Here is a 144,179-nt window from a genome sequence, read left to right on the forward strand (position 1 = left end):
GGTCACCTAAAGCCATCTTGCAATCTTGCAGATAATTCTGATGTATGAAATAAGACCTTCAAACTTTCAGATATGAAGAGTTCCAGATGCAGGCAGCCGTTTCTGTTTTTTAAATGCATATATGCCCAAGTTGTATCAAGAGTCATTTCTCGCGGATTTTTTGACTGAAAATTACGATTGTAACGTTTCAGAGTAACAAATTTTTTTATGCTTGTTTATTATATTTTGTATTCAGGACTAAAATAATATTAATATTATTATATTTAGGTGGGTCTTTTTATAGGCCATTACTCTTTTGTATGTGTAATTGAATAAAAAATCAAAAACATTATTGTTTTGTTTTGTTTCCTTCATTTGTGCTTTGTCTTGCATCGAAAGGGCCAATATCAACACATTGTTTGTAAGAAGTATTGTGTGGGGAAAGATGATTCTTGCATATTATTTTTATTTTTATCTTAACAAACAAAAAGCAAATTTCTCAGTCAGTCTTGAAACGGTCATGGGTATGCATGCAAAAATATTGCAACAGTACTCAGTAGAACATAAAAACTGATACATGACCAACCACGCATGGGAATTGGGGAAGCAAATACTTTAAAACGAATTATTCCGAATTATATCAACGCAATAAAATTGCAATACTTTAGTACATGTATTTGAACAGCAATGAAGCCCGCCATAGGCGCGGCTAGGCGTATCATACCATACATTGCAGTTCAAATGCATCATGATCATGATTGTGGCCTAGTCAAGCCTAGCATGCATGCCAGTCGGTCTGCTGACTCGCCGCGGCACAAAAATACCTCCAATTTTGCACAAAACAATCCATGATGTCACATTATCACATCCAAAGTGTCGCCATGAACGTCAGCTTCAACTTCTCCAGCCAAAGTTTTTGCATTGATAATCAGGTTTCATGTAATCATGAAATTAAACCTTGTTTGATGTGTATTCCCATTGCCACAGCATAACGGTTTTCCAACTTGTCTTCTACGATAAAGCTGCTGAATCATGAGCGCTGAGGCTACAACCTATAATTAAAGACCGAATTAAAAAAGACTAGTTTGCGTCTGACGTCATGACAAAGGCGCGCCGTGATTGGTTGCTGACCTGCGCAGTATGGCATTTTTGGTCTGGTTTACAGGACGGCATACGCAAGCTAGTATCTTTTTAATTCGGTCTTCAATTATACTAACATATGAGTTTGAAAATATTCTAATGCATAATTCATTAACTTGATAGACCCACGCCATTGGCGCCACGTGCTATGTGTTTCTAGAATCCCTATAGAAAAAGATTAATTTTAATGCTAATTTGTTGCACATGCTGAGGAAGCGTGATTACCTTTTTGAACATTCGGAAATGGCGATAGGCGAATTTATGTATGGCGCAGAGAGGTGGCGGATATATATTGGGCTCTCAATATTGGGCGGAAATTAGAGTACTTGTCAGAATATAAATTTGTACAATCGGCCTACATGCCGCGCAATGTGCGGCATTTTAGGTGTCAATTTCAAAGCAAACTACCTCCTGCGGAGGCAGAAAAATGTAAAGAACAAGAAAAAACAAACCTTACCTAAAATAATGTTCTTTTATTAGATTCATAACATGTAGCAGTTAGGTGACAATTGCGTGAAATAGATTGTCTTTCTCAAAAATGATAAGTATCACACTGAAGCCTTCCATCACCAGTCCTTGTCGTTGCTTGTCAAAACATCGAATGAATGATTTGAAATCGTGATCTCCCGCGAAAATCAGATCGCGGGAAATTTTTATCACATGATTTATCACAGGTAGGATAGGTCTCACAACTTCTTTTCTGACGCAGACGACGATCAAGGTTGTCATTTATGTATTATGGTTTCTTTCATTATAAGGGTTTAGGCTATACGAAAACGTTACGTAATATTAAATTGCGGGTTAATTAAGTTGCGGACGGTTCCAAGTTGCAAACAGGGTGAAATAAAATGTATTAAAAACAAATTATGACAAGCCCAGGCCTATTAATTAATTAATTAATTAATTATTAATTATTAATTATTAATTATTAATTATTAATTATTAATTATTAATTATTAATTATTAATTATTAATTAATTAATTGATTAATTAATTATTTATTTATTTATTTACAAAGATAATAATTAATTGAAAATTCTACTTTTGAATCGTCACCATCATTTGTCTTAAGAACAACTTTGTTTAAATATCAGCATTGATGGAGTAGCTATCTAGGGGACCTACTGCTGATATCGTTATTGATGAACTATCTACTGCTGATGTAGCATTGATGAAGTATCTACTGCTGATGTAGCATTGATGAAGTATCTACTGCTGATGTAGCATTGATGAAGTATCTACTGCTGATGTAGCATTGATGAAGTATCTACTGCTGATGTAGCATTGATGAAGTATCTACTGCTGATGTAGTATTGATGAAGTATCTACTGCTGATGTAGTATTGATGAAGTATCTACTGCTGATGTAGCATTGATGAAGTATCTACTGCTGATGTAGCATTGATGAAGTATCTACTGCTGATGTAGCATTGATGAAGTATCTACTGCTGATGTAGCATTGATGAAGTATACTGCTGATGTAGCATTGATGAAGTATCAGGCCTACTGCTGATGTAGCATTGATGAAGTATCTACTGCTGATGTAGCATTGATGAAGTATCTACTGCTGATGTAGTATTGATGAAGTATCTACTGCTGATATCGTTATTGATGAAGTATCTACTGCTGATGTAGCATTGATGAAGTATACTGCTGATGTAGCATTGATGAAGTATCTACTGCTGATGTAGCATTGATGAAGTATCTACTGCTGATGTAGCATTGATGAAGTATCTACTGCTGATGTAGCATTGATGAAGTATCTGCTGCTGATGTAGCATTGATGAAGTATCTACTGCTGATGTAGCATTGATGAAGTATCTACTGCTGATATCGTTATTGATGAAGTATCTACTGCTGATGTAGCATTGATGAAGTATCTACTGCTGATGTAGCATTGATGAAGTATCTACTGCTGATGTAGCATTGATGAAGTATCTACTGCTGATGTAGCATTGATGAAGTATCTACTGCTGATGTAGTATTGATGAAGTATCTACTGCTGATGTAGCATTGATGAAGTATCTACTGCTGATGTAGCATTGATGAAGTATCTACTGCTGATGTAGTATTGATGAAGTATACTGCTGATGTAGCATTGATGAAGTATCTACTGCTGATGTAGCATTGATGAAGTATCTACTGCTGATGTAGCATTGATGAAGTATCTACTGCTGATGTAGCATTGATGAAGTATCTACTGCTGATGTAGCATTGATGAAGTATCTACTGCTGATGTAGCATTGATGAAATATCTACTGCTGATGTAGTATTGATGAAGTATCTACTGCTGATGTAGCATTGATGAAGTATCTACTGCTGATGTAGCATTGATGAAGTATACTGCTGATGTAGCATTGATGAAGTATCTACTGTGATGTAGTATTGATGAAGTATCTACTGCTGATGTAGCATTGACGATAATCATCATCTATAGATTGGGCACCAGGAACAGCTGTAACAAGTGTTGTTGTAACACCTTTTCTAATGAAGTCGCAGTCAATTTTCTGAACTGGTCACGACAAATGCATAATAATAAATCTATCTATCTATCTCATATTGATTCAGGGAGGATCGTGTTATAATCAACACGCTATATCCAAAAATATACGTATAACCAGCGCCTTCGAAAAATAATATGATCTTTGATGTAAACTTGTTAATGTTATATTTTTTAAGCAAGTCTGTTTTCCTATAGGCGACGAAAAAAACCAAACCCAGGCCTGTTCTACGGGAGGGCTGAACTTTCAAGTACGGTCGGTCGGTCGGTCTGGTACATCTTCTTTGGTATATTTTTGTAAATATCTGAAAATTATGAATGGACTGATGAAAACAAAAGCGATATAATTAATTTTATGACAAATTATTCAAATGTCAGTGATATTTTTAACATCATTTGATATATAGGGGCCTAACCAACGCTCTGCAGGGTCTATTGTTCTATTGTTTCCGATTAGAGCGCTGACATATTGGAAAAGCTCTTTGGGCCTATTCAGTCTTCGAAGTAAACGTTATAAATCTAATGACATATACTTAAAGTATATGTACATTGTAGCTGGGGGAAAAGCCGACGATCAATTGAAAATTTTGACCTTTCATATTGAAGATATAGGCCTACATTTTTTTCCCAAAAAGACCTCTCTCTTTTTTTTGTTTTTTTTTTGGTGTTTTTGGGAAAAAAATCTATATATTCAATCCGGGGTCACAATTTTCAATTAATAGTCGGCTTTTCATCCCAGCTACATTAACTTTATATCATCAGATTTATAAAGTTTACAAAAATATCAATTTTTAACCATTTGCCATTTTTAAATGTGTATTACATTGCGAATTTCAAAAAATCTAAATTATTTGATATCAGAATGACATTCTTCGTATTCAGAATGCAATTCGATATGTCTGATGTGCTCTCGTGTCCCACAAAAATACTGTCTAATCGATCATGGTATCTGATGGTAAACCGGGCCCTGGAAAAACTACGTTTAGAGCAAAGCTGTCCCAGGCCTGAGCCATCCGTTAAACATAGATATTCGGAGGCGAAGGAGCGTTGCGATTTCAATCAGCCTGATTTCAATGCCGTTAAATCTAAATAGCGCCCCCACATAGACATAGACTTTTTTGAAAGCAAAACTTTATTTTATAGTACATTAAATACACAAAAGTATACAAAATAATAGAGTAACATCACTAACATGGTTAATATTTGAATAAATACAACATCAAAACCCCTGTAGAAACATTAGGAAAATGGTGGAAACGTGGAATTAGGTCGATTTAGGCTAGACACTGTACTGTGGGTTTCCCGGTAGGTTTAGACAAAAAAATATCTAAGCAAGCTGTTTAGCTGAGACTAAAGGAAGCTTGAAAATATGAAAAAAATTCAAGGAAAGATGAGAAAATATAAAGAAAGGCCCGGGGAAGAAAGTAAGCAAGAAGGCAAGTAAGCACATGTGCGGATTGGGAGAGTAGCTCTGAGAGGAAAGGAACGTTTTTTACATTTTATAATATTTCTCAAATTGCCCCCTCCCCAACTGCTCTAAATCACTGAGACGTGCGTGTAATATAAGCAAGAATGAAAAAAAAATCAAAAACTTGGTGAAAAGCTGTAAAATAAAGAAGCAATTAAAGCCATAATGTACGATCTTATACCTTGTATGAAATTGGTTTATTTTTTTCAAACCTGATTTTTTTTTCAAATTTGTAATATTTACACATGTCCCAACAAATGGAATCAGTCAAATTTGTTGTCTTTGTAGGTCAACAGAGCAAAGTTCGACATATTATCATAATTTAAAAATTATGATAGGCCTAGTGTGGTTTCTTTCACTTTGAATACCTTTTTATTTCAATGGACAGCAACCCTTCCCGGCAGTTATTACTATTATTTCAAAATTTTGAATAAAGAATAACAAAATTAAAATTTGTCGGCTTTAATGGATGAACCCCCAACCACCAAAAAAAAAAAAAAAAGAACAAGAAGAAGATTAAAAAAATACATAGGCCTAGGTCCGAACTTTATAAAGGAGAAGAAAAATAAAAAAACGGGGGAAAAACAAAAGAGAAACAGCCTAAGGAAAAGAAAAACGAGCATGTGGTAAAATTAGTTGATTTTATTTTAAGTAAATTTTGTTAAATTATGAAAAATGGAAGGGAAAAAATCAAAATAATATTAATAGGCCTACAAAAATTATGACAGATGCTCGCGGATAATTTATTATTTTATTCCCGGGATTCCCGGATCATACTTTCAAAACAAATGAAATCATGATGGCTAGCTCGGGGGTTTCCTTTGTTATTGTAATTTAAAATCAACCTCCAATGCAATGGATCATGGAAGCTGGGAGAATGGATCAATAATTTCAATTCAATTTATACCGGTTTGTTCAACAGAGTCAATCAATCAATGTTTAATTACATAAAATGATTATCACATTTGTTGTAATTCAATCAAATAAATTATCACACTTAATTACGGATTATATCATCTAAACAACTTCGTTTATCGTTTTTTGGTGATTTTCCCCAATTGTTGTTACAATAATAATAATGTTCCAGTTCCAAAGAAGTCAAATTGTAATTAAATTGAGAATTTCTATAGCCAGTGACAAAATGTTTCTAGAAACACCGCAATTCCTGATCATCTGAAAAATCGAAAGCTGTGTTTACGAAGATGAAGATGATAAAATGCGAGATGAAATTTGGATTTTTAAGTGGATTTAGCTGTATTTCCTTGATTACATAAGGGTAGGTGCTGTTATTACTTTGTTTTTAATCACTTTCTGCTTTTAGTTATCTTTTCTGGCTTAAATTGGTGTCGTATCGCTTTCAAAAAAAATTATCAATGTCATCATCATCATCAAATTGCGTCGCGTCGTAACAGGTGGTTTACACGAAATATTGTGATTAATTTTTAAATGTATAAAAGTGATCGATGTTTTATTGTAAAGATTCCTCAGAATATACCTAAATATTCACCGGAATACTAGGTACGAAAGAATAGTCAAGAATTTGCAAATACATTGCTTTATTTTTACCACGCATTAAGTTGTTTTGGTTCAATACCGGTAGCGTCCATAGAGACCACTGACTGTGACTCATAGGTTGCAGAATTTGGAAGTAGTGTAGCCCTATCTTAGGTATCCTAGGTGAATTCAAATTTGCCATCAAATTGCATCGTTTTATATCAAATTAAAGCCCTTGAGTAAACTAAGCCAAAACTGAAAACCTTTTTTTTCATAGCACTTTCCGTAGCAAAGTTACATCTTGTCAAAGATTGACTTTCATCAAAAAGATTCAGCTAGCAAAATTCCCCAAAACGGCATTTCGGGGTGTTTCTAGATCTTAGTCTCATGGCGATGGCAGCTTTTTTAAATGGGACTACTATCAAAATCCCTCTAAAATGTCTTGTGCGACTTGATTATCACCATAAAAAATCATATATTTGGGTCAAGTGAAGTATAGAAAACATATTTATGTAGGTTTCCTTCACCCACCTATTCTCGAAAAAAATTCAAATTTCTATGTAAATATGCATTGTGTTGGGGCCCCGGTCTCGGCGAATTCGCTGACTAGTAAATGTGTTAACTAAGGTTTGCCTAGGTTACCTACAGGCTATCTCATATCTGTGGAAACACCCAGAAACAAAATCATAAGATGATAATGTGCAGCATTTTTTCAGCATATTTGACAGAACACGGGATACCCCGGGAAGGGATATAAATGTCTTTCAATATTAATGCAGGTTGTTACAATGGGCCAAAATTTTTGGAGATTTTTAAATTGTTATATTTTTTTTTTCTTTTTTTTTGCTCCCACCATACTTTGTTTCTGGTTGTGAAGCAAAAACATTTAAGTTCGATTATTGGTTGTTATTTATATTTAATATAAACACATATTGCAAACACTTTCTTCAAGCTAGGGGTAGGGCTTCGTCTTTGGGAACTACCGGTACCGGTACTGAGAACCGCGTTTTGCGACTCAATTGTGAGTATAGTCTTTTGACAACGACTATAGCCTTAGGGGAAATATATAAACAATTTAAATATTAGGCCAAGTGAAAAAATAACATATTGTACGGACTTTTTCAAAAATCGGTGAGGGAGGTCCTTATTATTTGATTTTCTTACCATTCATTTCTGTGTAAAATTGCAAAATTTTGCAAAGTGTTTGTCAACACGTCATAAATTTGGGAAGGCCAGGCCCTTTAATATTTTTGTTATTTACCCAAAGCCCTACCAAATAGTTTGCAATGTGTTTATAAATGATAACCCATGAACCAAGAACTTCTAAACATGTCTTTTCATCACAACAATTTTAGAAACAAAGTAAATAAAAATAAAATAAAAATGTAGATATTTATATAGCGCTTTATGCCGTAAACAGCCTCAAAGCACTTAGCTCTAGTATAGAGCCTCTGCCAATGCCCATGATAGCACAAGTAATTATGAGGTCTGACTATACCATGTACAAGCAATCTTAGTTCTGCCTCGGCACTACGCGACTCGATGTCGGCGCTACGCGCCTCTTCACACCTCGGCATCGAAGTCGGCGCCCTCTACTGTTGGACATCTCGATCCGAGGGAACTGACCAAGTTCTACAAAGCGCTTTACATTTATTCCGCCATCATTAGAATATGTTGGAACCACATTTGCAGACTACAAGTGGCGCAGGGTCCATCAGTTCAACGACTGTGACTACCCCTAACAGCTTCCCATTGCACCTGGGTGGGGTGAGGCAAGTAAGGCAAAGCGCCTTGCCCAAGGGCGCAACATGGTGGTGGGACGGGAAATCAAACCCACACACGTCGAGCAAGCTCTCGGAGTCCAAGGCCGTAACCACTGAGCCACCGTAAGGAAGCAAATATAGGAAAAAACAAAAATATTTGAAAATCTCCAAAAATCGGTGAGAGCGGGGATGATATACAATTGTTATTTATTTTACTTGGCCTTATCATTTTTGCTGCTTTAAAACTGGGTTACTACTGTACTATGGTCGGGGTCTGATTTAGAGTGGATTTCTAAATCGACCCCTGACTACGGTAGGCCTATAGCTAAAATAATACTTTCTCAATCCTGAGTCCTCAATTTATACACAATAAATAATAATAAATTGTGTCAAGCGCACAATGCTTGCCACTCGCGCTTGCCGACTTGCCGTGGCACAACACCTCCCGGCCATTCATGTCAAAAGGAGACACTTTTGGGCAGGATTATTGTAAATTATGGAGAAATAGCCCAAAATCTGCCCTGGGGTGATTTTTTTACAGTTTGGGTTTGTTTTCGAGTTTGTGATGTTATTGTGTGACCCTTAAGGGTATCCGTAGGGAGAACACTTTGTTTTACGGCCAGGTCTGGCCAGGTGCATGTTTGTTCGCAGTCTACAGGTGTAACTAGGTTGTTGTATATTCTATAATTTTCCTGGTGTGTTAACTGTGATTACATCTAGACACCAGTTTATTTTTTATTTGAACGGGACCCTAATTTAATGAGAAAAACGCCGAAAAAGAGAGACCCGGCAAAAGCCGATTTGCAGACAATTTTGTAGCTACAGACAGCTCAGTATTCCATATAACAACTACGGAAACCAATCAGTGCCAGAAGTGTTGATTTATATTTCATCCACTTAGGTTTGGCTTAACCCACTAAAAGGTAAAACTTTAAGGCTGATCATTTTAATTATAAATGTAGTGTGTGTGTAAAAGTATATTTCTCAAAATGGAGGAGAGCGCCTATGACTATTGTCCGTTCTGTCTACATGGTCTATGATAATTATTTTCTTACCGAAATATATTCACTTAACACAGGCCACGGTTGCCAAACAAATGAGGGCAAACCGCTGGTCAAATCATTGAAAAAGTCGCCCAATATTTTTTTTATCAACCGTTGGTTTCTATGAGATAAAAAACTACCAGAAGTCGCGTAAGCCAATGTTGAGAAGTCATGCAATATTTTTCTTAACCATCAATTGGTGTCTATAGGACAGGAAATTGTCGCGAGGAAAATCTTCAAAACTCATCCTATTGACCTAGGCCTATTACATCGCGGGTTTGGCAACCCTGCAATAACTTTATATAACATCGCACCGTATTGTGAGGTGAACGAACTGAATGTTGACATTGTATTCAGGATTTAAAACAAGAACTGTCTTTAACCAGACAATGCGGTTGGTATAAAACATAGCGTGTGATATCATGATATCAACTTCAAAATCTAAAAACAAAAGTAAAGAAATAATTTAGGGCGAAATAAATAAACAGCGTACAGCAGGTGCTATCTTGTCAATAATGATAAGAGGAACATGAAAAAAACCAGCAGAGAGCATGCACCCCAGTAAAGAGTTAAATAAAGCAAGGAAAAATCATAATGTGCAGAAGGCCTACTTTTCGGATGATATTCACAGAAACAAAAATAAAGAACTAAAGATATAAAAACAAAAGTAAAGAAAATGAGGGCGAAATAAATAAACAGCGTACAGCATGTGATGACTTGTCAATAACGATAAGAGGAGCATGTACCTCAATAAAGAGTTTAAATAAAACAAGGAAAATCATAATGTGTAGAGGCCTACTTTTCGGATGATATTCACTGAAACAGAAAAAAGAAATAAGTTTAAAGAATTATATATTTTAAGATTAGATAATGAACAATCATACATAAAAATGTGACAGGTGTCTGATGATATTTATACACTTCGAGCAAAAAATAAAGAACTACTTAACACGCGACATAAATAAATAGCCATATTTTATGAACGAACTGAATGTTGACATTGCGGACCAGGATTTGAAACAAGAACTGTTTTCAAAAAGAAAACGCGGTTGGTATAAAAACATAGCGTGTGCTATCATGATATAAACTTCAAAATCTAAAACAAAAGTAAAGAAATAATTTAGGCGAAATAAATAAACAGCGTACAGCAGGTGCTATCTTGTCAATAATGATAAGAGGAACATGAAAAAACCAGCAGAGAGCATGCACCCCAGTAAAGAGTTAAATAAAGCAAGGCAAAATCATAATGTGCAGGAGGCCTACTTTTCGGATGATATTCACAGAAACAAAAATAAAGAACTACGTTAGTACGTTTAAAAAATTATATAATTTGAAATTAAATAATGCAAAATCATACATAAAAATGTCACATGTGTCTGATGATAATTATACACTTCGACCAAAAATTAAAAAAATACTTAACACGCGACATAAATAAACAGCCATCTATCAAGAATGACAAGAGGAACATGAAAAAAAAACCCACCTAATATATGAGAGCATGCACCCCAATAAAGAATTGCTTTAAAATAAAACAATGAAAAATCATGACATGTGAAATGTATGTTGATACACTTATAAATAATACTCAAGGGTGAAATAAAAACACCTTATCTACCGATATTTCCACAGTTAAACATACTTAGTGATCACTTGTACTAAAACAAAAATAAAGAAATACTTCACAAATGATAAGAGGAACACATAAAAAATAAATAAGCGAGCATTTCCCAAAAAAAATTAGTAAAAGATAAAATAATGATAAAACGTACAAGAAGGGGCAAAATATTTGTCGAAAAAACTTATTAAATGCTCATTTGCTCTAAGATATTTAATGTTTGCAATTTACTCCTAGTTTATCATTTATTTATTATTTATCTAGGCTTATATATCTTTTATTTATTTATCTATTAATTTATCTATTTATCAATTTATTTCAATATCATTATTATTAAGTGCCTATTTATAATGATATTTAAATCTATCAACATTATGCTTACGTCATCCAGGAGTTATTATCCCACTTGAAATCGCCATATAAACACAAATTAATAAAGAAATACCCAATGGGTGAAATAAAAAGCATGATCTATCTTTTCAAGAATGAAAAGAGGATATAAAAATATAACATAGCATGTCCTATAAACATGATAAAGAATTATTTAAAATCGTACAAATGTGAAACATGTAATATGACATGGAATGAGCGTTTCGACAGTATTTTTTGTGGGACATGAGAGCACATCAGACACATCGAATTGCATTCTGAATACGAAGAATGTCTTTCTCATATCAAATAATTTTCATTTTTTGAAATTCACGATATAATGCAAATTTTATGACAAATTATTAAAATTTGATATTTTTCAAATTTTGATATATAACAGTCCACAAGTAAATTTTATAAATCTAATGACATATTCTTAAAGTATGTAGCTGGGAGGAAAAGCCGACGATCAATTGAAATTTTGACCTTTCATATTGAAGATATGGATTTTATTTCCCAATTTTTTTTTTTTTTTTTGGGGGAATCCATATCTTCAATACGAAAGGTCAAAATTTTCAATTGATCGTCGGCCTTTCCTCCCAGCTAGGCCTATATATACTTAAAGAATGTATCATTAAATTTATAAAATTTACTTCGAGGACTGTTATATATCAAAAATATCAATTTTTAATGATTTGTCATAAAATGTGTATTACATTGCTAATTTCAAAAAATCAAAATTATTTGATATCAGGACATTCTTAGTATTCAATGCAAATATGTCTGATGTGCTCTAATGTCCCACAATAAATACTGTCCAAACGTTCATACCCCAGCCCTTAACATAAAACAAAATAAAACGGTCATGATAATATGACATTAAGGGCTTAACACCACTAATGAAGCGTCTTGGTTGAAATGCACGTGAAAATTAATGTCTTTCTTTTGCTCAACTTGAGGCCTTTTTGGCTCTCATAGTTGCCTGATGTACCCGTTACATTTTATTAAGAAACAAGGTAGTATAGTTTCTCTCCATTGATTTTGCAATAGCGTCTCCAGGAGGGGGGGCTCAGAGGGCTTTCAGATTTATGCGGTGGGGGGGCTTAATGGCTAAAAATTTTACATATCCCTCTAGCGTTGGTTGTCAGTAGATTGCAGTCACTCCTCATCAAGTGTTGACAAAGACAACAGTGGTAGTTGAAACGTACACAGTAAGTGCATTTTCTTGGATCAGATACTACGAACTCTGGTTTACTAGTTTACTCTACCGATCCTGATGAATTTGTTCAATCAATAACGATATCTGGGGACCAATCACAAGCCAGATTCATTTAAAGATGCATTACATCATGACCAATTTTAGTTAGGCCAGAAATTGGCCTAACTCTCCATAGAATCCCGTGTTAAAAAGTTATCCGCAATCCAAAGTCAGTAGTCCACTTGGGAAGCTAACAAACAGAGGGCGACGGTGACTGAAAAGATTAGATGTGAAAATCTATCAATTGTGACGTACAGCACGAATGAGCCGTAAATGTCCTCAATTGTATTCTGAGTTACAGTGTAAAATGGGCATGAAGGTCATATTCATAGGTATTTCAATTTGGTGCTACGTGCATCTCATTAAATGAGGTACACGTAGCACCAAATTGAGGTACCTATGAATACGACCTTCATGCCCATTTTACACTGTAACTCGGAATACAATTGAGGACATTTACGGCTCATTCGTGCTGTACGGTCACAATTGTGCACAAATAATAATCAGAGTTTTAAGCTTAAATGCAATAGCCAGAAGCACAATTGGCAAGTGGAGTACGGAGAAGTCTAGCTACACCCTGGAAGGAAAAAAACAGTATTTGAAACGAGGAAATGTGCAATATGACTTAATGTAATACATTAGAAAAGGCTTAAAAGGCAACTATTAGGCCCTGATTCATATTTAATCATCATTTAGGCCTGTAAATTAGATTGTCTGTGTAAATTTAGCAGGATCCGACTTTTTATGACGACTTTCAAAATGTGTTACATTTCAGAAACACCAAGCTGTTTGTGAGGTGGCGTTAGCTGTATGGGTTATAGGTTGAACTTTTTACAATATTTCTGGAAAAAAAATCCTGAAATCCATATATTAATTTTTACAATGGATGTCGTCATCTGACCTTCTGCTTGCAGAAAGGGGAAGTTTTGAAGAACTGAGTTGTTTTCCCGGCCCGTCTGTATAGAAAGTCAGTGGGGGTTATTTACTGGTGTGCACCCTAAAAGGCCCTTGTCATAACCAATGGTGGCGGCATGATTTTTCCGTGCATGAGGGTTTAGGGAAAATTAAATTATATGTCTAAACTTGAGGTTGCATGTGTAAAACATGGTCTTTTTTTAACGCATGTTTGGGGTATTGAAATGATATTTTTTTGGCTTGCACAATCATGGTAAAGATCCATGTCATACATAAGAGATTATAGGACATACAATACTTGGTAGGCCTAATGATAATGCGTAAACGTTGTACCTGTTAGGGAACTGAAATCAGACTGAAAACACAAACGTCATTCGAGGCTCTGTCTCACCAGTTGCATTTACAAGGCCCTTGTTATAACCAGTGGTGGCGGATGATTTTTTCTGGGGGAAGGGTCACACAAGGTTCTGAACAGAAACGTCACATACGGACCAACCCACACTACCGAGAACCGCGAATGCCGAGAACCGCGAAAGCCGAGAACCGCTCTAGTTATAGTTTCAGACCGGAATATAACTGGCATCTTGTATTTTTGAGACATTTTTCAAGGTACTTGTAATTCCTACTCTCATAAAACCGTGTTCATTCAACTTCAAGTGATTAATTATGCTCAATAGAAACTGACCTTCCCCACAATTTATGGCGCCGGTTCGCTAATCTCTAAGGACCGCCATCTCTAATTTAAATTAGAGATAGCGAACCTTATTGAAAATTAGAGATAGCGGGCCTTACTTTAGATTAGAGATAGCGAACCTGATTTAAAATTAGAGATAGTGGGCCTTATTTAAAATTAGTGATTGTAACGAACCTTAGGTATGGCAAACCTTAATCAAAATTAGTGATAGTGAACCTTCGGTATAGCGAACCTCAAGGAACCTCAAGGAACTGCAACCAGTTCTGAACATATCCTGGAAACGCCCCCCTCCGAGGTGCTGCAACCAGTTCTACACAGATCCTGGAAACAGCCCCCCCCTCAAGAAACTGCAACCAGCTCTATACATATATCCTGGAAACAGTCCCTCCCACTTTTGAGGTACTGAAATCAGTTCTACACAGATCCTGGAAACAGCCCCTCCTCAAGAAACAGCCCCTCCCCTCGAGGACTAAAAAACCAGTTCCACACAGATCCTGGAAAATGCAACCACCCCCCTCGTGAAACTAAAACTCCCCCCTTTGTGGAACTGTAAACCAGTTCAACACAGATCCTGGAAACAGGCCCTCCCTCCCCTTGAGAAACTGAAACCAGATCTTTGTATATAGATCCAGGAAAGAGCCACCCCTGTAAGGAACTAAAACCAGTTCTACACATCCAGTTCTACACAGATCCTGGAAACAGCCCTCCCCCCTCAATGAACTGAACCAGTTCTACACAGACCCTGGAAACAGGGCCCCTTCCTGTTAAGGAACTGAAATCAGTTCCTACAGGAAACAGGGCCCCACCCCTTCAAGGAACTGCAACCACTTCTACACATATCCTGAAAACAGCTCTCCCCTCAATGAACTGCAAGCAGTTCTACACAGGAACTGCAGGCTGTCCCCCAGGAACTGAAACCTACTCTACAGTCTACAGAGATCCTGAAAAAAAAACAGCCTCCCCCTCAAGAAACTGCAACCAGTTCTATGTATATATCCTAGAAACAGTCCCCCTGCCCTTTGATGTACTGAAACCAGTTCTACACAGATCCTGGAAACAGCCCCCTCAAGAAACAGCCCTCCCCCTTGAGGAACTGAAACCAGTTCTATACATATATCCTGGTAACAGTCCCTCCCCCTTTTGAGGTACAGAAATCAGTTCTACACAGATCCTGGAAACAGCCCCTCCTCAAGAAACAGCCCCTCAAGAAACAGCCCCTCAAGAAACAGCCCCTCCCCTCAAGGACTAAAACCAGTTCCACACAGATCCTGGAAAATGCAGCCACCCCCTGGTGAAACTGAAACTAGCTACACATATCCTGGAAATAGCACCCTCCCTTGAGGAACTGAAATAACCTCCCCCCTTTGTGGAGCTGTAAACCAGTTCAACTCAGATCCTGCAAACAGGCCTTCCCTCCCCTTGAGAAACTGAACAGTGTTGTAGTCGAGTCCTCGTCATCCGAGTCCGAGTCCAAGTCCGAGTCCTTGCCAATTTCCGATGTCCGAGTCCGAGTCCTTAGTGTTCGAGTCCTAGTCCGAGTCCTTATGTATCAAATTCAAGCCCGGGGTTTTGACCAATACTTTATCAATGTAGGCCTATACTTAACATGCTTAACCAGAATTTTAGTTCTATATTATTTTCTTGTAAGTACATAATTTGCTAGTCCCACCTTGCATGCCTAGTATTGTTTTGGGGCTGTGCAATAATTATGCAGAGCCCGCGGGGAGGTGTGAAACTGTAAGAGATATGCTTATCCCCTCTTGGCCTGCCAAAAATCGCTTGTACCCCCCGGCCTGCCCAAAATATTTGCACTCCCTTTACACCTGAGACCATAATACCTAAATGGTCTCAGCTTTACACATGCCATTTTTTTGGGATCGCAATTTACAAACCTTAAATGGTTTAGATATACCGTATGTTGCGAGCCCAGCGAGCAGGCAAATTTTCATGATATGTAAGCGTTTCCGTACTGTTTTCTAAGCATTTTTAGAGCATTTTATTTGAAAGGTGCCCCATATGTGCCGAAATTGCTTGTTCCCCCCTCTCGGATTGCCAAAAATTGCTTCCACCCTCCCTTTCGATCGGCCAAAAAAGTTCTTGCCCACAATTTTACCTACAGGGCCTACAGTCTTGGAAACAGAGTATAATCACAGACTCCCCCACCCCAAACTTATTAGGTTTGTGTTTTAAAGAGGCAAAAGTTGCAATATGACAATTAAAATATGACGTCACTACCAAACTTCAGGTGCCAAATGAAACTGTTGGATCTGGCTGTAGGCCTATATGCAGTATTATTCCGGGAGTGTCACTCACATGTAAAGGTGGTACGGATAGGCTATGTGCGGCGGTCAAGGGTCCCTTTTTCATGCTCTCTGGCAGTTCCTTGAGACCCACATTTGCATCATGCTCCAGTTCATTGAGCCTAACACTTTGAAAATTGTAGCTCTTTAGCTCAAATTATAATAAGCCTATAATATGGCCCAATTTTAGTTCACAGACCTCCACAAAAAATGTCCTTATTTTACCCCCAAATCAGTTCTTAGTTTCCAAAGTTCGCACCGCACACCCCTACTAAAATTTAACTTGAGTGCCCCAGGGTATTATTATTCATGTACATTCTACCGTCTAACCAAGCAATCATATCAAAACAAACGATTATGATTAAAATCCATTTAACCAATTAAAGATACAACTGAAACAAATCTTGCTTTTTGGTTGTACTTTTATTTACAAACTGAATTTATTTGCATGCAAAATTACTTTAACCATGTGATGTAATTATTGATCAAGCATAAGAAGAAGTTTACAATGAACGAAAATAAAAGACCTAAAAAGACCCTATTTTTTGGAGGACTCGGAGCCGAGTCCCCGAGTCCTTGGGGTCCGAGTCCGAGTCCAAGTCCTTAGCTTCCGAGTCCAAGTCCGAGTCCGAGTCCTTGAAAAAAGGACTCGAGTCCGGACTCGAGTCCGAGTCCCGAGTCCTCCAACACTGAAACTGAAACCAGATCTTTGTATATATAGATCCAGGAAAGAGCCCCTGGAAAGAGCCACCCCCTGTAAAGAACTAAAACCAGTTCTACACATCCAGTTCTACACAGATCCTGGAAACAGCCCTCCCCCCTCAATGAACTGAAACCAGTTCTACACAGACCCTGGAAACAGGGCCCCTTCCTGTTAAGGAACTGAAATCAGTTCCTACAGGAAACAGGGCCCCACCCCTTCAAGGAACTGCAACCACTTCTACACATATCCTGAAAACAGCTCTCCCCTCAATGAACTGCAAGCAGTTCTACACAGGAACTGCAGGCTGTCCCCCAGGAACTGAAACCTACTCTACAGTCTACAGAGATCCTGAAAAAAACCCCAGCCTCTCCCCTCAAGAAACTGCAACCAGTTCTATACATATCCTGGAAACAGTCCCCCTGCCCTTTGATGTACTGAAACCAGTTCTACACAGATCCTGGAAACAGCTCCCTCCTCAAGAAACAGCCCTCCCCTTGAGGAACTGAAATCAGTTCTACACAATCCTGGAAACAGCCCCCCCCCCCTCGAGGTATACGTACTGCAACCAGTTCTACACAGATCTTGAAACAGCCCCCTACCCAGGAACTGAAACCAGTTCTACACAGATCCTGGAAACCGGTTTTAACATATCCTGAAACAGCTTCCCCCGGTACAAAATGCAACCAGTTCTACACAGATCCTGGAAACAGCACCCCTTCAAGGAACTGCAACCAGTTTTAAACATATCCTGGAAACAGGCAAACAGCCCCCTTGAGGTATTGCAACCATGTTCTACATAGATCCTGGAACCCCCTCCCCAGGAACTGAAACCAGATCCTGGAAACTACCCCCACCCCCAGGTACTTTGCAACCAGTTCTACGCAGATTTTGAAAACATGCCTGGAAAGTTAGGATCTAATTTGAGAGTGGAGGGCAATGTAACATGAACTATCAAACTTTCCAGCTCATTACACAGTGGGTAGTTACCATAGCAACTAAGATCGTTTACAGTGGGTTTAAAAGTGAATGGTGGGTAAAGTTTATATATATAAATACTGGTAGCAGTAGCACATAATTCATTTTACGAAGGTCAAGAAAGGTCGGGTGAAACAGTGGTTGGTAAAGAAGGAGGTAGCTAACTTAGGGAGTTGTTTTCATGTTCTTTGATCATGTTCAGGAAAGTTTGAGTTGTTGTGATGGGTGTTTGTTTAGATGTATGTGCACTGAAACATGCAGTATATATTCCAGACCTGTGAGGCATAATCGGCAAAATAACATGAAAATGATGGACCACCAGACTGCTGCTTGGTATTTTTGCACACTTCAATAATGATGTATTGTTTTCTCCAGGATCATTTTACATCTTGGTAGCAAATCACTAGCATTGCTTGGATCAAGTTTTCAGTTTAGATGAACTTTTAATTCTATTCCTGGATCAAATTTGCAGAACTTGCTATCCATGAAATATTGGAATTGATGTAGAGTTATACTCTAGCAGATGTGAGGAGCATGGTGAAGTTCCATATTTGCATTGTTTGATTTTTGATGATGATGAAGTGCTGTTGTGAATCTTGCGTAAACTGTTCTTGTGGAACAAGTTTAACGACTTCTCAGCAGGCAATGTCTGTGCTGGGTGATATAGCGGACACCAAGAGAAATGCCAATTGGACAGCAATAGGTGGAACAGGTCGAGACAGCTTGTCATCATTTTTCCAAATGGAGCCTCAGATGACAAGCACGCCAAATGGAAGTACATCTGAGCAGTGGTGTCGCAAGTTGTTACCAGAGGAAGTGTAAATAAGTTCAATTTTAGTTTGCTTTTTCTTTTTATTTCTATACCAGAGGTGTAAGTCTTACGGAAATTCCCTGAATTCCTCAAATGTGGACAAAATTTTTCACATTTCCGGAATTGGATGATGATAATTCGTCATAAAATAGCCCAAATCCTTTTTTTTTTGAAGGGGTTGATACACTGGAGCCTTTTCCCTAGACAAGTCCACTTGCACCCCCAGAATTCAGAAAATTTGGCAAGGTGCTTGCCTTATAGGCTTGCATGTTTTCAGGGAGTGGATCGTTACTTCACTTACACCTCTGCTATACCCTTGTTTTTCTTTTTTTCCCCTTTCTTTCACATTCACTTGTTTGATTTTACATGTTTGTTACATTTTCTTTACATATTTTTGAAATAATGTGAACACTAGCATTGATTTTCATCCAGAATGTATCACTAACATTACGTTTTTCTTATTGTTTTCAGAACTCAGGCAACACTGAGCTTAACTCACACAATGCCCAGCAAAATATCATCAAGATCATCGCGTAGCACAAGCTCGCGGCCAAAATCCAAACCTCCATCACGACCAAAATCTCAACAGTCCACAGCCAACTCACGAGCCACATCCAACAACTCGTCACCACCAAAATACTACAAGCGCCCTCCACTGCCAATGCCGCTAAATAACAAGGACTGGCCGGAGGCATTTGGATTCACAATCGGGGGAGACTCGCCATCATATATTATATCCGTTCAGTCTGGTAGTCATGCACATAATGCTGGTTTACAGCCTGGAGACCAGTTAGTAGAACTCCATAATCAGAATGTGACACAATTATCTGCCAATGGTATCAAATCATTAGCGCAGCAATGCCCCAGTATTCCACCAAGTATAGTAGTCGTATCATGCGTCAAAACGTGCGAACTTGTGCGCGACAAAAATGGACGCTATGGAATGACGCTGATAGGGGGCGGACCTGTGTACGTAGAAGTGGTGGAAATGCAAAGCCCGGCGGATAGAGCTGGGATGAAAGGAGGGGATATGGTGTTAGAAATTAATGGAATACAAATTAGACATTCAGATGATGCCAAGGTATTTGTGCGTGGATCTAGTAGACTCAAATTAGTGATTATACCGGGTGCTGGACATCAGTCCGTCAGGAAATTAGCACAGAAATTTGAAGAGCAAGCTAAGGAGAGGGCAGTTAGAGCTGAAGGTTTCTTTAGAAAGGTGAGTTGCTGTTTAGTGTTTTGAAAGACAAATGGTTCTTTTGTCTTGTCTCTTCCAACAGGTTGTTGTTTCCCATGTTCTATGTTTCCTTGAATATGCATAACCTATTAAAAACTCTCAGAAAATGGCTTCACACATAAAACGATGAAGAATTGCCACCAATTATGAATGAGAAAGAATTGGTAGTCAGTCTAGGCCACTTGTTTAATAAAAAATACTGAGTCTTGAGTCGTGAATAAGAATATCCTGAAAATGGGCCTGATCCCAAACAACATTAAACACTACATACTTGTGCTGACAGATGAATGACTTTATAAAGGGACTGTCTTTTGGAATTTAGAGCATTGCCCAAATTTGGACAAATTTTGAATTTTTTAGCCCCAAAGCCTATAATTTGGCCTAATTTTAGTTCACAGAGCTCCACAAACAGTGTTCTATTTACCCAGGGACTGCCTGAGGAATTAAATGGAAATGTCATTTTAGAAGTCTTCCTGTTGTCATTTTATTGAACAGTTATTATTGAAGAAATCAAATCACATTGAGACAATTTAAGTATCAAAATACTGAAAACAAATATGCCTGTGTGTTCTATCTGTGGTAGGACCATTGTGATGGTATAATACTATCTTCCAAGTTTCTTTACACAGTTATTAAAGGCGTAGCCGTATTTAGTGATCCCAGTGAATGTGTAAAAAGTTCAAATTGTTGTTGCCTGAATGAGAAGGACAAGTCATTAAAATTGGGTATTTTTGAACGATTTAATTCTAAGGTAAAAAACCCAAGGAAAACAGCAGTTTTTAAGTTAGAGAAATTAAAGAGTACATGTAAAAGGTCATATTTGTGACACAATCTGGTCCATGAGGGCCAAAGGCGGCAAATTTAAAACTGAGATAATGGTAAAAATATGGAGTAAAAAACAATAAAATACATAAGAAAATAGCCATCAAAAAACTTCATAACTTTAGAACCAAGTATGCTAGGCCTTTGGTGTTTACAGTAAATGATAGCTTATTGTAAGTACATGTATAATGTAATAATTACAGTAACTCAATTTTCAAAAATGCCTCCTTTGGCCCCCACGGACCAGATCGGGTCACATTTTGTCTTGAATACACAGCTACTGTATATTGGCACATCTATGACACTAACATAGGTGCCAAAATCTTAATTTTGATGATTTTTATGATCCTCAGGATGAGCAAATCACTGAATAGGCCTTTAACATTTCATACATGTACATTCATCGTTGAAACCAATAATTTATTATTTTAATATACCAAATTTCGTCTTGTAATATCTCTCAAGGTTTGATAATGATGGGTGTGATCAGGCTGGTCACTAGGAATACAATGCATAATAATACTAGTCTTCAGTGGGTGTGGTCAAAAAGGTGTGGTTCTTGTTTTAGGCTTATTTCCCATTCCCACTGTACCATGTGATCTATAGGCAAACCCAATAAATGAGTCATACAGCGATGTAGCGCTCACTCTGACAGTGCAACAGGTTGCATCGGTTGACATGGTTGACATGATTGATTGCGGATAGTCATTAGGCATATTGATTATTGGATATATGCATAGAAAAACTAGAAAGGCACCAACCACTGTATTATTGCAATGAAATATCTCTGGCACTGATAAATGTATTATGTACAATACAGTGGCATTGAAAAAGTGATTTGAAATTTATGTGCATGTACAGTACATTTAATTGGAGGCCTATTTAATTTAATTATTTTTTGCAATAAATTTAATTTTTGAGCGTGTTTATTAATTTATTGTTTCTACATGTATACAATTCAGGCTTCCCGTTAGTGTGCGTCATTGCGTCCAGACGCGTATTTTACAAATTTGGACGCAAATTCACATGGCTAATCAAGTATTTTGCGTCCATGTCACATGCATTTGGACGCAGACAAAACTTCGAAATTTTATCATTAATTGATGATAAAAATAAGCAATTTGTATTCTTTTATATTTTTAAGATAATAAAAGCCCCAAAATTTTGACCCACCTGCTGAGAATTGAAGTAAATTCTGCAATATTTGTAAATGCAACGTCAGGAAATCGTGCACTTTTTGCATGCTTTCCGAACGATCGCTGCCTGTACAGTGTACAGCTGTTTTGTTTACAAGCAAGCACGTGCCGCTAACGTGCGGTGTTTATTTAATTATTTATCACAACCTGACAATATTCAATTTTTAATATTTTAAGTTTATTTTCTCATAAATAATCTAGGTTTCCTTTATTAGTATTATTGTTACGATGAATAAAAGCAATTTTAAAGACAAAATCCAAATGATAACCCTTTTTCGTATTATTTTTGGCAGCGCGTGTTTTAGTTTTTTGTAGCATCAACAGCACGTTAATTTAAAAATAGAAACGCGGAAGTGAAAGTCTGAACGAAAATTGCTCAAGATTGACATTCTTTGCTCATGTTTTTGCACCTGTTTTTGACCACGTTTGGACCAAAACTGACACAGAAATGAGAAAAATTATCATAGCGAATGGAGATGGAATATCACGGCGAAAATGCACTTTTATTTTTTTTAACAATCAACATTTGATGAGGTGTAGACCGAATGCGTGTGTATCGTCATAATCGTGAATTTCAGATGCATGTGGATGGATGCACAAAAATCTGTCTGGACGCAAGTTTTTGCAACCTCGTCAGCAAACTTGCGTCATTACGGACGCACATTTTTAAAACCTTAACGGGAACCCTGGTATACATGATATCATTGTGCTTGATTTTGTGTATTTATTTTGAAATTTATGTATTTCTAGGTCATTGTGTTTATCTTATTGTTTCTATATTATTTTCTAAATATTATACTTGCCATACCGATGAAAAGTATAGTCCCACCTTCAAGTTAAGTCCCACCCCCAATTTTTTTTTAAATTCCAGAAATTGTAAAAAAATATATAAGAAAAATAACAATTTTCTCATTCAGATTTGAATGTATGGACCTAGGATCATTGATTATGTGACTTTTTTTAATAATTTGCCATAAAATATGTATTATACCATGAATTTCTAAAAAAAATACAATTATTTGATATCAGAAGGACCTTCCAACTAGATACAGAATGCAATTGGTAATGGTAACTGCATAAGGGTTAGCATATTTAGGGTCTGGCTTATGGGTTAATTAGTAGACTAAATTAGGCTCATAGATAACCTGAAAAATCTTGCAAAGATCAAAGATGAAAAGACTATAATTAAAGACCGAATTAAAAAGACTAATTTGCGTCTGACGTCATGACAAAGGCGCGCCGTGATTGGTTGCTGACCTGCACAGTATGGCATTTTTGGTCTGATTGACAGGACGTCATACGCAAACTAGTCTTTTTAATTCGGTCTTCAATTATAACACTACAGCAGAACTATTAAACTGCGGGGAGGGCAGCACAAGCAGTGCACACAAGATTTTCTATTGTTGACCCCAATGGTTTTTTTCCACAAAGGCCCGTCGTGGCAATGATGAGCTGGGGGCCCTCCAGTCCACTGGCTACACCACTGATCTGAAATACTTGAAAACCTGTGCAAATGGAGCCATGCATATGGACTGCTATTTACATTTTACATGTAGGTCATCCAGATGCATTGAGGCATAAGTAATCAAAGTGAAATTGATTTGTACTCTAAAAAAATAATGTCCAGGAGTCTTGAAGACTTGTACATAATATATGTATGTATTACCAACAGTGAGGACATTGTATAATGATTATATTATCCAGTAATCAATAAAATGAAATTGGATGACCCTGAAGGATTCCATGATTTTGAAGTACAACATGATAAAGTACTTGGGAGATCTAGATGGGGACAAACCTTTATAAACGGGCTGGAACGCCCATCTATTTTTTTTAGAAGTAATTGGGCCCTGTCAGACTCCTTCCATATATAGCTGGCTGCTGCCGCAAAGTGCTGCGGGAGGATCGCTGCACCTCCATCAGCGAGTCTGTTACCTTCCTGGCATTGAATAAAGCAGGTACCCATTTGCATCTGGGTGGGGAGAAGCAATAGGGGTGAAGAGCCTGCCTAAGTGCACAATTACATTGACTCCGCAGGGACTCAAACCTACAACCATGTGAAGTATTAGACCGCTGGGCCACCTTGCCCATGCATACTTTAATTAGTATTTAGTATCAAACGGGAGTAATTTATATAAAAATGTGATATATAATATGTACTTTCTTATGATGTATCTTGGCCTTAAAGTTTGCTGACAGTGACGTGTTCAAGGCCTGTGGTAGTGGGAACATTCACACTTATGGCCTCATTCATGCATGCTGCATGCACAGCCATTGTTTCGAGTAAATATTAATATTTCTTATTTTCCACTAAAATTGTGAAATGCTGAATTTTTACTGGAATTTCAAATTTCAAAATGTTTGTAACAGCTAGGCATGTAATGCATTGTGCCATTAAATATGGATGGTAAGCACCACACACGTAAACCTTTGTAATGCTCACGTATTAGACCTTCACAAAAAAATCAAATATGTTGAATCTGGAATTTAGCATTAATTACGGATATTTGGTTAGTGTAGTGGTCTTCTCACTCGCTTCTCACCACTGCGGCCAGAGTTCAATGCCCTGTGTTGCCACATATGAATTTGAATACCGCAGGTCCTTACGGGTTTTTTTGCGGGTGCTCTGTTTCCTTTTAAGTTGGACCTCTTCCCATATCCCTGTCCCATTATATTCGGTTGGCATCCCTTTAATTTATTAGCCTCTGAGCACACACTATTTGTCAATCACACATTAACCTCAAAACGAGATTCTACCCGCAACATGTATTGCGTGTGCATATATATGCTTGTCAAACGTGTGCTTTAATTGCAACATACTCTTTGCAAAAACCTTCTATAGCGCACGTTGCTAGAAAAAAGCGTGAAACAAAAATGAACTTTTGGGAGGACCTTGTTTTTGTAGCAAGATGGCAGATCCGTGCAAAGGGTGAATTGGGTTTTGCCTGGCTTTGGCCGAATGTTAAATAAAGAATGGCAGCAAATTCCAAAATGGCCTGGTCCAACCTCTTTGAAAGCAAACCATATTTTTTAAACCCATCTTGACAACCACAAAGTAAAGGTGCATATTTAACATACAGTGTGCTATTGGATATTCAATTATAATGTACACACACTGCTGTAGTAAATCCTATTCAATCGTAATTATTTGACAAAACCCACAATACAACCCCCATGGATGCCATCCTGAGCATGAAAACATAATGAAGTTTAATGATGACTAAAATCCTGTCAATGTTATTGATTTCATGACATCACTGGACTGCATACCATTCCCTGAATACAAAGCCAATAATAGATTATTGCATGTAAAAGGTGTATTGTTGTGCCAATCAATTATTCATTATTATTAGGGGGTGACATTATTTTGTAAGTTGCATAATCAGGGTTGTAGCTAGAGAATTTTTAGTGCCGGGTGGTATTTTGAGGGAATTTTTCGTAAATTGACAATTTCATTTTTTGTGAAAAAAAAATTGACAATTAGATTTTATTTCATTTTGCTATTTTACCATGGGCTCCCTAATATTTGAGCAAATCGTAAGGTATTTCTTTGTGTACTACATCATATCAATTTGGACCCAAACCTGATGCCACCCAAATTTCTTGACCCCCCCCGGCAATATTTTTTACCTTGCTATGGCCCTGTATGTGGTTGACAGTTACATGTTCAACGGCACCACATTGACATGTCAAAGGGTAGTACGAGGAACCCATACCGTACTTAGCTCTGCTAGTACGGTATGGGATGATCTGTATACAAAAAGCTAGTGCAACGTCATTGCATGATTTCAATTAGAGTTTGCACTAAAAAATACAAGGCTCCTGTGGTTTAAATAGTAGCATGTTTGTCATAATATTAATTACGCAGCTTCTTGTACTTCTTGCCTAAACACCTATGCTTGAAATTGTAATTAATACTTTATTATTTATCCAGAATAAATAAAATTCATTAGCACATGATCCAAATCAGCGCACCCAAATTGAGATGGCACTTCAGTGCAAACTTAAATAGGGCAGCACCAATACGAAAATGTCATACCGATAAATGATGTGTCTGTTTTGCCCGGTTTTTTAAGTTTGCGTTGCGAACTAGTCAAAGGGCACACTATTCTTGGGGTACACTACTTTCAGTACTTTGACAATAAAAGAAATCCTACCGGGTAAATAAAGTTATGCACACATTACTTTCCAAGGTACATTTTTGTACCTTAAGGGCTGGGGTATGAACGTTTGGACAGTATTTATTTTGGGACATTAGAGCACATCAGACATATCGAATTGCATTCTGAATATGAAGAATGTCATTCTGATATCAAATAATTTTGATTTTTGAAATTAGCAATTTAATACACATTTCATGGCAAATCATTAAAAATTGATATTTTGATATTTAACAGTACTTGAAGTAAACTTTATAAATCTGATGATTTATACTTAAAGTGTATGTAGGTGGGATGAAAAGCCGACGATCAATTGAAAATTTTGACCTTTCGTATTGAAGATATGGATTTTTTTCCCAAAACACAAAAAAAATTAGGTCTTTTGGGAAAAAATCCATATCTTCAATATGAAAGGTCAAAATTTTCAATTGACCGTCGGCTTTTCCTCCCTGCTACATACACTTTAAGAATATATCATTAGATTTATATAATTTACCGAGGACTGTTATATCAAAATTTGAAAAATATCAAATTTTTATAATTTGTCATAAAATTTGTGTTATATTGTGATTTAAAAAAAATGAAAATTATTTGATATCAGAAAGACATGCTTCAGTATTCAGAATGCAATTCGATAGGTCTGAGGTGCTCTCATGTCCCACAAAAAATACTGTCGTAAAAGCATAATAAACGCTCATTTTGGATCCCTTAACTCAAATTAAACAAAAACATAGACTATCAAGCAAGCCCCAAACACATCTACTAGCACTTATAACACCTTTCACAATACCAAAGCTCTGTTGTTTACCTTAAACTGTGCTTCAAAATAAGTTTATTTCCTCCAGTAATGCTATACAGGCTACATGTACAATGTATATCAAAGTGAGTGTTCACCATCCATCCGTTTTTAGTGAAAAAGTCTTGTTTTTTCCAAACGCAAAATTGAAGACACAAATTGAAATCCCCAGAAATTGCACTCCTTGAAATGTTACTTAAGGTGGGCTGTGTGCTACAAACTGCACTTATGATAAAATAATGTGATACTTAGTAATAAGAGTCTAGCTGGCAGATTTTATAAGGTGAGCTATAAATCACACTCAGATGGGCAACTTATGGTGAGCCCTCCGACAGCGTTGCACTCGCTCACCTAAAATCGCAAAACCTGGCCTTTCTATCATGTCTGAGTGTGCAGATATAGGCCTATAACTTATTTCTGCTTTGTTAATAATGTATACAAATAGGCAAAATGTCTTTTGTTGCAAAATAACGTCTAGCTTTGAATTTGGGACATAAACTGCGTCATGCAGGGACGTTGCAAATGTATAACAATTCTCCTTTAAAAGTGTAAATAAATTAGGGACCATTCACAAACACTTGTAAGGGGGGGCCTGATGCAAAAAAAAATTGTCGCGAAAATTTTTCGGCCCCCCCCCCCTTTACAGGGCCCCCTCTTTTTGACATGAAAATTATGGGTCAACCCCATAGAAAAGCATATAAACTCAATTTTTCCAGGAAAATTTGTGGTCATTTTTTTCATGGCCCCCCTTTTTGCATCAGGCCCCCCTTACAAGTGTTTGTGAACGGTCCCTTACCATAAATTTCATTTTCCTCACAAGCTTTAAAAACCAAAAATCGGCTTAGAATATTTTACAAATGAGCTCAGCCCTATATTGCAAGTACATGTAATTTCAATAAGGCCAACGACAATGAATTCATAGTTTCCTCTTGGACTTGGAGCGCTCGTCATTTTTTAAAACTGGACAAAACTTTCATTATTTTCTTTCAAATCTCAATTTTCTTGAAGTTGATGTCATTATGAAAGTGTTGACTTGTCAGTTATGTCTGTCTCATTCTTGTAAGTATTTTAGCAGTGTTTTGCAGCAGTAGGGGACTAGAGCATGTGCTAAATAATGGAAATTTTAGAATCCCTCATCCCTTTCCGGAGCATTTTTAGATGCGCTTGCAATAATAGTAATTTATTTACAAAGATTTTGATTTCACAATATGAGCAAAGTGAACCTATGATATGCTGCAGTAGGGTAATTCATTTGAAACATGTTTTATTGTTTGAATCTGTATATAACCCTCTACAAATAGCAAATAATGAATGATGCAAAATAATGAATAATGAATTATAATGAAATGTGACCTCATCCCCTTCTCAAGATCTCCAACAGGAAACTATGAATTCATTGCTGATGGCCTAATAGTCAAATGTATTTATACAATTAATAGGCCCATGCAAAGTGTTGAAATAACAAAGGTAACCTTTATGAAATAAAATGTTGTGTGCTATTTGCAAGCCATGTCAGGGAAATTCTACCAGGGCTGCCAATAAATTTCAGCCCAAATCGTGGGTCAAATATTCAAAAAGTCACCAATTTTTTCCTTAGCCATTGGTTTCTACGGGGCAGGAAACTACCGGAAGTAACGGGAGCCAATGTTGAAAAGTCGCCCAATTTTTTTCTTAACCATTGGTTTCTATGGGGCAGGAAATTGTTTAAAGCTGCTGGAAATTTTTTTCAAAAGTAGCCCAATTGGGCTTTCAAATCACAAGTTTGGCAACTCTTAACTACTTCACTAGTGAAAATAATAATAAAATTGCCTGTTGCATTCTGTACGACCTCGGTAACCATAGAAACGGTATACAATGAGTGGCCTGTGCAGCTCATTACACAAATAAAATGGAACCTTATATTGCAAAAATGCAATAATTTTTTCCAGGGGTATATTTTTGAGAATAGAATAACAATGTCTATAAATAATATAAAAAGAGTGATCAATTTAACAGAATTATGACTTAATATTAATGTATTTTCATTGTAAATTTGAAGGAAATAGGCCTAATGTATTCTAATACAGACCTGTGCAAGGAAATAGATCTATAATAATTACTTTTTTGTATTACAAATTACTAGCATTTCCGCATGATATTTTACTTGGGTGTATAAATTGCGAGCATACTATAAGTCGGTGCATTTTATATCGGATTACTAATTACTGATTGTCTTCGGAAATTAAATTAATTGACTGAAATTGGTCAGGTATCGCTTGTTTGAGCAATTTGCATTGACTAAAAATAAGATGAAATTAGATTTAAATTATTAAAAAAGAAGGCAGTAAAGGGTCAATGTCCAACCACTTTAAGCCATAATGTATGATTTCCACTAGATTTTGATTTTGTTATTCTTTACCCAAAATGCTGAAATAATATTATATTATGATCAGACCAAAATATTAAAAGAATAAATTGTTGTGAGTCACCCTCCCTCCTCACTTTCTGGGATCATGCAGTCCATACAATTTTCATATTTGGCAATTTTTTGCTTCAATGGACTGAGCAATTTTGGCCTCTGAGTGGTGGGCTCTAGTGCTAAAATTGAAGCTCTGCCGCTCACAAACCGCCCACTGTAGCTACAACCCTGATCATAATTATTAAATTTTTAATTTTTAATACTTTTTAATCGTAAAATTTTAATGCTGATAAACAAGTTTATTATTAGTCAGCATGAAATACTAGCAAGTGTGTAGGGGTCTAACCCCTCATAATCTTAAATTGAAAAAAAAAAGGACCCTGTCGTTTTCCTGGCAGGTGCTGAAAACTGCTAGCAATGTCAAGTTTTTGTGAAAACTTCTGTATTTTGTTAATTTAGCTGTAAAAAACACCTCCCTCCCGCCCTCACTTTTCCAAAAAAATGTGGCGAGTAACATTCATAACCTCCGCGTATTACGCCATATGTGCGTCCCAATTAAATTGCTCGTTAGATGATATATGCACACCAGCGCGGAGGTTATTGATATCCATCAATGACCTCCGCGTATGCTTACGCGGTACAATGACTTTCGCGTAGTGTGCATCTGTTGCGCCGGAACACTACACACGCACGCAACTACCATATTTGCACATGGCGTGATTGCGCAGTGCTGTAATTGGTATGTCCGTTTTAGCCTGTTCGACTTTTTGAAGGGCGAAATATAAGTTTGATAAAAATTGTTTATTTCAACAAATTTCGGAGAATAAAATCTTGAGATTTGGTTGAGTGATGAGTTAAAAGTGACGGTTATGAATTCGGTTAATAACTTTGCATCAGTTATATGTCGGGCATAGGCAAAATGTTTAGATTTTTCACAATGCCCTCCAAATAACTAATGCCCAGTTATTAACCTATAAGTAAAACTATGAAGTCCCAGTGGCAAGTTACAAGAAACAAACAGGTTGTGTCTTCCATACAGGGTGTACAATGTATGGATTTCAACTGAAATAGCCCAATGACTGCTTGACTAGGCAGCTTACCATGAAGTGTAGCCTTTAGTATCCAAAATCATTTGAAATGGATAAATAAAAAAAGAAGGAAGGAAATTAAACAACAAAAAAGTGGATGGAGCTGATTTATGCATATCATGCTTGCGTTATAAGTGCTAGTTTAGTGAGTAGGCTACACATCTTTTCCACCCAGCCAATATACCACACCCCATCTAAGTTGACCCACCCAACCCCTCCTCATCAGCACCATTTTCCCTTTTCCTTTGTCTCATGAAGGACAATATGTGTATGGGTTGTGTGTGGGGAGGGTGAGAAGTAGAATATACACTGGTTTATTGTTATATTCCATTATCATAATATGGACATTTGTGTGCCAGATGGTGACATAACACAAAAGTAAAATTGTAGCTTTGTCCTTGGAATAGACATAATAGGCACTGTGATGAGAATTGTTTCAAATTGAATTGACAGTTGACATGTGTGCAGTACATCATGTCAGAAATAACCATACATAGGCCTACAATGTAGTGAATGTATACACAAATGGTATATGATTCAGGTATGTAAGTTTTCGGGATTGATCTGGAATTTTGTTCAAATTGCCGCTCTTCTATTTATTTTCAGTCCATTTGGGGGCTTTTTTATCCCAAATTAACACTTTTTTTCCTCCAGATTTTTCCCCGCTTTTTTCCAGGCCTACTAATTACATCCCTGATGCTTATATTATATTTTCATGTACAATACAAAATGTAGACTTGTTTCAAATTGAATGGCAATTAATTGTTACGCAGTATTTCTCCGGTTCCAGCCTTGAATAACAAGTAAATTAGGTTCTATAATTCTTCTTTTTTAATTTTTGTAAAAAAAATAATACTTTTTTTTGGTTGAAAAAAAACCTGCAATTGCACCCAAAAAAATGCAATTGCGGCTGCAAATGCCATGATCACATTTTCCATCAATGCCCACCATACAGTAGAACACACAGGAATACAGCATAGTTTATACAAGCTTTCATAGATATTCTCAAATAACTCTTGTTTAATGTCTTGTAAGTTGTAACACCATGTTCTTCAATGAATATAGCAACAAACACACATAAAGAATCGTTTACAAAGAAAATGAACTTAATACATCATCCAAGGCTCATGGTAGGGTCTGATTACTACAATGGCTGGGAATGGAATGACATACGTGTAATTGAAAGATAGTCAACAACAGGGGTGTGATTTTTCCGGATTTCCAGATTTTTGTAAAGAAATGGAATTTTGGGAAATTGCAAAAAAAAATTATTTTTTTTTTAAGTTTTTATTTTTTCGGTTTAGTAGTGTCCTGGACCTAGACCTAAATGCTAGGATCATTCATGGTTGACCTAAAAAAAAAAAAACAATTTCAAGATGTTTTGTATTTTTAATATGAAAATTGATACTTTGTATTCATGTCATACTCTATTGATTTCAAAATGCATTCAAAATTTCAAATTCAATGCATTTTGAAATTATTAATAGACTATGACATGAATACAAATTATCAATTTTCATATTAAAAATACAAAACATCTTGAAATTTTTTTAATTTTAGGTCAACCATGAATGATCCTAGCATTTAGGTCTAGGTCCAGGGACACTACTAAACCGAAAAATAAAAACTTAAAAAAAATTTAAAAAAAAAATTCCTGCCCGGTAATGTAATCTCGGCGGGTACCCTTAGCCCACCCGAAAATGCCAGCCTTATTGGGTTCATGAATATTTAATGGCCGCTAATTAGTGTATTTAATTTCAAGTTAGTGTATTTAAAACAAAACCTTGGTTTTACCTCAACCTTTTTCCTGTAAAGCCTATGTATGTATGTACCAAGGTTGTTGTTTTTTCGTTCGATTGCCACTTACAATGTTTATTTTCTCCCTTGACAGCTTGATGCAGTATTTTACAATGATCCCTCCAAGAAGGTCACCCTCATCACACTACTCAAGCAATACGCTAAGGACAAGAAGGTGGATAACTTTGGCCGGGCTCTGGCCAATTTACTGGACACAACACCACAGAGGCAATTATTTGAAGACATTAGGTAGGAATTATGAAGAGACCCATCAGGATTGTATTTGGATAAATTATGGGTTTGCAATCAAAAATACACACTTTGGACCACAATGACCTCATCCCAATGGCATAGTTCAACAAACTCAATTAAATATTCATAGTGCAAAATTTAACCTCAAGTTGCAGAGTATGAGTTTTTGTACCCAAATTTTCAAAGGTCATTAAATGAATGTACAAATGCATTGGGGTTAAAGAACTGTGCCCTGATAGATGAGCATGTTGTAGATCCTAGTGATTGATAACCAGTTGACAACTGATCTATAAATGGAAAAAAGTACTTGGAACACTTTGTACATTTTCTCGAAATTCTGTGCAGAATTGGCAATGATCATGGAAATGATGTGTTTTGTTTATGAACAAACATGGCATCAACAATGATTTACCCTTCCCCTCTCCCCATCAATCAATGTTGGAACACTTTGAAAACTGCTGAAGATATTAGCATCAGGCCTCGAATTAAGGATCTGAAGGGGCACAGCAACTTTTTTAGGGCAAGTTGAAAATTGCCTTGGATTTTCACTTAAAAGGCAAGGCAGCAAGGCAGAGGGCACCAAGGCAATTTCTCAAAAGTGAAGAAAACACACACAAACATAGATATACGATTTTATAATGAAGGGGCAGGGCTGGGGCACCGACGGCAACTTCATTAGAGGGCACTGCAAGTGAATGCCTTGGGTAAGGGACATATTTTGAGGGCATTATGGCAGTGGGGATGGGCACCCATGGGCTGATTAGCATTTCCCAACATTGCACAGGGGAGAGGGTGTGACAGATCCTTGTAGTTATACCTTACATAGGCTTACATTTGAACAAAAAACGGCTCATTTGGCATGATTTTGTCACTCATGTCCCTCATGTCCCTCAGCAGCTAGGGCTTACAGGATACAGGGGTAAGGGCGATTTGTCACCATTATTTTCTAAAATAGCCCAGGTAAAATGAGCAACACTCAAAGGGCAGAGGCGATTTTTAGAAGAAAATTGATAACATAGACCCCATAATGTTTTTTTGAGCCCAGCCTGTTACGTTCTATGCAACGACAGCACAAAACTAAGATAGAGGAAAAGATACAGGCTGGAAGATCACCTTAGTAAAATGTATTTAATTTCAAGTTTTAAATGTACATGTAGGCCTAATGCATTGTTATTTTCAGCTACATTATGTGGACAGTGTCTTCAAAATTCAAAGCAGAAAGACCAGTGAAAAAACCAAAATCACTGGTCATACATGTATGCCTATATATTTGTCATCCTAATTTTTCACCTGTTTAAACAAGTCAATAGGACAATAGCATCAAGCTCTATTGTGCTATTGACTGGTTAAAACAGGTGAAAAATTAGGATGACAAATTTAGTGATTTTAAATTTTTCACTGGTCTTTCTGTTATGATTTTTTAAGCCACTGTCCACTTAATGAAAAAAATAATGTCCCTTTATTTCTCTGTGGCAGGATATTTGTTCCACCGAAACACAGGCAGAGATTTGACTACTTGGTATCCAAGGATGTGCCACAAAGTGGAAGAAGGTATTTATAAACTGATAGGAAAATGCTGAAATGTTTCTTGTAAATATATGGAACCCACATCAGATGGAGGAAGTATCCCATCATGCATTGCAGTCTATCTGCTTGCTCCATAGCAAATTCATCCTTCAAAGGGGGCGCCTTCAACTTTTTAGTCTCATGTAAAATCAGGCTTACTTGAACCAAATAAACGGCAGTTGATTTCAAATGAAGTAGTGTCTTTTCAACTCTTTAGATTAGAATTTCTAGTGTCCTAAGCCATCCTAGTGCCCTTGGTTTTGTCAAGCAAAAATGTCATTTCGTTTATTTGATCACCAAACCTGATGAACTTATTCAACCATCCTAGTGCTGAGTTGGATAGCTGCAATTTTGATACAGATATGACTTATGCCAATGTTATTGGTCTGGAGCAGGGTCTTAGCTAGGGTTTGTCAAGTACCAAGTTTATGTACCTGTCATTTTCATCAAAACTACCTGTCCAAAATTTGACCCTCAAATCATAAACCAGACCTCATCACCTTCTGGGGGTTCAATCAGTTAAAAAACTGTTGATTTTTTAGTCTGATCTTGTTTTGAGTTCACAGAGCTTATTCAAGCACTATTTTTAGAATTTAGCATCTGCCACATGTGACATTGATCTTTCCAGATAACACCCTGATTTTGATTTTCAACAGCCTTCTTTAAATAGCATTAAATTGTTCTGATATCTTGTTTTGTGTCATGTTATGAAAGTGGAAGTTATCGGAGGTCAAAATTAGGAATGTAGCAAAAGGGGACTACTATGTTGTATGAAATACTCTTCAAATGCTACCTGTTGTTTGATAAAGCTTCAACATCATTTATTCAATCAGTTAGATGACCCCTTCAAATTTGATGTGTTAATTTTCCGTTAAATTGTCTCATAAGTCATAAAATCTACAATTATCATCATAATTATGTTATTGTTTCAGGATTGTACGAGTGGACAGAACTGGCGGTTCATTTGGGTTCATGCTGGTTGGTGATAATCCAGTCATGGTGGAATCAGTTGATTCAGGTAAGTCAGTTTGACAACAGGCAGGGTCTTTAGCTACGACTTGACAAGTGTCTGTCATTTTCACAAAAACTACCTGTCCAAAATGTGTCCCTAATTACATAAAACCAGACATCTACCCCAATCTGGGGGTTCAGTCAGTCAAATAACCTTTATTTATTTGTCCGGTCTTGTTTTGAGTTCACAGAACATATTCAAGCATTATTTGAGCAAATGTCACAACCATAAATTTTGCCTGTCCCAGGAGAAAACTGCCTGTCCTAAATGACAGGTGGACGGGTGGCTGGTTAACACCCTGACTACTGGTTTTATGTACAGTGAACATGGACCTAATTACCTCCAAATTTGCATATATGATTAGAATGAAAAGAAGCATCATCAGAGGTAGTATTCACAACTCTGTTATTGTCATCCATCATCTTTGCTGGTAAAGGCATTATAACTGTGATCAGTCTTTTACATGCCCTAGTCATGCATTATAGGTGTCAGTTATGGGGTTGATTTAACAAAGTGTTGCAAAGCAACATAACTTATTGCATCTGGGCACAGAATAAGAATTCCTAATTTATTATTTTTTGACCCAAGACTTAAGAACAAAATTGTACAATTGATTTGTTGGGAGTGGGCTTTTTTCCTTGCTCCTTTTCCTCAATTGTGTTACTTTCTGTTAATTCTCTTCATTATAAGCCTGCATATGCTTATAAGTTTTTAAGGCTTGGCTTAAGCATTTTGCTTGAGCCTGGTCCCATCAGGACCCAAGTGTGTATCCGCCAAACAAACAAATAAACCCATTTTATCTTATAAATACCTTAATCCATTGTAACATTGGCAGTGTTAGGGTTAATAGTATCAGTAACGTTAGTGTGCCCTTCATTGGGCGTAGCTAGCTTCAAATTGCCATGGTTCACTCAAAACGCTGGCATACACATGCACATAAAAGACGCCACAAAGATACACTCGCAAAGCATTGAAAGCAGCCCCCTCAAGTCATTGACATCACTGACTTGCTGGGAATATAGAGGTTAAAGCATAATCTCCTCTGTTGAAATCTGTGTAACAACTTTAACCCCTCCTCTCTTCCTGCTTTTATGCCTAAGTGGAAGGAAAAAAGGAAGAAAGAAGATGAAGTGAAAAGTTGTTTTCCCTGCCCAGGATTTGACCCACTGACCCCTTGGTATCAGTTCGGTTTTGTGTGTATATATAGTTCGGCAGGATTACGTAATCGGATCACATGGGATGCATGGTCTTGTTTTGTGCTGTATTATTTTGCATGGTCTAGTAGCATTAGGGTTAAACTGTTACATTATTTCTTCTCAGTATTTCAAAATTAATACCATCAACCATGGCAGTTGTTGCAGGATGGTCTTAGCTAGCCCAAGTTGAGTGCCTGCTAATTTTACTATCCAATTTTATTTACTGACGCTTTCATTCCCAATTTTTTTCAACTTATTAGTAGCTTGCCTTGGTTTGCTTTAATTGAAATCTATACTACCTGCCAAATTAAAAAATATCAAAACAACATTATTTGAATGGAATGTTATTGAAATATTAAACTAAACGCTTGCATAACATCAAGAATTCTTTTCCTGCTGTATATGAACATCAACCGCAAGAGTTAAAAATACATTGTAGGTGAATGCATAAATTTTTTATCTGCATGAATGTGATTTTTTTTACTAGAGTAAATTGTGATAAAGATAAAAGCATTATATCAGCTCACATGATTTTCTTCTAGTGTAAATATAAATAAAGCATTATATCAGCTCCGAACCAACAATCAGAGTGCTAATTTGCATGATATTGCAGCAGCTGTGTCACAGTTGTAATTTCACATTGTGGTTTGCAAAATATGATAATTAAAATCTGGATTATGAAAGCAAACAGAAGCATTCAGAGAGTATTATGAGGTTCTTGTGTATAGCATTATGATAATGGTGCTATTATAAGTCCACAAAACCATAGCTGAGGAAAAAAAAAAGATTTCTCTTCTTTCTTTCTCCCTATCTTCTTTTCTTCCCCCTCGCCAAAAAGCACCTGTGGGGTTAGGGTTAAGTTACTTTTTTACATTGTCCCACATGTATAATAAAAAAATGTTTTGGTTTTCTTTTATTCAAAATAAATCATTGGTATATTTTATTAATTGTCTTGAATTTCGTACATATTTTCCCTACATCTTTTTATCAGCTTGTTTTCCCCAAAATTTTAAAGATTTTTCACCTGGATGCCTTCATTGTAGGGTTTTCCTTATAATTTGAACTAGGTGTTCATTTATATATTCGACTTAACAATTGTTTATGCCCAAGGGGCCGCTTGCCCTGTTCATACTTACCAAAACATTTTGTGATTCTTATTTCATCAAAATAATAACAAAAAATAACAAGTAACATGATTAAAATTTTGCTATTTCATTTAAAATCCACACTACCCCTGTGGAATATTTAGCTAAAGTCTTCTACAGAGGGAGTATAAGTTTCAAATAGAATAGACAATTGGGTAACTTCCATTTGAAATACTCACTCCAGTTGTGGAAGATATAGGTAAAGTCATAATACAGGGGAGTACCCATACTCCCCCATAATACAGGGGGAGTATTGGTTTCAAAATGATTTACTCTGACCAATTACATTTGAAAAACATACTCCCCCTGTGGAAGATATTTCCAAAATCTTCCACAGGGGTAGTGTGGATTTTAAATGGAATTCAGCATCAAAGTAATTACATAATTATCTTGGTTACCAGATCACACTATTTTGATCAAAAATATGCCTTTGAGTGCCATATACTTTGTGTGGTGATTGTTTCGATCATGGTTCATTTCTCAAGCTCGTGATCCTGTTGACATAGTAACATTACGTACCTTCGCTGGCGAAAAGCCCAATGTAATTTGGTCAGTACAATGTTTGTAAACATGAATGTTTCAAAGAGTAAAAAAAAATGTTATCATTAAATCAACAACAATATTATATACACATTGGCTTGAAAAGTGTTTTTTTTTAAATAAGTGTTCATTTTTGTTGGCATTCATTTCCTAAACCTTTATGGTGAAAATTATTATATCTTTCTTATATAGGTGGTGCTGCAGAAAGGGCTGGTCTTCGAGCTGGTGACCGAATCCTGAAATTAAATGGCTTGGATGTAAGGAAAAAATCACACGATCGCTTGATTACCTTGCTGCAGGGTAGCGGAAGCGCCCCCACGCTTGTTGTAGAAACAGGTCCACCTGTTCCAAATGGAGGTAAGGTTTAGAGGAAAATGGCAGCTAGGCTACATTAGACTCCAAACAATTTGTTCCGAGCAAGTCGGTTATATAAAGCTTCAAAGTTGCATACTTTCACATATCTGTGCTGATTGTAGAAAAAAAGGAATTTACAAGTTACTGTGTCCATGGTTTTTATAGAAAATGGATACTGTGAGAAATGTTAGTGGTGCACCATGACATAACCTATCTGCTGATTGCAGAAACTGCATGCAAAGTACCCTGATCCAGGCCAGAATTATTATATATATAAATGGGCTATTCTGGTTGAAATTCATAGACCCCTTGATCTCCCACACAGGGGGTGTGAATTTATAATGGGGTTACCTGAATGCATGACTCCAATTGCAATCTATACTCCCTGTTTGGGAGATTAAGGTCATGTATTCCATAGGAGGTATATGCCGGGGGGGGGCACATCAAAACATTTTGGTGGATATGTTCCGCCGGAATTTTGAGGTGGTGGGTCTTTGGGAGCTGACGGCGTACTGGTAAAAGGGGGGTCTTTTGGAGCTGTGAACAAGTAAAATGGGGTCTTTTGGAGCTACAAACAGTCAAAATCAAGGGTCTTTCTTGGCTTTTTGGTTGAAAATCGCCTGAAAAAAACAGAAATATGAGGAATGAGAAATTTGTGGGTCTTTTAAGCTGAAATTATCAAAATCAAGGGTCTTTTGGAGCTCTATTTTGGTCAAATATAGGGTTTTTTTCGGAGCTGTGAAATCCAAAAAGGGGGGTCTTTCTGGGGGAACATACCCGTATGGTCATTTGTGTTGAGCTTATGCCTTTGTTATTGAAATACTTCTAGATGATAAGATTCCAAGAGTAAGTGAAATTCAGTTTTCTTGCGATAACAAGTAAAAGTTTCTTCAAATATTTTAAAATATTTGTATCTTACTTGTAATCATTCTGTGCTAGGTTATTCTACCGCAGCCTCCACAATCAGAAGTGGCACAACATCACAAAGCAGGACAACATCAAGTGACACATCGTCAGTGACTGGATGGATGTCTGAGTCAGCGGTCAGTAAAAGCACCGGAGATGACCTGGACATTACACAGGATCTGTCTAAGATGGATTTATACACAGTTGGGAGAACATTCAAAGAAATGGTAAGATTTTGTGAAAATTGAGTAATGCCAACCTTCTCACCTTGTCACTCTGTCTCTGTCCTGCTATGTAGTAAATGGATATTACAAAGAAATTACATCATGTTTTGTTTCAGTCTGGATCCAAACCATTATCAAGGCCTATGTGCTGTGTCCTTTAACATTTATTTATTCCAAGCCAGGAGAAACATCTAAATTTAGCAATGGTGGTCTGACCAACACCATTAAGGCCATGTTTCATTTTGTCAGTGGCGTGCTCAGGTTTTTAAAAGTGTTGGGGGCACAGGTCTTGATTTCCCCAACTGTTCTAAATTTTTGGCTTGCTTCATTCACCGTAATAGCTCAATTGGGTGCAATTTCCCACGACTGACTGACAAAATTGGGGGGGGGGGAATGTGCCGCACCGGCCCCCCTTGGCGCACACCACTGCATTTTGTCAGATATGCTTTGAGACTTGTATCTAAGAAATCAAGAATATAATTTTTCCATCCTATAATAAGTGGGTGGTTATTTGGAGTGAATGGACAAAGCATTCTAAGTAACTCGATGACTGAACACAGAGTTGGCAAAGATGTTAAATGCAGATGGTAATATGAACACCAATGTACGGTTCACTGAAATGGTGTAGGAGATTGGACTTGTGGAATTTCTTACTATAGTTTTGTACACCCTTGTTCATTTAAAGTTGGCTATCACTGTAACCTTTAAAGGAGGATTTCGTGATCCTGGCATCCTCTTTTTATGACATTTTTCAGTAGATATCCACGAAAAAAGCTTATTTCCAACATTTCAGTTGATTCCGATTTTGCGTTTGCGAGTTATTCATGATTATGTGTATTACACTGCTCCATAGACAATGTGTTGTAATTTCGCTCTGGTGCACCAGAACGAAATTCAAATTTGGCGATATTTTTGCTAAACGAATTAATCTGCAAGAAATATTTGGTACATTTACATTATGTAGCGAGAGGTATCCAGTGGTGTAAAAATCTCAACTTTTTTTTGGGAAAATTGGGGGGATGAGGCTGTGGATCACGAAATGCCCCTTTAAGTCTTTAACATTGTTTCATTTTGATTGTCCTTTAAAGATGGAACATCATCTTACAGTTCAAGAAAGGAAACTAGTGAAGAGAGCACTGCAGGGTTACCAAGGCAACAGGTATTGTATCCTAGTTTACTATTTTCATACCAAGAAGTGTATTGCAATCAAAGATAGTATCCAGGGCTGTAGCTTTGGTGGACAGTGGTGGGTGGTTGAGCCCACCACTCAAACACACAGAACATGATTGTGTATTTTACTGAATTTATCCAGTATTGGCAAAATATTACTTAAAATATAAAATTTCTGGCACAGGAATTTGATGCTTGAATGATATACAAAAAAGTATCCTGAACTATATTCCTATTTCATGCATTAATTTCTGTATTTGTGGTTGTAAGTACTGACAACTTGGAACAATTTGTGCCCATCATTAGCTTATTTTATCATAGATCAAGTAAGTTTGGCAAAATCAGACCTGTGTGCAAAGAGTAAGTTCCAAGGGATTAAAAAACTCAAGCTTATGCCAGAGGACTCAAGTGCTTGGTTTCAAGACTATTCAATTTCCCAGTTTGTATTATTATTAGGACAGTGACCAAAACTGGAGTAACCTGGTCCCGACCCATTGATGTCCTACCTGGGCCTGAATTCACTTATGGGCTACCAGAAGGTTGTTATTTAATATATGTTCAAAAGCCTTGCACTGGTCTAGTTTGCCCGAGGTACTGGCTATGGGAAAATTCCATTGGGCTTGTATGAATATCAAATTGAATTGCTCAATGAATCGTAAATGTGAGTGAAATCCGCTCCTGAATGTATTGATAACTTTCTCTTGCAGAAATCTGGATGCATTGATCGTGGAGATCTACCCTATCTTGGACACTAATGCAAAGCGTACATTATGGCCATACATCATACAGATTCTACCAGAAGAAGAACAGGAAGTGTGTAAAAGGAAAGTTATTTATCTCATAGATAGACACGCTGCAGGTGAGGAACATTATCTATTGGGCTACTCCATTTAAAATCCACACTACCCCTGTGAAAGATTTTGGAAATATCTTCCACAGGGGGAGTATGAATTTCAAATGGAATGAACACATTAAGCAGCTCCATTTGAAAATCACCCTCCCTCTGTGGAAGATTCAGATTGAATCTTTCACAGAGGGTGTATGAAATTCAAATGCAGTTGTCTAATGTATTCATTCCATTTGAAATTCATACTACCCCTGTGGAAGATATTTCCAGAATCTTCCACAGGGGTAGTGTGGATTTTAAATGGAATAACCCATTGATGGTACCACTCCAGATTCCAGAAAATTCAGTACTGAGTTTTTGGAATTAAGAAATATTATCCTGTTTTGCCAATTGAAACGGCTAAATCCTAACCCGTCAGTTACTGTTATCTGGTAATAATAATCAAATTTTAATATTTCACCAATTTTTGTTGGAAATATGGGCCAAAATTAAACATGCATTTTCAAGGTGTTTTTCGTATGCTGTGACAATTAAACAAAAGACTTGTACTATGCATTTCATGTTATGCATTGTAATTGTTGGAAAACACAAAAGACTTGTACTTTTCATTTCAAGTTATGCATTGAAATTGTTGGAAAACACATTTTGTTATATATTTTGTAACTAATATGCAAAATTAACATAAAGTGTTAAATTAATTCATAGCTTATACTTCAAATTTTGAATACTTAGACTTGTGCCATGTGTTAGAATTTTGTGACTGGAATGGTAAGAAATCAAGCCAAATTTCATGTTTTTGCACCATTTTTCCTCAAATTGCAAAACTATTAAAATTTGATTTTTCGTGCCAGTTAGAACTAAGTAAAGGATTAAGAATTAGCCATTTTTCATTTGGCAAAACAGGATGTTTTTTTAATCCAACAAAATTAAATGCTGTATTTTTGTGGAATTGGGAGTACATAGTTACAAAACTTATGAAAGTGCAGGGCGCTATATATTTTAGTAAATTAGCAAGAAAGTGTTTCACAAGAAGAGTTATGTTTTAAACAGAATCATAATAATAAACCACAATAAACAGAATTTATATAGCGCCTTAGCATAAGTATGAACAAAGCGATTTACAATGATCTTAAAAGTACAACTTATACTACATCTTAGGCTACAATAAAATGTACAACTTAATTAAAAATAAAAAACTTAGTTTGGAAATAAATGGGTTTTCAGATTAGATTTATAAGTGGCCAGACTAGATGAAGTACGAATGCATATATATATATAAATATATATACAGCATGGGCTAGGTTAAAGCCAACCATACGATGTGGTTTATTCTGTGTATAATGCACAGTTTGCAAAAGCATTAGGATAAAAAAAATTGATGTGTTTTGCAGCACAGCACTAAACACAATGATGATAATTCCAAATTCTAATATACAGGGATGTAAGTTTTTAGGATTTTTACAGAATTCAGGGTTTTTTGTAGTCCAGATTTACGCAATTTCTTTTATTTTCAGCCCATCTGGGGGCTTTTTAGCCTGAATTTATGCTTTTCCCCAGATTTTCAGGTTTTTTTCTTCAGGCTTAATTGCATCCCTGAATATATCATGCAAGACTTGATGTTTTAAAAGAAAGCATGAAGATTTCAAATATACATTTTTCTTTGTTTTTTCAAGTATGAGAGGAAAAATTGTTAAGTATAAGATTTTAGTATTCATGACTTCTAGATGTAGTCAAATTGAACATTAATAGGATAAAATAATTCGTTTGGTTACTTAAATTTTGTGCATGGCAAGAAGTGCAAATGGAGTATGGCTCTAGTTATATAATAGAGTTTTCTGGCTGTGTGTATAATTATGTATACAAGCTGTATCAAAATGGGCTGTTCCAGTTAAATCCACACACCCCCTATGGAAGACATGACCTTAATCACCCACACAGGGGATGTAGATTTTAAATGGAGTCACCTATTGAGGTAACCCCTTTCACACCCCCTGTGTGGAAGATTAAGGGCATGTCTTCCATAGGGGGTGTACGGATTGCAACTGAGCCCAATGATAAATACCTATCAGTTTTGATGGTGATTGAAAATCCTGCTTTTCCAAATGCAACATTGGATCCTCTAGAAATGGGCATAATTTCTTGTTGTATGACAATAACATGCTCAACATGCTCATACTACGGGCTGTATGCAGATCCTTATGTTGCATCCATGCCCATAATCACTAGAAACTAAAGGGTACCAATCATTTTGATACAGCTTGTATATTTATGACTATATTTTATTTTATTTATAAAATTATTGATTACAAAAAATCATATTTGCTCAAATATTTTCATTTTATACTTTGTATTTCTTTCTAGAAACTGAAGGTAATTTGATTTATTATAATTGCATGATTTGCATTTATATAAAATGGCTTACAATATAACCAGCTATCTGCTTATACCCAGCTACCACACCAACTCTCACCCAAAATCTAATCAAGCTGCTTTCAGTTGCTTCACACAGGGCTTAGGTCCCAATTGGCCATTCCATTTGAAATCTATACACCCCCTGTGGAAGACATGACCTTGATCTCCCACAATGGGAGTGAGTGCGAGTTATGAATGAGCATTCGAAATCTACACTTCCTGTAGAAGATTAAGGTCTGTCTTTGGTGGGAGTATGGATTTCGACTGGAATAGTTCAGTTCCTCATTTCAAAATAAAATTACATCCATCAATTTACGATAAAACTGACTTAAGGGCTCTGGTAGCAATGTTTGGACAGTATTTTTTGTGGGACATGAGAGCACATCAGACATATTGAATTGCATTCTGAATACGAGGAATGTCCTGATATTAAATGAAGATTTTTTGAAATTCGCCATATAATACACAATTTATGTCAAATGATTAAAATAGATTTTTTTGATATTTAACAGTACTCGAAGTAAACTATATAACATTTAATAATGTGTAATTAAAGTGATGTAGCTGGGATGAAAAGCCGGTGATCAATTGAAAAATTTTACCTTTCGTATTGAAGAATTCCCCAAAACACTAAAAATATTGAGGTCTTTTTGGGAAAAAATTTTTATCTTCAATATACTATAAGTACATACATGTATCATTAGATTTATAAAGTTTACTTTGAGGACTGTTAAATAAAGTATCATATTTTAATAATTTGTCATAAAATTTGTATTATATCACAAATTTCAAAATATCAAAATTATTTGATATCAGAAGGACATTCCTTGTATTCAGAATGCAATTCGATAGGTCTGGTGTACTCTCAGCTCTTGCAAAAAATACTGTAAGTCAAAATATATAAGATTCAAAAACTGCTCGTAAAATTAATTTTGGAAGAAGTAACATTTGCCATTGTTATCGGAATGTGATAAAAATTAGGCATTTCTTGTTTGTTTGTAATGAAGACAGGCTAACTTACATTCATTTTTGGACTTTTGGAAAAACAAATTCTACATTTGAATGCCTTTATTGCACATGCACCTGAAATTAATTAACATATTTTTGTCCAGATGTGTGAAGTGCAAGTGAGCAATTAACATTTCAACGACCTCTTAGTCTGACGTGAGCAATACCACAATTGAAGCAAAATATTCACATGTAATGATTTGCCTATTATAATGAACTAAAATATTTCCCATTTTTTATTATTTATTTAAATTACTCTGTTGATCATATTTATCTACATAATAATAAAAGATAATGATAATATTATCAAGTGAAGCTTTTGATAATCAAGCCATTAAGTCTAAATAGATACCGAAAACCAAAATGTGAGATGTGTTTTTTGTAAAAATAATTTTTGTCAAGATTTACAGCAGAAACATGCCAGAGATATTTATGATCAAATTAGTCGTAAAAGGGTATTTCGTGATCCACAGCCTCATCCCCCACTTTTCTAAAAAAAAATTGAGATTTTTATACTACTGGAAATCTCCATGCATAACTCGCAAGTGCAAAATCGGAAGCAACTGGAATTTTGGGACTAAGCTTTTTTTGTGAATATCTATTGAAAAATGTCATAAAAACATGATGCTAGGATAACGAAATACTCCTTTAACGTTAAGTAGTTGAGATAGACAAGTACACCCTTCTTTTTTGGAAGTTTATCAATATTAGTTACTATTGTTAAGTCATTGCCTGATAACCAAAAAAATTTGTTTTTAGATATTTCATTCAGACAATCTTTTCCATATAGAAATTTAAAAATGACCTAAATTTGCTCTAAAAAAAAAATGCACCGGCCCTTCAAGAAATAAACTTTTATCTTTATCTAATTCTGATTTGTAAATCAGATGCAGTGTACGGCGCACAAAAGAAGTGGTGGCTCAAGTCTGATACAGGCTCTTTACATCCGGATGAAAATATCTCGGAACGTATCACCAAATCGCCATTCTCGCGTACTAGTGCCAGTTATGAAATAGCGCCCTCATATGGTGATGTGATTTACAGTCGTAAGGATGAGTTTGACACAGGTAAATAAATAGTTTTAAGTAGGATTACATTTAATTGGACAGGGGTATGGTATGATGTCAAATATTTAGGGTTTTAATATGTTGGGGAGATCTTAAAATAGGAAGGCATAAAGACCGTTAGTCTGCATGCATGCATGTGTGCGTAGCCATTATTCTTGTGCATTACCCTCCTATGCGCATGTAGCATTTTCTTTCTACGTGCACATTATGCACATAATTATCTTGTTCTCAAAAGCTTATTGGAAGTGAACTATACAAACAAAAAAAATTAAATTCCGATTCATTGCATGTGGATAAAACTTAGCTACACATATTTCAAGTTTTTATACAGTTCACATACACCAAAAAACAAATTGTGTGCATGTATCATTTAATCTGCATGTAGAAAGTTTGGTCCACATGCCGATGGTAGGCGCCCCCAAATGTGGACACACAACTCCACCCTTCTATCCATATGAATAGATTGTGGCATATTTATACTGAACGTCCACAGTGGATATACAAAATGTCCGCAGTTAGATGATAGTTGGAAACAGAATATACATGTCCACTTTTACATACATATACTTCTGTACATGGCCCATGTTTGGCGGCTATTACATTTAGTGGTGAATATGTGCATGTAAATGTTCCCGCTAAGCTACCGCTTATTCAATTTGCTAAATTAAATTCATAATCAAGGTAAATTATCTCATAGGGTTGAGGAGATTTAATAATTAACATTGGAAACATTTCTGTAATTTAATCCAAACAATTTATACATTTGTCCAGCTTTCTGAGCATTGTTAATTTAATACACAGATCATAAAACGTGGCCAACAACATAAGAAATGTAATTTGCAGTTTACTCAACATTTCATGAATATTTTGTACGCAAAGCTAACATAATTTTAACCCATTTCCATAGCTAACCTTCTGTTTCCATACGGCTACCATTTATTTATTAACCTTTTAGTTGCTGAAGCTGCTATGTTATTAGAGCAAGACAAGAGAGATCGTAACCATGGTAACAGATCAAGTAGGCGATCTTTAGACTGTAAGTACTAACAGTTTGCAAGGGATTCGTTAATGCACAAATCCTTCCGAATTTGGAACGCAACTATAGGTGATTTTCCTGATTCTCCTAATTTTCCTGTGTGTAATTTTTGTATGTGTAACTTGAATTTGTTATGAATGGCCCTTGTTGTTCAGTGCTTTAGTTGAATGATGTCATATTTGCATCACACAAATTTGGCATATTCTTGTCAAATATTCTAATCATCCCTAATATAATGAGCAATACCTTTTTAGAGGGAAGAGATCAGTAATCATGAGGCCCGGGGTTCGATTCCCGCTGAGTCCTGATTTTTTTTCTCTCTAAATCTATTACATGCCAGATTGACTGAACCTCATAAAGTTATGATTTGATCAATAAGACCAAAGTTGGCAATAATTAAATTGGGGTGTGGCTCATTTTTCCACTGAATAATATGTGTGTAGATCAAGTACAGGATTATCAATAAGGTTGGTGGCATTGATATTAATAATAATCATTATCATCATTTGGCTGCGGAGCCGGCGACTACAAATTTTCTCCAGCTACATCAGTCTTGCTCCGAAAATTGTTGAAATTTCATTCTAAAGGAGTAAAAGACACAGAAATACAAAGGGAAAGGCACTTATTTTGTGGGGAAATTCTCCTATGTATGAGAAAAATGGCCTTAGGCTAAGCCTAACTTTTGTGGGCATGCAGTCATTTAGAGAGCTTGAAACCTAACCGCTATTGCTATAGAGTTATTATTGGCCCCTTCCCGCCATTGATGGTGTTTTGGCTCGGCTAACCAATCAGGCTGGAATCAGTAAAGCGGAAAACTGATAGCGAGGACGATTGTGTAGCCCGCGCCATCGACAGCATGAAGGGGCCAATTATAAGAAAACTCTTTAATAACAAATACATGTGAAAACTAACTTGTCATATCATTGCATGCTGTGTTTCCATTACTAAAGATATGCGTACATATGAAGAACCCGATTACGAGGACGATGAGGCATTGTATTATAAAGTCTATAAAGGTAGGTCTCCTAATAATACTAATAGTTTGTTGTTGATGTAGAGCTTTTGTCTTGTGAATACCCAACTCAGATTGAATATCAATATGTCCATATTAAAAAGGTACTGACTTTTGTGCTACACTAAAAAATCACTCCAAATGAATAATTTCCTCATATGACATTAATACACTGCAATTCCTTTTCTTCCTTCAAAACTTTTCCATATTTTTGAAATAATGATAAGACGCAGTGGATCTTATCCTCTTTCCTCATCCATCTTGGATATCTCAAAATGCTGAACAGTTAAAAAGTGATATTCAGATTTTGAATCAGCAGATCAAAGTTGCCTAAATTAATTGATATCTTACTAATTAAACCAATTTGAAGCATGGTTTTTTTGTGAATATATAGAGTAGAACATAATAAACTAATGTTCCAATTTTCTCAAAAATGTTACAAATGTCGAATATGTCACTATGTGATACTGCCGACGAAATGTACAATAGTTCTGTTGATGAGGGGAATAAAACTAGACTTGCAATTCCTTTCTTCGCTCAATACTTCCCCATATTTTGTATGAAAGCCGACAATTTGCAGTCCTCATCCATGGGATGGGAACTGCACTTTCAGCAAAGAAAAAGTTTCAAATTGTATTTCATTTTACAACTGAATGAGTTAGAGAGTCATCTTAACATTGTTTTTCACAGCCTCGGCCAACCATGACTTGAAAAGACACTGATAAATTAATAATCAATAAAATTAATTTAATATGACTCTGTTTTATATGTGTTTGTTTATTGTGACAGATGACTCGCGAGACTCAAGACCTCAGCTCATTCGCAATCGCAGGACAGATATTGCTTACAATACTAGCTTCCCTCCCTCAACAGTAGGCTCAGGTAAGGACTCATAAAGTGTCAATATTTTTTGTGGTGGTTGTTTATTACTTTTTCTTTTTGATATTCCAGGCATTGGTGTCTGTTCTTTGTAACATTCAAGGCATTGGTATCAAAAATTGTAATTGTCACATTATTTGTTTCCTCCCATGCTCATGCCACTTGGAAAGATGTAGTTATATAAAGTTAAATATTTTAAAGAGTATAAGATCAACACTTCATTATGATATTCCTAGCATGTGATATGTTTACAGTAGGGCTGTTGTCGACTGTTATCAACAAGGCTGCTGTCGACAATATTATCGACAAAGCAATTTCCCTATTGTCGACAAGCATGGACCAATTGTCGACAAAATAGTCATTAAAGATATTAGAGATAAGCTAAGTTGAGTTTAAATCGCCTTTTTTTACCATGAAATAACTGCATCAGTCTTCGGTCAGTAATATTTTGATGTAAACAAACAATGCATAATGTGGTCTTTGGACTTTATTGATGTATTGCTTTGTCGGTGTCGGATCTTGAAATTTGATGATTGTCGACAATGAAAACTTCTACTCGATAACAGCCCTACTACACAGGTGGATCATCATTCTAACACATACACCCATTTCCATTCTATTTTCGCAATCCTTACAAAAACCCAAGGATCCATACGACTTTATGCTTCCAGTCACGGTTTTCCAGTGTCCATTACGGACCCAGAAAACTTGTTTTCACCTCGTTTGTCGCGTGACACGACCCCAACGAATAGCATACGAGTATATGCGCGTAACCCATCTAACAGTAGACATAGCCACTCCGGCAGTGTCACACCTACTAATGATAGTATGATTGGTGAGTTGGGTAAAATTATTTTGCTGTCTTGGTGTTGCGTTGCCATGGAAATGGAAGGCTTTTTTGCTTTGGGGCAGTTTTGCTGGCATGTAAGCTTTATAGATGTGAAAACAAGAGATTAGGAGTAGCTTAAGCTGTAGATAGAAGTGGGTTATCGCTATTCAAGAATAAATTGTTTACTCCCAATTCTAGAAAAATATGGCACTAATTTTTAGGAATTCAAAAAGTATTATTTTGTTTGGGCAAATGAAACATAGCTAAGGGAACAAACCAAAAGATCGATGACGTCCTTTAAACGTAACTGGTTTCGTTTCTCAACCCCCCCCCTACCTGCCAGAAACATAATCTTGAAATGTTGAAAATCTAACAAATATATATTGACTTATTCTTCATCAGTCTGATGTTTTATTACAAACGTAATCAAGTATTTTTACCCCCTCTCCCCTAAACGAAACTAGTTTTGTTTATAGGACGTCATCGATCTTTTGGTTTGTTCCCTAAATCCTTATCCTTTAGAATTTTACTATGTTTTTAATCCAAAAAATTTAGTGTTGTATTTTTCTGGAATTTTGAGTAGTTTATAAACTCTGTAGCAAATCAAAGTGGAATATGTTTTAGAAGTATATAGATATAGAAGTTATCATATACAATATCTGGATAACCTGGATAAGGCCAAGAAAAAAAAATTGTTTGCTTGCCCTCAAATGAATTTTAACAATTGGGTCGGTCGGTCGGTCGGGATTTTTTTTTTTTTTTTTTTTAATTACTAGTAAACTCTACTGTTTGTATTAATTAAGGCTCAATAAATGAATCAACTAACAGTACAAAAACAACTAAAATGTTGAACACAAGTTCTAAAATACATTTTTTTTACATCTTCAGAATGCAAAAATTTGAAAAGAAAAAAAAAAACTTTCAGGAATTTCCATAAATAGGGTCGGTATTCTTTTGTACAGTAAATAGGAAAAAAAACCTTTATTCTGATTTCCAAAATTAGGGTCGGTCGCCTAAGTTTTTTGCCTAAGTGAATATCCAGATTAAGTGAATTATGTATAATTCTGTGTTGAATGTCTGAAGTGCTAAAATTGGAACAACAATTGAATATGGGGTAATAATACTGAAAGATGGTATTTGATATACATTAATGCTTCCGAGCTTGAAATTATGGTGTCTTAGTATTCAAAACATGTTTTCCTATGAAAAATATGTGGCCAGATACCAGAGGGCTGCATAAAAGAAGTCCAGAAGATGGACTGTAGCAAAATTATTTTGGAAAATGAAATGGCACTAAAGATGTTAATTGCAATGACAATTATATTATGAAGTCAAATATATCAACTGCTCAGTGCCAGAAGTGGGTAAGTGCAATAGCTGCCCTGTGAACATTTGGGTGTTTACATGCAGTATATCGTACTCATCTACACGTGCATGGCACCTGCATGTGGCAGCTCTTGCACTTACCCACTTCTGGCACTGAGCAGTCAACATTCTGTAATATGATTGAATTGCGAGTAGGCCCATAGTGCCCCTGTCCCTATTTTTTGTTATCAGTATGTTATTCCAGTTGTAATCCATATATACCCAATGGAAGACATTACCTTCATCTCCCACACAGGGAGTGTGAATTTCAAATGGGGTTACCTGAATAGGTGAGTCCATTTAAAATCTACACCCGCTGTGTGGAAGATTACGGTCATGTCATCTATAGGGTGTATGAATTTCAAATGGGGTTACCTGAATGGGTGATTCCATTTGAAATCTACACCCCTTGTGTAGGAGACTAAGATCATGTCTCCCATAGGGGGTGTATGGAATTCAATTGGAATAGCCCTGTAATATGATTGGATTTCAAGTATAGCCCCATAGTGCCCCTGTCCCAAATGTTTGCTGTCAATGTTTGTCTGTACTGCTGGTGTATATGTTAAAGGCACATCACTCACTGCAGCTCTCTTCCGTCACGTGCAAATTTTAGAAAGACATGATAGATATTGCAACAAATTAGAAATGTGGTGGCAGTAGCTGCATGTGGTTATGGCTTTATGAGTGTGAAAGACCTCCACTAGCTGTAACAAAATGCTTTACAGTCTGGCTGTACACCAGAGAAGATGCCTTACACTTCCCATAATGCATTTCTTCCCTGTACTGATTTGCTATTTAGTGCAACATGGGTTGATAGTGACAAAAAATACCTCAATAATGCATTTCTTCCCTGTACTGATTTGCTATTCAGTGCAACAAGGGTCGCTAATGACAAAAAATACCTGAATTAAAAGAGCTCATCCCGATCTTACAATTGAGGTATTTCATGTCACTATTGACGTCGCACTGAATAGCAAATCAGTAGAGGGAAGAAATGCATTGTGGGAAGTATAAGATATCTTCTCTGGCTATACACCACCGTGGTGTTTGCTTCATTGAATGCTAAATATAGTGTAATACTAGGTGAAAAATGTGTGCAATATTTTGCTTTGTAGATATATGACAAACATTACATCAGCTATTTTTGTACAAGAAGGTTAGGGTTTTGTTTTAGTTTCTTAGATATTCATTTTCCTCTTATTATTCTAATATCCTGAATGTTAAACATACGTAAAGGGTGGACAAAAATGTTCCAGCCCGGCTCTGTTTGGCCTCCCACCACATGATTTTGCTTTATATAATGTGGAAGTTGTATAATGGTGATATAAACTGATTGAATGTAACCCCATGTAACCAGGTTCCCTTGTCCAGTTGCCCTGGCAACCTTTAGCCCATGAGTTGAATAGAGCATCATATATTCCTTTTTACCAGCTGATCAGAAATCTTCGGAAATTAGTTCAGAATGATGGAAAGAAAAATGCTAATCACACACTGATGACTGTGTGTTCGACGAATGTGGCATGGTACAATACATGTATGACTGATTACATCAATCATGTATCATGTTGCTCTTACTTGGCACAACGTATTGAACACGGTCTGCATGGTCAAATATGCCCGAATATGTTCAAATCGCCACAACTTGATTGGTCGAATATGTTTTGATGGTTGTGCATGATCGGTGTTTTTTTTCCGTAAAAGTCCTCTTGAAAAGGTCCATTATGCTGGGTAAACTAACTGTACAGGAGCAGTTTATTAAAAATGATAGTGAAGCAGTATTAAGTAGATATATTATTGAAATAAAAACATACAAGCGTGTGACAAATGCTAAATACAGGGGGAGTTAAAAAAGTGGTGTATCCTTAACACAAACAAAGGATCACAGAATAAAGCTCGTAATCCCTCATCGTAATCTATACATAATTTGGCTCACCTTGAGTTTGGTAGTGATATAGGTCCGTATGTCGCTGGGCTCAATATCAAATCACATGTTAACTGCCCAGAGCCTGCACACACACCCCTGTGTGCGGGCATTCAAACCGAGGACTTGTGATACACATGTGTGTATTGTGTGTCTGTCCCGCCATTCAAAGCGAGGACAAGTGTGAGTTTCACACCTTCAAAGTGAGGACATTTTTTCATCTATCTCTGAATAGGCCTATTTAAAAAGCGAGGACTGGGATTTTGTCCTCGCCATGCCAAATTGTCCTCACTTTGAAAGTGGGAAACTATATCTTGTCCTCGCTTTGAATGGCTCGACGAACACAAGGGTGGTTTGTCAGTGTGTATGCAGCGCAACTGTGACAAAGCATTAATGTCACTACCAAACTTAAGGTGAACCAAAGAATATACATCAAAATTCTGTGCCAAAAAAGTTCAGTAGGGCATAGAAGCCTTTTTGTCATTGTACATGTGTGTCAGTGTTCCATGAAATGCTTATGTTGCATGTTGCTTGATTCTCATTGCATGATTTTGCTTTCTTTCTTTGCTTGCTTGCTTGCATGCATGCTTCTAGGTCCCATTGTGCCACCACCCCCTCATCTAGCCTATGACATGCCTACTGGGCCAGACCCCTATCCAGAGAATGCTTATGCAACAATAAGATCCCATCGGAGTCTCGGTAGTCTTAGAGAAGCGCCCTCAAGTAGATATCATGACGACATGGTTCATCGTACATCCCATACAGATCTGCCATTCACGCAAGAATCCAGGAGACCGCCGAGACACAGTACGGGATCCATGCCTCCGCCGCCACCATCGCAAACCGACATGCCGACGTCATTTGTGGACGATGTAATAGAGCGCCCTCTAAGCGATCCACCACCCCAGCATCCTCCCTTTCACCGCCATGTGACGCCACCTGAATATGCTCAAGTTTTCCCGCGTGGACGTAGGCATAGACCTGCAAGCATGAGTTCTGATGGGTCATCCCCCTTATCTAAAGACGGTGAAGGTAACTATACTGTTAGGGGTCTTGCCTCTAAGTTGACACGATGGGCTGTTCCGGTTGAAAGCCATACACCCCCTATGGAAGACGTGACCTTAATCTTCCACACAAGGAGTGTGAATTTCAAATGGGGTTACCTGAATGGGTGATTCTATTTGAAATCTACACCCCCTGTGTGGGAGATTAAGGTCATGTTTTCCATAGGGGTTGTGTGGGTTTCCAAGTGGAATTTCCTGAAGGGGTGATTCCATTTGAAATCTACACTCCCTCTGTGGGAGATTAAGGTCATGTCTTTCGTAGGAGTGTGTGGGTTTCAATTAGAATAGCACAATGCATCATGGTATATGTCACCAAAATGCATCTTCATATCTTGCCAACATTTTATTATATTATAATGAGCTCATTATGCATATACAAATCAGAGATGCCAACCCTCCCTATTTTGGAGGGAGGCTTCCTATTTTTGTAAACGTTTTTGTCCATTTTGACACTCAAATTTGGCAACCTCCCTATTTCTGGCAAGTTATATGCCAATGAAGTTGCATGTAATTTTGAAAACCTTATTTTTTGTTTGAATCTTCCCTATTTTCTGGATGTTAATGTTGGCATCTCTGACAAATGCATCACGGTACATCCCCAAATGCTTTCATGTTCTAATATTGTTAGTAATTAGGGTCCCACAATGCTATTACAAACATCTGTGTTTTGTTGATGCATAAATTTCTCATATACCAAGATGCATATAGCTCACATTTATTTGCATCCTATTAATTATAATATTATCATTATAATATTTTTGTCATTTACCTCAAAGCTAGTAGCATTATGCTTCCAACTAACTTGTTATTATTTATAACTTTGGTTCTATTTTGTACCCTTTCTATATACAAACTCACATTAACTAGATACTAAGATGTGTATACCTAGATACTATTGAGGTTAAGTTTCCTGTGCAGGACTATGTGGAATGTTATTCAGGGGGGTCACAATGTAAAGTATATAGTCCATATATCTACCATGAGTCACCGGCACAAGCTTTGAAGTTCAATGTGTTCTGTGTTAACTTAGCGTTACTTGGTTACATACTTTTACGCGCGCGATCAACATGCCGCATATGTACACGCAAGAAACCACGCTAAGCAAATGCAGCATACGCTGAACTTCAAAGCTAGTGCCGGTGACTCGAGGTAGATATATAGATTATAGCATGATGTGTGCTAGATGATGAAGTTTTGGCACCGTGAATTACTCCTTTGTGTAACAATGACATCTCAAACAGGGGAAAGAATACAACAGGGGTAGCTATTCAAATGGTCCCAAAATGTAAAGTAAAGCGTGATGCGTGCTAGACGTTGAAGTTACGACATTGTGAGTCAATGGCTCCCCGGTTTATCATCTAGCATGTGATCTCCTTAGTTTACATTGTAAACATCTGAATAGCATTCCACATAGCACTGCGCAAGGGAAACTTAACATTGATACAGTCTTTGTGTTAGTGTGCAATTTATATTCTCTATAAGGCCTTGTCTGTGAGTGAGCTACAATCATATTGCTGATCTAATGTTATTAGAATGCTACAGCAGTTTATGCTCATAATATAATTTTGTATTAGTGATTCTTATATACCCAGGGCTTTTGCAGATGTAGTAATACTGTCCTATCCTATTGAGGATCAGTACTGATAATGGAACTACAGAATTGATACCATAACACACTGCCCATTGCAAGAAAAGTTGATAAATCATGGCTATCTCCATACACTTGCATGTGAAACACCTTTTTTTTAACCAAAAAATTAGGCTATCAGTACAAAATCGGTGTCAAAATTGTTTTATAAAATTTGCGCATATTATTTCAGACACACATGTACACGTATCTCTTTCAAATAGTTCATTAATCAGTGCTCATTCTTTAAATTATAAAATATCCGCTCAGTTACTAAGCTATCCTGGGAATGAGAAATGTTCCATACCGTGGCTGGGCAGGAAAACCTCCTATGTGTCATTGTCCCCTGAACATGTTTAAAGCAAAACCGCCTATGTAACCATTTGGCAGTTTTGTTTTAAACATGTTCAGGGGCCACAATCGCATAGGAGGTTTTTCCTTCCAACAATGATTTGCACTATACCTGCACTCCTTTGCATTCAAATACTAACCAAATGTAATGTTTAACCTCCCATTTTCCCCTACCATGTATCCTGCTGCTTAATAGCTAACCAAAACCTGGCGGAATTCAGACCACGAGCGTTGCATGGACTTTACCTGCCTGGATTGAGTGGACAAGGTAACATCATCTACTAAAGGCACAGTTCAGTTGTGTATATGTGTTTAGTTTGTATAAGTGAACTAATGCAGAAGTGTGAGATTAATATGTATGTGATTATTTGTGATGCAACATAACAAAATGATTTGGATTCGGTCAGTCAATGTGACGTCACTCGCGATAGATCACATTTAGTTGGTTTTTTTGGCCGTGCCATCTTGCACCCTCTGACGTGGAAGCGGATGCTTGTTTTTGCAATCAATGGGGGGAAAATCGCAAAACATGCCATACAAGAAATACTTCTTGGTGAAACAAAATTTTGATTTCTTATCAGGGTATCAACATTCAATAATTACAAAAGAATAGGCAAATTGGTATTTTCTATGTGAAGAAAATTGCCTGGAACTGAAAAGCCCTGCACAAACCAATAGGGATTTTGCAAGGGTGTTCCCTTTGACAGACACAAGTCTGTGCAACAGATGGAACAACCCTGAAGGAGAGAATGTCCAAAGATAGCCACAGTAATTTTACTCATTGGGAACAGATCAAAATTTAATCAGCTTGAGCTGTTGTGGTGTTCCGTAATCAATTGATAAAAAACACTTATATATTCTGTCGGTCCGTGCCACGTCACTTCCGGTTGATCACGGTCGAGTGAAAACAAGTCCCTGATTCGATTTTTGTTGACAATTTCTGTCATTGGTGTTATGTAAATTTCGATCGCAAATAGTCAGTGGAATCAAACAACGTTTCTAAGTCTTCAGAGTGGAAAAAACTTACTTGATTTACCGTTTATATACTGACAAACTTAAAATTAAATTCCATGGTCGAAAGTGTCGTTTTTTCCGAAATTGAACATCACTCCAGCAACATCGCTATGTAGCCTGTTGTTCATAACAAATCGTGAGCCACATGCAGTTTGGGCCCGAGACTAGAGATAGCCCGGATGTCCGACCGACAGAATACTTGCTTTGGCCATATCCCAAGATTGATCGTCATAAAAATGGACTCAATTTTAAGATGGTGATAATTAAATATTTATGCCTCGGACCTGGGCAAGAGAATGTACAGGAATATGTCAAACCTATGGGAAATTAAACAAAACCATGGACTTTCAAGTGTCAGTGCCTTAAATCCCTCATTTGAAGCAAATCCCCTGAGGACTGGGATTGTTCCCAGAATATGTTTGGTGCAGGATCATGATGATCCTTTTCGCGTGCACTGCCAGTTGGATTCAATCAGGTTTATATACATGTATATCAGGGTTCCTGTGGTCCTTGAAGTTCTTGAATTTGAAAACACCTTGGAAATATGCACAAGGTCCTTGAAAGCCCTTGAAAATTGGACATTTACCTAAGTATAATTTTGTCAAAATTTGGGGAGTGGAGAGGAGCTGTCACTTTCGTTAATATGTGCCGCATGGAGAGCCGCATCATGATTTTTGTGTTGTGGCAAGTCCTTGAAAATCATGCTTTTGGACCTTGAAAGTCCTTGAAAAGTCCTTGAATTTTAAAGGCTTCAAGGTGCAGGAACCCTGATATATGCTTGTAGGCATTCTTTGGGTTAAATACTTTGTACCGTTACTTTCATGATTAGTTTTATTTCATGTCTTCCTATTAACCAGAAGTATAGTTTTCTGTAATGTTCGGCAAACAGTTGTCAATTTTTTTTGTCTGTGTGCATGAGAGTGTGTGTCTCCTGTGAGTGTACAATGTAGGGGTGTTGGGGTGTATGTATCCATGTTTGCTGGTGTGTATTTGTGTGCAGATCGATCGGCTTTCCTTTGCATGATATATTGCACATTTCATTTAAGACTTAATTAACGCAATAGATCGTAAATTAGTAGGGCTCAACTGATAACCAGCATCCTATCGGTATCGGCCCGATATTTGCGGTATCGGTATCAAATTGGATATAGGTAAAAAAAAAAAAATATTAGTTTGTTATCCTTAATATTGAAACCATTAACTTGTGTTTACCTCTTCATCTATCACATATTATAAATACATGGAAAATCAATGCATTTATAATATGTGATAGATGAAGGTAAACATTAGTTAATGGCTTGCATATTAAGGATAACAAACTGTAATTTTTTCATAATTGTTTTCAATTTTTTTTCTTCAAATTAACTGTGAATGATCCTAGCACTTCAGAATAGGTCCAGTAGTTCTTTAAAGTTGCGAAAACTTTAAAAAAAATAAAAAATTAACGATATAAAATCGGATCGAATATCAGCCGATATTACAAAATCAATATCGGATCGGTAGATAAATGCCATATCGGTTGAGCCCTATGAATTAGTTAATATATTATTTGCATGTTGCTTATAGTTGCTTTCTTATTTTAACCCTTAACCTGCCATATGTACACTGCTTTCTGCTTTGTTAATCCCCAATGTCTCCTCACAGCTGATACAGAACTAACAGATATAGATGACTTAATGCCCGGAGAAGGGTCGTCGTACTATTACCACGACTCTATACCACGTAGGCGACCCAAGCGCCATTCCTATCCCACAATTCCTGAAGCCCCTCACCATGTGAGCTCACGGAGAAGATCGCACGGTTCGCACCATGCAGTATATGCGGTAGACCCCTTAGCGACAGGTAAGAATGGGGTTGTAAGGAGAGAAAATGCTATCGAAGGGGTACATTATATTATAGCGCTTATTGAGCTATTCCATTTAAAATCCTCACTACCCCTGTGAAATATTTAGCTAAAGTCTTCCACAGAGGGAGTATGAGTTTTGAATTGAATAGACAATTGGGTAGCTTCCATTTGAAATACTCACTCCAGTTGTGAAAGATACAGGTAAAGCCATAATACAGGGGGAGTATGAGTTTCAAAATGATTAACCCTGACCAATTACATTTGAAAAACATACTCCCCCTATGGAACATATTTCCAAAATCTTCCACAGGGGTAGTGTGGATTTCAACTGGAATAGCCTAATATGCACCATTTGGCCCTTGTTTGAGGGGTTTTTTTTGGTTATATTTGGAACATAGTCTAATCATTCAGTAGATAAGTGATAAGAAGGATTGAGATCAGCATTTAGTAGATGTGGTTAGACGGATTGAGATTAAGGTGTTAGGTAGCCACTCATCCACCTGTCATTTTGGACAGGCAGTTTGTTCCTGGGACAGGCACAATTAAAGACACATGCTTAATTCTAAAAATAAAGTTATGAGAATGATAAACAAAGACCAGACAAATAAATCAAGGCTATAGCTATTCAACCGACTGAACCCCCAGAAGGTGTAGAGGTGTGGTTTATTTTTATCTGGTCAAATTTTGGACATGCACTTTTTGTGAAAATGACAGGCACTTGTCAAATCCAAGCTAATTTTAATTTTAAAAGTCTGAGCTTGCAAAATTTGCATTGTTATATTTCTTATGAAATAAAGTTGTTTACAGTAGCCCTGTGAAGGACCAAAAGTACCTCCATGTTATTCTATTATGCAATCACCAATGTGAACACCTCCATGCTATGGGATGCTTGCTTTATGTATGCACATCAAAATGTCTTGGTTGTCGCTTTTGGTTATAACTCAAAATGGCTTGTACTTTTTCATTGTTACATGTACCTTTTATGTCAACCCCTGTACGGATAGTCAGCTGCTAGTTTCATGTTTTCCTTTACAGTATTCACAGGCAGTGCTCAAATTAGAAAGTTCTGTCGTTGCAATTTGTTATGATTATGTGGGTTATGTGTCTTATTTCTTACAACATTGAATTTTGCTTACCAAGATTGGAAACTCTCATCCAGTTTATTCTTGGACACCTTCAGCCCCAATTTGACCTGTGGGGGTACGTGGAATTATTAATGCGATATGATTCTTTTGCAGGTACAACAATGATGTTTTGTTAAAGACTTCTCAAAAAGTAATGTATCTGTTATTTATACTCCTTCAGACCTAATAATCATGTTCACAATAATTTAACATAGAAAAAACGATCGTTTATTTACACATTTTGGTACCCCATACGTCCAATGTTGTTCATTATTATGTTTTGATGAATCCAAGTGTGTGAAAATATTGGATCCAACACATAATAATGATAAAATTGGATGCTTTACGCCCAATATTTATTGGTTGAGCTATGAGTTTTAAAATATTGGACTCGACTACGTCTCGTCCAATATTTTTAAACTCATAGCTCGACCAATAAATATGGGCTCAATCAATCCAATTTTATATCAATATTAGTAACACAGTGTTTGTAAAGAAAAATTTAAATGTTGCATTAAATTGTGTTGATTTGAATTCAGCGCAAAGGTTATTTGGCAGGTTTTACATGCCACAATGCTGGTGTAATAATCATTGGCCGCTGTAAAAGCAACTGTTAAATTTGAGGGTTTTTTTTCAAGATGCTGCTTTGTTGCTAATGTTGAAGGACATTGCACAAGTGGGGTATCAAAATGTGATTAAATAATTCATCATTCTTTCTGTGTCCAATTATTGTGAATAGTGCTGACTGCTGAAGCATATTTATTACCTCTATGTTACTTTTTGTGAATACTTTAAAAATTTTTGCTAAAGTATTACCGGTAATTAGCTTTACCCTGTCTATTATTTTCCAGTGGTAACAGACTTGCTGTCAGATCACGAATCCAATGCCGGTAGTGAGTACAGTCATCGCCATAGATCCAAACACCATGGACTGAATGCTAACAATAACTCCATAGGCCATCGCTACCGGCGTGGCCCATCATCGGTACATAGCTATGACACCTACTCCGAAATCTCACACCACTCCGGCTCCCAACACTCAGTAATTTCTCACCATTCGTTACCGCATAGTTCAACCCCTACAAACGGTGCGTCATATTCCCTTAACGGCTCACACGAAGACCATCCATTTTTGAATGGCGACTCATCGTTGATTGAAGTGGACGAGGAGGACGATAATGAACCATTGTCAAGTTTTGCTCCACCACCCCCTCCACCTCCACCCCCTCCTCCGCCACCTCCACCACCAATGGCACCTCCACCACCACCTATGCCGGATGGGACAGATGGTGGGAATGGGTCGTGGATGCAGCAAAAAATGGCAGTGAAGAGACTGAACTGGGAAAAGTTGCAGGACACACAGAATACAGTGTGGAGTGGGGTAAGTATCAACATGATGCAATTGCTTGAAGGAAAGTCACATATAGGGCATGGCTGGATGTATGCAGTGCATGTACATAGGACAGGGTATTTTGAGCAACTGGAGATGAGATGACTTTTTAATTTTCAGGTACTTCCTTTTGAGAGTGAGAGCAATTGCTCTCTACTGCTCTCCTTAAATCTGATATAGGACAGTTATTTCTAGCTCTCCTTGGTTGACCATTCTCTCCTTACATTCTATTATAAATGCTCTTCTTGAAGGTTCCAGAAGAGCTATTTAATAATACTCTCCTGCAAATTCCAAAAGACAGTCCCTGGTTTGTGTCATTCAAATGGAATAGGCCATTAAAACTCATCCAGGTGCCAGTAGTAGGTAACATTTCTGTTGGGTTAGTAAAATTTCAGGCATCGGGTGGTTAATTATTTTAGGTCAGTGTGCTCTGTAAGATGCTACAATTTGTTATCACAGTTGAATTCCATACACCCCTTACAGAAGTTGATGACCTTAATCTTCCACACAGGGAGTGTGAATATCAAATGGGTTTACTTGAATGAATGACTCCCATTTGAAATCTACATCCCCTGTGTGGGAGATTTAGGTCATGTTTTCCATAAGAAGTGTATGGATTTCAACTGGAATAACCCATTCCTCTTTTGAGACTTTTATTTTGTGTATTTTTTCTCACACTTGGCAGATTCAGGGAAGCGAGGAGGTGAATTATCTGGACGACGTCATCAAGCATCTAGAATTAGAGGACAAATTTAGTACAGTAAATAGACCTCAAGGTACGCTAGCCAAGGGTAAGAAGAGTAATACTTTTATTATTCCGTCATCGTCATCATCACAACTGACCTCATGTCATGCCAACAATAACAACAACATCTAAGTAATAACATGGTGAAAGGTGTAGTATAGTGTACATAACAAGCTCAGGTGGTTTCATTTTGAAATTAAACTGTATGGGAATTTAGTGTTAGGGCCAGACTCTTTTGAATGGGTTACTGTAAAGGTTAAATTTTTGTGTCAAATTATTTTTCTTTTCTAAACTTGTGTGAAAATAAAAACACAAGAACTTTGTTCAATGTATAAGTCTGTGTAGAAGACAAAATCGACCTATTTGGTATATCTCGAAAGCCACTGCATATTTACCCAACTACATACGGCAATGGGTACAAAACAGTACTACACCTGCTTTGAAACGTGCAGTAGCGCTGCAAATGTGCACAGACATGGCAACGTAGTCTTGGTTAAATTTGGAAAGGCTGTAGGATGTACTAAAATAGTCATTTCAAAACGAGGCCAAAATTAATCTTGCAAAATTATAAAGCAAGTAAAATGTTATTCATTTCTAGTTCATTATGAAGCATCTTAAACATGAACCATATACTGCAACTACATTTTGCTTCCCTGAACTAGTTTTAAGTTTTGTATTCTAATATGAAAGCTACATATTCCACAAGTCATAACTCATTATTTTCATCTTATCTTCATATTACCATATCAAAAGAAAATTGGTCAACAAAACTTGTGTTTTCTTTCTACATTTTACCTCTAATAGGGTAAATGTGATGCAACATCCAATGGGGGGGGCAAAGTGGTTTCACAAAAGGTCCACAAAGTTATTTTTAAGACACTTATTCAGGGTAATCAGAGTCCAAAATAAAATTGAGTAGGATTTCATCTTTCCTAGAGTATTCCTGAAATTCAGCGGGCTAGGGAAAGAAAATCCTACTCATGATTACCGACCTAGAGTACTAAGTAAGTTCAAATAGAACCCAAAGTGAAATTATTGTTGACCAGGTTTAATTTTGTTGATGTTTACTAGCAGCATATAATTCATTCTGTTAGCAAAGGGCTATTCCAGTTGGAATCCATACACCCCCTATGAAAGACATTACCTTAATCTCTCACACAGGGGGTGTAGATTTCAAATGGAACCACCCATTCAAGTAACCCCATTTGAAATTGACACTCCCTCGGTTGAAGATTAATGTCATGTCCATACCAAGGTGTAGGGATTTAAACTGGAATACCCCCAGTATTATACTCTTTCATATCATTTTGATATTTCAAATTTTATGCTTTTATGGGAAACATTAACATGGTATCAATTCATGTCATTAAAGGTACTGTAAATTAATATGAAATGAAATGATGTGTGTTACTTAGAGGTTCACTCATGCCCTCAATTCTGCTAATGAACCCTGTTCATACATTCCCCAATATTTGGTGATTGTATTTCATCAAATAATATGAAAAAACAAGATGTAACATTCTTAAAAATGCAATTTTTCTGTGTGTTTCAATACACATATTGGCACGGTAAAGCAGTTGGGCATTAACATTGTTTAGCCCAGCTATTGACCAATCACATGCGCTGTTAGTTAATGTATAATGTATGAATGCCAAGTTAGTTCCTTATCAAAACACACATCATTTTAGTCTTTTCATAAACTAACTCCTCATGACCAACATGCTAACCTTTATTTCATATCACTTTATTTGAGTTTAAAAAGCATTTTGACTTAAAAATTCCCCAGTGCCATATTGGTTTGTCAGACATAGAGGCCAAAAGAGTGCACATCAGGCATTATTGAGCAAAAGTCGGAAGTCAAATGATACTTATAGCATCTTTAAGCTTGAGCGTAAACTCTCTGAAAGTTCCTGGAATTCTGGAAATTGGCCCATATGAAAAAAAATCCGGAAATAAAAAAGATGATATTTCGTCATAAAAAGAGCAAAAACAATTTTTAGGGAGCGAATAAGGTCCCGTTAATGTTTGATGCTGCGCACAAGCTTTCGGCTGTCAGGCCAAGGGCCAGTTCTATTTTCAGTCAATTTACCAATACCTCTGATACAATTAAAGGGGGGTAACCCTATTGGTTTTGGATATGGATTGTCTTTAAAATTACATAATAATATCAAATATCGCCTCCTTTATGCTGCTTTATGAAAAAACGAGAGCATTTTCAGCGTAAATGTGAATAAATAGCCAAATTTGCAATCCAATACCTTGGTATACGTGAATTGCATTCTGGGGAGGCAATGACGAATGCTGACATGCTGTACAATGCCCGGCCCGTATTGAACGGAAAATGTTTTTTTTTTCGTACCGGTTCAGACAAAAAGGACACAAAATATATTTCCCTTGCAATATGTACATTTCAAATGAATATAAACAAAGTTTGGGTAAAATGGAGAGGAAAAAAAAACCTTCCGAGACCGGGTTTTGAACCGGTACCTCTCGGGTAAAAACAAACGCGCTAGTCAATTGAGCTATTTAGTACACCACGCTTACTGTTGCCGTTTTCATAACTATATACGGCGCACCGTCTCCTCAGCAGTTAGTGTGGTTCGCTTTTTTCACAGAATGTGTATGACGCGAAACCAAAGTAGCTGTTGCGGTGACTGATATTTCGTTCATAATTCCCTCCCATAAATCCAAAGTATTTACCATTGTTTACAAACTGGTATACCTGTAAAAACCGCTGTGATTCATGATTTCTCGAAATACATCGACTTGGAGCGTCAAATTTCAGGATAGTAATGAGAAAAATAGTATCTATTATGTGATACCAAAACCTCATCAACAATGAAAAAAAATCGGGGATGATGCTGTCGATCGGGTTACGGACCTTTAAGTGACTATGTATTCAGATAATGCCTAGAGAATGAAATTGACATTGAAATCATATGTTTTTATTTACAGCTGGAAGTGCAGGTAAAGAAAGGAAAGCCACAATCAACATTATAGCACACAAGAAAGCGCACAATACTGGTAAGTGATTAGTGTTTGAAACCAGGGGGTGGTGGCCACGGTAGCCTGTCCCCGTAGAGATATATTTTCAGCTGAAATTAAGACAGAAGAATTAACATTTCTGGTTAAGGTTGTAAGTTGGTTAATAATTCAGCTTCTGCTTTCATGTACCTTAATAATTGCATTTTGATAAAACAAGGATTGTGTAACCTTATGAGGGTGGGGGACAAAAGATGTTAAGGCCCTGTGATTTGTGTCAAATTTTAATTTTGTTATTCTTAACCCACAAATTTGAAATATTCAGAGATGCCACTTTTCAGGTTTTAGCCTGAATTCAAGTATTTTGTATTTTTATTTATTTACAGCCTTTTTTGGATTTTTTGACCTGCATTCAGATGCTTTTTCAGGAATTCTCACCAGTTTCAGGTTTTTTGAGAGAAACTGAGTGGCATCTCTGAATATTAGTAATCAGGAAATTTAAAGGTTTCTGTTCATTTTAAGCAGAAATAACAAGGTAAAGTGAAAGAAACCCAGCTGGCTATGATGGCAGTTCATAATGGAGGGTTTTTTTTTGGGGGGCGGTAATAATGTGTGAATTATGACAAGATGTCAGAAATTGCTCTGTTAAGCCTATAAACAACAAATTTGAAGAATAAGAATGCACAACATTTTACTTAATCCACAGCCTTAACCCCTGGACACTACTGGTCATCTAACAGTATTTTTGATTGGTTGATAACTTGGAATGCTCATTTCAATTGCTAATTATAACTAGGCTTTTAACTGTTTATGGTCAAACTTGCATTTGCAGATGATCTTATTAATACCTACCTGCCTTGATTGGTTCAAAATTGGATGCAATATTAATTTTGGCCAATCGGGCAGGTAATTCTCATGGGGTTAAGAATGATTTTCAGGATAGTGCTTCACTGGCAGTTAAAGAATTTGAGGTTAAAGGCTATTTCGTGTCATAAGGTGATGTTGAAAATGGCCTAAATGCTGTGAAACCGCTAAGAGGCATGCAGGTTTTGAATAACAATAAATCTTTTGTGTGTCTCGGTAAAACAATAATGAAAATGGCTGACAGCTGTCACTTTTATCATCAGGAATGTGTTGAATTTGTAGTTAATGTTATGTAGTTCATTATAAATAATTTTTATTTTTTTATTTATTTATTATTTTGATTTCAATAATTGCAGCCATTTTGTTAGGTCATCTGCGAATGCCCATCGAAAACATTAGAGCTGCAATCCTAGCTATGGACTCGTCTAAATTTAGTGAAGTGCAACTACAGCAGATGTACTCATTCTCACCTAGTGATGAGGAGGTAGGTCAAAGGTCATCATCCTGGAAACTTTGTGCACTTACCATTAGGGTGGTTCTTATTTTACAAAAGTCTGAAATTCCATGCTCCTACCCCTTAGAATGGTTCAGTTGGATGAAAAACTTATTCTGTAAAATTTTCAGGAAGATCGGACAATATTTACTGGTAGCCCAAGAGCCTCCAATATGGTGACCCCTGTCGTGATTATTGGTCATCGGACATTTTGAGCAATTTTAGGGAGTATATTTTCAAAATAGAGTGTCTCTTGATATTCAATCTTTCTAAATGCATTAACAGTAACTAGTTTAACATGTATATAACAAAAGGTGCCTTGTATTTACTTCCATTGTTGTTTTAAACTCAACCAGATATGGGACTTTGTGCTGCGAATACTCCTAAATACCGGTCCTTGGCCATTTTCAAGCATTTTTAAGGGGTCTAATATAAAAAATAGAGTGTCTCTTGATACCCAATCTTTGTAAATGCATTAACAGTAACTAGTTTAACATGTGTATAACAAAAGATGTCTTGTATTCACTTCCATTGATTTTTAAACTCAACTAAATATGGTAGTTTGTGCCGTGAGTACTCCTAAATACCGGTCAACAGCCATTTTCGAGCATTTGTAAGGGGTCTAATATAAAAAAATAGAGTGTCTCTTGATACCCAATCTTTGTAAATGCATTAACAGTAACTAGTTTAACATGTGTATAACAAAAGATGTCTTGTATTCACTTCCATTGATTTTTTAAACTCAACTAAATATGGTAGTTTGTGCCGTGAGTACTCCTACATTGTAAATACTGGTCAACAGCCATTTTCGAGCAACTTTTATAAGGGTTTATTTTCAAAATAGAGTGTCTCTTGATACTGAATCTTTGTAATTGCATTAAGACCAACTACTTTAACATATATAACAAAAGATGTCTTGTAATCACTTGCATTGTTGTTTTAAACGCAACCAAATAGCAGTTATGTGCCGTGAGAACCTAAATACGGACTGATCATCAGCCATATTCGAGGGGGTCTATATTCTCAACAGGGTGTCTCTTGATACTCAATCGTTGTAATTGTATTAACAGTCATTAGTTAAACATATTTATAACAAAGGCTGTCTTGTATTTACTTCCAATGTTGTTTTAAACTCAACCAGATATGGCAACTTGTGCCGTGAGTACTCTAATGGTCGTCAGCCATTTTTTAAGCAATTGGGATTTTCCCAATAGAGTATCCATTGTTACTCAATCTTTGCAATTGCATTAAAAGCAACTGAACTAGTTTAACATAACAAAAACTGTTCTGTATTCACATTCATTGTTCTAACCCAAATAACATAGTCTGTGCTGACTGTCAGACTGTGGGAATAGTTAATTGTATAATTTGCTGCAATTTATAAAAAGGATGTTGACTTTCTCATGGCTGTCAGGAAACTGGTGTTGATGCTCAGATACAACTTGCAAAAGGAACTGCAACTGGCATGGTCTTCATCGTGTTGAACTCCTGCACCAGCACCAGTGCCACTCCATGCTCTGCATTAACGTTTATCACCTTAATGTTTTTAATGATTTCCACCCCCTCAAGAAAGTCATCACCATGATCACGGCTGGTCCAAGTTTCTAGATCATGATCCATAAAGTCAGCTGATAATACCCAACTTCTCCAAGAGTCTTCTGGTATTCTGTGTGACAAAGTCTTCCAGTCGACTATCTGAAATTAGCCGTGCAGCAACTTTGATGCGCTTGAGCGTTTCATTCTCACCCTCCCCATTTTGCATTGATTTTACCATTTCACATTTTGTGGCCACTGGAGCGATGGGATCGAAGAACCAAGGCTGCTCTAGAAAGATAACACAGGTGGAGACTTTACTTGGCAGATGTTGCCTATAGAGACATTTGCAGGCTGTCTTGTTGCTGTTATAATAATGTCAATTACAAAGAGATTGAAGAATTAAGAGATCCACTCTATTTTGAAAATAGACCGCTAAATAAAATTGTTCGAAAATGGCTGACGACCATGTAATCACAGCATACACAAACTACCATATCTGGTTGAGAATAAAACAACAATGAAAGTGAATACAGGACATCTTTTGTTATACATGTTAAGTTATTTGAGCTTATTTGCTGTTAATGCAATTACAAAGATTGAGTATCAAGAGGCACTCTATTTTGAAAATAGGCCCCCCCTTATAGTTGCTCCAAAATGGCTGACAACTGGCCATATTTTAATACTCACAGCACAAACTACCATATCTGGTTAAGAATAAAACAACAATGGAAGTGAATACAAGACATCTTTTGCTATCTAGATATGTTTACTGTTTGCTGTTAATGCAATTACAAAGATTCAGTATCAAGAGACACTCTATTTTGAAAATAAACCCCTTATATAAGTTGCCCGAAAATGGCTGTTGACCAGTATTTAGGAGTACTCACGGCACAAACTACCATATTTAGTTGAGTTTAAAAAATCAATGGAAGTGAATACAAGACATCTTTTGTTATACACATGTTTAACTAGTTACTGTTAATGCAATTACAAAGATTGGGTATCAAGAGACACTCTATTTTTTATATTAGACCCCTTACAAATGCTTGAAAATGGCAGAGGACCGGTATTTAGGAGTATTCGCAGCACAAAGTCCCATATCTGGTTGAGTTTAAAACAACAATGGAAGTAAATACAAGGCACCTTTTGTTATATACATGTTAAACTAGTTACTGTTAATGCATTTAGAAAGATTGAATATCAAGAGACACTCTATTTTGAAAATATACTTCCCTAAAATTGCTCAAAATGTCTGATGACCAATAATCACGACAGGGGTCACCATATTGGAGGCTCTTGGGCTACCAGTAAATATTGTCCGATCTTCCTGAAAATTGTACAGAATAAGTTTTTCATCCAACTGAACCATTCTAAGGGGTAGGAGCATGGAATTTCAGACTTTTGTAAAATAAGAACCACCCTACTTACCATAGAATTAGACAGAAGGTAGAGGGGAATTAAGGTGACAAAAATGTTTTACCGGCTAACCCATATTTGCCTTGTTATTATGTTTATGAAATTGAAGGTGCTAATTCTAAAAGTAGGTTAGTTCACAAAATTATGAAATTGGAGATAGTGTCAGTTTTTGTTACAAGGCGATTATCTGCAGCCTTTGTGCAAGTTTCATAGTGAAATAATGTGGTAGAGCATTGAAACTGCGTGGGCAAAACCACTGGTTGGATTATGACGTCCATAGGGAAGATACACATATGAAAGGTCCCTTTCCCAATACATATTTTTGATATCTTTCTTCCTACAGGTGAAGGAGTTGGAGGAGTACCAGGGTAAGACATCCATGCTGAGTCAACCAGATAAGTTTGCCTTTGAGGTAAGTCTTGTGCTATTTGAATAATGTAACATTTAGTTTTGTTGGCATTTATTAGGCACAGAGCCATGATTTTGTTTGACCATAAATATCATAAAGTTGGGCAGTTTTTGACATCATTGCTATTTATAAATGGAAATTTGGTTCATGAATTGCAAAAAAAAGGGAAAGCCCATACAACCAGATACGAATAAATCAATCAAATATTTTCCTTTCAGCATGCACCTTGATTTATATTAACCCTTTGAATGAAAAAATAAAGAAAGAGTAGTCTGTTAAATAAATAAATAAATTCATTAATTATTAATCAATTGATCGATTGATCAATTAACACACCAACAACTGAAAGTTCATGATTTGGGGTATATTTTAATCTAAAATTTTGACATTTGTGGCCCTATTTTGCAATTTTTTACAAATCTAACATTTTGGCGACTTGATGTGGGGTACATTGCACATCCCCCAGCTACAGGCTGGCATTTATTTATAAAAAGGCAATTTTGATTCAGGGCCTGAGATACAACGAGAATCACAGAACTGACTCTCGTAACATTTGTTGCAAGAATCAACTTCTTTCATTGAATCATGCAGTAGTAAAGTGACTCAGGATATTTTTGATTCTCGCAAATTGGCATGAAATTGAGGCCCTGGATTATGTTTGTTGGAAATAAAGCATTTTTCCAGACATATAACAATAAATCATATGAAGTGTGTATATCAAATGAAGATATAAAATTTGTATCTCTTCTCAGATGAGCCGAATTCCTGCCTACAAGCTACGAGTAGAAGCGTTATTATTCATTGTTAGTTTTGACGAGCAGATAGAATTGATATCTAATGATTTATCCACCATAAAGCAAGCATCAGATGAACTCAGAGCTAGCCAAAAACTTGCTAAAGTATTAGAGGTAAGTTGACCGATTCAAAGGCAGAATCATTACAATGGGCTGTTCCATTTAAAACCCACACTACTCCTGTGGAAGATTTAGCTAAAGTCTTCCACTGGGGGCGTATAAGTATTTGATAGAATAGACAATTGGATAACTTCCATTTGAAGTACTCACTCCAGCTGTGGAAGATAAAGGTAAAGCCATAATACAGAGGGAGTATGGGTTTCGAAATGATTAACTCTGACCAATTACATTTGAAAAACACACTCCCCTTGTGGAAGATATTTCCAAAATCTTCCACAGGGGTAGTGTGGATTTTAAATGGAATAGCCCAATCTCTACAATCAATCAAAAATCAATCAACCAATAATCCAATCAATCAAGAACCCTACAGACTTTTCAGTGGATTTAGAATATTCGATGTAACAAATCTTTGTTATTTAATCTATTCTCATTCTATTTTCAGTAATGTTTAAGTTGTAACATATTATCAATTTTATGTCATCAAACATTCGTTAGAACTTAAACATTACTAGGAATAGAACGGGAATAGATCAAATAACAAAGACATGTTACATCAAATATTCAATGTCGTATATTCAAGTCTGTAGCGGCTTAAAGCCTTATTGTACGATTTCCTTCACATTTTAAATTTGTTATTCTATACTCAAAATGCTGAAATAATAATGTGGCTGATTCCATTTAGGTGCAAGTTGGGACATGTGTATTGTGTAAACATTACTAATATGCCAAAAAAAAATCATCAATTTCATATTATAAGATCGTACATTATCGCTTTAAACCAAAAAAACAACAACAATGATTCATATATGATGCACTTTATTTTATTATTATTATTTATTTATTATGCTTCATCACTGGCTCATATACAATTACAAAGACAAATATATTATATATAAATATTGCACATACTAATCAAAGGGCTGAACAGTAAACTTGTGCTTAGACCTAACTAGAGGTAAAGAAAACATGAGGATTATTTGGTCAATGTTCAGGAAAAGTGATTGCCAAAAATCCTAATTTTACATGTGTTTCCTCATTGACAAAGAATTTTGTGTGGTGCCCATAACCTTCATTCCTATTTGTATTGATTTTGTTCCTTTTCAGCTTGTATTGGCTATGGGTAACTACATGAATAAAGGTAATCAGAGAGTTGCAGGAGCTGTGGGATTCAAGATCACATTCCTAACTGAGGTGAGTGAAATCTGGTCCAAAAAATAAAAATAAATAGTACCTCAAATAGGAAAGTAACAGTTTATACAGTCATATATTGATAGAACATACTACAGTGTCTCAATGGCTCAATGTCATTGTATGAAATCGGAGGGGTTTGTTTTGGACCAAGGTAATTTTACAAGGGAGCTGGAGCTATACTGCCGGTATCATTGTATATAAACAAATCATGTTGTATTTTCCACAGCTTGATACCACAAAGACATCGGATAACAAGTCAACCTTCCTCCATGTCGTTGCCAAAGCAGTGAACACCAACATGCCAGATGCTGTGACATTCCGAGAAGAGATACCATCAGTAGAGAAGGCAAATAAGATGTCACTTCTGACATTGGGTGAAGACTTGCATGAGTTGGGACAGAAACTACAGGTGAGTAACCATTGGGTATTGTTCATATATAAAACAAGCTTCGATGTGTGGGGGTGCGTAGGTGTTTACCAGCAAACGAGGACACACTTGTTTTTCACATTTTACCTGTGGACCTCTCTGCAATGGAAGACCGTTCTCGGTTCAAAGTCTGCAAACGACTGAAATTGCATGTGTAATGTATTTGTGAAGTATGTCCTCTATTGTACGTGAGATATAACGTCTGCAGTTGCTAGTAAAATTTTACACACAAAAAATGGCGGAAAACTTCCTTGGTATGTCGATTGAATAAGGATTCAGATGGCCGCATTTGCATAGTCCTAAACGGCGTCCACGTTTGGTGTGCGAGTGTCGGGGTGTGTGGGGGTGTGTGTGTGCAGAAAATATCGATGGAGCAGTGTAATACACATAATCATGCATAACTTGCAAAAGCAAAACCGGAATCAACTGAAATTTTGGGAATAAGCTTTTTTCATGAATACCTACTGAAAAAGTCACAAAAACAGGATGCTAGAATCACAAATTACTCCTTTAAGTTTACTAAAGTACATTACAATTATGTAAAAAACAGAATTTAGAAAAACATTAACAGTGTCCTCCTCAGCAAATGTTACAATATGGCTTTAACAGAAATTTAGATGTTTGAATGTAGTTCTTTGGAATATTAATAAAAACATAATTATGTGTATTTTTGTATCCATCTTGTAGGTTCTTGCTGAGAGCATAGATGCATTGGACCCAGAGGACACTAACCGCTATCCAGAAGACAAATTCACAGATGCTATGAGTGTATCCTTATGTTATACAAAAATTATTATTTATCGTAAGAAAAAATAAAGCTGAATTTATACTCCCATCACTTTTACAGAAAAGTGATTCTAACGTATGCTCAGTGTTTAATTCCATTTTCAGAGTGTTGAACCGATCAATCGATGCCCATCGCTTTTGCCAGTTGAAAAAATCTCAACTCCCAAGCGATGTCGCTTGCCACATGAATGCCAATTATTTCCAAACAAATAGGGCTATTATTTTGCTAATTAATTTACCTTTATCGATCATTAACTTTTGGAGGTGAATTAATTCAATACAATAATTATTGACAGCAAGGTTGCTAATGGTCAACAAAAGGGCAAGTCTATCACAACATCATAGGACTTCTTCTGATGGATAAGTGTGACAACAGCGAAAATTCTTGGTTAGTGAATTTGTGTGCTGAAAATTAGTTTAAACTTCCAGAACTCTTTGAAGTCCCATTCAGTGATCCCAGCGAAAGTGTAAAAAAATTAAAATTAAAAGGAGGATCAGTCATTCAAATTGTCATTTGGTATTTTTGAAATCACAAATTTGGTAGAAAACAAAGAAAACAGCAGTATTGATGAAGTTGAAACCCCATTCAAATACATGTAGCTAATTTATATACTGCCAGTATATAAATGACAGATTCATGTAAAATGCCTTATTTTGTCTTAAATACGCGGCTTTCGGCTGAACCACTAGCAGGCTATGTTGGCATGACAATGACAAAGGCACCAAAATTTGAATTTTGATGATTTTTACTATCGTCTGGATGAGCAAATCACTGAACAGGTCTTTAAATAGTTTTTCCTAAGATTCGCATGTTTCCTTAACTAATAAATCATCTGACAGGACTTCAAAGCAGATGCAATGGACAGACTAACAAACATGAAGATGCTGTTTAAGAACACAAGAGAAGAGTTTGATAAGACTGCACAGTATTTTGGAGAGGACCCAAAAAATACAGAAAGTGATAAATTCTTTGGTATATTCTCTCTTTTCACAACCAAATTTGCTGTAAGTATTTTAGATATTCAAGAAAATGATCTGTTCCAGTTGACCCCCCCCCCCCTCCATAGCAACATTTCAGAGCGGAACTATATTTAACAGTTTCACATGTTCCAAGTCCAACAAGTTTAATCCAAAAAGAGTTGACAGATGTACAGAAGATTTTGGAATTTAAAACAAAATTGGGTTAAAATGTGATGTGTTTTGATTTAACGTCAACAACTTCATAGTGTTGGGCAAGTAAAATGCCCACTATGACTGTTAGATGCAAAAACTATTCAAAATTAACAGGATTTACATAGAAAATTTTGTTGGTTGTTTGGTCATTTATAGACACATACATAGTTTACAATTAAGGGGGTACTACACCCCTGTCCAATGTTGTGCCTATTTTTGCATTATTCTCAAAAATCATAGCGCATTAGTGACAAGTACGTTTTACGATATGCATAATATAGGGGCAAGGACTACAACTACTGCACTGGAAATTTTATTTCAGCACAGACAGTAGTTGTGGAGTTACAGTCAAAAATGAGGGAAAACCAGTATTTGATCAATAAATCAATAACTACTTGCCTTGAGTTGCTGAATTTTCAGTGCAGTAGTTGTAGTCTTTGCCCCTATAATATACATATCTTAGTTGTTACCAATGCGCTATAATTTTTGAGAAAAATACAAAAATAGGCACAAAATTGGCCAGGGGTGTAGTAAAGGGGAAAAACCAGAAGGTGTGGCGGCGCATTAGCTTCAAGTTGGCATACAAAAAAGAATTTGACCAAAATTGCATGTGTGAGGTTTATGGGGTCCACTTGAGGCTTTACTTTTGAACTTTGGAATTACATGAAGGTTTTTCCGCACAGCGACGATTAGCAAACAATTGCTAATAATTTGTATGGTGATTTACTTACACCTGTGTTTATCATGTACTTGGGGTTTGCTAGATTTTGAACACTAAAACTTCATCAAAACTAAGGTTACTAAATGTGTGCTGTACCGTAATAATAAAATAGAGGTTGTTAATTTGTTTATATGTTGGTTTGTTTTTCAGAGAGCTCATCATGAAAACTTGCAGAATTCGCCGAGAACACCCATGACACCTTGATTTGGATCAATGACCTTGAAGCAATTTTTGACAAACCTCGGAAGATTTTGTGTGTGTTTCACTTTATTTTCATGTATGTAAATGTTTAGATACTTGTATTTTATATTTTCTTGTATATGAAAGATTGGTTGTAGGAACACAAGTTGCCAATCATCTTTACAGGTATACCATTTGAATCCCAGTGAGGCATGGAAGTTTTAGCCCACTTGTGAAGCAAAAAACAATAAATCTCCCCACTGACAAGTAAAAAAAAACCCCACCCAGCTTTGTATAAAGGTATACAAAAAAAAAAAAATCTGCCTGACTCAAACTTCCATGCCGCCCTGGAAATCTAATCATGCCCCCCGATAACATGGTTTTGGTTCACATCCTATTTTTAAATGTTCACAATATCATAATTCATATTGAAGCAGATCATTATATTGTTTCAAGCCATCTTTCACAATGTGATGTCAAACAAAATGATTTCATGCACAGATACAGATGAGAAAAATGGGGTATATTCCAGTTGAAATCCATCCACCCCCATGGAAGACATGACCTTAATCTTCCACACAAGGAGTGTGAATTTGAAATGGAGTTACCCATATGGGTGACTTCCATTTGAAGTCTACACCCCCTGTGTGGGAGATTAAGGTTTTATCTTCCATAGGGGGTGGATGTATTTCAACTGGAATAGCCCAATATTTTACAAATCTTTAGCATTATGTGGTACCTTAATTAACCTCGGAGTTAATAAGTTAACTATATGGATAAAGGACAAAAAATCTTACCAGTTGACGGAGTTTAAAAAGTAAATTTTGGAACTTGAGTAACTTTGCAGACTTTATTTTCTTACCAATATTTCCCCCACACTGCCAGTTTTTCTCATTTTCTCCCCCTGTGTGTGTGTTTGTATAGAAATGTGTGTATACCAAATAATTTTTGTACAAATAATTATACTGATGATGAACCTGAAATTTTATAAACCCTTATGTAAGTATTAGAGAAGATCTCATACTCTTCCCAGAATCCTTTGCAACTTGATGCATTGCCTCACTTCATCAAATGAAGCTACTTTAACATTGTAGAGGCTCCCTTTGTTTTCGTGTTAAGAATAGATTGGCTAAACATGGGTTGATAGTCAAGAAATAAATATATTTTGCAAGATCTGTATGTGCTCTGTTCAGTGAGGTACTTTTTGTCACTATCAACCCATGTTACACTAGATAGCAAATCATGACAGAAAATTCAAATGGGAGAAATGCATTGTGGGAAGTGTAAGTATTTTGTATACAGGAAAAGAGCAATACTTTGTACAATATGTGAAACACCATGGTGCGCTTCATAATTCCTGAGAATGTTATTAATAGGTATTCCAGTTGAAATCTATACAACCCCTCTGGAAGACATGATCTTCGATCTCCCAGGGAGTGTAATTTCAAATAGGGTTTCCTGAATAGGTGACTCCATTTGAAATCATCACCCCCTGTGTGGGAGATACAGGCCATGTCTTCCATAGGGGGGTGGATTTCAACTGGAATAGCCCTATGTTTTACAAAGCTTAAGCATATTTTTTTAATATTTTGCAATGAGTAAATTTAATGTATCTTTTAGGATTGTTTTTTGAGATAAAAGGGTTCAAAATGTATCCAGAGCTAAAATTTATAGCAATTTTAACATGATCTGATCTGATATAATGTGCCAAAGTCAGAAATGTTGAATTTGAAATATAGGCATAAAAGGTATTTCAAACTACCATTGGTTTATACTAAGTACACATATTGTAGATATACTAAAGATTTGGGTTTGAGGTTTCACATTCACAAAGCTAATTTCATTGGCAGTATTATCACAATGATAACCCAACATTCACAATTGCTGACTTAGGTCTGACATTATCAGATTTCCCGATTTGTTGCGCAATGCCTAATGCAACATGCACCTGGGTGCACCTGTTGTGAGTACAGCGCCAGTGCATTGAAATGGTAATCCAAATTAAAGAATAATAAAAAAACAGAATGTATTTTACAAAGAAAAATTTTATTTAACCCCTCCTCTAATCATCATGCAATCCCTATGTGCTTGCATCCTTCCCCCTCCCCATACCTTATTTAAATGTTTTTATTTTTAATATTTCTGCTAACAAGTGCATCACCTTGATGTTGTACAGTGGTGTAGCTAGGGTTTGTGGCACCCGGGGGTGAGGATTATAGATTGGTGCCCCCCTCCCCATTCCTGAAACAATTGTGATGAAAATGTGTACAAATACCGCTAATTTGGTTATACTATTGTGAAACGGTTTTCGTAATGTTTGCGAAAATTCTGACTTTCGCTACTCGAGGGTGCGTAGGACCAATGCTTATTGGTCAATTTGGCAACCCCCCAGACAGTGCCCAGGGCATGTGCTCTACCTCCCTTAGCTACTCCACTGATGTTGTAAAACCAAATCATGCATGCAAATATTTTATATATTTAATGGTGTGCTTATGAATTTTTTTATTGTACAGTATTATGTAAAAATGAATTAATAGCTGAAACTATGTACATACTTACGGCTGACATTCCTATATATTAACAGTTTACACCTTGAAATCTTGAATCGTGTCTTGAAAAAGACATCGCTGCATGCTAGTATATGACATGGATAAACTCATGGACAAGTTCCAACATTATAGTAGGGTGGCCACAATGCTAGCTATTGTGTGTACCCCTGCCTACATACACAAATGTATGGTGGAAATTGTAACAGATTCTGCAGCAGTTGGAAAACTTTTGGGCCTTTTGAATTCCATATAATTTGTCTCCTAGTAAACTTCTGTGCAAACCCGACTACCTGATAAGATAGAAAATTTTCTGCTTGTAATGAAGGTGAATATAGCATTTTTGTACGGTCACGCATAAAAAAGTTACGCACAAAATAAATTGTTGTCATCAAATAAAACTATTTTCCCAAAGATGTACAATTATGCTATATTCAGTTTTACAATCTAGACCCTCAGAGCAAAATCCTGTGCAAAAATCAGACAATTTGGTTGTGTAGTTTAGGAAATACAGGCCTTTGAAGGTCATAATTGGCACATAATAGCGCCCTCAATGGTGAAAATCACACATATTTACCTTAAAAGTCCTGGCAAAAGAGTTATTTTTGTGATTTCAGCCATTTTAAAAATGTTGTAAAGAAGCAAATATAGCAATTATGACCCTGGATTTTTAATATTTGCATAAATGAACATTAAATAAACAAAAACAATACATCTCATGCCTTCTTTGGCTTTATTCCCACAATTATCGCTTCATGAATATGCAAATTTATGACAAAATCAGGATTTTCCTGAAAATGGGGTAAAAATGGCCAATTTTGTGAATCTTTAAAAGGCTGTATCTTCGCAACGGATTGTCCGATTGAGTTGATTCAAAGGGTTTTTTAAATCATTTTGCAGAAGGAACAATCCTGACAGAAAAAGTAATTCCAGGGGTGGGTTTGAAATTTTCATGTGACCACCCTAATTATAGGAACAAAATTTACACAAGTTTTCATCATTCATTTATGGTCAGACTTTTGATTGGCTCATTATGTGTTGTGCTCATCAATAACAAATTATTTATTGACAAAACTGATTTTGAGATGTGTGCAAAAGATGAATTCAATTTTTTTTTATAGTTTTATTTTCTGCATCACAAACAATGAGTACTTCAGCTTCATTCTTCTATTGGTCGTCCGATGTAACAGGATTTTTTTAAAGAATATTGCTTGAATGAATATACCGCAGAATTCCATCTACAAGCAAAATTATTAGTATTTTTCGACAAGAGATGGAAGGCAGACACCCTCCAAAAACATTTGGAGTTTAAGCAACTACCGTAAACGCTCGCCTAATGGCGCTATGGGCTCCCTTGACATAACTGGAATTTTAGACACAAACTAAAAAGTGCCCTCCCATAGAAATCCCTCTGGCAAATAAGGGCACATACCCTTAATTCTTGTTGGAATTTTTAGAGGAAGGAGCTCTATATGTACATGAAATTTACCCCAAGGCAAAAGAGCCCAGGTACGCCATTAGGCGAACGTTTACGGTATATTACTGATATTGTGATACAGGTGGCTGTTCAAACATGTATTATTGTAAGACTAAAATATATTGTAATGTTTCTGTGCAGGGTGTCTGCCTCAAGGACGGAATTCTACAGTATGAAATGAAAGTGAAAAATTGATTTTGCTAAAGATTACCTGTACTTTCTGTGATTGTGTCACATATTTCAATCTTTTAAAAGATAAAGTAGTCACAATTTAAAAGAAATACTTTAAAATCCTTTGTTTTCTATCGATTTGTGACTTGTGAAATGGAATATCTCCAAAGGTTGGTTACTTTCCTTTTAGAGAGCAGATCTCAATTATCGCTTACATAGGACTATGCCATTTGAAGTCCACACTCCCTCTGTGAAAGATTTACCTAGTTTTCCACAGGGAGTATGGGTTTCCAATACAATAGACAATTGGGCAACTTCCATTTGAAATACTCACCCAGTTGTGGAAGATATTAAAGCCATATACAGGGGAAGTATGGATTTCAAAATAATTAGCCCCAGCTAATTCCATTTGAAAAACATACTCCCTCTGTAGAAGACTTGTCTGACATCTTTCACAGGGATACAGTAGATTCAAATAGAATAGCCATTCAACTGAATAAAAAGCTACTCAAGAAGAGAGTCCACATTTAATTAGCCGGTAGTTTACAGCAAACAAGAAAAATTATACGCAATAACCTATCAAATGAGCAGTTAAAAATAAGCATAAGCTTAAAAGTTGGGAATTGTGTAATTTTATAACTTTCTTACACCTTGACGAAAGGCTGACATTACTTAATAACTGCCTTTATATTCAAATCATGTTTGTTATGTAAAATTGTAAAAATTGACATTGTATAATATAGACTTACATGTACTTAATACACCTTGATCTAAAGGCTGACATTTGCTAAAATAATTGCCTTCAAATATATTTTATGTTTTAGGCTTGTTGAAATACTGGCTCTATGTATAGGATCCGCAACAAGTTCCCCCAAATGCTTTTTTAAATAAATCTAAAACAATAACAAAAATGCAAATAGGTATGTGTAGCCTTATTTGTTTTATGTATCCGGACCAATTTATCGCGCTACACATTGCGTTTAGGTTGCAATGGTTCATGTGTATAAAAAAACAGGCTGTTTTAAATGTTGTGCCTGAATTCTTAAGAGTCAACATTCCATAACCATAAATCATCAAAATTTGATTATCTATGCCATAAAAAAAACCATTAATTAGGCCTACTGTATCGTTTGATAGTTGACATCTACGGACTCAGATACAACTTTTAAAATGGCCTCTTTTTTACATAATAAACCATTGTGACTGAACGCAATGATGTGTGACACTAAAAATTGGCTCAGATATGTAAAACAAATAAGGATACTGAAAACCTTTTACATTTTTATATTTTGTAAGATATGTTTTCCATTTATTTCAAAAAGCAATTGGGGAAACTGATACTGAAGTTGTGGATCCTATATATCAAGTAGGCCTATCTTGTGCTCTATTAGGCTATTCCATTTAAAAAACCCACTACCCCTGTGGAAGATTTTGGAAATATCTGCCACAGGGGGAGAATGAATTTCAAATGGAATGAGCACATAAGGCAACTCCATTTGAATTTCATACATCCTCTGAGAAAGATTCAACCTGAATCTTCCCCTGAGAGAGTGTGAGTTTCAAATGGAGCTGCTAATGTGTTAATTCCATTTGAAATACATACTCCCCTGTGGCATATATTTCCAAAATCTTACACAGGGTAGTGTGGATATTAAATGGAATAGCCCATTATTCACCTTGAACTGAATGCTGATATAAACTTTTATATTTGAAATGTTTTAAAGTTTCTTATTGGAAGCTACCTATCTGTATTATAAGCATTCACTCACACCTTGAACCCAAGGCTGACATTATCAGACCTTGAGACAGATTGTGCTGTTATTTGTGTGCTGCCTTTAATATCATCACCTTGCTAATATTTTAATGTATACTCAAAATAAAAGGAAAAACTATCGTAACTGCAAACAGTGGTTTTGAATAATATTACTTATTGGAAATAGTAGGTGAAGAAATTATGTTCATTGCAATTTCATTCTGCACTTCTCTTCAGGGATTGAGTTTTTTGGCACGCGAAAGCGATCGCACACCTGCTCCAAGGAAATGAGCATGAAGTCACAAGTTGGGAGTTTCAATATGTTCCAAGTGTTGAGTTGATGTTCTTTGTTTGAAGATACCTGTATAGTCTGTGGTATGTCCTTTGTGAACGGGGAAATATATGCTCTACTCTGAATTCTGTCTCCATTCACAAAGGTGCAGGTTACAAATAGCTGTATTATCAAAAAAATGATCCACATTGTTACGGGAAGTGAAGTATTGCATTGTTTGAAATAATTTCTCCACATACAAATCATTTACCTGTTTGAGGTTCCGTTGCATTTTTTTTCCAAGTAATAAGAGCCACTTTTCCAAATGTAACCATTCTTATTGTGTTGAATGTAATTATAATATATTTGGGGTTTTTTTTCTTATCCATTGTACCATTATCATCATAAATAATAAACATAAGAACTGTGTGATAGATTTGAATTAAATGTCTTGATTATCCTTATTCTTGGTAGTGATCAACTTCAAACTTGGTATGATGATTGGCCATATTGTAACATTTCCATAAGAAATAGAATTGTATTTTTTTCCACAAAATGTTAGTTTTCACTGTTAGATATATCCTCTTTAAATTTTGTCCCAAACAGATGAAGCAATACAAAGAAAATCGCTATATATACCAGCGCATATGTCGCCAATGCGAGCCACTCCTTTGAACGTGAGCCGGGTCGGTTCTTTTGGTATGTCACAACCGCCCGCATCCCATGTATTGTGTTGTGAACATCACGTACGCGTTCGACGTATTTGCATCGTATAATAATAAACCATCTTGTTCAGATGGTTTATTTAAAATCTCAAATTTTGACAAAACTACAGCACCTAAAGTCTTGGTTTTTGCAGGGTATGTTAGTTTACTAAAGTACATTACAATGGTGAAAAAAAACCCAGAATTTTGAAAAATATTGAGGGCGTTCTCCTCAGCAAATGTTACAAAATGGCTGTTTAAAGTTCACCAATTTGGTTGTGAGTTTAGTGACAAGGATTCTTCTGACAATGTTATCAGTTTTCATAAAGCAAGAACCCAGAGAAAGTATTATATCTACCACTGCTACTATAAACTCTCCTGTTGCTACCAAACTTAAGCCAAACTTGATCCCCACTTTGCAAATTCAGAATTGCGGAGCTGCTAGTTGTATCAAAGTCACCATTAAATCCACCAGTACGAGTATGAGCTCCGACAATGTGGTTTCCATTCAGCACTAGTTTTATGAGTATATCAGTTGGCTCATAGATACCGATCGAAAATGTGAACACATAGGTTCCTGGAAAAACGCAAGTAAACTTGCTGGTTGCAAGACTGAAATGCCCATTGATGTTTGCGGAAGTCTCTTGAAATGTGACCACATCATTTGTATTGCCGGTCTGTGCACTAGTTTTGATTGCAGTGAATGCAGATCTTCTACCTTGACCACATTCTCCTTTCTGACCTTTTTGCCCAGTTATTCCAGCAGATCCAGCCTCTCCACTTATGCCTTTAATTCCTATGGGACCCACAGGTCCCCTTGGTCCAGTCTTTCCAGGTACGCCTACCCCCTGTGAACCTTTGACCCCTTTCTCTCCTCTCAATCCCAGAGGTCCAGGAAGACCAACTTGTCCAAATCCATCATCTCCTTTATCTCCTTTGATATTAATACCAGACTCGCCTTTGTCTCCTTTCATCCCGTCCCGTCCGTCCCGTCCTGGAAGACCATGCTGTCCAGCTGTCCCTGGGGTGCCTGGTATACCCCCTGGGCCTTGACAGCAAGTATTACAGTTATTTTCAGGTTGACTTTGAGTGGATCCTAAAGATGACATGATGGCAATTGCCAAGAATGCAACAGAAAGAATCATCTTCAGATCTGTGAAAGGCAAAAAAGAAATACATGCGTACGTAGTATTACAATTTTTTTTCCAAAATAATTTGTACAACCTATCCACTTTGAACTACAATTTTAGTTACCATTACAATTGGAATTTTTATTGTCGGTTTTGCTAGATCAAGTAAGCACATAATTTCCCTCAATTCCCCAAACCAGAATTCTTTCATCTTCGGCCTTCCCCACCAATCAATCTTGTGTATTGGGCTATTCCAGTTGAAATCCATACACCCCATATGGAAGACATGACCTAAATCTTCCACACAAGGAGTGTGAAATCTACACACCCCCTGTGTGGGAGATTAAGCTCATGTCTTCCATATGGGGTGTATGGATTTCAACTGGAATAGCCCATTTCAAATATCAGTATCACCCCAGGTTAGTGGAAATCATGTGAAAATGTTTTGATATCCCCTGCTGTGAATAAAGTACTGCCAAGTATTTAAAAGGCTCCAGCTTCAGCTACTTGGATAAATAAACTCTCTCTCTGTGTGGTGTGCTGAAATATTTGGTTATAGATTTCCTTTAATAAACTTCTAGTGCCCATTATAAACCTGCGGAGTGCACGCTAAACAATGCATTATCTGAAACCTGCACGCTAAACAATAGATTTTAGATAATACCTGTACGGAAGCCTCGAAAGGGGGGGGAGTAGTAAGTATACGCTCAAATACTAGAAATACTACTTTCACATAACAAATGAACAGGGGTGTGGCACTAAATTGAATTTATTATAGTCTAATTTCTGTATCATTTATATCTAAATTGCCTAGGGCGGTCTGTCGGTTCGCTTGCAGCGCAACCACGAAAAAGCATTGACATCAGGCCTGTACGCAAAATTTCCAAACTTTGAAAAATATACAAAAAGTCCCAACATTTCAGAATTTGCGAGCGTAGCGAGCCAAAAAATCAGGTTTTTTACGCTTTTTTGGACAAAAAGGTCCAAATTTTGTCAACTTTTCACAAAATTGCCCCCCCTTGGAAAAAGGTCCACTTTTTCAAAATCAGCACCCCCAATGAAATCCTCATGACGGGCCTGATTGACATCACTACCGAACTAGAGATGAACCAAAGAATAGTTTCTTGATGCACTTACCTGATACAGGTGTGTCACTCCAGAGGAAACAAAATAACCAGATTCAGCTTAGATTTTATGTCCTTGTGTAGATATAACTCTTAACTAGAGAAGATACATGGAGTATGAAGTGTTCTCTGCCTTGAAGTGAAATGCACAACCATCTAATATTATGCATTTTATAGCATAACATGATGATGCAGGGCATAAAGCCAAGATTTCACTAGTTCATTATGCAAAGTTATGCTTCTATAGTTTGCCAAATGTAAATGTTTTTATATGATTCCATCTTTGTTAGAATAATAAATCAATTGTATTTGATCAAACTGTGGCCTCCTTGAAGAATGTTTAGATCAACTTTACCCAAGAAAGCTATGTGTACTTATAGTGCTGAGATTAATCTTAACAACATACTCATGAATTACCTCTCTTAGATCTTTGGGGGAAATATGTATATCATCTTTTTTTTTTTATCTTTCGACAGCCATGGTGTTACTGTCTATGATTTATTAAACATTTTCACACAAAAGAAAGATGGCTGATTTTATCTTTTTTTTTTAAACTAAAAGGACAAAACAGAACGAAGACAAACAACACAAAACGACAAAGACAAGAGGACAAATTTCCCAACAACATTTTCAAATAATGGATGGCTTTTTGCTGCTAGCTACATACACTCTATGTACATATCATTTAGGCCATATAGATTATAAAGTTATGCTTCTATAGCTTCTATATGCTTCTACTTGGAGGACTGTTTTAATTTGCCATGTAAATTGCGAATTTCAAAAAATCTCAGATGAGTGAGTATTTTTTGGTAAGCCAAGTAGGGAGCAAGGAATTCCGAGAAGAGGTGGGGGTATAAGCCAGGTTTGGCATTCAGAGAGGGAGGGGACATTGAAGAATGATTTTTTGGGCAGACCATTTTGAAATTTGTACACAGTGGTAGGTAGTGGTGCATGGGGCAGATGATTATTTATTTCACAACCCTAAAAGCTCCTAAAGGGTGGTAATAATTCTGTGTACCCTGGGGTACCCGGGTCTCAGGTGATATAGCCGGCCCACTTGTATCTAAGCTAATGTAGCTAGCTTCTCATAGTTTGGTATCATGTGCTTATTAAGCTTTATTATCCCCCCCCCCCCCCAACTCCTACGAAATGAGTTTCCCAAATTTTGAGCTATTTGCTGGGGAAAAAAGGGGTTAGCAGGCCAAAAGGTCCATCGAAGAATTTTGGCATCAATTTTTGGAGGGCCATAAGACCAGTCCAGCCCCTGGGGGCACTCAACTTTAGAAGTGCGGACGGTATGTGCCTGTCAATAAATAGGTCCACCTTTTTAAGTCAATAAGACCAGTCCAGCCCCTGTGGAGGGGGGGGGGCACTCAACTTTAGAAGTGCGGACGGTATGTGCCTGTCAATAAATAGGTCCACCTTTTTAAGTCAAATATCATGAAATCCTTTTTAAAAAAATGAGTCAGTCATACCCGATTGCCCCCTTTTATGGATACCTAGCTGATGACCCCCGAGTGCTGGCTACCCAATGAAACCCTTTTTTCTTGTATCATCAAAATGCCACAAAATAATGCGGAAGCTTTCAAAATCTCTTACATTTGCAAATTGGTATATTGTAAATTAGAATTTTGTTCTACCTGACTATGACCCCTTTAAAAAAATTTTTAATACCTAATGACCCTTTTTTCAAAATATTATAACCAATTACCCCCTTTGTCATTTTGTTTGTACCTACCCCCCCCCCCCCCCCGACAACATTTTGTACAGACCATAGGCTAGCTCATACTTTGCAACCAGTAGGCACAGTACAAGGCCCCCACCCCCTGGGTAGCCTGACCCATCATATACACCGGTATTGCACCATGAGTGCTGAACAAATTAAATTAACTTCTTATTTGACTATTTTAGCATTAAACGGTAAATCATGATGTAGTCCTATAATGTCAACATCACTGATCGATAGCCTATTTGACCATGTAGCTTCAAACTGCCAAATGTTCCTGGCAAATTTATGCGGGCCACATCCATTTGGCACTGTAAGGATAGTTAGGGAATATGTATTATGAAAGTCCTATCGTCCGAAAAGTCCGAAATCGTTTGTATGTTGGTAAAAGTTGAAGAACTCCCCTGAACCGCACCGTGAACTCCCTGTTCGAAAACTCCAGCCAAACTCCATTAGGTGCTCCTACTCAAGAGGAGGAAATTCCACGAAACAAGGAAACAAACGAAGACAGACGAAGATGGCAGCGCTCAGTGGCAAAGTTGTGTTGTCTGGCATGGTAGAAAAAGTTGCTTTTGTTAACAAGGTTTGTCGTGATTATTATTACCTTGGATAATATCAAAGATAATTTACAGAACGGTTATACTATATGTTATGTTTATGGTACTCAACGTCAGTAAAATGACAATTTATTTGTAACTTTTAAAGGCTTAAAGCTTCCTTGACCTTGCATGCTTGAACATTGTTGAACTTCAACTTCAAGTTCATGAGTTGAACTTGCATGTAGGTAGCGAGGACAGCACTTTTTAGGTTTATTCTAGGAACATCTACAAATTTGGTATCACTGTAAAGAGCATTAAGAAACTTAGACAATGGTACCAAAAACAGCTCTCCAAGTTAGTCACTAACTATAGAAGCCATTTTCCGAGGCGCGGAAAGACACCAAATTGGTGTCGTATGACCTATGACCCTGATAAACAACACGAATTACTCCATGTGGAAGTTGTTGACATTGCTTGTGAGTTTTGTTGAGGAAATTCCTATTTTGTAACAACATGTAACACACCAAAACATAAAGATCGACTATCTAATGACTTCATAGTCTACAATGATTCTAAATTTACCATTATCTGCGGAATCCTTTCTGTTCAAACACGAATTTGTAGTTTCATATTTTTGCCGTGATCGCAGTGTTCGGCGAAGCTGCCAAATAATTCAACACTGATGGTCATGTGATGACCTTGTTCAATCCGGGTCTCTGAGACTGTGGACCAAGCCTCGAATTTCGTTATTTTTAGGGCAGGCCAACTTGGCCTTGGCTATTTAACATTTTAGGGGGCACCGAGGCCATCATGCCAGGGCACCAAGGCCAAAGCAAATTTCGTTATTTTTAGGGCAGGCCAACTTGGCCTAGGCTATTTAACATTTTAGGGGGCACCGAGGCCATGATTTATTTATTTCATATATTTATTCGCTCATCCATCCATCCACCATTATTTCTTCTTTCTTTATTTATTTCATGATTCATTCATTTATTTATATATATATTTATTTATTTATTTATTTCATGATTCATTCAGTGAAATATGAGTATGTAAATAAACAGAAACAAACACCTGGGAGGTGCAGTGATACAGTCAAACTTTTACCTGTTATTAGAATGATAATACAGCTTCAATTTTCATATTCGTTCCAGGTTCGTTATTAGAATACATTCAGGCATGAAAATGTCAGCGTTTTTATTTTCCAGCATTTTTTTTTAACGCTGAAAAAACACGGAAGAAAAAAAAAATCATGCAAAAATACGTAAAATAAATCTCCGATAAACAAATTGCAGGATGTCACAGGATCTCTACCTGTTGCAGAACGATTGAAAAACATATTTGCCAACCCCGCTAAGGAGACACGTGTTGGGCGCTTTCGTCAGCAAGGGAACATGTGGCCCGATATCGATGAACTTTGTTGTGTGCAGCCTGCAGCGCATTTGCTGCGCTTTGTGCGGCAAAAGATCTGGCAACTCCGTTGTGATTTCGCTTATGGGCGAGGAAGCTGGAGGAAGCGACACGTGTGATCATAATGATTGAGTGTAACCTGCGATTGTATGAAAGCTTAAGCTTTACAGTCAATTGTGATACAAAATAAAAGGGCTACTTTTAAATTGATTCCACTTCCGGGAATCGAGAGCATTTTTTGTTCCCGACCCGAGACTCGATCCCAAATGCTACTGGCCACTGCAAAATTAGGGCAAGGCCATTGTGGCCGCGTAAAGTTCTTGTTTTTCAGGGCATTAAGGCCAAATGAAAGGGCACAGCGGCAATGGCAGTGGTGGCCGCCGAAATTCGAGCACTGCTGTGGACCCTACCACTTCTTAATAAGTATGCTACATGCTTTTGCGGCAATGGGGATCGCCCTACGCCGTCTGGGTGATTTGTCAATCAAGTCAATTACCTCCCCTATAGCCGAGTGGAATTAGTAATATCATGAATATGCTAATTCTGACTTCCCATATCATGAATATGCTAATCGTAACTTCCCCCTCCTTCCCATATTGCATTGCGCGATAAACATGGACGACTGCTGCGAGTGAAAATTCGGCGCGATCACCGATTTCATGCCTAAATGTGTAAGAAATAATCATCTGATTTCAATATGGAATCAACAAGAAGAAACCGTAATCACCTCATATACGACTAGAGACAATTTCAGTACAATAGTAAGTGTGCGTAATTGCTAACGAAGATGAATTAAAACCGTAACCAACACGTTAAAGGATGCACCTCCATGTACATTGCATAACCACTCAGTCTCTCCCTGATAGTCATATAACGACCAAATGATAAATGCGACTATCATGGAAGACTGAGTTCCAGTCTATCTCCAAGTATGGGGAGTTAAACTACATGGATCGAATCCATGGGTTCCTACAGTCACCCATGGAAAACAGTGTACTGAATAGCTGTACACCATGTCCATATTGGCCAAGGGATGGTTTGTTTACATGGCAATAATTCCTTCAGAATAGGCAATACAGATTCCAAACATATAAAACTTACCTTATATCAGTTTTAGTTGCCCCTAATAACTCCAAATTGACATGACAATTAATTATATTTGCTCAATTTCATACCAAAATCAAGGAAAACATGGTTTTGTTAAATTGCAAAATAACATGAAAATGAGAAAGGTTATATCTGGTCATTTGCAGTAGGCCACTTCAGGTAATCAATATTGGTCCTTGAATTGCGTACCTGAGTGACTTTTTGCTCATTGTAAGAGTGATAGTGTTGTAAACTTGATTGCATAACATTAAGATTGCCAACTGACATCCTTTGTATGAGTTGTCTGATGATGGTATTACATGTAGAACTGTCATGGATGTAAACATTACACAAAATGTCAACAAAACATGCTTATTGCTACTGCAGAACTCTATGCCTGTATGTGTGTGTCTGAGGGCCGATCTGAGGGCTGATGACACACATTCGATGGGTGTAGAGTTAAACCTATTTGAAGTTTTGAAGGGTAGCAGAATTTGTCTGTCATTTTTTGTTTATGGTACCCTGGATTTATTTGTCTAGCACTTGAATATTTTTACAAGTAACACTTACAAATCTGGTATCAATGTAAATGGCATTAAAAAATAAAGACAATGGTGCCAGAATCAGCTCTATAACTTAAAATATGGGGAGGTTGTGCCTATTTAAAGTCATGTGAAGTTTACTGGGTTTTTTTGTGAGTCAATTTTGTGCGTACAATGCAGCATTATTATTGCCTCCAAGAAATAAATAAATATTGTAAGTAAATAAACAAGTAAATTTAGGAATGAATGAATGAAGGAATAAATTTAAAAAAATAAACAAATGAATATGTAATCATAATCTAATGTGACCCATGCAACACATGAACATGTTCTGCCAGTGCCATTGGCATTAGTTTACTTGTCAACCTCATCTGACACTACTCAACTTTAGTATTAAAAAAAAAATACAAAGGAAGTGAAAAAAAAAATTTAAAAATTACACAGATTCTTAAAGTATAGAGTTGATTAAAAGTAGTAACAAAAATAATATCACTTGAATTAAGTGTGCATTTTGCATTTTACCACATACGACATGACCCGATATGCGCTACATCTCCCACCCCGGCGCCAGCCCGATCAGGAACAACACGTGCACCGCCACCTCACCACTTCTCCCTGTATTGTCGTATTTTCACGGCCAATTGCAAATCTGGTCATCACAGTATTCCTTTATGCATCTATGCGCGATGGATTTCTGCAGAAGAATGACCACAAACATCTTCAAAATACTCTAAAATTTCATATTATATGGGTGTAATATAGGTGTAATGACCTCCTTCTGCTCCATTTCAACATTTCAAGCAGACGAAAAAATGGCGTCCCGTCGATCGAGTCGCTACGGTGGTAACTCCTGAACTTCAACAAGTTCATGACATTAAAAAACATGCTTAATGTTCTTTTTTTGTGGAAAACTTTACATAATCGGAAAATTTCATCTTTAAACTCTCTAAAAATAATTTCCTATTGTATTTGGAGTTTTGAAAGGATGAGAAATGGTGAGTTGTTTTCACTAAGTTTCACATACAAACAGATACAAATGCGTAAATCATCGTATGCGCTGATCTCGCTAATGTAGGTCCCGATGTAGGTATGCCAGGTGAATTCAAATTTGCCATCAAACTGCATCATTTTATATATCAAATTAAAGCCCTTGAGTAAAGAAAGCCAACACTGAAAACCTTTTTGTCATAGCACTTTCCGTAGCAAAGTTACATCTAGTCAAAAATTGACTTTCAATCATCAAAAAGATTCTGCTAGCAAAATTTCCCAAAACAGCATTACGGGGGTGTTTCTAGATCATAGTCTCATGACGATACAGCTTTTTTTAATGGAACTGCTATCAAAATCTCTCTGAAATTCCTTGTGCGAGTCTCTCATCACCAAAAAAAAAAAAAGTCATATATTTGGGTCAAGTGAAGTATAGACAACATATTTATGAAGGTTTCCTTGAGCAAGCGGTTCTTTTAAATTTCAATGTAAATTTGTATTGCCGGTTTAGGCCATTTTGGCTGACTAGCAAATGTGTTAACTGAGGTTTCCCTGTCATACCTATTGCATGACTTGAAAGTGACATTGCCTCTAAGCTTATTTATTTATGCATATTATTATTTTTGGTTTCAGAGAAAAACGGCAGTTCCTTGATAAATGAACGACATATACGCGGCCGGCCGGAGCTTATATACATGTATTACTACTAGTCCGAATAATCAGACCCAGAACAAAATATTCATTTCTGACATGATCCTGTTCTGGGTCTGAACTGTTTCCATTCGAAATCTTGATGCCAAATTGGACAAAGAAGCACATGGTCCTACTTCACAGTTTTTTAATCCCCTATTCATGTTGCGTGAATCACTCTATTGTGGACCATCCTTTTGATACTTGAGTATTTGGACAAGCGGAACAGATTTGACAGGCCCTTTGTCTACCTCTCTGTTTGTAAACAAACGAGGAGGTCGAAATTGTCCTCGGTGAATACAAAAGGCAGCGTAATAGTACGGCACTGATACATGTATAAGTTCCCTTCATTTTCAACGTTATGTTCAAGTTGCTCGAGAAGTCTAGCCAAGAATTTGCTCTCCGATAGCTTCACTTCACATTCTAGAGACCATTGCATTCAAAATCTAGTCGGATATGCTGAAGCATGACACGGAGTTTAAAAGCAATATCGCGCAATGGAAGTTCCGAAGTAAACACAGCCGATCAAGACAGGCGCAGTGATTGCATCAAAAAAGTAACTAAAAATTACACTTCAGCAAAAAAATTTTAGACTGTCCAAAATAGGTAAATCTTGCTCAAAAGATACAGTTGACTCATCGAAATAACTTTCATCCAAATTTCAACATTAAACAGAATCAATAACCTCTGCCTCTGGTGAAAAAAACTTGCACCGCTGTCCGACCGAAAAATGATAGCAAAGCACTCTAGCATCGAATGCGTAACTATTGTGTGCAAATTTGAAGCTAGAGTTCTCGAGTAATGTTGGTACAATTACCGAATAGGATGCAACTTGCTAGACTTGAGTCCAGTCCTCGTTTACGGAGTTTAGGGTTGGGGTGGGCAGTCTTGTAATAAGACTAGTAATGTTCAAGCTGCTCTGCATTCTGTCGGTCGGCATGACGTCACTCGCAATAGATTGCTTCATCCCAGGCATTGGTTGTTTTTGCCGAGATTCGGCTGTTCCATCTTGCATCTTCCTCTTTGTGAAACAATTCAAAAAGTTTGAGACTCCATCAACGGACAATCTTACCGAAAGGTAAGATCCCTCTGGTTAGGAGTCTACAAAACATTTTTGTTTTGGACTATTTCTTATCACAAAGGGTTATCTGAAGGGAATCAACTCGCAATAGTTACAAAATTAAAGGAATTTTAAAGCAAATTAGACTTTTTTTAGACATGAAGAAATTGACTTGAACAGAAAGGCCCTGTACAAACCAATAGTGATTTTACAAGGGTGTCCCCTTTGACAGACGTGAGAAATGGGTAAGTGCACTGGATGGAACAACCCGACCGAGAGAATCGGCCAACATTTTGATGATTAATCGGCCAATCAAATTATCTGTCTGTTGTTATCTTATAATTGACATATTGTCAGATGATTAGGCAATCGGAACCCCACTTCCATGTGTACGCACTCCAAATATAAACAACTGCCGTTTTTCTCTGCCATAAACTGAATAGCACATCATGGCATGACATGAACAACTAAGCTGACATGCTGAATTTGTATTATAATGTTTTTCAGATTTCCTTATATTAAGTGAAAGATTATATAAGACTTATACCGTACCTAATTATTGTTGACCTTTGACGAGCATGTACTATCATGGTGTTGCAAAGTTGGAGCTGTAAACAATACGTACAGTGCAAAAGTCATTCATAAATTTCCACTCAGCAACAGCAGATCCAATCGGAGACAAATGCGTTTCAAGTCAACGCAGTATTACGCGATGTGTGTTTAAAATACGCTCTCGTCAGAAATTTACAGGAAAAGATTTTTAAATTGCTGAAACTTTTGACGAGAAGAGCATACTTCCACAATGTTATAAAGGCGCAATCCATAATATGTTCTACATTAATGGTGGCAAAATTCTGGCGATTCTCAATTTACGATGCGGCGGTTGCTCTTGCTAGTCCCAAATTTTTGACCTTCAGGGTCAACATCACGGTTCTAGCCAGTAGCCACCATTAAATTTTCACACGAGTATGATAGTATAATAATATAATGTTGAAACAGCACCACAAAGGATTCCATGTGATCAATATAGATCCATAGAAAACGGATCTACTATAATTGTAAACTATGGCTAAATGCAGCCAGCCGTGTAGGGAGTGTTTTACGCACCTAAATTTGTAACACACTCAGTTTTTGTCCACATAGCATATATATGATCTAGTGGAAAAGATTGCCATATTTTGTGCCTCCCAAATTGAATTTTTACTTAAACTTCATATATAACCCAGCATGGTAATATGTATTATTGGATTATGTACTGGTACCCTGTTGTTGGTACCATATGTATTTAAAATGTAGCCAGTTTTACTCACACTTAAAGTTGATACATGTAGGTTGCTTAAATTGCAAGTGTGCTGCATTTTGTGTCATAAGTGCAAGCATTAATTTATGGTCTGAAATGTTCTGAGACAAACCGGATGTATGCAGGTTGTTTGCAGGTTTTGTCCTTCTTTCAGATACCATTGACATATTTCTAAAAAAGTTTAGTATAAACATACATTTTTCTTTATCCGTAGTGGCCAATGCTGATGAAAGCGACAAGTGATGATGAAACACCCACACCTGGATACTTGTACAAGGAAGTCTCAGGTAATTCTTAATCGGTTTCCTTCATAGTTTCTTCCTTCTACCATCCTATTTGCCTTCCTAGGTTCAGAAATTTGCAACCACGTGCGAGAATCCTTTTGGATCCTCCCAGTGGAATTTTGCAAGAAGCCATGGATTTTGGCCATATAACTTTGTATGATAAATGGAATATTTACGAGAATCCATTTAGATTCTTGCAGTTTTGTTGACGAGAATCTTTGGGAGAATGGATTCTCGGATTCTTGCCGAATTACTGACCCTGTAAAAAATTTTTTAAATCCTTCCAACTCTTTCTTTCTTGCCAGTTCCTTTCTCATTTTCTTCCTCTTCCCTTATTTTGCCATCCTTTTCTTTTTCTTCCATCATTTCCTACATTTAGCTTAAAGGAGGATTTTGTGATCCTAGCATCCTATTTTTATGACATTTTTCAGTAGATATCCACGAAAAAAGCTTATTCCAAAAATTTCAGTTGATCCCGATTTTGCGTTTGCAAGTTATGCATAATTATGTGTATTACACTGCTCCATAGGCCACTGTTGTAATTTCATTCTGGTATACCAGACCGTGACATTCAAATTTCACGATATTTTTGCTAAACGAATTAATCTGCAAGAAATTTTTGGTTCATAAACATTATGTAGCCAGAGGTTTCCAGTGGTATAAAAATCTCAACTTTTTTTGAAAAAAGTGGGGGGATGAGGCTGTGGATCACGAAATGCCCTTTTAAGATTGTTTGTTTACCCATTTCATTTCATTGAAATAGGTGTAAAATGAAGAGCAAGAGAAAGTTATTGACACAGTGCTTTTGTGGATGTTAATCAAAATACTGTGTTTCTTGACAAACTCAGTCAATCTTAATGCATATTTACACTGTTTACTTCATTACTGTACACCTGATTGGATTTGTTTGTAGATCTGAGTTATGTGTCAACTGGATATTGCACATCACTGTTGAGTTTTCTTGTGGAGAGATTGGAGAAATCCTCATTCCATATCAAAGTCAAAGTAAGTTAACAGTAGCAGCCCTCGAATGGACCACAATGATCTCATCCCAATGGCATAGTTCAATAACCTCAATTAAACAATCATAGTGCAAAATTTGACCTCAAGTTGTAGAGTATGAGTTTTGTACCCAAATTTTCAAAGGTCATTCAATGAATGTACAAATGCATTGGGGTTAAAGAACTGTGCCCTGATAGATGAGCATGTTGTGGATCCTAGTGATCAGCCCTCGAATTAACCCACGGCACCCATGGCATTTTGCCGTGGGTGCCCATCCCCACTGGCGTAATGCACTCAAAATATGTCCTTTACCCAAGGCAGTCACTTGCCGTGCCCTCTAATGAAGTTGCCGTCGGTGCCCCATCATTATACTATCTCAGGATCCTGAGTTACAGCCCTCGAATTAACCCACGGCACCCATGGCATTTTGCCGTGGGTGCCCATCCCCACTGGCGTAATGCACTCAAAATATGTCCTTTACCCAAGGCAGTCACTTGCCGTGCCCTCTAATGAAGTTGCCGTCGGTGCCCCATCATTATACTATCTCAGGATCCTGAGTTACAGCCCTCGAATTAACCCACGGCACCCATGGCATTTTGCCGTGGGTGCCCATCCCCACTGCCGTAATGCACGTAATATGTCCTTTACCCAAGGCAGTCACTTGCCGTGCCCTCTAATGAAGTTGCCGTCAGTGCCCCAGCCCTGCCCCTTCATTAGAAATTGCCTTGGTGCCCTTCTCAAATTTTCAACAGTTTCCATGATGCCCTCTTGAAATATTACAAATTGCTGTGAAAATCCAAGGCAATTATCAATTTGCCCTAAAAAGTTGCCGTGCCCCTTCAGATCCTTAATTTGAGGGCTGAACAGTAGCATTGAGATCTCAAATTTACTGATTTATGTGTTTAGAAGTAATCTAATTTGGCGAAATCTTCAAATATACAGCTCTGGACAAAAGCACCTCTTCGGATTATAACTGGGTCAATTGGGCTATTCCAGTTGAAATCCATACACCCCCTATGGAAGACATGGCCTTAATCTCCCATACAGGGGGTGAAGATTTTAAGTGGAGTCGCACATTCAGGTAACCCCCATTTGAAATTCACACTCTCTGTGTGGAAGTTTAAGGGCATATCTTCCATAAGGGGTGTATGGATTTTAACTGGAATAGCCCAAAGTTACCCATAGCTGATCTTGTGAGCCTGAAAATACTTTGCATACAGGTGGACATCTCCGTCTATAGCCATCTTTCCACTTCGCCCCTTACTGCTCAACATTCTGTCATGACGTCACTTGCGATAGATCGCTTCCAGGGTTGTAGCTACAGTGAGCAGTGGTGGGTGGCAGAGCCCATTACTCAGTTTTAGAGCCCACCACTCAGCTGCAAGTTTGCCATTGGAGTCCACCATTCAGAACCAAAATTGAACAATTTTGTTGAATTAGTCAAGAATTTTATCAGTTTTTGCAACAAATTTCCAAATATGCAAGATTTTCATCAAATGCCACCCAGCACTAAAAATGTCCTAGCTACAACCCTTATCGCTTCATCTCATTGGTTGTTTTTGCAGTGATTTTGCTGTTCCATCTTGCGCACTCAGACACAAAGGGGACACTTACCATTGTACTCAATGGGGGAAATCAAAAAACATGGCATAAAACAAATGTACCTCTTGGTGAAACAATTCAAAAAGTTTGATTTCTTAACAGGGGAATAAATTCCCAATAATTACAAAAGGAAACGCAAATTTGTGTTTTCTACATGGAGAAAATTGACTGGAACTCAAAGGCCATATACAATCCAATAGGGATTTTGTGAGGGTGTCCCCTTTGACATATGTGAGAAGTGGGTAAGTGCAATTGATGGAACAACCCTAACTGAGAGAATTGAGAACAAAAGCAGTCCACTATGTGATACAATCTAATCCAATCCGACTAAGGTTGGCAATAATGAAATTGTGGCAAAATGAACAAAGTACAAAAAGTAAATAATTTTGCAACTAGGGACTTGCGGACTTCAGCATTAGTAAGCTTAGGTACTGAGCAAGTTAGTATTGGCAATAACTCAATTTTTGAAATTCCTGACTTTGGTCTGAATGGATTGGGCTATTCCAGTTGAAATCCACACTACCCCTGTGGAAGATTTTGGAAATACCATCCACAGTGGGAGTAAGTTTTTCAAATATAATTGGTCAGAGTTAATCATTTTGAAACTTATACTCCCCCTGTATTATGGCTTTACCTATATCTTCCACAACTGGAGTGAGTATTTCAAATGGAAGTTACCCAATTGTCGATTCTATTAGAAACATATACTCCCTCTGTGGCAGACTTTAGCTAAATCTTCCACAGGGGTAGTGTGGATTTAGCCCATTGGAGTATCATTTATACATAACAGGTGCATCAAAGATTAATTTTATCTTTGGTTTTATTTGATTAGGCTCTGAGAGTTCTGAAGCATGTAGTAGAACATGGCCACAATGATTTCAAGATTGGACTTCGAAGACAAGCACTGGGAATACAGAATGCCTGCAGTAAGTTTTATGCATTTCATCAAGCTCTATTGTCACTCATCGAACTGACCCATTTTTTTTTGCAAATTCGAATTTATTATCTTGCCCGCAACTAAAAAACATTTTTCAAGCCAACCGTCTCATTGGGCTACAGTCAGTCCACTCTGAAGTACAAAGTACCGACGCAGATGCATGCATTGTGCTGGCTTGGAAGGCAAGCATACCTGCAGCAGAGACGCAGCACTGCGCACTGTTTACACGCTGTATACGCGCGCATTGTCGCTTTGTACTTGAGAGTGGACAAACTGTAGGCACCACATTATTTGTTACTCTGCAAGTAAACAGAAGCTGAATTATGGAAATAGGAAATAAGCTGCATTGTAGTCATTATTGCATTCGACACATACCAAAATTACAAAGGTTATTGTGAAATATTTGTTTGTATAAGACGCATGCTCACAGTAAAACCCATATCGTCAGCCTGCTACGCTAAATGCCTAAGTCATTCTTACATGTTTCTCATTTGCAATTTTGATTTTCTGAGTAATAAACCCAGAATACATCAAATTTCTAGCCGCATTTTTATTAACTTGTGGAATACATCTCTTTTGATGTATTCCACAAGTTAATGAAAAATGCATCTTGAAATTTGATGTATTATGGGTTTATTACTCAGAAAATCAAAATTGCAAATGAGAAACATGTAAAAATGACGTAGGCATTTAGCATAGCAGGCTGACGATATGCTGCATAAAACCCTTACTCGGCAGCAGGTGTATGAGACCCGACAATAAGTTGCATTGGATTTGTACATATTTCTTGATCTTAACCCAAGGAAGTTTTTATTTTGTTTTCAGAATACAGTGGTGATCCAGATCTATTGCATGGGAATGCCCCTTATGTTGCAGTAAGGAAAGCCGCTATGGTAAGGGAACAAACCAAAATATCAATGACGCGCTATAGATGTAATTATATACCTCATATATAGATTCCTGTCATCTGATTGGTTAAAAGTGCAGTCATTGAATTAGCTATGCCCTCCTTTTTAAGAATTACGTAAAACTGAACTATTCCCCGGCAATAGTCTTTTAAAAGACTATTCCCGGCAATAATCTTTAAAAAGACTATTCCCGGGAATAGTCATTTTCACATCATCGGCGCTAGCGATGGCGTGTTCAAGCATTACGCAGCGATGGCGTGTTCGCATTACGCACGCGGCTCCAACGCGATGCCTGCCAGTTGCGGTGACGCGATCGGTTCATAACGAAAAACTTTCTTTGTAAATTTTACCATGGCCTATGAACAATAAAATAGGCCTTTTAACCAATCAGATGACAAAAAGCTATATTAATTCGGTATATAAAACAAATATTGACTGCTTTATTCGGGACATGGTTAAAATTATAGGCCCGCGGTGATCTCAAAACCATGACTATGTCCCTCGGCTACGCCTCGGGCCATAGGCATGGTTTTGAGATCACCTTGGGCCTATAATTTTAACCATGCCCCTCATAGCAGTCAATATTTGTATACTAGTGTGGTTACAAAGCTAACCCTTCTCTCCTGGTCTGTTATAAAATGGGAAGTGAAAATAATATCAATGTTTCTTAATCCTAATGCCCCAGGGGCTTTTTGGCGAAGGGAAGGGAAAGAAGGAAGGAATTAAGAGAGAAAACTGTAGACCCACATGTGGGGATCATGTACCAGTTCTTTAGCCTCAACTTGTAGATTAGCTTAGCTTAGATTGGAAAAAAAAGTTAATTTCTTTGCTCCACAGCCTTTATTTTGGCCCAAGTTTAGTTCACTAGACCAAAAGAATATGTTGAAATTCCCCTTATTTTGCCCGAAAATCAGTTCTCAGTCACCGCACACCCCTACCAACATTTAAGTTGAGTGCTTCTTCCCTGCCCGGGTCAGTCAAGCGCAGAGACTAAATGTGTAAAGAAAAAAATTTGCTCTGCTAAATTGCCTTCTCCTAACTAATAAAATCCGAGATAATAAAACTTTCCTTTTCTGTATCCTTTTTGAATTTCAACAAGAATTTCAAAGCAAAATTTATGTCCGTAATAACAATATGTTGTTTTTAATTACAGGAACTTTCTGAAGTATTATTTGACACAGAGCAACCTAAGAGTCCCAAGAGGTCTGGTGATGGGAAAGTGAAATCTGCTGTTGACCCAAGCAAGATTCAAGGGTTTGGCTACTCCCCTACTCACCAACCACATGCTGCTAGTGAGTTTACTAACTTTTTAAAACCCATCAAATAATTTTTCCACTAAATTTTCTTCTTCAAGTATGTATGTTTCAAAAGCAAACAGATGTCTTTCATAATTCCAATGTGACACGATCTGGTCCATGTGGGCCAAAGGCGGCACGTTTGAAACTGAGATAAAGGTAAAAATATGGAGTAAAACAACAATAAAATACTAAAGAAAATAGATATCAAAAAACTTCTATCTTTAGAACCAAGTTTGCTACACCTTTGGTGTTTTTAGTAAATGATAGCCTATTGTATGTAAAATGTAATAATTACAGTAACTCAATTTTCAAAAATGCCTCATTTGGGCCCCCATGGACCAGATCGTGTCACAAATGTTAAAGGGTGATATTTAAAAAAAAAATTTATTTGAATCACTTCATCTCCCAAGCTGAATTTACACCAGTGATGAGCTATTGAGATTTGACCATTGTGGTAGAGTGATTTCTGTAGCATTCAGGTTTTGTGTCTTTTTATCTGTCTTCTTTCTTCCCTTTCTTTAAAATCATAGCCCTGTCCCATTACAGGGCAGGCACCAAGAGTGTGGGACTTGCTCCAGATGGGTTAAACAAGATATGTGAACATCAAGCTATTGTACATGCTGGAGCCCTCCTTTGTCCTTGGAATAAATTATAAAAATTTGGGAAAAAACTAAAAATAACTTAACTTTTTAAATAAAATCTTAATCCAGAATCCCTAACAGAAGTGATCAAAGGTGGGGTTGAGCAGCTAGCCAGCAATTTAACAAACCTTAGCACTGATCACAGAGACGGCAGGACACAAACAAGCGACTATCGACCAATCACTGGATTTCAAAGCACAAGTCAAAGGCCAAAGATGTCCGCACTTTTACCGTAGTAATAATACGGTAGAGTAACTGCTGATAATTATAAGGCAGTGAATGTGGGCGATTCTACTGAGGCGATACAATCAGATGGGACACGATTACAAGGTAATTCTTTAAGAGAGTACATATGAAGATGAAAGCTTTACATAATTAAAAAATAAAGGGTGTAGCATTATCATTTACACCCAAATAATGTGTCCGAGGCACTAAAAAACGTAAATAATGGGTGAGGTGCAGACGAGGACACATTATTTGGGTGTAAAGGATAATGCTACACTTTATTTCTATTCTGTTACCACAAAATAGTGCAATTTAAAGATAAAATATAAATATCACTATTGCTCAAATATTTCAGGTTTTTTACGTCAAGGTGGAGCGTGTATTTGAACGTGACAGCGCGTATCACAGAAATATTGTTCGCATAACCAAGCATATTGCTATGCGAAGAATTTCATTATTTTGAATAATGGGTCATGAGGGTAATAGAATATCAATACACTGCAGACTCAGTAGCTGAATAGGTAGAGCACCTGCTTGGGATATCATAGGTCCCAGGTTCAAATCTTAATGGTCAGTGAATGTGCTTCATAGACTTGATGTGGTGAAGTAGGTTTTTTTTTATATATTTTTAAAATTTTAAATGGAAAATATTGTTTGTGTTCTCCACAATTTTAAGTTCATTGACTGTTCAGGATGTGAAACTGGCACACAAGGTGACTATAATCTGTTCAGTATAAAGTAAAACATGACCCCATCCAGTAACCTTTCTTATCTCATACACTCTGTCCAAAGTCATGTTCCATCTTTCTTTAAATGATCGCTGCCAACTAAAGTATGTTCAACATGACCATTGCCCCAGTTGTGTACGATCTATGCTCTTTGGCATAGGTCATGCGTCACTTTATCCTGGACAGCCTTTAGCCAGCTGATTTTTCAGTTCAAATTTCTACTGCTAGTCAATTCACTATAGTGTCATGCAAAGTAAGAATGTTACACGGATGACTCAATCAGGAAGCAAGCAACATTTTGACACATTAAATTGTTAAAAAATCAGAAATTGTCCGCGTTTGGGATTGCATGATAAGAATAATGGAAGATTAATAGAGATATGTGTTGTGATGATCAGGCAGATGTAATGAATAACTGACAGTGATGAATGCTGATATTTGTTGATTATAGGAGCTCAAATCGATCATCCGATAGGCCTGGAGGCAGCTGGGCAGCAGATCACCATGTTGGCTCTCATGGAAGCAATGATAGCAGTGGACAGAAAAGTGGTGCTAGTACTGATATGTCTGAAAAGTAAGTCTTTCAACAAGCACACAAACACTTTCACATACACAATTGACTTTTCGGTAAATCCCATAAGCCTTTGCGAGTACACCTGAGATGTCGTCATTTGACGCAACGCTGACTTGCAATGTGCAGTAATGATGTTCGCTAAATCATCAGTGCAGATCGGCGTGATGTCAAATGACTCATCTCTCTCACAAAGGCTTATGGGATTTACCGAAAAGGACAATTAAATCAGATTACATGGTTACAGAATTGTTTCCACGATGCTGTGGGGTCCAGATGGTTTGTTTATAAATTATTTTGAAGTATTCAAGAGATGATTGATAGAAAGAGGCAACTTGTTTCTTGAGAAAAGTTGGTAAATCAATCATGTTTCACTGTTGTTCACCACCTTTTGCGCGGTTTACTTCGCAAACCATGCAGATGCATCCGGACCTGACTTAAATGGTGGCGAACAACAACGAAACATACATGATTAAATCCCTTAAATGAAAACAAGCTAAATGTCGTCTAATTCACATGATTATTTATCAAGGAATGTCAGTTAGTCATTGCCACTCAACATTACAAGAAGATTGATGATTTCTTTGTTGATATCAACAATAAAGCGACCTTAAAACAACTATTTAGCCACTTCCTGCAAAATAATGAATTCAACATGTAAGCATGTATGGACACGACAAATTGTATGCGCTCGCATGTAATGCAAATACGTGCTTTGGTTGGCTCTAGTACAAAGTAGGAAGAGTTGTCAAAATCGCACGGTCATCACAAAACAAGATTATATCCATGTGTTGCGTGTACGTACCCCTGTCAAACGTGTGCTTTAATTGCCGTGCACATGCTAGAAAAGTGTAAGAAACAAAAATGCACTTTTTGCACATGCGTTTGCGGGGAGGACCTCGTTTTGGCAGATCCATGCAAATGGTGAATAGGTGTGAGTAAAGTATCACAAAAATCCTGCAAGAACGTGAGTGGATAGGCGTGAAAGTGACAAATTGTGGCAGTTGGGCAGCTATATTCTGGTGACATAAATACACAGTGTTTTAATTGCAATTCATAACCTCATTAATAAACGCGATGCGTGCGATCCAATCACATTTAGTTATTTGTGAAAATCGCGAACGCAAATCAAGGTCATTAATATCTCACAATTGACCGCAAAATGCGTAATTGTTCCAATGTTGCACACAATTGACCGGCGTTTGCATGTTGTTGTGCGTCGAACAAACTGCGTGCGCGCTGGCTACCGTATTTGGATTGTGTGCTACCATATTTGCACAGATTGTGATACGCACTTTTGTTATTGGTCGTCCTGTTTAAGCCTGATCGATTTTTGGAAAGGGAAGATCTAAAAATCATCCAACTTCATAAACTTTTGCGCAAAATTTTGTGTTATTTTGTAAGGTGAAGAGATTAAAGTGACGGTTATGAATGAGGTTAATAACTTTGCATCGGTAATATGTCAGGCATTGTGAAAAATCTAAACATTTTGCTTTGGACCTCGGAATAGAGGCCGTCAGCGTGACGTCATATGCCGCCATCTTGTGGGTACACGCCCAGACAAACAAGAACCTAGACCTATAACTTTGGTTTGCGTAGTGAAGTCAACACTGCTTAGCAACGATTTTGACAAGGACGCAACCCGGACGCAAACAAGCAGACATGTTCGCGTCTGCAGAACATGTTGCGTTTGACGCGGGCGATAACGGCGCAGCAATCACGCATAAGCGATCGCGTTTTTCGTTCCAGACATGAACGCTTATTTCTCCGCGTCCGACCACCCGACCAAAATCACCTTGGATACGTGGCTTCACCTACTGCCATGGTTAGGGATGGGCAGTTACAGGTCTAGGTGGTATGTCTATGGGTACACGCTGCGATGGTCGTTCGATCCCCATGCGTGAGCAGCAAAATCACCGCGTTGATACGCGATAACAGCTGCGTGGCAAGCTGCGCACTGCGCGTAGTGTCCGACGCATGAACACACAGATCATTTGTACCCACAAGATGGCGAAAGGCTGACGGCCTCTATATCCTACGCCCCTCGGGATATTGCTCGGTTCCAAAGGCAAAATGTTTAGATTTTTCTCAATGCCCTCCAAATACAAATAACCGATGCGCAGTTATTAACCTCTAATCAATTTATTTATTGCAGATTAGCCTCAGTGGCTGTAGAGGACTGGTCGCAAGAAATCAAGTTAGTAGAAGACTTTGTCTCCTTTAGTAATGTCAAAGCAACTCCATCAAGGGAAGAGCTCAATCAATTTTCAAAAAGGTAAGAATGGCGGTAAAATTCATAGTATTGATGCCAAAGAAAGTCATTCTAGCAAATTAAGGATTATTTGCCCTCAATTTACTTCTTGTCTGTGTTGTAAACAAGTCAAAATATTTTTGTTGAATAGATTTGTCAGATTTGTTCAACAAATTAATTTTGGATTTTGGATAAACCAAAACCAAGTGAATTTTCACTTGCTACACTATTTCGTGCTACGCATAGGAGAACTTCATCAGGTATGACGGATATGGTTGTCTGATCCACTTTCCCAGCAAACAAGTTTGAGTGGTTTTGAACCAACAAAATTGGCCATTTCAAATCACATTCCACTGGCCTATAATGTTATAGACTGGGAAGAATAAAAGATCCTTAGGCAAACGCAAGCTGAAAGGTCTAGAGAAGTTCGCAAAGCAATGGAAATAAGGAGAAACATCACCAAGACCCTAAACAGAGTGGGGGCACATCATGTTTACAATCCACTCCTGAAGCCTGCAAACAAGACTAAGGAACACCTGAAACCACTCAAACTTATTTGCCAGGAAAGTAAATCAGATGACCATATCAGTCATACCTAACTGAAGTCCTCCAATGTGTTTTGTCAAACAACAATCAAAAATGTTCAAGTCAAAATATAAAATCTGAAGGGACTGTGATCATTGTCCAGAAACGCGACATTGAGTCCCGCATTGTGGGTATAGCCTGTGTACCTTGATTGTAAGACGTATCTGATGATTAGATCAAATGTTTTTGAGTAAAGTAAATTTGAATGAAAGTGTTTATACTTTTTTACATACTTCAATTCAATATTTTACTTTTATAAATGTAATTTTGGCATGAGCTAGAAGGAAAGTGTGGACATTTAAATGACAGAAATTTCCAATATGCATGTCATATGTGCCCATCCACCACAAACTGGTCGTAAAGTCGGCATTTTCCATTTTGAGATAAATCAAAAACAGTATATGGATTTCTATGTAAAATAATTTAGGAATTTGACCTTTGATGAACCATAACTTCACTTTCAGATGTCCGATGAAGCTGGTTGACGTGTCATTTTAAAGCTGAAAGTGAACTCTTTCAAAATCTGGAATAAACAGAAAATGACCTAGAGCCGACTTTACTACCACTTTGTGGTGGATGGTCACATATAGTTAAGTTTCCGTTCTTGAGAGATCCATTGTATAATCATCACTTATGATAGAATTCACAAGTTGTTCTGGTGTCGTTGTTTTTCAGGTGTGCAACATCCAGCAGTGAGAAAGTTTTAGAACTTTTGGACAAGAAATTGCCAGACAACTCGCAACACAATATGCAGATGGTAGGCACCTGTACTATTTATTTCTTCACTGGACCCTGAAAGAATAAAATGTGTTCATTTCATGCTTGGAGACAGCCTGTCACCCATTTTATTTTTAGCCCTTAATTTCACTCGTTCTTCAGGCCCTGCCCTGTATTAGGGGCTAATTTATAGTTTAAGCTTAATCGCTTTTGTTTTTGAGTGCTGTTGTTTCTTTGTAGTCTTGCGGGGCAACCTTGAACTATATCGTTTTGAGCGCTATTATTTTTTTGCTTTCAAACTCACACATTGCTCAGGACAATATGGACATATGGGATCATCAGAAATGGCTTGTTTCTTTGATAATTGGCTCATTTGTGAAATAATGGTGAAAATGAAACTGACAGTCAAAAAATGTCAATCGGCACCTGGAAATAGAATACCGTAGAATTCCAGAATTCCAGAAAGGCAGACACCCTCAACAAAAACAGTTTGAGCAACTATATTACTGATACAGGCAGCTGTAAAACTATGTATTATTGTAAGACCAATCTATTGTAATGTTTTTGTCGAGGGTGTCTGGGTTTCGTCAAAAAATTGGTTATAAATTACATTATAAAATGTGTTGTCCAAAAATTAGAATACATAACCTGAAATTAGTCTTAGTACAAGTCTTTGGGCTTGATTGTCACAGCATACAAAAAATGCCTGAAAACCTGATTGAAAAAATGGTTTTGGCCCCTTTTTTCACAAATAGCCAAGTATTAAAATTTGACTTTTATTGCCAGTTAGCTCTATCCGAAGGATTAGGATTAGCGGTTTCATTTGGCAATACAGGATAATATTTTTTTAATCCAAAAAAAAGCAGTACCGTACTGTATTTTTCTGGAATAATGAACAAATAAATAATTAAAATGGGATATAATCTTGTCTTCAAGGAATGTTTTAAGATCGGTACCAAATAATTCTTGTTTTATTGTTTTATACATTATAGAGAAGCTTATGTGCAATTGAAGGCATCATCCGAGAGGATTTAGTTTCTGTGGAGAAGGCTCAGGAGATGCTTCAAACCAATCTCAGATTATTACTTAATAGTCAAGACAGGCTGGTACAGGCAAAAGCCAAAAAGGTAACTCTTTTTTTTCCTTCCTTCTTTTTTTTTTTCAGCTGTTTTCCTAAGCACAAGCAATAAAGGCAAGCTTTTGTTGAGTGGAAACTTAGCCTAAACTTATGCAATAGTGGGCAGCATTTCTACTTCACCTATGTTGACATCGCGCCAAAATCCACTTGGAAATATTGATTTGTAACAAGAATTTTTGGGAAAAGAGTATTATCTTTTTGTCAATTTTTATGATCTATTTCCAAAAATTCTCCGTCATTTTAAACCTGATAGACATTGATAGTATCTAGCTAATCATTAGGTGGTCATGTGACCAGAGGATTGTAAACACTATAATAAAGACAGAGATAAAAAGACTAGTTCGCGTCTGAAATTCTGACAACTGGACAGAAAATGCCGTACTGCGCAGGTCGGCAACCAATCACGGCGTGCCTTTGCTCTGACGTCAGACGCAAACTAGTCTTTTTTTATCTCTGTCTTTCATTATACTATACAAGTGGTTATTTTTGCAATTTCCAACACAGAAGACTTTTGTGCATGTTTATATTTTCGCGAAATTCATGCCTTAACAATGCAGTCACATACGACAAAATGTCATATTCGCATGTTGTTAAATTTCGCAGCATAATCTCTATTCGCCAAATTGGTAAAAATAAAACCCTTGCGAAAATTACCACTTATACAGTACGCAGAATGAAGACAAGCTGCATCGCTGATAACCAAGACTCTGCCAAAGGTAACACAGTCTGGGATTAGTTCAAATTGTGATAAATTAAATCTTCTCAACCCAATCCTAACCAAGTTTATAAACATCTTGAGGGCAGTGGTCACTGTTTTGACATTGACAATGTTGTCATTTGGGACCGTGAACCCTGTTGGTTTGAACAATGAGTCAAAGAAGCAGTGTGGGTATGAGCCGAACAACCATCCCTCAACAGGAGCGGGGGCATTAGAGTTAATCTATCACATGGTTGGGATCGGGTCATCAAGGAATTTCCTCATCGAATGACCTCGGATGACCCTAAATCATCCACATAGCTGAAGGCCAAAGGTTTTTGCCGCAACATCGGTGACAACATCAACTAAAGTGAGTTTTTTCTGGTTGACAAGATTTAATTTATCACAATCTGCAAAAGGTAACTTTTTAAGCAAATGTCATTGTAAAATCATTCTCTCCCCTTTCTCAATGCAGATATCAAAACAACTCGAGAGACTACTACTTGAAGCCAATGAGACACTTCAAACATCTAGAACATCTCCTTTACACCAAGGAACAACAACTCAACTTTTACACAATTTGGTTCAAATAAGTCCCCAGGAAGAGGTATTGCCATCCTTGATGCTAGCAAATCATCCCCAACAAGAGGCATTGCCATCCTTGATGCTAGCAAATCAAGCAGAGATAAACCCAACAGAGACGAGACCTGAATCTAATTCACTGTTCTCTGGTATGAGTTTTGGACAACAGAAATGTGACTTATCAGTAGGACAGGATGGTGATCCGTTTGGGATCAGAGCAGCCAGCAATACAAATAGTAAGCCACAGAGTGTGCTTGGAACTAAACCCAAAGATCCTTGCCAAGATGACATTTTATTAAATTTAGGGAGAAAATCTGGAGGTCAAAATATAAACGACCACGTGCTAACAGGTGCTGAAGATGGAGTGTTACTTTCGACATTAGAACATTCCTCCAGTGCCAAAGAAACTGTATTGGATACTATTCTCGATTTGTCAAGTACAGAACAAACTACATTGGAACCAGTTCAATCTGGAATCAATACGGTTCTAGTCAGCAACAGAACTAGTGGACACAAAACATCGGATTCTTGCATTTTGCCGGTACAAACCGGACCTGGTGGAGGACCGGTAAAGATGGAAACTGTTTCTGTTGCGTCAAGGACTTCTTACGTTGATGATCTTCTGGCATCAGTTGATCCTCTAACCAAATTAAGAACATCAGATAAGGATGATCGAAGTCTTGCATCTTCAGCATCATCTGTTCCAGTCAATCCGACTCAACATGCGTCAAAGGATACAAGCATGGAGGATATCACAAGACTGTTCCCGCAACTGTCACAGACTCAATTGAGTGGGACATCGGCAGTGCCGTTAAGTCTTGCGAAGAAACCGCAGATGAATAACTTTGCTTTTGTGGAAACGGAAGAGGATAAAAAGGAGAAGAGGACGAAGAAAGGCCAGGAGGACGCCTTTGGGTTTGTACATGATGCTATGGCTAAGGCTAGCAAAAGGTAGCATAGTGCTGCCTTCCTTGCAGAATTTGTTTATTTTTATATTTGTTTAAAACATAACAGGTCATCTCAAAGCTTATGGGAGCTTGAAAATCGCTGTCATGAAATTGATTCATTTGCTTAGAATTCATATGGGTGGGTTGTTAAATAGTACACGAGGGGAGAGCTCAAGATACAGCAAGATGACTTGCACATCTTATGAGAGCTTGAAAATCAATGTTAGGAAATTGAAGCATTTGCTTAGAACTGGGGTGGGGGTTGGGGTGTGGAAGAGGTCATGCAGAAAGATGACTTGCCTATTCAAAGCTGGGAATAAACATAAATTTTAATTAGGAAGCAAGAATCCTTTTGGTCAAGTACACACTCGCCATCATCATGGGAAATGGGAAGGGCTTACTACTGTTGCCAACATATCGATCAAGCAGCCACTCAGTGTCGCTGTTTTATTCCGCTCTTGACTCTTCTCAAAGTACGCATTTTTTTTTAAGGAATCTTGCTTTCTATAGTCTGTTCAATATAAGATGGCACATGACCTTTGGGAAAGTATGCAGGGTCCCCAGGGGAGTCAAAGGTCAAATGGCATACAAAACAATTGGAAAATATGTGGTAGCTTTAGTGAATGTTGCCACAACTTGAAAATATTCTTTTGTAATATATATAATTGTAGTTAAAGATCCCAGCGCAAGTGTAAAAAAGTTAAAATTGTTTATAAATTGCTTTAATAAAGTGAAGGATAAGTCATTCAAATTGTCATGTATTTTTGAAATGACAAATTAGGCAAAAACAAAGAAAACAGCAGTACTGACGAAGTTAAAGCCCCATTCAAATACATGTAGCTAATTTAGATACTGTCAGTATCTAAATTACAGATTAATGTAAAATGTCTTATTTTGTCTTAAATACATGGGTTTCGGCTGAACCACTCGCAGGCTATGTTAGCACATCTATGACAATAACAAAGGTACCAAAATCTGAATTTTGACGATCGTCCGGATGAGCAAATCACTGAATGGGCCTTTAAGTGAAAAAAAGAACAGGACCATGTGTCATCTTATACTGAATAGACTTTAGTTTATTGCAGAGATTTTCCAAGTGTGCTCATAAGCTATGAGATTAAACCTGTATATCTGTATTTGATTTGTTAACGCATTGTTAGCATATTGTACATAGAACTAGAAATTGAGCAGACTTTATATTCAGGTTTATATTTATTTTCTATTTTGTTGCCTTAAAAAGGACATTTGAATGACAAATTTGATGGTGCTTGTTGACAATTTGTATATACTAGGATCGTTGATAAAAAAGTAATTTGATATATTATGCTCTTCACTGCAATAACAACACACTTCAACAGTTATTTTTAGGCAAAATCATGTCATGTTACACAAATAATACTATAAAATCTATATGTTAATAGTATTATTATCACTCTTGCGCTCTGTTTGGTAAGTTAAGTGTACCCATGGTTTTTTTTTCAATCTCGCATCAAAGTGTTCCTGTTTTCAACCATTAGTTTTAGGCCAGCAACCATGAAAAGAAGTGCCTCTGCGCTATAGAATCGCTACATGATGGTTGTAAAAGGTCGCAGTATAGCTACCAGTTTTAGGGTCGAACACCACTTCCTTTTTCAGGGCCATTGCATCCTACGTAAGTGTACAGTGGATCTTAAACCATCTACTGTAAAAGTCAATATTTTCGCGAGAAGATATTTTCGCGATTTTGACGATTTTGTAAATAGCTCGAGAATTAAATTTTGCGGTTTTGATATTGATACAATAGAAACCTAATGCAAAAGGTTATTTTCGCCAGTTTTTATTTTCGCGATTTTATGTCCACTCACGAAATTCGCGAAAATAAGAACCTCGCGAAAATTTCTACTTTTACAGTAATCTTTGTCAGGTGATCATGCAATAACAACTGTCATAAACCCATGCCATGCGGCTCAAATAATTGGTGAGGCAAGTTTTCAGGCAGTTGTCTGACTTCAGGCGTTTGTTACTCCAAACTTTTATTTATTTTCAGATCTTTATGAGACTTTATAGCCCAAATTCACATTATATTTTCTCTGCAGTTCCTTGCAAAGTCACTTCAGTCCACTTACATCTCTATAATACTGTAATCATTGGTTAATATCAGCATAACTTTTGAGCTAATTTTCGTAAGTTTACCTCATGTTTGTTCAATCCCACGCCAAAAAGATTCCTGTTTTGTTCCTGGTGTTAACACTACATGCTCCCCAGAAACTGTTTTGCTCCCGGGGGTTTGCTGACAAAATGACGGTATTCACACCAGGCCCCACACAAAATTGCACCTCCGGTAAACTGGTGTTGTCTTCTTTCCCTTGGTCTTCCTCCTCTTGCTACCACACTCTGGGTTGATGCCGGAATTTTTTTTTTGGAAGTATTTCATCAGATTTATCCATCTCCCTGTTATCAGGTGAGGGTTCCGCCTCCACTGAGACCAGCCCTAATCTAGCATACTAAGCTACCTATGAAATACCGGTCTTGGTAATCATATGATAAGTTCCCTTTTATGCTTCAGAATGTTGTGAATTTCATCATCCATTGAGATCAGCAGTGGTTTTGATCAAGGGCTGTCGCTCTTTTTTGTGGCTGAAATCTTGTTTGCGAAACATTTCTGAAATTCTTTCTTCATCAGTTGCTAATATTTACCATTGATCACTGTGGCGTTCAGTGGTTGGTATTTTCATCAGTACATCGTGCTGGAACATTCAGTTTTAGTTTTGATGTTTATTAACATTACTCTCCCATAAAAAGACAGTGACCAGCTAATTCTGAATTACGAGTGCCACCGTTGTTTAAGCATATATTAAAAAGCAGGTATTTATACATCCAAGGTGGAACTAAAAATTATATGATACCCCAGAGGCATCAAATATCAGAGGAACAATGAGCCAAAACGAGGTCTGCGAAACACAGCACAGCTGCGAAAACCAGGTTTGCAGCATCATTTCAAATAATCATAATTAAAAATCAGAGATGCTACTAGGTGTCTGTCAAAAAGTAGGAAAATAGCTGGGGTCTGGGGGAGGGATTCAAGCTGGAGCTTTTTATCAATCAGAACTACCCAGAAAGCCACTGGTGGTTACTATTTTTCACAACAAGTATGTATTTTCACATTGAAAAAATTATAATAGCCTACATAATATTAAGATTTAATTTAAGGGCAGAGTAATGGGAGAGAACATGGACCTTTTCGAGCATCATTATTTCTGAATTGTATCTCCAAAGTATATAAAACTATACATTTTTGGAAAGGAAATGAGTCAAGGAATCCCATGGTGACGTCAGATTTTTTCAAAAATCTCGAGTTTTTGATAAAATCACAAAAAATCACTTTTTACCCCAATTTTTTTGTGACAACTTAAAAAAAATCAGTTCGGAGTAAAAAAATCAGTTAGCTTTTAATGAAGAAGAGACATGAACTTAGGGAAGGTTTTTTATTTTTTGAAATTCGTCTCTTTTTTGAAATATTGAAAAAACATGTGAAAAAGCAATTTTGTCATTCTATTCAGCTAAAAATTGCACATAATGGTGTATATTTTTGTTTAAAACAAATATTTTGAAAAATGAGAAAACCTTCCCTAGACTTTGATGTACTCTAAACGATAGTGCAAAAAGTTTACCTTTTGCTTGCATATTTTTCGAGTTATCTTGTCACAAAAATCGTGCAATATTGTCAAAAGTGAACTATGAGAAATCGATGTTTTAGTAAAAAAATGTCAAAATTATGCACAAAATGTCCTTATATTTTAAAACGACAAGATTTTCACGCTTGTAAAAGCTGTACCTGGTGCATGGTCTTAATATGCATCTTCTTGCAACAATGAATTTATAATGTCTGCTTTTAGTCCGCCAAAATTCAACATAATTAACAAATGTAAGTGGCATTTTGACTGCAAATTTGTGTTTTGTTTACACCGCATTTGCCGGCGTTAAAAACATACCGAATGCGCCTTGACTGCGTTGGACATACGCAGCAGAGTTGCGCCCATAGCGTCACGCGCGCCGCGAATCGCGCGTAATCACAATATTTCGCATTCGCGCATTTCTGACTCATTATTTCCGCCAATTTACTAAGCTGTCTTGAGCCATGTGACTTTTTAGAGTTGAAAAGAGTGAAATAAATCAAGCAAAAATACGTGTAAATATTAACAAGTTGTATTTGATCAGTTTCAAGTGAAAGAATACATCTTAGTGTTGATAAAAATCAAGAAATCTCAAATTCGGGCGTGGACGAATGTGTCTTCCATTACTCTGGCCTTAAATCTGGTCAACCAGACATACCTATTTTTGACGGACGAACCGACGTTGCGACTGAAACCTTCAGTCTTCAGCTGGGTTGTGATGCAAATGACCTTGAGTACCGGACACCTCCGGTATTGATGACAATCGACGAGGAATGTCCTTTATGATTCGGTCCCAGCCGTGTGACAGCTTGGCCCGGACGCCTCCTCCATGGTTGAGAGATGGTTGCTCCGCTCTCACCCAGATAGCCTCTTTCACACCCCGCTCAAACCAACGCTGCTCACGGTCTAGAATACGGACATCCTTGGTGTCAAAGTGGTGTCCGCTGGCTTTTAGATGTAGAAAAACCGCTGAGCCGTTACCACCTGAGCTGGCTCTGTGGTGTTGTAGCATGCTGTTGTGAAGAGGTTGGGCGGTTTCTCCTATGTAGGAGTCCTGACAGGCTTGCTCCTCCGAACAGCGTACCCCGTAGACCACTCCACTGATCCTACCCTTGGGCTGTTTGTCCTTGCATCACTGAAGGTTTCAGTCGCAACATCGGTTCGTCCGTCAAAAATAGGTATGTCTGGTTGACCAGATTGAAATTAAATCTTAATTTCAACATACCCAGATGAATGAGAGTCTACACAGTTTTGTTTAGCATTCAAAATAGATTTTTACATATTTATAAACAATGTAAGACACAAACCAATTCACACTTTTCATATTGCAACACTACTCTGACTGTTTCTCGGGATTTTCCTTTTTCTTGTTGCGTGTGTGTGTGTACTTTCTTCTTGCACCAAATACATCATGCAATCCCCGGGTTGGTTGAACATGCGAATGTACTCCGATAAGAAGTCTAGCACATCCTTCCCCTCCTGATCTGTCCACTTGTTTGCTACCTTGCACATTTCAAAGTGTAGCTTGTACGTTTCCCAGTCTTGGGGCTGCCCCTCAAATTTTTCCGGAACAATGTCCTTTCGCTTTGGCTTTAATGTTGAGTGGGGCATCGTCATAGTCCCTACATTGCTCAGGTCGAGGTCTTTCGCAAATAGTATTTCCGGGTCCGATTTGTCACAAACGTACTGTGCCTTTTCCTTCGGGGCCATGGCATGTTTCATCTTTCGTTCTTCTTCTATTTCCTCATATGCTTCTCGTAACTTCCTTTTCAGTTCTTCCTTTTCTTCCATCGCTGCGTTTACTACCATTGTCAATTCCTCCCTTTCTTTCACTCCTTCTTCCAGTCTCCTTTTGAATTCAGTCACTATCACCTTCTTTTCCTCCCATCAAATCATTCGCCAGCTGTTCCCATTCCCTCCCGGATGTCGTCACTTCCTCTACTTCTACTCGCAAATCGGCTAACTCCATTTCTAAGGCTTCCATCATTCTTAATGTTTATTATTACGACTAGTCACTGCTGTGTCAACAATATACAATGTAAGTTCTACCACGTGTCTCAACAATACAAGTTGTTTTAGCCATCCTGATTCAAAATAGCTGTATGCTCTGCCTTCAACTCGGGAGTTGTTGCTTCAATTCATAAGCTGGTGCTTTTGGCACTGTGAGGTAATTTGAGATTTCTATCTGCAAATTGGTGGCCAATATACAAGACCTGAGGCCTCTCCCTGTCGAATATTTTGTAAGTGCACTATGGGTTGTGGTAGGTACTCCTTCAGCTACTCAATGTTCAATACTCAACATGGCGTCGCCATATGCTATCTGGGCCAACTTGAACTTGGTATGACAATGGTCCAGTCTTTGTCACTATCACACCAGGGATCCATTTCTGAGAACCCCTGTAGTCTTGGACGGATACTGTCTGTGCAATTTGAAAGTCACGTTGTGGTGGCCCTGACTTCTTGCATACAGCTTGATCTGCTTGTTTGTTTTTCACTGAGTATCTTAGAGCTGGTTTTAATAAGTCCAGTTCTCAATATTCTTCAGGTCGTTGCTTCCTCTCTTTATTTGTTTGTGTTGTGTTGTGACCAGTTTATAGCCTATTTGGTTACGACATGGGTTTCTTCTTATTTGACTATGTCTGTCTTTATGTTCATTTATTCTTTGTGGATATGTCCATGTTGTTATGTGTCATTTTGTGGTAAAAAAGTGTATTACTCAATACCATTTTTTGATTCTTAACCATCTCTAGTAGAGCTTCACCGTTACTATTTAATTCTCATTTTCCAAATGATGCCATGTTCTTTATGTTTTTTCCATGCAGCGCAGATCCAGCCTTTGCATTAAAATCACCACCTACTATGAGCATTTGAAATTGTACTTATTTCAGTGTTTAAATCTGTGTAATACCTTTCTCTTATTTCTGGATTTTGTTCACTTTTTACAAGTGAAGGTGTGTATGTTGACATAAAAACTAAATCTCTGGTTTTGTTGTTTTCAACATCTATTTTTATTGTTGATTTGTATGATTATTTGGTATATTTTTAAATTGTGAATTTAGTGACTTATCTGTGACAGCCCCATGATAAGAGTTGTTAGGCTCGCCAACGTGAAATAGATTGTAGCTTTCTTTGCCATCACTACTTGTAATAGTGATAGCGCTATCACTGTCAATATGTGTTTCATGTATAGCTAACATGTGTAGCTTGTACTTCTTGATGTCGTCTGCTAGCTGATTTTGTTGAATGTTTGTCTTTATTCCCATCACATTAAGAGTTCCAATGTGAAATATCTTCTGCCCTGCATTCTGCACTGCCATCTTACTTATTCCTTGACACATTTTAGCCTGGATGTGCAGTAGTATTGCGTTTGACAATTGGGGTAAAAAACTTAGTGGTCTGTCACGATCCACTGACGACTTGATATGTACTTGTACATATCCTGATTATGCTAATGCAACAAATTCATTTTTATAAGGACGATAAAAGTTGATTCCCACGTAACATTGCATAAATTCCATAACAATGAATAAAAAAGTATGAAATGTTGTTTAACAAAGTTTGTTACAAAAATAGCTAATTTATTACAATATACAAACATTTTAATACTTGCAGATATCAAACTTTTAGCCACCTTGCTACTTGCTTTGCGTGGAGGTCATGTTTCTTCTTCCAGCTGGTGTGGAACTTGGTAACTATGGTATGTGCCAAACCCAAAGCTCTCCTGAATTGCTGGTGAACATAAGGGTGATGCGTTTGGGAATAAGAGTTGACTATTCCAAGGTGATGATTGTGCCCAATACATGAATTGTGAGTCCAATCGACCTCTTGTACAGCCTTAATCACATTTGCACCGTTAGCTGTAATGATACATACTTTCTTGTCAGGGCTTATTAGATGCCACTGATCTAACATGTCTTGCATCACAATCTTCAAATTGTCCTCAGTGTGATCTTCTAGGGTGAAGCCAGCCCCCAGGTTTAAGCGGTGCAGGTCCCATGACTGTGATCATCCTCAATGCGAAGCATGATGGTCTGCGGTAGCCAGGCCACCTGTATAATTGCCTTGCATTTGACCAGCTTTGCCAGGGCGTAATAGGTTAGAATCTTGGTTGTTTGTGCCAATATCCTTGATCGAACCATATAACTGGTATGTTTCACCTCAGCAGTGCACAGGTTAGCATAACGCAAGTCAACGTCAGGTTTCATCAATTTTCTGCGCCGTATACACAGCAGGTGATAGCCATGGTTATTATTTGCGATATTTGCACATCATGCAACTGAATTGTATTTAAAACAAACTCATATTAACCATAAAAACGAATAAAAACAGCCATCTCTCAACACCCGATATTCAAAATTCCCGCACCGAAATTGTCTAGAGCAAAGACGTCCCAATAATTCAATGAAGCCTGACGACAAAGGAGCACAAATATATCAAATAACCATGACGTTGTTGCTCTAGAACATTTCGGCGCGGGAATTTTGAATATCGCGTATTGAGAGATGGCTGTTTTTATTCGTTTTTGTGGTTAATATGAGTTTGTTTTAAATAAAACCATGTGATTCGTGCTTGATCATTATTTTTCTAATATATAAGACTTAATGTTGTGATTGGCAACATCTTTTGCACTTTTCTCTTCCATAAAATGGCGAAAACATTCTAAAACAGAACACCAAGTCACTTTAAAATACCACAACACTACCATAGCTTGCATTTCCAGTTCTGACAGAATACAAGACACTGTGCCTTGAGCGCATTGGAGGCCCAATTCTTTCTCACATTGATTGATTTCAAACAATTGATTCAAACCAACGCCCTTGATCCTAATGTACTGTGTTCATAAGTTTTGAATAGAGTTATCAAATTTGTAACAGCTGGACTCAGTCTTGCGTATAATAAGCGTCTCATTGTAATTTACATTAGATAAATGAATGTGAAATGAACAAGAGAGTAATCTATTGGTGAGTTATGTACTGTATTCTATATAACTGTATTATTTCTTGTTGTTTTTAGTTTATCGCTATGCACAGCTCCAAGATATAGTGTAGTGCATTTTGTTTTTAATTTATCCCATTATTTTGGCCTAAAATGGACATAAACCATTTTTTACAGTTATTTTTGACATGTTGAGTGGCCGACAGAGTGTCGCCTGTGTGTGTGGGGTTATCGAGTTCTTCCCCCTCCTACTCTGTCCATAATATCCCACATATCATCTTTCTCTCCCCCTGCACCTGATTTCCCCTGCCCCTTCTTATAATCACTGTACCACTTTTTCATTGCTTTGATTTGACTTGACTCTTGTCTGAGTCTTGAATTCCTTGGCAAGTTCATCCCAGGTCTTCCCATTGTGGACCATCGAACTAAACTGAACTTGTACATGGTCGTCTGCCCACAGATCTGCCAGCGTCTCCATCTTTTCTAAACGCCATGTTACGCCATGGACTGCCATGTTTTAGCACCACTGATGGATTACCGATTACAATATTATTAAAAAATGGTCCAAATTTAAAGTCAAAGTACAATGAATATCATAAAAATAAATAAATTGAAATGTTATCGACGTTGCCAAATCATGAATTGTGTGCGGTTCACTTACTGTGAGGTAACGCCGAGGTTGAAAGGTTGTGATATAGCAGCTTACGTATTTCCGGTGTAAGTGGACCAAGTCCACAATCGTTGTTACGCGTTCTCACTAGGCAATCTGATACCATGTCCTAGGTACGAGAATTTTCACAACACTATATTTATGCTCATAACCATAGGCCTACAAAATGTCAGGGTTTATGCAAAGATTTCACAACACTTTGTTGATAAAAACACTAATCTGTGTTCCACTTGACTCTCTGGTTGCAGAGGGATTGGCGGCTCGGGGGAGTGTTGCAGTAGTGGGCTGGGTAGGATGTTTCCTTTCTTTTAGACTGTTCAGAAGGAGAGCAAACAAACAAGACATTGAGCTTAGAGATGTTAATGTTGATATTTGAAATAAGCCTACTTTAAAATTACAAGATTTATGCAAAGATTTCACAACACTATATTTATGCTCATAACCATAGGCCTACAGAATTTCAAGGTTTATGCAAAGATTTTACAACACTTTGTTGATAAAAACACTAATCTGTGTTCCACTTGACTGTCTGGCTGCAGGGGCATTTAGAGCTCGGGGGAGGGGGGATTCTAGTAGAGGGCTGATTTTGCATCCTAGAATGTTGGCTGCAATGTAATAAAAGAGAAGATAATGTTATAAACCTGCTCAAAATTCTCATTTCTCAAGTTCTGCAAAAAGAAATGTATTAGCTGCTGCATGACTTTGATAACATTATACTGTAATTTGAGGCACAAAAGCTGATTAGACTACTTTTAACATTAGGCTATAGAGTTACATGTATACATAAGATTATACTGTAATGTGAGGCACATAAGCTGATGCTCAAGTACTTTGATAACATTTTACTGTAATGTGAGGCACAGCTACTTTCAGAACATTTGTTAAACATACTAATATTGAACTTAAATATACCTGTTGAAGCATTCTCTGTTGCTGCCATTGCACAAGTGTGTGTTACACGCCATGCACCCATATCTGCTGGTAATACACAGTTGCTTGCCATCTTTGTATCCAGACAATCGATGTCATATAAACCTATCAATGACAGCTGCTTTGAGGCAGTAATTCCTAAATTGATCCAACTGTGGTGTATCATTGGACCCCCCTTTCTGGCGTAAAATTAAAAACTAATTTTTCAAACAATCTTGATTGCATCTGGCATCTAAAAAGAAGGCAAGACCATATACATCCCACAGTTCCTCCCATAATAAAATTAATGCATTTAAACATAAAATCCACCCATTGATATGAGTTTGGAACTTGCCATGACCTCATCCAAGAAATGGTCTTAAATGTTTGGATGCCCATGTCATTGCAGACTTACTTCAGCAGTTTTGACCTCTTCAGTTTACAGTTTCATTTTCTGGTATTTATGCTGTCGAACACTGTATCCATTCTCTTACAAAAGTCTGCAGTGAAAGCAGCTTCTGGAAGAAGATTATTTATAGAGACACAAGTGTGTGTACGCCAGAGGCAACAGAATGAGAAAATGCCTGGGCAGCTGTTGTAACAAACTTTTTTGAAAATGGTGGCAGTAATATGTGTTATGTGTATCTGTTAATTTATGGCTGGCCCGCTGCCCCACATTACCTCTTCCTTTTTCAACATTATAGTACTCCTTAATATATCTCCATTTTACCTTTTGACCTCCTGATATCAAAATCATACTTCTGCAAATTATTTCTGATACTTTTTAATAAATGGGGTAGATCAAACATAAAATAAGTCTTAATTTTCTCCTTAAACATGGTTAAAAATGTAATTCCTAATTGTGTGAATATCTATCCCAGCCTTCCTAAAGTAGTGCTGTGTTTTCTCCTGCAAAGAGGAAAAAGAATAATAATAATTAGTGCTGTTTTTTCTCCTGCAAAGTAGAAAAAGAATAATAATACATTTTGAAAATTGGGCCATGCTGTAAAGAGAGCATTTTACCACTTTGATCTTCCTTAAATACAGAATAACCATTCCATGCATGGCATCTAAAATTAATATTCAAATCAATGTATTGCCATACCTATCTCTTCCTCTAGACCTCTGTAGAGATCTGCTTCTAGATCTGCTCACATGTGTGCTTGAGGATCTGTAAGGGTTATAGAACAGGTAAAGATATTTTACTGAGAACTGCTGATTAAGAACATTATTATGACAAAGATGCTCGAATAAGGTCAGAGTATCCGTCAAACAAAACAGAGTAACAGGCGAGCAATTCTAACGAAGCTGAAGCAAGGTGCAAAGGTCTGAGGGACATTCAGTTCCGCCCCTCTTCCCCCAGAGTTCCCCCGGGAAAAGTAAGAGAGAAGAGAAGAGAAACAGAAAATATCATTGAATTGCACATACTTAAGTATGCCTCATAACAGTACTAGAATCAATATATGTCACAGAAAGAGCATCAATAGAACATATGGCAAAAGAAATTCCTCTTACAGTGTGTCACAAAATAATGTTTGCTTACAATAGGTTTCAAGCAGTAGCAGATCTGTCATAAGTAACATTGTGTCATACTGTAAAGAGATCATTTTACCAATTTCATCTTACTAAAACATAGAATAACCATTCCATGCATGGCATCTAAAATTAATATTCAAATCAATGTATTGCCATACCTATCTCTTCCTCTAGACCTCTGTAGAGATCTGCTTCTAGATCTGCTCACATGTGTGCCTGAGGATCTGTAATGGATATAGAACAGGTAAAGAAATTTTACTGAGAACTGCTGATTAAGGTTAAACAAAGTGTTGAAGGGCTTTACCTCCAGAAAAAATATATTATTACCTTATACGTAAGAAAATATGTCTACTTATCATGTGAAATAAAAAAATCAGGACAAAATTGTGTGAAAATGTGTTTTTAGCCTATTTTTTTAGCTGTTATCAAGCACTATTATTCGATTTGTTTACAAGCGCCAAGCAACTGTCGTCTGGGAGAGTGATTGACATCTTTATTATTAGAGAAGAATGGAATCTGTATAGGTCATGAATATTCATGTAGTATTTACACAACCTGTATCCCAGCCATTTTGCCTAGTTATCGTAATCGTTCATATAAGACGCCCATATGATCCATGGTGTTAAACTGATATTCAACAACTTTATATCTCTCGATCTTTGCGATCCGAAATATTGAATTTCAACTTTAGGCACATCTCTAGCAAGATAATAAATACCTGTCACAAATAGAGGTCTTGAAATGTTACTTGCAACGTTAAAAATGTGAATAGAGAACAAATCGGGTTTAAACATGCTTCAAAAATATGAAGGTAATTGTCAACGCCTACTACCAGAATAGCCGGAAGAGGGCAGACTTCATAAGGGAGTGTTCATATATTTCAGTGGGGACAAAGAATTTGGAACTTATTTGAAGGAAATTTCCTGGGTTTTTGGTTTTGTTTTTTTTAATTTTATCTTCCTGTTAAGGTGTTTCGGTTGGCACATTTTGGGGCATTTTCATGCACTTCACAGGAGTTTTTCGTGGTTTCTCTGTAGCTGCCGTGTGTACTTTTCCCCATTACAGGGTATAAATCCCGGGTATAAATAAATAAATGAATAATAACATATAAAAAAAGAATCTGGAACTTCAACGTCAAAAACAAGACAAATTGTACCCTGCTAAAAATATCAACCCATATCCTCTCTGAGAATAAAAATAATAAGACTCCAACCTCACCTGCAAAAAATATTTTTTCGGGGATAATTTGGGATAAGTTCGGGCCTATTTTATTGCGACAATTTTCAAAATCTATAAGGTGAAATGTGTCGTGGGGATGTGCGGCAGATTTGGGGTGCATTTTCAGCCATTTAGTTTAGACTCTGTTGTATTTTTAGCCATGATTTTATTGACCCTCAGTGTCATGAAAATTAGGTTCAAGAAGGGTATTTTCAATAATTTTCTCGAAAAAGTAAAAATTTGCGAAAACTTTCAGTCCAAAAGTTGATACAATTTTGGGTCTGTTTTCTTCAAATTTGGTTTAAAATCGTACCGTAGTTTTTCGGAGTCACAGCCTCACATCCTTACCCAAACCAGCTTGAGAAGGTTCCTCGGGTGTGTGCAAATTTGTAATTTATAGGCCTACACTCGTTATTTAAGCCTCAAATCAAAGTGTTAATACCATTAACACTGCCATGGCCCGCTTTTGTCGTGATGACTGGCTTCCAAAATGTAGGCCTATTTTAAATTATAAATCTGGTCCCGCTTAGAGGTGTGTTTTTACCATGGAGGTCTCTCCCTCGGGTTCGTGGATGTGCCACAGTTTTGGGGTAGGCCTACCTTTTCAACGACTATGATGGGTGGGTTTACAGCGAAGACCAACTTTTGGGCGCATTTTGGCAAAAGTGCCCTTAAAAAAGCGTCAAATTAGGCCAAATTTGGATGACTTTGATCCCATGGTACAAATGTTTTGAAGAGACCCGCCCGAGGTGTTTTTATTTAAAAAAATGGTCGGGCCTGCTAAAAAACCTCCCGGAATCAAGCATGTGTAGGCCTACCAAAATGCCTTGAGACCCCCCCAACCCAGCGCGGGACCTACATGACATGATATTCTCCATGAGTCCACCAGAAAATATAAAAATACAACATTTTGATAGGCCTACTATATTTGTCTGTATAAAGAGCTAGGCGTGCAGGATTTGCCGACTCCAATGTTCATTTTGAACCATTAATATTTGAGCCACGGCTCGGGAATGTGAAAAGCGGGGGGTAGGAGCAACAAATTATTCAGGACGATGCGTGAGATTTTACTCATTTTCCAGCTTTTTGCGTGAGATGTATTACCTAGGCGTGAGATTATACTACCTTGGCGTGAGACCGTGAGAAAGTGACCCAATGCGTGAGACTCACGGCCAACATTACTGGTCGAATACGATAGGATTTCAGTCTTAGGCGCCTTAACACGGCTACCCATAGGCCCGGGGTTTGAACTTAGTCTCCGGTCGAGGCAGGTAGTTGAATTCGACAGGCGATCATGCAAGGAGACTTATAGACTTGAAACAGCCACTGTCATTGATTGGTTAGGCTTAGTTTAGGGTTAGGATGAGGGTTAGAGTTAGGGTTAGGATTAGGGTTATGAATAGGCTTATGGTTAGCTTACACAAAATAATTACTTGAAGGTTGTACACCGCCCCCCCAAAAAAAAAGTAACTTGTTGAATCAAAAGCTAGAGGGCTGCAGACAGGTTCAAAGACCTATGAGAGCGCTATCAGAAAACCGTCTATTTATTATTAACCGAAATCCTATCGTGTTCGACCAGTAATGAATGCGTGACTGGAGTTGACAGCCCCGTATGTCTACCGTGATGACAGTAAGCGTAGCTGCGGGGGGGCAATTGCAAAATTGCCTATTTGGGCCCCGCCCCTAGTGCAAGGAAAAAAAAAGAGGGAAGGGGGGGGAGAAAGAGGAAAAAAGAGAGGAGAGGGTGAGAGGAGGGGCAGAGAGATGGGGAATCCAAACGATATGCAATACAGCTCAATAGGCCTACCATATACGATTATGATAAGCCTGGCAAAAATTGTCTATTTGGGCCCCAGCCCCCAGTGGGAAATTTGGTGGATTTGGGCCCCGCCCATAGGGCCTACAGTCTTGCCCTCCTGGAAAAATTCCCAGCTACGCCGCTGCGTGATGATGTTGCAAAGTTGCGGAAGTTCATTCATAAATTTCCCATTTCCACTCGACAACAACAGACCATCACGCAGCGCGCAGTATAGCTAATCCCCGAGCTAATCAGAGACATGTGCGTTTCTCTTTCAACAGAAAATAATGTGACCATGTGACTGACACGATGTAGGCCTACGCTTCAAATAATTATGCTCTCGGCGTCAAAAGTATGATAATGGAAAATATTTATAATGAACACTCCCTTATTTAGCCACACCTTTCTCGTGTTGCCTGGTATATCAGCAAAATCCTACACTATCGCCTTCCCTTGGTAAAATCCCTCATAAAAACTCGTGATATTGAAATTGAATTTCAGCGCCAGAACTTCCGTCATTCTAGCATCATGGATGGATATGCAGTGGCGCCGCTAGGGGGGCAGTATTTCCCCAATATTTTTCTTTCTCATCCAGTTTTTAGGCAAAATCCCCACAATTATGTAATTTTCCACTTTTTGCGGCAATTTCAAGTGCAATAAGTGCCCCGTCTCAAATTCACTTCCCCCCGGGCCCCATGTCCGGAAAAAAATTCTGGTTCCGCCACTCACGAGTATGGCCATAGCTAGGGGGCGTCCCCCCCCCCCGTTGCCCTTGGTTATGCTGGACGTATGAGAAATTTAGAGCTTGTACAATTCCGCCAATTTTAGACATTTTAAAGGTAGGCCTATATACAGTGTAGGCATGTATATAGCCTATAGAAAAACGGATCACCGTCAAATAAAATATAAAAATCGTAGGCCCAATAATTTTACTAATGGCATTTATTGAGCTGCTCACTTCTTGAAAATCCTATGGTTTAATATTGATATTATATAATTGAGCTCCTTGTCAAGCTCCTCAGTAGGCCTACACATAGGAGAGTGACTAACTGAGCTCCCGCTATTTTCAGAAATGAAGGCCTGGCCTATTAAATGAATAATTAGGATTGAGGCAGCCTTTTGTTTCATTTTACAGAACTTTTTAATCCCCAAAATTAGTGGGGTTTTTTAATGGGGAGTAGGCTTTTAAAAGCGAAATTCAAATTTGGCAATATTTTCCATTGCTTAATGAATTGATCGGCGTGAAAATGCCTAAACATGTGGCCAGAGCGGGATGACTGGTATAAAAATCTTAACTTGTGAGAAAGGGCGTAGGCCTATGGGGTTGTATGAGGCTGTGGATCACGAAATGCCCCTTTAATGTGTGCTAGGTAAAGTCATTCTTCCTTTCGACCTGCCAAAATTTAATTTTATTCCTCCCCGCCCCGCTTGCCAAAAAATTGCTTTCTCGAAAGGCTGTGCAATCAGTACCGGTATTAGCCTACTAATTATAAGCCAAAATTTCCAATCGCTTGCCTCCCGTCTCGGCCAGCCGAAAATCGCTTGTCCGCACCCCCCTGGACTGCCAAAGTTTTGTGGCCCCCTCCTCCTTGGCCTGCCAAAAATGCCCCATCCCCTTTGCATATAGCCTATATATAGGCATATGCCAATTTTTTGGGATCCCCAATTTCCATACCCATACCCATACCTTAAATGGATTTCTAAATATCTACCTGTAGCAAAAGCGCAGCATTGGCGCTGGATTTTAAGCTAGAAAATACCTAAATATTTTAAAATCCAAACTCGGCAACACCACTTGCCCTCGGCAACACCACTTGGCAAATACAGCCCGTCAGTATGTAAATGCGTAAACAACGTGTTTTAAAAAGAAATGAGAGTGTCACTTCTGTCCAAAAAATTTCGAATTTTGGCCTTGAGCAGCGACAATCAGAGGTAAGAAAAACACAGTATGAAGCAGCTTGAAATATAGAATCACTATATCAATTTTGAAGTTTGTACTTCAAAGCACAAGCCAAACGAGGTGAAATGGTTCGAAAAAAAATTGATTTCGCTGTATCTTTTTATCGCGAAACTAGACAATTTGGCAGCAGCGAGTCGGAAAAATAGCAAATATCTCAATTTTCTGCTATCGAAATGAAAATTTAAATAGCACCTGCATGCAGAAGAGGGTTTATAGAAATAATGTAGGTCAGAATTTTGTCTATGAAATCTTGCACGGAATTATTATTACTGGGTACAACCCGACATACAAGTGTAGGCCATTTTACTTCAAATTCGGCCAACATTTTAAGCTTACATAAAAAATCGAGACAACCAATATCAAGAATGAATATGCACATTCTTTTATTGACTTGTTTGTAATGTGCGTCGAAGTTCCCAACAAAATCGCCACTTCCAATGAGAAATTATGGCCGTGTTCCCAAAAATCTTGATGCTCGGATATTGAAAAAAATTGAAATGTTTGAAAAGTACATTTCTTTTTGAGCCAAGTGCAAAATTCAAGCTTAATAATGACCCTTACACCTTCAGCTTTTAGACGTAGTTTGCGTTTTCTCTCTCCGATATTTATTTCCAGAAATAGATAAGTTTAAAGGGGGCTACGTGCATCCCATTTTGCTTCTGAAAATGGCAAAATTGTGTATAACCTTAAGAACATTATTATGACAAAGATGCTCTAATAAGGTCATCCAAGAAATGGTCTCCTTCCAGAAGCTTAAATTGTTGGATGCCCATGTCACTGCACTACTGCAGACTTCAGCTCTTTTTCTGTTTAGTTTCTTTTTCTGCTAATTACACTGTCGAACACTTGATCCATTCGCTCGCAAAAGTCTGCAGTAAAAGCGGCTTGTGAAAGAAGATCATTTAGGGACACAATTGTGTGCATGCCAGAGGCAACAGAATGAGAAAAGTACCTGGGCAGCTGTTGCAACACACATTTTTGAAATTGATACATTGGGTACGAGTTGATGGAACTTAATTTCCATGATCTCATCCAAGAAATGGTATCCTCCAGAAGCTTAAATGTTTGGATGTCCCTGTTTTCTGTTTACAGTTTCTTTTCTGCTGTTTACACTGTCAAACACTTGATCCATTCGCTCCCAAGTCTCCAGTGAAAGCGGCTTGTGAAAGAAGATCATTTAGAGACACAAGTGTGTGCATGCCAGAGGCAACAGTAGAGAAAATACCTGGGCAGCTGTTGCAACACACATTTTTGAAAATGGTGGCAGTGTGGTATGTTTATCTGTTAATTTATGGCTGGCTTGCATCCCCACGTTACCTCTACCTTTTTCAACATTATAGTGCTCTCAATATCACCATTTTACCTTTAGACATCCAAAAAAGAAGATCTTAGATCAAGCGTGTGCATGCCAGAGGCAACAGTAGAAAAAATACCTGGGCAGCTGTTGCAACACACATTTTTGAAAATGGTGGCAGTGTGGTATGTTTATCTGTTAATTTATGGCTGGCTTGCATCCCCACGTTACCTCTACCTTTTTCAACATTATAGTGCCCTCAATATCACCATTTTACCTTTAGACATCCAAAAAAGAAGATCTTAGATCAAGCGTGTGCATGCTAGAGGCAACAGTAGAAAAAATACCTGGGCAGCTGTTGCAACACATATTTTTGAAAATGATGGCAGTGTGGTATGTTTAATTTGTTTATCTGTTTATTTATGGCTGGCCCCAGGGTGGCCGGCGCTGGTGTACAGTAACCAGACTCAGCCTGTTCAACTGACACTTATGCATCCCTCTAGTTTGAGTTTCTGTATTTCCTGTTTTGTGTACTCTCTCTTTCTCTCGAGGAGGATTTGAGAAACAGCTTTAGGATTTCCTTTATTTGGCCCAGTCTCGAACACAAGCTTTTGGGGCACACCTTCGTAGATAGTGTCCCGCATTTTAGGCTCCTGGCCACCTGGGTTCATGTTGAGACGTTTAGCATTAAGGGCATCATGGGCCATTGCGGTGTGTCTACTGCTTTGTTCGAAAAGCCACACAACAGTGTGGTCTTCAGAAGGATACTTAATTTTTTCTATTTGCATAGCCCTTTCCATTTGCTTCATAAATTTGTCTTTATTCCATTATCCCTCCCTTATTTTGCCTGTTTTCAAATTTGTGACAGGCTTCCGGGTTTTCAACATTTATCCCTTGGTCTTGAGCATGTTCAGGTTCCTCCTGTGTGAGTCTTAAGTGCCCATTGTGCTCATCAATAAAATCTGACACCATTATGCCAGAGCCCTGACTTTTGGATCGTATGTGTCCTTGCTGTCCATCTGTACAAAGCCTCCTTTTGTCATCATTTGCACTGTATGCATATTTCATCATGCTATATGAGTACCACTTTCTTTACCCCCTGGGCTTTGCATTACTCACGCTCATCATCTTCCTCCATCCGTAACTGGTCTTCACAAATGGGGAGGGAAGATGATGGGGTTCTCGATCTGACATTATCTGAATAAACTTATGTCTGTGTTCTTTGATATCCTCACACTCATGTCCATCAATATATTTTCCCTTTTTTCTTATCCGTGTCCGAACAGCTCAGTTCGTGTAGCCATCTTCTCGCCGTTTCAAGGGACACGCTCTGTGGAATGTGAGGGGGCAAATGTGTGTCGGGTAACAGATGTAGGGCTTATTATAGTGCATTGAATTTCCATGCATTGATGATGTGGTGCACTGTACGTGAAGTTAGGGTTGTGTTTCTTCCTGCAAAGTGGAAAAGTAATAACAAAGGCTATTTTACTGTTGATGGTACAATCAACATTGCACCCCAAGATAAAACAAGACTGTTGTGTAATGTCCCTAGCAGAAATTCTATACAGCAAGAAGTGTATCAAAAGTGTATCAAAGTGTATTAAAACTGTATCAAACAGCAATTTAATACAGTTTTGATATACAAAGGGTGTATTGAAAATGTATCAACTGAAAATATAAGGTATCAAAACTGTATCAAATACCACCTAACTGTATCAAAAATGTATCAAAAGTGTATCGAATTTGAACTTAGTTAATTTTGGCCATGCTTGTGGTGTATCAAAAGTGTATCAAATTGGACTTTGCAGTTTTTCAGTGTATGTAAAGTGTATCAAAGTGAACTTTTGGTGCTAGATGTATATCAAAAGTGTATCAAATTGGACTTAGTCAAATTCTGGCTGCATACAGTGTATCAAAAGTGTATTAAATTGGACTTTGCCTGTTTTTTAGTGTATGTAAAGTGTATCAAATTGAACTTAGTTAATTTTTGGTGGCTAGAGGTATATCAAAAGTGTATCAAATTGGACTTGGTCAAATTCTGGCTGCCTATAGTGTATCAAAAGCGTATTAAATTGGACTTAGTTTATTTTGGGTGGCTAGAGGTATATCAAAAGTGTATCAAATTGGGCTTTCATAAACTGACCTTTTGTAGTGTATCAAAACTGTATCAATAACTGATCACATGTCTAGATAATGACTCATCATTTTCAAATTTGCCCATGTGGCATGAATGCAGTTAACACCAGGATTTGCATTTGGAAATGTACTGTATTTTAGAGCAAATTATGGTGTTTTATTTATCATGATGAAGATACAAACATTCTTGTAGACTGCACATTAGGTTACAATGTAGTTGTAATCAGGGACTGTGATTAAAGAGGAAATATCTGACTTTGTTCTGATAAGGTAAGCTTACTATATATTATATATAGGGCCTCAATGTATATGTATTAAGCATGAATATAGCACATGCCTGTATAGTAGATGTTATTGGTAGCCTTTTTGTCTCTTTATTGAGGGTAACAACTTCAGTGACAAGCACTGCATTCCAAGCAGGCCCTCTGATGTATGTATGTTCCATTTTGGTTGGGTTTTGCTTCTTTTTGCCAGACTTTCTCACACATTTATCCTATTGCGTTGTAATTTTGAACGTTGATAGGGAAAGTGCATTGAGCTGCTCCGTGATGGGGAAAGTGCTAGAGGTCAGCATTAGCAGTAGAGGGCAGTGTTGAATTTGAGCTTGATTAGACTAATTTCAAAATTTGACCTTTGACCCCTTCACTTTGGGGTCATTAATGTTTGCAAATATGTTTAGATCATGTAAGGATAATTCTTGTTGAATTTGAGCTTGATTGGACCAATTTTGAAATTTGAAAAACTGTATCAAAAGTGTATAAAAAACTGTATCAAAAGTGTATCAAAACTGTATCAAAAGTGTATAAAAACTGTATCAAAAGTGTATCAAAAACTATCAAAAGTGTATCAAAAAACTATCAAAAGTGTATAAAAACTGTATCAAAAGTGTATCAAAAACTATATCAAAAGTGTATCAAATGGCATGTATCAAAAATAGGGCGGTCCCGCTGGCCAGCATTAGAATTGGAACGCTGATTTGATACAGTGACATATTTGATACACTTTTGATATAATTATGTATGAAATGTGTATGAAATGAAAGGATAAAAATTTCAACCTTAATTTGATACAGTTTAAATTGGAACCCTCATTTGATACAGTAACATATTCGATACACTTTTGATATAAATGATGTATGAAATGTGTATGAAATGAAAGGATAAAAATTTGAACGCAAATTTGATACAGTTTAAATTGGAACCCTCATTTGATACAGTAACATATTCGATATACTTTTGATATAAATTATGTATGAAATGTGTATGAAATGAAAGGATAAAAATTTGAGCAAATTTGTTACAGTTTAAATTGGAACCCTCATTTGATACAGTAACATATTCGATACACTTTTGATATAAATTATGTATGAAATGTGTATGAAATGAAAGGATAAAAATTGGAACGGAATTTTGATACAGGTTCAATTACCTCATTTGATACAGTAACATATTCAATACACTTTTGATATAAATTATGTATGAAATGTGTATGAAATGAAAGGATAAAAATTTCAACGAAAATTTGATACAGTTTAAATTGGAACCCTCATTTGATACAGTAACATATTCGATACACTTTTGATATAAATTATGTATGAAATGTGTATGAAATGAAAGGATAAAAATTTCAATGCTAATTTGATACAGTTTAAATTGGAACCCTCATTTGATACAGTAACATATTCGATACACTTTTGATATAAATGATGTATGAAATGTGTATGAAATGAAAGGATAAAAATTTGAACGCTAATTTGATACAGTTTAAATTGGAACCCTCATTTGATACAGTAACATATTCGATACACTTTTGATATAAATTATGTATGAAATGTGTCTGAAATGAAAGGATAAAAATTTGGGAATTGATGAAAGAAACATTTTGGCGTTTAAATAATCTTAATCGGACGTTTCATTCCAGAGATATGGCCTTTCGAGTGTCACGGTTTTATATAGGGCTGCTAGAACATGTTAAAAAGTTAAAGTCCAAAAAGTAATACTAACAGAAAGTGCAACTTTAAGGTACTTTTTCTTAATGTATTTATTAACTAGCGTTATCTGGAACATTATATTTGCTTATAACAACATGAAAATAAGATCATCCTGAAAATTTAATCGATTTTGTTGACATTCAACAAAAAATATAAGACCTCAAAACCCATGGTTTGTTTGATGAAACCTCAAGCATGATCATAAATGGCCGCCATGGAAAATATCTCCATAGAGGAGATGAACAAAAGTGCATTATTTCAAATGAATAGCGGTAGTCTTAAACATTGTTCAATCTTTTAAGGTCAGCACATTTTATCTTCAAAAATTATTATATTTCATCATGACATAAGTTTGGTAACATTAATCACTACCAATTTTGAGAAATTTGCTCCAACTCAAAGGTTATCTTTACTACATTGAGCAATACACTGTGTGTGCATGGAAGCCATGATCAGTGATGATGGATAGCATATGAAATGGACATAGTAGTGAGAAGTGCATGTTTTGAGATGGGCAGCATGTAGGCTTAAACATTCTTAAATTTCTTAACATCCTGCACATTTTGTCTTCAAAAATAGTTAAATTTTATGAGTATGTAAGTTTGCTTGTCTGATTCACTCCAAATTCGGAGATAATTGCGTTTGAACACCTGATGCACGGAATGGTGTCACTTCAACCTGTTGTAGTTCTCATCTCATTAAATTTTTCATTAAAAAAGTTGATCTCTTCATGAAGGAAGGTCCTCTCTATTTACTGACTAATCAGGAAAAAGTTTGGTTAATGTTTTCTGGTGGAATCAGGAATTTCTTGAAACACCCTGATATAGGCCTACATTTGGATCAAAACAAGTATGTACGACATTTAACAGGCCTGGGATTTCTTGTATCGATCAGTTTCTCCATAGACAATACGTGTGGGGGTGCATGCACACAGTTAATGAAAAATCGTTCTAGTGGAAACTGTATTGACAGTGGGCATCCCTATTATTAATATCAATGAAATGAAATGAAATCAAATTAATTTGGTTCTAGGAATTGCCCCAAATTACAATTAAATCTGAAGTCATCTGGGGGCACCACAGGCCCAAAGTTTTGGCATGTACATGTATTATAATCATAATGCAATGGGCTGCACGATCATCAAAAGGCAGCTATTCTTAATACAGAGATTTTACAGTACACAATAATGGCTATGAAACTGGACGTAAAAATCTATAAGTTACTGTAGCAATAATAAACTTGCTGTTTTACCAACATCAGCTGGAAGAAGATCTTACCACTGTTTTAAAACGGCTCTATCTTGCACAGCCATTGTAATTACTGGGCGCGAATATCGTCACTCAATTGATTCATCTTTGTTGGTTGGAATTTCCAACATTTTTTTCAAGTTCTTTGAATAAAAGGATGGTGGTGTCATTTATGAATGTGAGTCCAACCCGCGACTGCTCAGTTACTCACTCCTTTGTATAGTCCAACATTGTTGATTTATCTGCATTTTCTTTCATTTTGGCAATAATACTTTCCATAGCTGGTATGTGAGGTTGAAGCTCAGCACTTTTCTTGGCAAGCGCAGCACAACATAACCTGCCTCATAACAAAGTGCCCCTTCTGCTTTTCGTGTCAAATTCGGTGCTTTATTACTCTCAGTTTCATTGTCATCTACTCTCTCATGTTTCAGTACCAACATCTCAAAAAGTCTTGTTGAAAACATTTGTGTGAAAAGAGTTGGCACTCTCATAGTATCAATGTTACATAGTACCGAAAATAAAGTTCTGAGTGTAGCATTAAATTCCTCACTGAGGCGAATCATATGAAAGTTCTGGTGCATAATTTGGAGCCATACTGAGGTGGTTGAATGTGTCCTCCCTTTATTGAGTGCTACCCATGCCAAGCTCAAAATGGTTGCAAAATTTGAATGCTAATTTGATACAGTTTAAATTGGAACCCTGATTTGATACAGTTACTTATTTGATACACTTTTGATATAATTATGTATCAAATATGTATGAAATGAAAGGATACATTTCATTTGATACTTTTTTGATACATTATCTTGGCATTTGATACACTTTTGATATGTATAAAATGTGTATGCAATGTTAATTTGATACAGTTTTGATACATAAAAGTGTATGAAATGAGGGTTCCAATTCAAAGCCTTTTATTTCATACATTTTTCATACATATCAAAAGTGGTGTATCAAAAGTGTATCAAATTTCAGCCAGGGGTTGAACATGTATGGTTTGATATTTGTATAAGTGCTGTTGTTGCGATAGTTTTGAGCAGTGGAATGTTCTGTCTGTTTGGTTGAAGGTTGGCGTGTAAAGTGGTGGATGTGCTCTATCTTGACATTTTCCAACATATTGAATTTCTGGATTTTAATAAATATTTGCGGTCTCCCATTTAGAGAATAAATAATTTTTGTTTTTACCCATCTTCCTCTTCCTAATAGACAATCTTGATTGCATCTGACAACTAAAAGGAAGGCAAAACCATATACATCCCTCAGTTCCTCCCATAATAAAATTTAATGCATTTAAACTTAAAATCCACCCATTGGATATGAGATGATCTTATCCAAGAAATGGTCTCCCTCCAGAAGCTTAAATGGTTGGATGCCCATGTCACTGCAGACTTAAGCTGTTTTGACCTTTTACAGTCTTTTTTTTTTTTTTTTTTTTTTTGCTGTTTACACTGTCGAACACTTGATCCATTCGCTCCCAAAAGTCTGCAGCGAAAGCGGCTTGTGAAAGAAGATCATTTAGAGACACAAGTGTGTGCATGCCAGAGGCAGCAGAGAAGATACCTGGGCAGCTGTTGCAACACACATTTTTGAAATTGATACATTGGATATGAGTTGATGGAACTTTCCATGATCTCATCCAAGAAATGGTCTCCCTCCAGAAGCGGAATGGTTGGATGCCCCTTTTAGCTGTTTTGACCTTTTCTGTTTACAGTTTCTTTTTCTGCTGTTTACACTGTCGAACACTTGATCCATTCGCTTCCATAAGTCTGCAGTGAAAGAGGTTTCTGGAAGTGGATCATTTAGAGACACAAGTGTGTGCATGCCAGAGGCAACAGTAGAGAAAATACTTGGGCAGCTGTTGCAACACACATTTTTGAAAATACTGGCCCCAGGGTTGTAGCCACTGTAGCCGGCGCTGGTCGGCAGTAACCAGTACTCGGCCGACCAGCACTTACGCATCCCTCCAGTTTGAGTTTCTGTATTTCCTGTTTTGTGTACCCGCACTCGAGGAGGATTTGAGAAGCAGCTTTAGATTTTCCTCTATTTGACCCAGTCTCGAACACAAGCTTTTGGGGCACACCTTCGTAGATAGTGTCTCGCATTTTAGGCTGCTTGACACCTGGGTTCATGTTGACGTTTAGCATTAAGGGCCTCATCGGCCATTGCGGTGTGTCTACTGCTTTGATCGAAAAGTCACACAACAGTGTGGTCTTCAGAAGGATACTTACTTGAGCTCATCAATAAAATCTGACACCATTATTCCAGAGCCCCAGAAGCTTAAATAGTTGGATGCCCATGTCATTGCAGACTTCCTTCAGCTGTTTTGACCTCTTCAGTTTACAGTTTCTTTTTCTGCTATTTACACTGTCGATCACTTGATTCATTCACTCTCAAAAGTCTGCCGTGAAAGCAGCTTCTGGAAGAAGATCTTAGATCAAGTGTGTGCATGCCAGAGGCAACAGTAAAAAAAATACATGGACAGCTGTTGTAACAAACATTTTTGAAAATGGTGGCAGTGTGGTATGTTTATCTATCAATTTATGGCTGGCCTGCAGCCCCACATTACCTCTACCTTTTTCAACATTATAGTGCCCTCAATATATCACCATTTTACCTTTTGACCTCCGATATCAAAATCATATATCTGCCAATTATTTCTTATGCTTTGTAATAAATGAGGTGGATCAAACATAGAATAAATCTTAATCTCCTTAAACATGGTTAAAAATGGTTAATTTTGTGCGATTCCTAATTGTGTGAATGTCCCCCTACCCCCTGATCCGCAATATTATTTCAGCCTGTTATTAAGTAATTTAATTTAGTTTTGATTGTCCTGTGATGGAGTAATTTGCAGTGCCTCTGTGTGTGTACTTTCGTAGATAGTGTCCCGCATTTTAGGCTGCTGACCACCTGGGTTCATGTTGAGACGTTTATCATTAAGGGTCTCATCGGCCGTTGCGGTGTGTCCACTGCTTTGATCGAAAAGCCACACAACAGTGTGGTCTTCAGAAGGATACTTAATTTTTGCTATTTGCATAACCCTTTCCATTTGCTTAATAAATTTGTCTTTATCCCAGTAACCCTCCCTATTTTGCCCATATTCAAATTTGTGACGGGCTTCCGCGTTTTCGACATTTATCACTTACTCTTTGGAGTATGTTCATGTTCCTCCTGTGTGAGTCTTAAGTTCCCATTAAAATCTGATACCATTATGCCAGAGACCCGACCTATCAGTCGTGTGTGTCCTTGCTGTCCATCTGTCCAAAGCTTCCCTTTGTCATCATTTGCACTGTATGCAGATTCATCATGATATATGAGTACCAGTTTCTTTACCTCCCTGGGCTTTGCATCGCGCATACTCATCATCTTCCTCCGTCCGTAACTGGTCTTCACAAATGGGGAGTGGAAGATGTTGGGGTTCTCGATCTGACATTATCTGAATAAACTTCTGTCTGTGTTCTTTGACATCCTCACACTCGTGTATATCAATTTATTTTCCCTTTTTCTTATCCGAGTGCGAGAAGCCCAGTTTATGTAACCATCTTCTCGCCATTTCAAGGGACACGCTCTGTGGAATATGAGGGGGCAAATGTGCGTCGTCTACTGCTCTTCATGGAATTCTTATGCTCCACGTATTGAGTACGAACTGATGGTAGCTTCATCTTCGCCTTATAATTAGATTCTGTAATTCTGTGCGCATACAGACCAGCATACACAGGGTTGTCAACAGGCTTTATTTCCCCAATGAAGGCAGTACATGATGAAGTTGTTGGTGTGGTCTGGTGTAAACCTTCTATTGGCACTGGTTTCTTTGTAAACTGCAGGCATGGCCTTGTGTACTTACACCTCTCTGCACTTTCACGCAAGTACTGCCGCCTCTCCCTTGCCTTCTGCTTACCCGTCTTCGTTCTATTCAGAGGTGGTATCATTGATGGAGAGTACATGTAGGTTGGTTTCTCATTACAAACTCTCATAACCTCATCTGTAACGTCTTCAGCAAATTTCCAGTATCCATCTCTGTTGAGATGGATGAAATCTCCACCAAAGTCATGATATTGGAGGCTTTCACCTGCAAATAAGGGAGTGCGGCCTATTTCTGTGCAAAGGGCTTGTACCTGAATGTTAAGCTACTTCCCTCCCTCGTTCAAGTCACTGCTATCAAAACGCTGCAGAATATTGTTTATCATTAATTTTGCCTCTGGATACAGGCATTTTACCAGTTTGGCAAGGTCACGGAGTTGACTGATTGTACGCGACACGCAAGAACAGCATCTAGTTTTAGTTCCTTTAAAATGTCCCAGTCATAGCAGATGGCATCACACAGCGATAAGATAGTTGCACCAGGTTTGCAAAACACATCTGCATGAACTTGGTCCAATATGGCAATGTCTTCTGCCAGTTATTTGGTCAGGAAATCGACCCCGGCGAAGACCTGTAAAGTGTAAACAAAGAAAATAAAGAAAATTTGTTAGTTTCCATACGCCTACTGGCTGCAACTTTTGATGATCTTATTAATATCAATGAAATGAAATGAAATCAAATTAATTTGGTTCTAGGAATTGCCCCAAATTACAATTAAATCTGAAGTCATCTGGGGGCACCACAGGCCCAAAGTTTTGGCATGTACATGTATTATAATCATAATGCAATGGGCTGCACGATCATCAAAAGGCAGCTATTCTTATGTACAGAGATTTTACAGTACACAATAATGGCTATGAAACTGGACGTAAAAATCTATAAGTTACTGTAGCAATAATAAACTTGCTGTTTCACCAATATCAGCTGGAACAAGATCTTGCCACTGTTTTAAAACGGCTCTATCTTGCACAGCCATCATAATTACTGGGTGCGAATATCGTCACTCAATTGATTCATCTTTTTGTTGGTTGGAATTTCCAAACATTTTTTTCAAGTTCTTTGAATAAAAGGATGGTGGTGTCATTTATGAATGTGAGTCCAACCCGCGACTGCTCAGTTACTCACTCCTTTGTATAGTCCAACATTGTTGATTTATCTGCATTTTCTTTCATTTTGGCAATAATACTTTCCATAGCTGGTATGTGAGGTTGAAGCTCAGCACTTTTCTTGGCAAGCGCAGCACAACATAACCTGCCTCATAACAAAGTGCCCCTTCTGCTTTTCATGTCAAATTCTGTGCTTTATTACTCTCAGTATCATTGTCATCTAATCTCTCATGTTTCAGTACCAACATCTCAAAAAGTCTTGTTGAAAACATTTGTGTGGAAAGAGTTGACACTATCATAGTATCAATGTTACATAGTACCAAAAATAAAGTTCTGAGTGTAGCATTAAATTCCTCACTGAGGCGATTCATATGAAAGTTCTGGTGCATAATTTGGAGCCGTACTGAGGTTGAATGTTGAGTGCAACCCATGCCATGCTCAAAATGGTTGAAAGTGGTACAGCCCTAGTGCCAGGTTAACTGATTGTCTGACTGGAGGGCATTTGCTTATAATTTTGGGTGGTTTCACCTTTCTTTTTAATAAGCATCCATTCGTTGATGATATACAAAGCATCAGCTGCTACATATCCATTCTTTCAATGCATCCAAATGCTTTAGAGGTACTAAAAGCTTAGTGGAGTCTTTCATATTTGTCATGTTTGTGAGAGCGATGTTTTTGTTGTTATCTAAGACTGCCTCTATCTCAGCTGCAGTGACCTTACTGATGATGCAGACGGTTAACCCCCTGAGCACTACCTGCCGATCTAACATTGCCTCTGATTGGTAAATTACATGATATTTTCACTTAAATCACCAATCAGAATGGAGCTTTGCAAATAATTCACCCCAATTTTTTTGCGTGGTGAAATTATTCTAACAATGTTGCTGATAGGGCTAATTAATAATGAAAACTTGTTTTTGGCCAATCAGCAGGTAGTTCTCATGGGGTTAATTATCTTTTTCTTTACCTCATAGTTTCTTCCTCTCTCTTTCCTTACTCCTCCTGCTAAATCCTTTCTTGTCTGCTTTTGATGTTTCAGATGTACTAAAATTGAAGATGTGTGCCGATTATACTTTCCCGTAGTTTGATATTGTTCAGAAGTTTGTGAATCCTGTTCTCTATTTTCTGAACAAATTGTAATGTACATGCTCCTCCCGTGTAGCTCTAGTATAGAGCCTCTGCCACTACCGATAAATACACCTGCAATTATGAGGTCTGTTATACTACCATATCCACTATGTAATCCGAGACACCATGCTATATACTGAGAAATGTTAAAACCCCAGTGACAGCTCACAACCCACTAATCGATGTCCCCGACGTTTTGCCCAACCCACCAAAGTATTTATGAACGTTCCCTAAGCAATGTAGGCCTATATTCAAAGTATTGAAAACTTTATGTGCACTCACCACTCACTCCTACTTCGTCCGCTATTTTGTTCAGAGCGATGGTTCGCTTTTTCTTGTCATGGTAAGCTTGATGAGCCATGTTCCACAGAACTTTGTGGTCCTCCTACATGTCCAGAAATTTTTGTGGACTATAGGTGTTGCTTTGCAGCTTTGGCCATGTTTAAGAATTTATCTAAATCTGGCTTTATAGTTATAGTTTCTGATTCTACATCTTTCTCTAACTCTAGTGTGTGCTCTTTCCCGTAAACCTCTATGAGGTACTTGATTGACGTCTTCACCACATTCAACCTTCTGCGGTTCGTCAGCAGCATCTTCACCAGCTTGCGACTTCTTCTTATGTAGTTTTTTTTGTGTGCAAATTTGGGTTCAATTGAGTTGTCAACTGCAATTACTCTTGCCTCGCTTAGCAATGCCTCATAATGTTCATCCGAATGCTTCTTCTTTAACAAAGCATCTTCATGTCCACGTTGTCACCCACAAGTTGCGTGACTTGTTGTTGTTCTTTAGTCCGTCTCGAGATGTTCAAGAAGTAGAAGATCTTCACCTTCTCCACCCACCATTTCTGCTTCCACATTTCTAATCTGGGACATGATTTGTCTTTCCTTTTTCATGTCTTGTACCATTTCTGACTGCCAATTCCTTAGTTCGTCTAACTTATTGTCTATGCACCTGTAGCAGTTGCAGACTCTGATTGATTGGAGCCTGCGGAACGTCTTCTCACCTGCACCACCCTGTCATAATGCTAATGATATCATTGTCTTTGTATGAGTAGGTATGGCAACATAAGCGCGCTAAAATAACTGTCAAAACTGCCAAGAAAATTAAATGCAGGATATCTGAAGGTATTCTTGGTTGCCACTCCCAGTCTTCAGATGCACAAATCCAATAAAGCACAAAGTAAACATGATACAGAAAGATGATAATAGATGACAAATATATTTACAGTTATGATTGCAATGATAGCTTTGTACAGATGAACATTGTGAGCTGAAAATGCATATCTGCATTAATTCAATAGAAATGGCTAAAACAAACACTTGATCACTGTTGGATTCTAAACAAGAAAAGGTTATGATTTAAAATATTGCACTGGTCGCGACGCTAAAAATACACAAGATGACCACACAGTTTGTTTGAAATTATCCAGTCTCTTATAAAAGGAAGACATTGTTTCTTCAGGTAGATGATCCTTGATCGGGTAGATGATCCTTGATTGGGTAGATGATCCTTGAACCAATCAAAGTGTGTAATATGCTCCGAGATTATCCTTCCAATCAAAACAATCCAACTGGATCGAAGGGCAGCGTTGGTTAATACATTAGGCAGGACTAGATTGAGCTGAAATGGATCAGGTGGACATATCTAGGCTTGTCATCAGGCAGATGGAACGCATTCACTCTGTTTTTCACAGCAAAGTGGTTGAAATGGTGCAAGTCTGTGTTTTGATGTGATACCATCATCTGCCTGACATGAATCTTCATGTCCACGTTGTCACCCACAAGTTGGTAACATGGATGGCGCGACTTGTTATGGTTTTCAAGCTCCTTCTTTAGTCCGTCTCGGGGATGTTAAAGAAGTAGAAGATCTTCACCTTCTCCACCCACCATTTTTGCTTCCACATTTCTAATTTTGGACATGATATGTCTTTCCTTTTTCATGTCTTGTACCATTTCTGATTGCCAATTCCTTACTGGCAGATCATAATCTATGCACAGCTCGTCTAATTTGTTGTCTGTGCTCCTGTAGCTGTTGCAGACTCTGATTGATTGGAGCCTGCGGAACGTCTTCTCACCTGCACCACCCTGTCGTAATGCTAACAGTGGCGTACCGTGGCCGCCCCAACCCCGGGGGGTGGAAGAAGAAACAATTTTGCTGCCCCTTCCTTAACAGCCCGAAAAGGTTGACCCAATTTTTTCACGGCCGTTTGAAAAAGTGAAGAGCAAAAAATAAATAAAAAAGGATTTTAGGCGCTAGCGCCCTAAAAGCAACTTTTTTTACAAAATTTTTTTATGCTATTTCAATTTTTAGCGCCCTTTTTCTTTGCTAATTCGTTTTGCCGCCCCCTTTGTTTTTGCCGCCCCTCGCCCCTTCTTCTTCCCAGGGCTCGAAAAAATGTTAATTTCCGGAAGCAAGCTAAATTTCCCAGGCAAATAGCATGTTTTATACACAAAAAGACACAATTTCCTCCAAATACCAGAATTTCCTCCAAACACCAACATTTCCTGGGAATGAGCTTCCCAAATTCCCCACTTTTTCGAGCCATGCTTCTTCCGCCGCCCCTTCGTTTTTGCCGCCCCCTACATTTACCCCGGGGGGCTGGCGCCCCCAAAGCCCCCCCCCCCCAAAAATATGCGCATGGCTAATGTTTATATAATATCATTGTCTGGTGCGAATTCATGAATTTTGTTCCTTGCTTTCAGGATTACCCCAGCTGCAGTCATAGCCTATTCTGAATTGTGTGTGCGTCTTTCATCTTGTTCTTTGATAAGGGACCGTTCACAAACACTTGTTAGGGGGGCCTGGTGCAAAAAAAATCATCGCAAACATTTTTCGGGCCGCCCTTTACAGACCTCAAAAATTTCAGGGCCCCCTTTTTGGCTTGAAAATTATGGGTCAACCCCATAGAAAAGCATATAAACTCAATTTTCCAAGGAAAATTTGTGGTCATTTCTTTCAGGGGCCCTCCTCCTTAGGAGGGTCAGAAATTTTCAGGCCCCCCCTTTTTGCATCAGCCCCCCCCCAACAAGTGTTTGTGAACAGGCCCCAAATATGCTGGTGTTCCAGCAGCTTCGAGATATGTAGGTGTACGCTTGTTCAGTTCTTCTGCTTACGCTTTAGGTGACCATGATGTCAGCTTGCATCCCGAAATAGAGATGGCCCACTGCAAATTGATGCACATTCTCTTTTAATGTCACTAACTACCATGGCCACTGCTTGAGATTGAACACCAGGCAGCGACAGCATGTATTTGGTTGCCGATTCGCTCCCACCAAAACACAAACGTTCTAAGACATTCACCTAGTCCTCGTCAACAGGATACTCCTGGCAGTTCGACTCGAATTACAAAATGTATTTCAATTGAACACATGTGAAAATTTAAAAGAAAAATTTGGCTAAAATCATGGGAAAACCCTGTTGAATTCTGCACCTTGAAGATGAATTTATAACAACAGATAAAATGTCACCATAGAGGTATTGTAATTGTATTCAAAAGTTGTAGAAGTATTAGAAATGAAGTAAAACAGTCAATAAAATGGTTAAAAAAATGAAAAAGTTGATTTAAATCATTGATTTTAAAAAAAAATCCAGTGATTTAAATCGCGATTCAAATCAGTGATTTAAATCGGCGTCACAGCGTGATTTAAATCACAAACAACCCTGATGCTAATCCTTTGGCATCTAGCTTGTTCCGATTCTCATGTTTTATAAAGCATGTCAGAAACCTGCCGAACAGGGCAGTACACTGTACAATAGAAGTGCATGAGAGCAAGCGATTTGGTTCTCTGGTTGAACAGTTTGTCCACAATGCGTTTCTTGCCTGCTATACCCTGTGGTGTTAGTAGATGACTGTTGAAGTCTTTTCACACTACACTACTCTCTCAAATAAGTCGTGTTAAAAATGCTAGCGGAATTATCATGAACAACAACATGCTGCATGACTGTTGAAGTAGTTTTGCACTACACTACACTTTCCCAAATGTGTTTATTGAAAATGCTTCGTTCCATGTATCAAAAATATCATCTGGGATGTCTGTGCCTGCATGTCCGGAGTATCATCCGATTCATACATGTGTGGCCTGTTGGTAGCCACGTCTTGTTGTCACTGCATGGGGCAAATGATCGACACACTTGGGTGTCAAGAAAAACCTGTAACAGGCTCTTCATCACTGCCTGTCAAAAACTGAAAAATCTTCTAAAGGGACACAGTGTGAGCTCTCCGTCCAGCTGTGAAAAAAATATTCAAATGATTATTATTTTTTTTTTTTTTTTTCTTCTTGTTTTTTTCTTGTTGATTTATTTTTGGATGGGTTTTAAAGCAAAATTCTGCTTATATAGAATGGGGATGTATGTCTGTACCTCTGTCACTCTGTACAATGTACATCTGTGGCTCTGTCAACAAGATTAATGTGGAAGGGTTCCCATTGATGGATTTAAACAAAAATTGGCCTGTCACAGAATCCTTATTTTCGCATCATATATGTGACCAGAAATTATCTAAATAAACCTGAACCAATATTGGTTACTTTCAGAAATTGTAAACAAGATTTTATCAACCCAAATGAGACCAAGGATAATAACAATTACACATAAAATGTAGACTTTTCTGACTCCTGCCTCTGTTCTGTTTCTGTTCTGGCCATACATGCTTACACTCTAGTACAAATGTACCTCACTACCTCCCTCATGCTTTAAGCATAATGAATAAGATTATAGTAATCTACTGCAGCAGTCCTTATTGCTATCATTCCTCATAGGATCATTGCGTCTTGTCAACACCTCTGGTAGAACATACGTAAGATATTTGGCCAATATGATGTGCTTCATGTCATCAGTAAACACTGGATCCAGTGGAACTTCACATATGTTAAAGTCCTGTGGTGTCCATACCATAAAGAGGCATACTGCAGTTGGATCTCCGAAGGACATTAACTGGAACTGTACTTGAAAATAATACATACTGTTCTTCTTCAGCTGACCAACTGCTGTTATTAGAAATCAGTATGGTCTCCGCAGCCCATTAACTGGAATTGTACTTGAAAATAATACACCCTGTTCTTTTTCAGCTGACCATCTGCTGTTATTAGAAATCAGTATGATCTCCGCAGCACATTAACTGGAATTGTACTTGAAAATAATACATCCTGTTCTTCTTCAGCTGACCAACTGCTGTTATTAGAAATCAGTATGATCTCGGCAGCACATTAACTGGAATTGTACTTGAAAATAATACATCCTGTTCTTCTTCAGCTGACCATCTGCTGTTATTAGAAATCAGTATGATCTCCGCAGCACATTAACTGGAATTGTACTTGAAAATAATACATCCTGTTCTTCTTCAGCTGACCATCTGCTGTTATTAGAAATCAGTATGATCTCCGCAGCACATTAACTGGAATTGTACTTGAAAATAATACATCCTGTTCTTCTTCAGCTGACCATCTGCTGTTATTAGAAATCAGTATGATCTCCGCAGCACATTAACTGGAATTGTACTTGAAAATAATACATCCTGTTCTTCTTCAGCTGACCATCTGCTGTTATTAGAAATCAGTATGATCTCCGCAGCACATTAACTGGAATTGTACTTGA

General features: G+C 37.3%; 2 protein-coding genes across 2 annotated transcripts; both read left to right on the forward strand.

Annotated features, from left to right (window-relative positions):
• The first annotated feature begins 18,944 nt into the window (after positions 1–18,944).
• LOC140164658 (delphilin-like) lies at positions 18,945–75,851 on the forward strand. Its single transcript, XM_072188002.1, has 28 exons — positions 18,945–19,036; positions 19,501–20,248; positions 32,618–32,772; positions 34,252–34,326; positions 35,274–35,359; positions 38,427–38,591; positions 39,528–39,721; positions 40,807–40,877; positions 41,596–41,747; positions 46,043–46,222; positions 47,178–47,258; positions 48,209–48,274; positions 49,060–49,152; positions 49,796–49,984; positions 54,030–54,296; positions 56,503–56,574; positions 58,965–59,162; positions 61,142–61,671; positions 62,366–62,471; positions 65,381–65,449; positions 66,628–66,755; positions 70,060–70,128; positions 70,878–71,033; positions 72,144–72,230; positions 72,457–72,639; positions 73,345–73,425; positions 74,284–74,448; positions 75,488–75,851. The coding sequence occupies exons 1-28, from the start codon at positions 18,960–18,962 to the stop codon at positions 75,539–75,541; spliced, it is 4,497 nt and encodes a 1,498-aa protein (XP_072044103.1). The 5' UTR covers positions 18,945–18,959; the 3' UTR covers positions 75,542–75,851.
• An 11,086-nt stretch (positions 75,852–86,937) lies between these two features.
• LOC140163611 (AP-4 complex accessory subunit tepsin-like) lies at positions 86,938–109,164 on the forward strand. The gene is made up of 12 exons (XM_072186926.1): positions 86,938–87,002; positions 94,248–94,320; positions 95,231–95,322; positions 97,754–97,847; positions 98,684–98,751; positions 99,920–100,058; positions 100,775–100,926; positions 102,096–102,232; positions 104,385–104,504; positions 105,741–105,822; positions 106,775–106,909; positions 108,093–109,164. The coding sequence occupies exons 1-12, from the start codon at positions 86,973–86,975 to the stop codon at positions 109,152–109,154; spliced, it is 2,184 nt and encodes a 727-aa protein (XP_072043027.1). The 5' UTR covers positions 86,938–86,972; the 3' UTR covers positions 109,155–109,164.
• Positions 109,165–144,179: the final 35,015 nt, after the last annotated feature.

This window comes from Amphiura filiformis, chromosome 11 (genome assembly GCF_039555335.1).
Source record: "Amphiura filiformis chromosome 11, Afil_fr2py, whole genome shotgun sequence".
Lineage (NCBI taxonomy): Eukaryota > Metazoa > Echinodermata > Ophiuroidea > Amphilepidida > Amphiuridae > Amphiura > Amphiura filiformis.

Coding starts and splice junctions, on each gene's coding strand:
- LOC140164658 (XM_072188002.1), top strand. CDS start 18,960: ATGGAGCCTCAGATGACAAGCACGCCAAATGGAAGTACATCTGAGCAG. Junction 19,037..19,500: donor AAGTTGTTACCAGAGGAAGT/GTAAATAAGTTC, acceptor TATTGTTTTCAG/AACTCAGGCAACACTGAGCT. Junction 70,129..70,877: donor CAGATAAGTTTGCCTTTGAG/GTAAGTCTTGTG, acceptor ATCTCTTCTCAG/ATGAGCCGAATTCCTGCCTA.
- LOC140163611 (XM_072186926.1), top strand. CDS start 86,973: ATGGTAGAAAAAGTTGCTTTTGTTAACAAG. Junction 98,752..99,919: donor CAGTAAGGAAAGCCGCTATG/GTAAGGGAACAA, acceptor TTTTAATTACAG/GAACTTTCTGAAGTATTATT. Junction 105,823..106,774: donor CGCAACACAATATGCAGATG/GTAGGCACCTGT, acceptor TATACATTATAG/AGAAGCTTATGTGCAATTGA.